Genomic DNA, 144,179 nt, shown 5'->3' on the forward strand with positions numbered 1-144,179 from the left:
CTGATGTCTGTCTCTGTGTTAGTCCTCTGACAGACTGGTGACCTGTCCAGGTGTGCTCTACCTATGACTACTGGGACAGGCTCTAGCCTCTGTAAAAGAAATTTTCTGTTATTCTCATTTAAAGTATTTAAGTGCTTATGCATGTGCTTAGTTGTGACACTGTTACTGTTCAGTGAAAGTTTCTAAAACTAGATGAACTTACTTCAGCGTCAGCAGTTTGAGAAAACAACTCCCTTTACAAGTGCTGATAAGGCCAAGGGCACCAAACAGCATAACCATTGATCCGTTAGGTTTCATAGCGAGACACGTGAAGTGTGGTAGGATCAGTTCGTAACTTCCTCCCTCTTCCTTGGAATGCATAAATGAGTAGGAGCACCACTTCTGTGGCAGCGCTGACTGTGAACTGTGATGTTTGATGTGTGTTGGCGCAGTAATAAATAGCTTGATCACAGCTCTTTCTGTGTTGCAGACTTTATTTTAAAAATTCCACGACCCCCCCCCCACCCTCCTACTGTGAACATGAATTGAATATTCAGAAGACATTTGTTTAAATAGTTCTACAAATCTGAGCTGTTGGTGTGTCCTTGGATTGTGTGGTAATAATATTAGAGCCTGCAATCTTTCTTACTGAATCTCTATTATGAGTCATGTTACCTGAGATTAATTCTATGTTTACCTGTCAGCCTGGACGAATGTGCTGTGTGAAGGAAATTAAATTAAATCAGATCTGAACATTTAAGGAACTTGTTCATATTTAATTGAAATATGAACCAGTGATTTTTTTGATTGCTGATTCCAAGAGAGTCTTTGTGGAAATCCTGTTTGGTTTTTTGTTATTTTAATTCTCTTCTCTGTTTTCCAGAACAGTTCTCCACAGTCACTGTCCATATGGGTCAGTGGGACCAAGAAGCACTCTGCTAATGTGTGGACTCTGACCAGCAACATCCAGCAGGACCCAGACAGCGTTTTCTATCTCCCAGCTGGAGGTTTTTGTTTGTCTGTGACTGGAGAGTCAGATTTTTGTTGAGCTTCACACTTGCAGAGGTAAATCAGTTTGCAGAGATCCCTCCCACCCTGGCTTTTATGTGCTAGATTTCTTATCTGAAACAGTAATATTTCAGTGACTGCTGCTTATACCACAGGTTAATACACGCTACTGATCCCTCATAGGAGAATCATCAATTTTGGCAACAAAGAAGCCTGGTGGATGTTTGTTTACAGTCTGATGATGGGACATCATGCTCTGCATCTTCAAAGTTTGCCTCCTCATTATTATTCATACCCAGTAATGTGAAGTATGCTCATATCTACTATAACTGAACCAACCTGGTGCTCTTCATTGAGTCTGAATGTTGGATGTTGTGTATCTCGTGTTCTCTGGGCTTTGTTGTCCTCAGTCTTTTCGCAGGATCAGAAAACAAAACCAGGAGGCGCGTAAATGTTTCTTCTCCATGATGTTTCTTCAAATGTTTCTTCTGGATGATGATAAGACTGACACGGGATGCCACCTTTGGTCTTGTGATGAAGCAAAGCTCAGGAAGAAGTGGGATTAAATGGTACCCACATGTTGAGAAGGATGTACAGGGGCACCTGCAGCCAAATCCAAGCTTCAGTTGCAGAACGCTATAGACTGAGACATCTAAGGCATCAAATGTTTGATTAAACAGATGAAAAAGAGAAGTTTCTTCCCTATAATTATCACTTCTTAAAATCTGTAGCAACTTCAAGTCTGTCAGCGTGCTGAGCATGCTCAGAATGTGACAATATATTTTTGTTCAATATTTAATTTCTTTCAGTTGCAATTGTTAAAGGAAAAAAAAAATTCTTATAATTTAGCAAACTAATTTATCAAAAAAAAAATACATATATCTGTATTAGTTTTAATGAATTAATTTGACACCTGTATTGAAAATACCATATTGTATTCATACAGAATCAGTTTGGTATCATTGTTTGTCTGCTCACTGATTGTTGAAGCTAAGAGCTAGTTTGATCTGTTTAGATCTAAAGTATCCAAAGTTGAGCTCTAATGTTTCTTCACCCCTGTGTGTGTGATATGTGATTCCTACATGCTGGCAGAGCGGCTGTTTGTGCTCACAGATGGTGACGGTGTGGAGAGACGGTGGTGTTTCCTCAGAAGAACCAGCAGAGTCACAAAGGACACCAGTCCATCTCACCACCTTGGCTTGCTGACTGATGTTCGTCTGCACTGCACAGAGGAAATCAACTGACCGAGGTTTGTCCAGTGGCGTGTTATGAAATGTATATTTGTTTTATGCTTACAGTTATGTTTTTCTTGACAGAGGCTCTGCAGAGGTCAGACAAAGCAGAGAAAACATGTGCTTTACATTTTACTGTGATTTATTGAGATATTTGTTGCCTGATGTTCAGCAGGAATGGAGAAATAGAATCAAAGGGAGATGTTTTTCCTGTTTTTGTAATGATGTAAGTAAATCTTCAATATTATTTATTTGCTTGGTTATATTAGGAGTGTTTCTGAGTGAGGGGGAGAGGAGTCATCATCCAGGTAAAGTGACGTAGATCAGTGGATACACTTGTCTCCCCTTTAAAGGAGACGATCCAAGTCATCCTTAAACGTTAGTGCTTTCAAATACACAAACATTTTTAAAGGACAAAAATGAACATCCAACTTTGACTGTAACACAAAATAAATCTTTGCATGTGTGTTTTCAAACTCTCAGATGGGCAGTATATCAGTCTTGGACTGTCTAACCTGCCGGAGCAGCACTGAATGACCACCGCACATGTGAGCATGTTCCTGCAACATTCAGCATCTGATCCTTCATCTGTGTGCTGCTGCTTTTGGTAAGTAGAGTTACCCAACTCCAGTATTTCTAAACACATGCCATCCATTTCTAATGGCCTGGTTACTTCCTGTCAGTTACTTTAGAAACCATGTGGTCACCTGACCTAACACTGTTTCTTCTTCTTCCCCTTAATGTTCAAGTGTCACATGTCAAACAGCTGGAGAGGAAACTACACCAGTGTACTGGGATGTTTCACCAACACGTGCCAGATGCTGTTCCTTCATGGTGACATTACCAGAGACAGCCCCGCCCACCTCAGGACCTCGCCATTGATCATGATGATTATAATGATGACAGCAAGCGGAACTAAGACTGTAAAAATCCACGACCAGAATTTTTCTTTCTAATAATTAATGAATACTGAGAGCCTCTTTCTGTGTTTTGTCTGTTTTGGGTTTTTACCTCATTTGTTACTAACAAAGTTCACAAACTCACACAGTTTACATTCTGTATGTTTCCATCTTTACCAGCCACACTCTAACTGCATTTAAGAAAATAATCGTTAGAAATCGTCGTTTTTCTCTTTTGTAATTGATGATAATTCAGTGAATATATTGCGCTGCTTCCTTTTATTGCGTCTCACATTGCTTTATGTTTTTCAGTGTCCAGTTATTTTTTTACTGCTGTTTGAATTCTCTGTATGTTTGACCCTGTGGACTGTTTGATGGACTGCTTGTCTTCCTGTTTGTAACCGCCGCCTGTTTTTGGCTAAAGATTTGGATTTCTGACTTTAACACAGCCTCTGCATGTCCTCCCTTTGTGTCGTCTTCCTCTGTGAATGTGTTGCATGTGTCACAGATTCCTTTTATTAACAGCTTTCCCACAGTGAGTTGCATCAGCATTCATTCACAGCACATTTCAGAAGGATTCAGATTAATACAGTGATCTTACAGTCAGAATGATCCTGACAGAGTGCCACTGTAAATGATCTTTCATCAGGTAAATTTTAAAGTTCAGTATTTCAAAGCAGGAGTTATGAAGAATCATGCTGGCATTAGGACTAATAATATGTACTTACAAAGTCAAAGTTTTTTAATTATGCTAGAATATTGGAAGACAATCAACTTTTAGTGTTTTCCGCATATTAATTATTCTGAAATAGAGACGTGACCCTAACTGTACAGAAGCACTAAACAACTGACAATCTAACAGACATCATTGGCCTGAGCTGTCATGCACAGTGAGTCTGATCCTTTGCTGTGAGAGTCTGACAAGCATGTTTCTGGTCAGTTTGGAAGAAATAATATCACAATGTTGATCTTTTTTTCAATATTCCTTCTCTTTTACAACATAAACTGTGATCAAGGATGTTCACAGCATGTAATAATACTGACAGTCCAGGGCATTGTGGTCTGTTGAGCTAGGGTTAGGGTTAGCAATTCAGACATATGTAATCAATATTAAACGTCTCTGACGTGGGCCACTGTCCGCAGTGTTGGGAATCCATACCAGGCTGGAACGAGTCAAGGTAGGTGAGCATCCACGAGAAGACACAGCAGATGCATCCTACTGACAGGACCAGGAGACTCCAGAAACCGAGCATCTTCTCTTCAGTGCCATCCTCTCCTGTCACCCTCTCTGCCCGCAGCTCTTTGAGTATGGGGTAGATAAGGGCGCAGAGAAACCCTTATTACTAATTCGTATTATAATTCAATTTTCATGAAATATTCATATTCAGTATTGGTCCTTTTATATTAATAACCACGTATCCACCCAGGCTCATGGTGGGGCAGGGCTCTGTCCTGGGATGCTTGAGTACAAGGTAATGTAGACCTGACCAGGTATCCAGTCTGTCAGAATTATAATAATAATAATAATAAATTTTATTTATGAGCGCCTTTCAAGTCACCCAAGGACACTTTACAATAGGATAAAACAATTAGTGTTGAATAATTAGAATTGTTTTCAATATTTGGTTCAAAAACATGAGTGACAACAAAAATCCAACTAGGATTCTTGCATATGATGAATGAAGTCTGTCTTTGACTGTATTGTCCAGCTGATCCATCAAACCCCCAGCAGGTGAACCTTATTCATGACATAACACGGCAACAATGTAAAAAAATGAAACAGCAACAGTCTAAATATAAAGTGCATTCTAAACTACTCTTCAATAAATCATATGCAAAGAGTCATTCAGGACTGTAAAACGCGAACTACAGAACCCAGAGTCTTCATCATTAAATCTCTGGTTGCTTCATTTTTCTATCCTATGTCAGATACTTTAAGGTTAGGTTAGGTAAACTTGCATTCTCATGGTGAGGCAACGTGCTTTATGTGTGTGCGTGTCATGAACGGCTATAAAAGGCCTATAATTAAAGAAAGCGGGGTTTGAGTTCGAGTTACGACAGACTGTCACTACTTGTAAATGGAACGCAGCCTTCCTACGGCGGACAGCTAATAACAGGAATCGGACGCGGTCCAGCCAAGTCCACAGCAACCACCATAGCAACCGCCTAGCATGACCTTCATTCATTCATTTAATTCAGGAGGAAGAAATGTCAGGTGGGTGCAGGCTGGTTACATGCATTTGGTCCCATGCTGTCTTGAATTAAATGACTTGGTTCATTTTATGGCTGGGCTGTATGTGGGGTTATATCATGTTACTTGGGCAGGAGTACCTGTCCCCTGTTAGACTTAGAAAGTTTCTCCATAAGTAGAGCTTCTAACTCTGAATGAATGTGTTACAGTTAAACTGACACTGGTCAGTGTAAATGGCTCATTGGGACACAGAAACCTTTAAATTAAACCCTATCACCTGATATCGAGTGTCAAACAATATCAAAGCTGTAAAAGATGTTTACAGTCAGAATTTATAAAACTATGATTGTAAATAATTTCAAACAAGTGAGCTTTTCTCTTTGTGCTGAATATCAACACTGTGATTTCTTAGACTGTAAGCTTTACTTTAGCACAACCAGTTGTAGAAGCTGTCACTCCAAATGTCTTTTGATAACAAGAAAAAAATACCTTTTCAGTCCACGGCCTGAAGTTCTTCTCTGACATCTTCTGCCATCAGCTTTGTCTGCTGCTTTAAAGACAATAAACCACAAAAAGATGATTTAGTCACTTTGTCTGCGTCATGCAGCTCGAATGTGTCGTGTAACGATGTTGAATAGCCGTCGTTATCCCTCTGCTGTGTCAGTAGGATTGTACTGTACAGCATCTCATTGATATGTGAGGAATGCTAATGTAAACAGACTTACATATGGGCAGAAATCTGTGCCATCAGAAACTGAATTTGAATAAGTTAAATTTGAATTTGAATTGCTCAGATTGAATCTGAATTGTAACTTGAATAAATACTTTTGAAAACTGAATTTGAATTAGTCTAATTTGAAATTGAATTTATGGTTTGAAAATGATCATCACTAAATTGAAATTGAATTTTATATTTTGAAAATGAATTCGTTTGCTTTGAAACTGCATTTTATCCTTTAAAAATTCAGCTCTCGAATAATTTCAGTTTCACTTCTCACCATTCAGTTTCAGTTCTACAATTCAATTTCAGTTCCAAAATTCAGTTTTTTGGAACTTACATCCGGTTCCGGTTCTTGCGTAATCGCGCGCAGAGTAATCGAACTTCGTTTTACTAGCGGACCGCAAGTGGCAATCTACGACATCTTGAGCTGGAGCTGGAGTAATTCTCCTGAAGACATTCGTGATGTCAAATGACCAGTTGAGAAACGCTCAGGTTGGTAATAAATGTATTACATGTATAAGAACAAGCGTCATGTTAACAAATAATACCCGTACAGTAACGTTTATGCGTGTTGTAGCTGTTAGCTAAAAACGCTAATTTAGCGTAGATTGCCCTGGGTTCAGCGTTGACAAACAAATATGAAAGACAGCTTTCAATAGAATCCCAAAGTTGTCATCTTGTAGCCCTCCGGAGTCCTCCACACTTGCAGAGGCCCCTACAGTAGGATGAAGGAAAATTTACAGGCTAGTTTCAGGTGTGAGGAAGTTGCAGGTTTCCTGAAAAGCACTATTAATTAATTAAAGTGCTTGAAATCCATGAAACTGTGCTTATTATTGTTAAATTCTTGTGGATTTAAAATGTGAAGGCAACGTTGATGGTTTGTAATGGCCTTAAGTGACACTTATTATTAACAGTTATCTTAATACTAAATGACGTTGTATTGCATTTCCTTTTTCAGAATATATTCGTGCAGGAGTGCTTGTCCAGATTTAGGCAAAGGCTGGAGTATGTCCTCAACAACGACCCTCTTGACCTTGATTTTCTGGAGTACATTGTGACCCAAGAGAGGACTTTCATGAATGCACTGGAGAATGCTGACCTTCCTGCTGATGTCTGCGAAGCTATAGAAGAACTGAGCAGCTTGTTACACCAGCGAAACAACCCTCCCCCCTTCAACTCTGTGGTACAGATTATTGGTCCTTATGGGCGTTTTAGGCTTCAGGTCACAGAGAATCACCTCCAAAGTCTTCTTCAGCTTGGTCTACCTGCCACATGTGTAGCAGACCTTCTTGGTGTCTCAAGACGTACCATGTACAGGAGAATGCAGGAGTACAACATGTCAGTTAGGAGTCTTTACTCTACCCTATCTAATGACGCTCTTGATGCCAAAGTGAGAGACATTAAATCCAGACTACCTCATGCTGGAAATCAGATTGTCAAGGGTTACCTTCAAGCTGCGGGCCACCGTGTACAGTGGAACAGACTAAAGGCATCAATGCACAGAGTTGATACAGAGGGCATCTTAACAAGAATGTCAACTTTGGGCTGTGTGGTTCGGCGAAAGTACTCTGTTCAAGGCCCACATTTCCTACAGCACATTGACACCAATCATAAATTAATTAGGTTTGTTTTGGCATAGAAAATTAAATGACTAACATAATTCTGAATAATTTTATCCATCAGATGCTTTATGCTTTGCTTGTCTTTTTTTCACCAGATACAACATAGTGATATTTGGCGGCATAGATGGCTACTCTAGGAAGGTAAGTTGCGTACCCAAATACAGCACATATTATTAAATCCACAAAGACTTTCTCACATCTTGTTATCTTTTCTCTCTCCGCTTATGTAATTATACAGCTCACATATTTTGATCATATTGTGTATTATGACAGTTTGCACACTCTTGTCACATGTCCTCCTATAAACATTTTGTATATATGTATGAATTTTTAATGTGGTGGTGTTAATCAATTTTCCCCCGGTTTAGATTATGTACCTTAATGCTGCATGTAACAACACAGCCAGCACTGCACTTGATTTTTTTCTGGACGGAGTTAGAAGATTTGGATGGCCTTACAAGTGAGTAATTCTTCGTTAAATTTATTCTGGAGTTTGTCTCATGATTTGTGTTTGCCATGTTTAACCATGAAATGATCAGGATTTCAGTGCTGTATATAAATTTGCAAGTGTGTCAATCATGTATTTGAATAATTTTTTAGTGTATTTTGTTGTTTCAATACTTATTTTTAAAATCTTATATGGTACAGAGTGAGAGCTGACCAAGGAGTTGAAAATGTCAAGATTGCTGAAATGATGTTCACTGTGAGAGGCACAGGATGTGGAAGCTTCATAAGTGGAAAAAGCGTGCACAACCAGAGGTAATGCTTGTAAGATCTTAAATGGCATAACATTGTTATTTCATCATGATTGACTCCAGCTGAATTGCTGTTTGGCTGTCCTTTGTTAGTTTTTGATTGACCTTTCAGACCTTTTCTGTATTTTTTTTCAAATGTAGAATTGAACGCCTATGGAGGGACGTTTGGACAGGGGTGACACACATTTATTATGATGTACTACACAGCTTGGAGGAAGATGGATTTCTTAACATCTCAGATAGTCTTCATCTCTTCTGTGCCCATTACACCTTCCTCCCAAGACTCAAGGAGGATTTGGCCAAGTTTTCTGCTGGCTGGAATGATCATTCCATCAGGACAGAGCATAGCCTTTCACCAAACCAGCTGTGGGAACTTGGGATGCTGCAGCACCCCATCAGAGAGCCACAGAGATATGAAGAAAATTTGGCAGTTGAGTATTAATGGCAATGTTTTGGTTTTATTGAGTGCTATATGTAGATTTTTAAAATCATTTACATATGCGCTGCTTTATTTCAGGAAATCCAAATTGAGAGCATTGATTGGGAGAGTGCAGGGCTATCCCATCATAACAACCCAGGTGTTTTGGTGCCAGAAATGGAATGTCCACTGAATGCTGAAGATATTGAATCTCTACGCCTTTCCATAGATCCTCTTGTGCCTTCATGTAGTTTTGGAAGAGACATTTACCTGACCACACTCTCACATGCTCTTCACCTACATCACCATCCATGAAAGTTGCAGCTTGGCCCATCAGAGTAAAATTATAAGAACATGTTATTTTACAAACTGCTAGTGATAGTTTTTCTTTTAAATAATCCCTTTTTCTAAGAAGAATAAGAACCTCTCCTTGTTTTAATGGTAATTTTCATTTTCTTACTTTCTGTTACACTCATGAACCCAAATAGATACTCACAAGCTGACACAGTCAAATGGAGGAGGGAATGAGATCAGCAAGGACTATATTGACAAAAACTTTTTTTTATAATAATTTCAATGGCAATAAACAGAATGCTTAAACTGTAAAACAATAATAAAAAAAAAACATCAAGCAACACATGTCGATTTCTTTGTTTTACTAACATTTCATGGAACAATCAAGATGTCTGGCTGGCTGATTATGCTCCTAAATATGAAGAAATGCCTGACCATAGTGGAACGCGTTTGTCATCACATGCTTGAACTCTTCATAAGTTTGCATATGCTGAACAGGTAGCTTGACTGTATTACTACATGCTGTAACGGTTGGGTAGCAAACTTCATGAGCGCCATACTGAATATGGCATGAGTGGTTGAACTGCACAGAGACTTTGAAGTTCATCTTCTCATCTGGCAGGACAGGAATGTGGCCTTGTCCTGTGAGCCACTGCAAGAATGAACTTGGGGAAAGGATGACTGGACGGTCACTGGTCTCAGGCTCTTCACCTTTTTTAAAAAAAGACAAAGCAGTAATTTAGATAAAATATTAGATACTGTTTACCTGTAACTTCACAAACACAACTTAAAAACTTAATTACTGACAAAGAGTGAACAAGCACTCATAGTGTAATCTACAGCTGTGGCCAAAGGTTTACAGAATAAGAATTGTTTTCACACATTTTGCTGCTTTTGTTTTTTAATATCTTTTTGTAAAACGTTTTCTGAAGTGTACTCCAGAAACGTCGGACAAAAAGATCCAAAAACACTAAAGCAGTAAACTCCATGAAAACCAAGACTGGCCGTTCTCTAAAAGTTTAGCCATTCCTTACATAAAATCATGATTCCAAGTTTAACACAGAAAGACAAAATACATTGACAGTAAACTACATGTGCACTTACGTGATTCCAGCGCTTGCAAGAAGTCCTGTAGATGGTTCATAATCCTCATTTCCACCTGTTCTTTGTTGGAGCCCTTCTCGCTGAACTCAGGATGGCATGTTGCAAAAACAAAGTCAGCATCAGCCTGGTAAGAAAGACAAAGAAAATTGTGACTTTATCTGAATCAAGACTTAATTGTAATTGAGATCAAGGACCGATTATTTTGTCTTTATTCTAAGTAATTGTATTCTTTTGTCACACATAAAGACAGGGACTTAAACGTCTGTCTCATGCTGCTTGCTAGTTCTTCTCATTTAATCTTATAACTTTGTATAGATCAAGTCTCTTTATAACTCTGTAGGTTACATGTAAATACTCCTTGTTAAAAGGGATTTTTTCATTGCTCCTGATGCCTTGTGTTTGCTCTAAACGGTTCAGGAATATTAAGCAACTTAAGACAATTTTGAATATTCTTTTTCCAGTGCCACCATTAATTACATTTTCTACTATAGGACTTGAAGTATATACTGTAAAGTAAAGATAAAGAGCACTTTGAACTGCTATTCACAATTACAAGTGTTATCCCTACTAAAGTCAACATTTACTCACCTTAACTTCCACCCCTGGGACAAACAGCGATTGGCACATGTTTTGGTACTGCTTCAGTAGATCAGTAAGGCCATAAAGGTTGAGCCCATCACGTAGCTGGGAGAGGAGAGGCACCAACTGAAGTGTGGCGTGAAGAACAACAGCACTGAAATGCAGAAAGGAAGAAAAAGTCGCATGCTGCTAAATGAAAAAATAAAAAAAAACTTTTTTTGGGGGGGAAACAGTAAAACAGTTTTACCGAACAATTTCTTCTTTCTTTTCGACATTAACAGGTCCATGATAGCCACAACTGAAAATTTCATCAGTGAGTTCTGTCATTTTATCTTCTGTTGCCGAATCAACCTTAAAGGACACAAACATACACATTAACATGACCAATTCCAGAGTCCTATAATTTGCAAATAACATAAGGGATGGTAAAATCTGTGATAAACATGTAATTCAAAACACTGTAGAGCAGTGAAACCTTTAAGACTTCATACCTGGAAGATAACAGAAGTGTAATGATCATCACAGACATCCTCTTTCCTAATGTTCTCAATCTGCAGCTCTCCACTACACAAGTACTGGTAACACCAGTCTTTGAGGCAGCAGGGTGGTGGCCCACCTTGCGCCAGACTAACTGCCCAAATTTCACCAGCACTACTGTGAGAGGAGAAGAGATAAATAACATCAATCAGGTTATTTCCAATGCGTGTGTGTGTACACACAACTGCGGACCCCAATGCATGTGAGAAAGGCCTACCGGAAGTTTCCTAGATTGAGATCCAGCAATGAATATTTGGGAGCCTTCCCAGTCTGGTCACCTTCAAATAGCCGTTGCTCCAAGCCTGCAACCATTTCTTTTAACACAAATAGTTAGTCCGGTTAAGTAGCCATTTTCACTCCTATCAATTTAGATCACATTTTAAATACAAGTACCTGTGAGGAATTCTTTCCGTAATGCCCCTGTATCAATTCCTGCCTCTCCGATGAATGTGACCCTCAGCTGATTTGTAGGCAATGCCTTTTTTTGCCTCTTCCACTGTGCAAGTCCCCGCTCCACCATATTGGATCTTGAGACAGTGATACGGAATTCTTCCTCTGTATTCACAGCAGTACTTATGGCCTGCAGGATTTCATCCAGGCTAATGGAGAAAAACTCGCAATTACAAACATGATACTGGAAACCATGTTGTGTGTATTCATGTGTATTCGTTAATGTCTTTTAGGTTTTCAAACTGAATTGTGTCACCACTAGCAGTATGTGACTTTGACCTAACAGAAGAAGAAAATGCAGTGGACAGGCTAAGCCTTTAGGTAGCTGGATTCCTTTACACAAAGGGTACTTGGCAGAAATTGTTTGAAAACCACTGTACAGAGCATTGAAGAAAGACTACTGATGTGTACAAACCTAGAAATGCCCATCCTTTGTTGTGAAGGTAGGTTTGCATTGCTGTAATGAAAAAATGCCAGAGTAAAAACAACATCACTTGACCTCAAACATGTACTGTACAAAAGCAACAAATAAAATCAGAATCAGAATCAGAATCAGAATGGGTTTATTGCCAGATGTTGAGGTTTACAACATTAGGAAATTGCTGCGGTGCTTCAGTGCAGACAATAAGAATTAAAGTGCTATGTAGAAAGAAAGATATGTGCATGAGATATACATGGGATATATACATGAGAATAAGAATTATGAGTGCTACGTAGAAAGATATATACATGAGTGCAGGTGGTGATCAGTGCCAAACATGAAATGATGCAGTGACACAGCGTAGGGTCATGTGTTAGTGGCGGGGACAGTCATGTGGTTATTGTTCATGTGTCCAACAGCAGAGGGGAAGAAACTGTTCTTATGGCGAGAGGTTCTGGTGCGAATGGACCGGAGCCTCCTGCCTGAGGGGAGCAGGTCAAACAGACTGTGTCCAGGGTGAGAAGGGTCAGCTGAGATCCGGGCTGCACGCCGCAGTGTCCTGGAGGTGTACAGGTCCTGCAGAGATGGGAGTCTGCAGCCAATCACCTTCTCAGCAGAGCGCACAACACGCTGCAGTCTCTGTTTGTCCCTGATAGTGGCTCCAGCGTACCACACGGTGATGGAGGAGGTGAGGATGGACTCGATGATTGCAGTGTAGAATTGCATCATCGTCCGTGTTGGCAGGTTGAATTTCTTCAGCTGCCTCAGGAAGTACATCCTCTGCTGGGCTTTCTTGATGACGGAGGTGATGGTGGGCTCCCACTTCAGGTCCTGGGTGATGGTGGTACCCAGGAAGCGGAATGAGTCCACAGAGGTGATGGGGGTGTCAGTCAGGATGATGGGGGGGAGTGGGGCTGTGTTCTTCCTGAAGTCCACAATAATCTCCACTGTCTTCTGGGCATTCAGCACCAGGTTGTTGTGGCTGCACCAAGACACCAGACGTTCAACCTCCCTCCTGTAGGCAGACTCATCCCCGTCCGAGATGAGCCCAATGACGGTAGTGTCATCTGCGAACTTGATTAGCTTGACAGACTGGTGGGTGGAGGTGCAGCAGTTGGTGTACAGGGAGAAGAGCAGAGGAGAAAGAACACAGCCCTGAGGGGAGCCGGTGCTGATGGTCCGGGAGTCCGAGACATTCTTTCCCAGCCTCACGTGCTGCTTCCTGTCCGTCAGGAAGTCAGTGATCCACCGGCAGATGGGATCAGGCACATTCATCTGGGAAAGCTTGCCTCGGAGATGGTCTGGAAGGATGGTGTTGAAGGCAGAGCTGAAGTCCACAAACAGGATCCTGGCGTAGGTTCCTGGGGAGTCCAGATGCTGCAGGATGAAGTGTAGGGCCATGTTGATGGCGTCGTCTACAGACCTGTTGGCTCTATATGCAAACTGCAGGGGGTCCAGGAGGGGGGCCGTGAGGGTCTTGAGATGGGAGAGAACTAGGCGCTCAAATGACTTCATGACCACAGATGTCAGAGCCACGGGTCTGTAGTCATTTAGTCCAGTGATCCTAGGTTTCTTGGGGACAGGGATTATGGTAGAGGACTTGAAGCAGGCAGGCACATGACATGCCTGCAGTGAGGAGTTGAAGATGCCAGAAAACACTGGGGCCAGCTCGTTTGCACAGTGTCTGAGGGTGGCAGGAGACACACCGTCTGGGCCGGGAGCTTTCCGAGCATTCAGACTCCTAAACTGCTTCCTCACATCTGCTTCATGAATATGAAGAGTTGTGGTCGGAGGAGGTGGTGTGAAATCCTCTTTTGTGTGGGGTGAGGGGGCGGGTGTTGCAGGTGAAAACAATACCTTTACAACTTAAAAACTTAAAAGAGAACTTCTTCAACCGTGTTGTAATAACTTCTGTAAGACTTAAACAATTAAAAATGTTATGGCAAGAATGACAAAACCTAATGCAAAAAAAAAATAAATTATAAGGATCAAAACCAAAGTATAACATACATGGCACAATCACTAACAAAGCATAAAATGCTGTCTATCAAAATATAAATTAATAGGTGGAAAGCAAAAGGCTTGTAGGGAAATTCTCAAACATACGTTGGAAGCCATATTAAAAGACTGCATTACCTCTCACAACACTCGCTTGCATGTGCCTCCACCTCATTCTGAGGAAATGTCTCACCGCAGACAGGGCACACAATCTGTAACAGGAAACAATATCAACGATAGAATCAATAATGCCTCAAAGACAGACATTAAACACGTTGCACTCAACATTACCTTTGCAGTTGAGGACAAAATAATGACATCTTCCTCCACATCCTGTCAAGACAAGCAAAGAAAGGGGAAAAAACCAGCAACTTTAAAAGAATGGAATTGTGATGTGATTCCATACATCTGATTGTTGCTTATCTGTCAACTTTCATTACAAATACAGCTTACATGGGCTACCCACTTTAAATATAAGGAATAAATCCAACCTCTAATAATGAACCTCTTCAACTTGGCTATTGTAGGACACTTTAATCAAACTCAACTTTCTCCCCATTCAATGTAAGGCATCATATTTATGTTCCTGTCTTTGTCATGCACAGTCAAATAGATAAAGGTTAAAGGGGTACAAAACTTCACCTTTAGATGTGAGTTAAGTTGATCGTCTTCTGTATGTGGTATGGGATGTGGTGCGTCCTCTATGTCTTCATTACAAGTCTGATAAAGGAGAATAGCAAGTACAAACTTAATAAATTACCTACAGAAACACAAGCAAGTGTAGTGACATCCACAACATTGAACATGAAGCTCCTGACTGATAAAAACATTTTCAAAACACGTTTCAGTCATTACGTAGTTTTATAGGACAAAGCTACGTGTAATGTGATCTCCCAGACTCATCCATGCAACGGGACTGTACACACCTCCTGTGCATTAGTATCTGAAGGCTGACATGTTTCAACATGCAGTGGTAAGAGTTGAAGTGGGTAGCTGGTTTGACATGAGTGGCACATCGCTTTTGGCATATTGGAGAAGGAGCTAGAGTTAGGAGGCAGCAGCTGAGTGTCTAGCTCTTCCTGGATTGGAGCAATGTAAAGGACGGTCTTTCCCCCAGTACTTGCATTTTTTAGCAGTGACCCAGTATATCCACTGTCCTCAGGAGGCACCATATTTACACTCAACAAAAATATAAACGCAACACTTTTGTTTTTGCTCCCATTCCCCATGGGATGGACGTAGAGACCTAAAATTCATTCCAGATACACAATATAACCATCCCTCCCAAACAGTGGTCACAAATCAGTCCAAATGTGTGGTAGTGGGCACATCTGCTATATTGAGATAATCCATCCCACCTCACAGGTGTGCCACATCAGGATGCTGATCTGACATCATGAGTAGTGCACAGGTGTACCTCAGACTGCCCACAACAAAAGGCCACCCTGGAATGTGCAGTTTTGTCTCACAGCAAAATGCCACAGATGCCACAAGCAATGAGGGAGCGTGCAATTGGCATGCTGACAGCAGGAATGTCAACCAGATCTGTCGCCCGTGCATTGAATGTTCATTTCTCAACCATAAGCCGTCTCCACAGGCGTTTCAGAGAATATGGCAGCACATCCAACCGGCCTCACAACCGCAGACCTCGTGTAACCACACCAGCCCAGGACCTCCACATCCAGCAGGTTCACCTCCAAGATCGTCTGAGACCAGCCACCCAGACAGCTGCTGGAACAATTGGTTTGCACAACCAAACAATTTCTGCACAAACTGTCAGAAACCGTCTCAGGGACGCTCAACTGCATGCCCGTCGTCGTCATCGGGGTCTTGACCTGACTCCAGCTCGTCGCCGTAACAGACTTGTGTGGGCAAATGCTCACATTCGATGGCGTCTGGCACGTTGGAGAGGTGTGCGCTTCACGGATGAATCATGGTTCACATTGTTCAGGGCAGATGGCAGCTGAGAATGTCCCAGTTCTTGCATGGCCAGCATACTCACCGGACATGTCACCCATTGAGCATGTTCGGGATGTGCTTGACCGGCGTATACGACAGCGTGTACCAGTTCCCACGAATATCCAACAACCTCGCACAGCCATTGAAGTGGAGTGGACCAACATTCCACAGGCCACAATTGACAATCTGATAGACTCCATGCGACGATGTGTTGCACTGCATGAGGCAAATGGTGGTCACACCAGATACTGACCGGTTCTGGGACCCCAGACCCCCAATAGCGCAAAAAACTGCACATTCCAGGGTGGCCTTTTGTTGTGGGCAGTCTGAGGTACACCTGTGCACTACTCATAATGTCAGATCAGCATCCTGATGTGGCACACCTGTGAGGTGGGATGGATTATCTCAATATAGCAGATGTGCCCACTACCACACATTTGGACTGATTTGTGACCACTGTTTGGGAGGGATGGTTATATTGTGTATCTGGAATGAATTTTAGGTCTCTACGTCCATCCCATGGGGAATGGGAGCAGTAACAAAGGTGTTGCGTTTATATTTTTGTTCAGTGTAGTTTCCGAGAACCCCATCCACCTGTCGAGAAAAGTGAGTGACTCAGTACTATTCAAAATGTGGCAGTACACATTGCAGTGCATTCATGGTCATGATATCATCAAAATTCTTCTATAACTATCAATTCAAAAGTTGGAATGGCCATTAAGAGTTTTTTTCTACCTGCTCCTTTGTAAATCAGCCAGCCCCCAGAAACACTTTCCAGTTTTGGATACAGATCTTTGAGTCTTGAACATACCTTTGAAATAAACCATCGGCCACCAAATTAATTGACTCTGAATAAAGAAAAACACTTGTTGATCGTTAACTTACAACAAATATATTTTCCTGTCAATGTGGAGCAGTACCTTACCTCATCATGACTGTAGCTGTCAGGTATCAGTGTAGACCTACGTCCCAAACCAGCTTGCAGATGGACAAATTCTTCACTGCCTTTTGGAGTAGACTGAACAAGCTTGGGTAAGAGATAAAAATTAAGTTGTATCTCTTTAACTGGTGTGAATTGGTTGGCAGGCCCTCGAAAGCACCGGCGCTTTGCTTTGTTTCCATAAAGAGCAGGAAAAGACCTGTGAAGACATGTTATAAGTTGATATAAAATAATACAATTGTACATCTGAACAAGTTATGGGTATTGAGAACTTAAATGAGTAAGTATAAGGAACAACAAGTCTGACAAAGGAACAAATACAACAAGGAACCTAGTCATTTCTGTGTGGACACTTGGTCGGCCATCTCTCCCTCTCTCCTGACTCGTTTCCTGTCTGCTAGAATGACACAATATTCAGAAGATGCATCACATAATTTTATGCTAACTAATTAATATAGTACAACAATAAAACACATGTCAAATGATTCAAAAGTCATTTGGTAATCTGTGCATGTGTTGTTTGTGTCTAGCTTCACAAAACCTGGGAGGCTTTTGGTGAGTCTGAACACTGGGCCGAACAGTGGTAGAAGTTAGTAAATTTAGCAGGTGTCTTGCTGACCTGACAATTTCTGAACTGTCTGCCTGTCAAACACAAGAATTGAGGAGTATGTTAAGAGTACTGTGTATTTAATCATACACTATGTAACAGAAAAGTTATATATCATATCACACCGAAGTGATCAGTAATGATCCAGACACTGATGAGTGTTGGACTAAATATACACTGTAGCTAAGGGTTTTAAGTAAGCTAAAGACTTGGGATGCTGTGTGAGACATAAGTAAACCCAAATGGCAATGGTTTTGACATTCTTTTGCACGTTTTCCTACTGTAGGGGCCTCTGCAAGTGTGGAGGACTCCGGAGGGCTACAAGATGACAACTTTGGGATTCTATTGAAAGCTGTCTTTCATATTTGTTTGTCAACGCTGAACCCAGGGCAATCTACGCTAAATTAGCGTTTTTAGCTAACAGCTACAACACGCATAAACGTTACTGTACGGGTATTATTTGTTAACATGACGCTTGTTCTTACGGTGTGTTCACACCGAACGCGATGGACGCGAATAGAGCGTCAGGTTTACATGTAAAGTCAATGGAAAGGCGCGATGACGCGCGATTGCGGGTCCCGCGAAAATTCGGAAGCAGATTTGCGTCGCGAAAACGCCAAAACGCGTGAAACGCGCGTCAGTGTAGCGCGTCTGGCGCGTTTGACTCGCGAATAAAACCACGCGCGTGAGTTTTTGTGTTGCATTTTGTGCATACGCGCGTTTCGCGTCTACCGCTCGAGTTGGAAAAATCTGAACTCCAGCGTCAAATCGCGCCGCGACAACCAATCAGGAGCCTGGTGACGTGGCTGTTATCTAGGTCAAAGGGGCAGATCCAGCCAAAGCCTTTCATACTTCAATGGAGGGGAAGGCTAATCAATGCGGTAGCAAACAACTCGGAGCTGTACAACACCAGCTGCTTTCAGTACCGAGACAGGAATAAAAAGGACCGAGCTTGGAGGAAGATATGTGAAGAGATCGGGCAACCTGGTAAGTTCATTCATTTCTCTTTTGAAAGTTTTCACTGACCCGGGGAAGCCGCACAAAAGCTAGCAAGCCACCGCTATTTTCCCACTGACGTACAAATACCGTTCTGCTTTTAGGCATGTTGTCATTTAAGAATATATTTTATTGTTTATTAATAAACAGCACACAGTGGTCCCGCTGTTCATCCGTCACTGCTTTGCTTTTTCACTGATTTTTTATTGCACAGTACAGCATTGCATTCTGCAGCCTGATTGACAAATCTCCTGCGCTTGCCAAATTTATCACGTTTGGTTTTGATAACCATCGCGTCCAATAGAAAAAACAGCACAAAAACACCCATAACTATGAGCCTCATTCGGAAATAGACACCTGCACCGTGAGGGAAAAAGGCGCACGAAAGTGGCGGGCAGATGAAGACAAACCGCGGCATAATAATACTTTTACGTTTTGCAATCTACAAAGGTTTGCACTTTGAGAATCAATTGTGAGAACTGTGACCAGGGGCTAGTTATTCTGAGAACCCCTGCAATAAATGAGGGACCACTGTCTACTCTACGATTATTATATCCAACCTGTTAACATTTAATACTGTATTGATAGAACCAACTGATTCTGCAGCAGAGCATCCCCAGTCCCTGAGCTCCTGCTGCTGCACCCACAGATATGTACAGCAAGCACTGATACCTTTTTAGTCGGTGGGATTCCCTTGTGATCACCTTTACTAAATATCTACAACCAATCTGATTATATCCTGTTATTGTTTTTTTTTTTTTTTCAATGTTGAAATTAAAATCTAGTAGCAGCCTTCTCATTTCTTTGTGTTTTGTGCTGTTTTACAGGCCCACAGAGGAGGACGGCTCCGAGGCAGATGAGGGACGGGTCCCAGGACGGTCCATCGGCGGTGGAGCTGGCCATCCTGGAGTCCCTGAAGAGGGAGCATTTCCTCCTCAGCCTTGTTCCTGCTCTGGAGAGCAGCTGGTCCTTTTTATTCCTGTCTCTCTGTAAATTCTTATATTTTATATATTTATGTTTAATGTTTTTCTGTTTGAGACTTTTAATATTATTTCAAATAAATGTTTATAATGACTAATGTCTCAGTTCTACTACACAGCAAATGTTGGCACACAACGGTGTGTTCGGTGTGAACACACCGTTGTGATAGCAGAAAATTGTGAGCGTTACACTTGTATGCGGCTTGACGTAGGCACACATTGGCAGGGATGTGGTTGGAACGGCTGACTAGATAAGGCCTGGTGTCCAGCTAATGAAAAAGAGCCGAAAATTGGGGTGCGGCTGCGCAGGTGTGCACTTTAAATATAGCACTTTTGCCCTGTCATTCCGGGCCGCCCAAGTGGCTCATGGGAACGTGACAGGCCCCATGGTAGGGATCGAGGACAGAGGGCAGTGGTTTGAATCCCATGCGGACCATATGTTGGGGACACAAAAAAAAAAAAAAAAAAAAAAAAATCCCTGGCTCTGAAATTCACTTGCTACGCTTGCTAGAAGCCTACAGGTGAGCCTACAGAATGGGCTCTCTCTGCCTTTTTTTTTTTTTTTTTTACCCCTGTCTCAAAATCTCTTCCATCAATCAATATTGGTTGTTATGGTTGCTATGGACGCCAAACACACCATGCATTGTCGCTTTCTCAATCTCTTCTTCATGTCCGAACAAACGCTCAATTTTGCCTTCATTAACACAAATTATACATCAAAATGTAGGTATTTTTCTTGCCTTTAACAAAATGGCACTGTCATTATTGTAGGAGTTGCCGTTTTCTCGCAAATGGCCTCGAAGCAACACAGTTAAAAAATGTCCACATTCAAAGTCTATGGAGACTTGAGTGAAAATGACAGCTGAAATTCTGTAACAGAGGCGTTTTCAACTCCTCATATCTCCTAGATGTATTTTTCTTTAGAGACCTGAAAACCGCCTTGATTTTTTTTTTTCCTTTTTTATTAAAGCCTGCTGATTGTTACAGTGAAAGAATGATGTCGACAGTCCGTGTACTTTTGGAGTTAACAGGACCATTGTGACACAAAACCTCTCACACACTAACACAAACTCTTTATACAGATACAGAGCTTTACATGTATAAATAAGGCAGACAAAAATGCATAAAACACAAGCTATCCACAGACTGTCGGTGGACGCCATGTCACTTTATTTTGTTTTTATCTTGTTTCTTTTTGGTGTAGCCTCATTAAACAAAATGTTCATAAAAATGACCACTTTTATTATGAATTATTAGGAAATTAATAATTCATTATTAATTATTTATTATGAACACACCTGCCACCCTCAAGTAGAGGTGGCAGAGAGGAGGCACTTGGAGTTTCGGTCGAGAAAGTGTCCGTGTGACTGAGTCCTGTCCCAGCTCTGCTTCAAGGTCTGTCGGTCCAGCTTGTTGAGGGTCTGAGAGCAAAGACGGATATCCTGGACCAGCTCTGACAAACTGTCCAGGTCTTGACTCTCCCAGGGGCCAGAGACCTGACAACCTGCAGGTTAAGCAACAAAGAAACATTTTATTTCATATCCATAATTTCCATTTTCCCCCCTATAAATATTTGACATCCAAATGTAGCCTGTTAGCTAGCATTCAGCAATGTTTTCTGCTCCATAAAATGGAAAATTAATTCACAGCTAATCTTTTTTTTTTTATCTTTAAACCACACTTCTATATTGTAATGTCTGTGTGTGTAATCATCATGTAACACCTCTGTGCATACATACTAAATGTTCAAACTTAGAAATGCGTCAAAAGGAAACGCACTGATAGCAAGAAACAAACTGTTGCCAAGTACAACTTTGCACAGGTGATAAAAACATCAAAGAAATCCAAATTGTGAATTAGTGTGAAACGGTGAATCTAAGAATAGCTTTAGAAAAAAAAAGGAACTCCATGGAGTATCTCCAAGTTCAGACATACCTTCGAGGTTTAGAAGTGTCAGTGGTCGACGGGCCTCTCTGACAAACGCCAGGATGTTGTGAAGTCCCACTGATGTAACAGACGGATTTCCTGACAGATTCAGACTCACCAGTGTGGGACACGACGAGAGGCACCTGTGAAATAATAAGAAAAAGTCCAACAGGCCAGTAAAGAGTGACAATTTAAACAAAGGCAAAGCCCCACTAACATGAGTAATAACTGAGCCGTAGAAATGACGCCCTCACACACACACACACACACACACACCTCGCCAAGGTAGCTACACTGCTGTCTGTCAGCCCATTTGCAGCCAGGCTGAGGTGGGTCAGAGAGCACTCGTCCTGCAAAAACACAAAAGTCTTAACCTGATTGCACAATTATATCTTTCGACAATAAATGACATTGCATGATTTTTGCGTGCACACCTGTGACAGGACTTTGGCGAGGTGTTCCAGTGCCGGGTAATCAGCAGGCCCTCTGCAGACAGCTGACAGGTCCACGTGTGGGAGGCAGTGGAGGGGCAGAGTCTTTAACACCAGCTCAAAGTCGGTGGAGCCCAGGGGATTGAGGGACAGGCACACTGCTTTCAAATGGCCTGTGCCTGAACGTTCAGAAGATGTAAAGTTAGTTGCAGTTTTGCTTATGGGTGGGAGTTCAGTGAAGCTTAAGGCTTCAGTCAGCTGCTTGTTAGAGAGTCACCTGTGAGCGCGCTGGCTAGCAGCAGTCGATGCTGCTGAAGGAAATGAGCAGTGAGACCTGCAGAGACCGCTTGGCTAGCACAGGGCAGCAGGACAGCAGACAGGACAGAGACTCAGACACGCTGTCCCCCAGTGGGTTCATACTGAGGTCCAGCTCCTCCAGGCACTTTGAGTGGAAACGAGCAGAAAAAGCAAATGATCACGAGAGCCAATTCTCTCTGACAGATATCATTGATATGAATCAGGTTAGCTTGTTATTAAGATCTAAGGTAGTTATTAAGACCAGAGGTACTTAAATACAGGTTAGATGGTAAACCTGGAGCTGCCACTATTGGCTAGCTGAGGCCCTTACCGGGAATGCAGGTGCACTCTGTCCCTTTAAAGCATTTACAGCCTTCTCCAGGCTGTCCCCTGTAATGCAGTTGGCAGAAATGTCCAGCAGCTGCAGACGAGGCATGGTGAGCGTTGTGGCAATCAGCTCAGGGAGAAGGTCGTCAGACATACGGTTTCCAGAAATTCGCAGCTCCGTGAGGCTGGCCTGAAGTTTTAGGGCACGGAGGAGCGGGCTGAGGGAAGAGGTGGCCAAACCGAGACATTTGGAGTCCTGACACGGAGGAACCCCGGTCCCGAACCTCACATAGCCGGGAGACACGCTTGTTCTCATCTACAGGTAGAAAGAGATGGTACTTCATAACAGAATACAAGAATGCACATGTGTCCGTTTTATAATGCATTTCCTCTGTGTTGCTCACCCACTGCTAGACTTTGACAGGCCTTCTTGTATTGCTCAGGGAGAGGAGGGAGATCCCCACGAGCAAACGTCAGCCAGAACCCACAACACAAACCCATCAGTTATCCTGCACTGGTGCGGGAAAGTGAAGCCAAGGATTCAATCCCAAAAACTGTGATTCCTTCAGTGTCTTCTGGAAGCTGGCTCCAAAAGCAAGTCAGCATCCAGTGTGGTAATAGAAATGGTTCTAATCTTTACAGTTTCTCAGATTGTAGTTTCTCAGGCAGCTTGTTAACATAATCAGCCCTTCACCTTCTTACCAGAATCATACAGTCTAAAACCTGCACGCCTCATCTGGGTAAGAAAGATGAAGTCATTGTGGAAGGACCTAGAACCTCCATTCCTTCTATCAGTGATTTAATGAAAAGACCTCTGTGTCTATGAGAAAGTCTATTTTATGAATTTGGGCCATACTTTGCCTAAGAAAAGGAGTATGCTCACTGGCTGACATGCAAGCTGTTTCACAGTCATAGCTGTCCTCTTGTCACTGTGGGGTTTTTTTTTTTTTTAATCCAACCTCACCTCTTCATTTGTGTGCAGGACGGCCAGTAGCTGGTCCTGCGGGGAGAGCAGAGCGCCTTCTTTCTGCAGAGAGAGACGAGGCAGGAGGCCACATTTCTGGTAGTAACGCTGAGCTGCCTGCTCACACAGCCACGACACAGAGCAGGAGTTGGCCTCACTGGGATGCAGAGCAATGACCGGCGATTAAACAGAAATTAAAAACAAAACAAAACAACAACAAAAAAAACACTATACCAATCAGATTGGGATTTATTTTTATGTACTGCTCAAACTTAAAACTTTTCACCGACCTTTGTGGAACTGGGATCAGGAAGACGTCTTCCTGAACCCGGACCCTCATTCTGATTGGTGGAGGAAGTGACGTGGGCATAGGAGCAACCAAAGTTTGAGTTGGAGGCTAGAGTAAACAAAATAAAACATTCAAGCACTGTTAAAACATCTGTATTTAATGTCGTCAACTCTTTGTAGAAAGACAAAGCAGAGTCTGTGGAGGGATCAGAAAGTCTAAACATCAGGAAAGTAAAAGTTTGTCAGGTGATGCTACAAAACACCAAGGTATAACTATATATAAGATCCGAAATGGGCGATGTCATCTTTTACTCGTGGACAAAGCCCACGGCATCCAGGCTGCAGAAATATGTAAAAACAGCCCGTTTTGATCAGCTCGCGCTCATTTACTTCCACATTCATCACTGTTCAAAATGAATCAGAAATGAAGACACATCATCTTCAAGTTATATCCCCTAGTGACACTGAATTATAGTTATTCTCTCACTGAGTGTGCATTTCCTGAATAATTCATGTGTAGTCTCACTCTGACTATCACCTTTTCACACTTGGAGTGACTTATTCACAATCACTGTGTTGTGTGTATTTCCTTAGTTAGTGTTACTCCATCCGTAACTAACAAACAGCAAAAGAGCATTCCACTTCTGACCTAAGCATGGATAAGGAGAGGTGGGGGCGGTGTGTCTGATCTCCAATCGTCATCATCTGCATCCCCAAGCTGTTCTTTCTCTGAGAGAGGCCTCTACTGGACAGGGAGGAAACTGCAGATCCTGAAAGAAAAAGGGCACAACAAGCTAGAAAAGTGGGAAAAGCACGAAAAAGAAAAACCAAACAAACCCAGTCTAATCTGCAGGCCGTGTCCGAGTTCAAATACTTGTTTTGAATTCCAGCTGCAGAAGATAAGGCAGTTTCCTCTACTCTTGGCCCAGATGAGTGTGGTAAAAAGCAAACTTACAAATCAGATGTCCTTGCAGAGCCTTAACTCCATCCTGTACATCCGATATGGACTGAAGCTGTCTGGTGAGGCTTGCTATGAACACCAGCTGCCTGATAATGTTGATGACCCACTCTTTCTGTGAGCCAGCACAGCCTGTGTGTGTGGAGGGATGTCGGAAAAAAACAAAACAAAAAAACAAAAAAACAATTAGCCTGAATTAGGACTAGTTGTCATCATTTTTTTTCACATAGCCACGGTTTTTTCTATGGTCTGTTTTTGGGCCATTAATGTAGTTTGGTAACAGCATTATGCTTAAAAATGTTCATCTTTTACTGTTACCTGTTGTGGATCACAAAGTTTAAAACTACTTAAAAACACACACAAACACAACAAAGTAACTCCACCATGTGTCTATCCGGTCTTTAAGTGATGACGTGATCAATCCTACTTCTGGGCCCAAACTACTCTGCGTTTAATAAGGCTGTTGTGTTTTTAACATGTTTTAATGCTTTGTAACTTGTTCTATTTAATCTCAACAAGCCCCTTACAAAAAGTAAGCGATCACTGTCGGCCTCTCTCAGTTTTTATTACAACTATTCATTTTAAAGCTCAGTTTTTAAAACCTTACCATGTAACTACAGCCCAGGCAATGCAGCAGCACATTAATGACTAACCTGTATGTGGATGGATTATCTCAGTTGTTCTCTTGACTGAAGTTTGGTCCGTTTACAGCATCCTGCCATGCCACTGCATTTGTCCCTAACCATCGGGAACCCTCACCTTAACTCTTATCCAGTGGAAAAAAGTTCCCCTTCATCACTGTGTTAATGTTATGCTAACATAGCTGTTTCGCTAGTCACATAGCACATCACTATATACCAGCTAGCCAAACTTCAGTAACCCTACAAACATCACTGCTGCTTACTTTCCTGTCTTCATGTATGTCAGAAGTGATAGCAGAGCTGTGCCTTTTAATTTGTTTTAGAAATCCCTCAGTCAGAACCTGGTATATTATATTTAGACGGAAACTAGTGAGCTAACTCTCTGCTAACTTCTAACTTCAGACAGATTTTTAACTCTCAAGTGATCATTTGACTTTGGGACCTGCAGTGTAGTTTGGGTCCAGACACGCTAATGACCAGACTTAAAGACCAAATTTCGGGTCACTTTTGCTGGTCCCAAGCCCCAATAAAGAAGCTAGCTTGAAGCTTGACATAAAAAACAATAATTGCTAAGAAAAGTGTAATTTGTAGTTCTAAATATATTCTAAATGCATTTAGATCGTTTTTACTCACTTTATGTCTCTTCCACGATGTTACGTCTCTCTCCTATGTTGGTTACAATTACATAAGCACTTAGCAGGACAGTGGAAAAACCCAGGGCCACAGTGATACTGAGAATTCCACGGTGTTCACTGTCTTCAGCAACCTTACGAGGGCCGGTTGAACGGCTACAGTCTTATCATACACGTGCAGTGTTCCTACAAGCCATAAGGTTACCTTGAGTGAGGAAGATGATGATTGAATGTCCGTCTGAGTCCATAGGTTGAGGTGCAAGCACATTTCTCCCATTCTCCACAGAGGGCAGTGGCGCATAGGTGTGACGTCACTAACACTTTAAAAGATAGAGTTTGCACAGATGTACAATCAAATCTTCTTCTATTTAAACACAAGAGACAGCAGGTCTATTTGCAGTGAGATGTAATACTCCGATGAATTTTAAACACGCTATAACATTTCACACATCGTTATGAGAGGAGCGTTTCTGAGGCAACGACAAAAGGCTGGTTTTCAAGGGGATATTTCTGAATTTTCTTTTTCGCTTTCCATCTTCTCTGCATCACAGCACAACAATTGGATTAATAAACCTGCAGCTGAATAGCAGCAAAGGGATTTCAAATATTGCTTCATCGCTAATAATTTCTGGTGTTTGTATCTAGTCATTTCTAGACAGTGCAGCCACTCCACCACTAAATATTCAATTTATGTCTGCAGCAAAATTCCAGCTTTTTTTATTCATTTTTTCCCCCCCAAGCATGACTGAGTGCAGACAAATCTACATTGTGGTCATAACTGTGTTTACTGTTGTTTACTGATTTAATCCCCTTGAATACAGATGAGCCAGGATCACAGTTTTAATGAGTGCCAGGTGGGTGCAAAAATATGTTAATTCAAGGTCATGTCAAGGGGTTAAGACTCACTGTGTTTCAGGTCAGCGGAGCCACAGCTCTGACTACTGCCACCTGTGACCCACTATGTTATTACTTTAGAAGGAAGAGGTGAGGTGATAGCAATGATTAAACATCCACTTTGTTAAAAAGAGCTGAAAGTCAAATACTGGAAAGCCACGTGTACTATTGGATTTTACTTTGCTCCAAGCAGATCTAATCTATATTTCAGAGGGAAAGATCTTTGTCCCAGGCCAGCACTGCAAAATCATCTGAAGCAGTCATTTAACAGAGAACAAGCAGCAGTTAGCCACACTTTGGACAACCTCTCCACTAAGAAGCTGACCTACATTCTTAAAGCAGCCAACTTTGAATGCTAAATCCTGCTGGGTTAGAGTTGAGAGACACACAAAGAGAATTCTTCTTTATACATATTCTACTATGACTGCAGCGACAACTAATACTGTTGTCTAATGCTATCTGGACACTTGACTCTCAGGGCAGATGTTCATAATGATGATGACAAAAATGTGGCCAATGTTTTAACACAACCTGCACTAATGATTGTGAGGAATATTGAAGCTCTAACACCACATGTGTCTCATTCTTACATAATGCATCACAAGTATTACTAGGATCAATGAAAAATAAAGCATAGCTGTGCTTTTTAACCATCTGTATTGAACATCTGGATCTCTGCACTGTGACATAAAATAGAAATCTTATGTAGTACATAAAATTTTCCCTTTCTCCATCACAGATTATAGACATTCGAAAAAAGTCAAACACTTAAAAACTGAAGACAATCTGTTTCGTCTCGTATTTTAAAAATGGCGTCAGGTGGTTGCTGTCAGTGCCTCTGTCAGTGCGCCCCAGGGTGGCTGTGGCTACAATGTAGCTTGCCATCACCAGTGTGTGAATGTGTGGATGACTGGATATGTAAAGCGCTTTGGGGTCCTTAAGGACTAGTAAAGCGCTATATAAATACAGGCCATTTACCATGCTGTGCACGTGATGAAATTGTATGTTTAATGATTTTTTTCCCTGCCATTATTCAGATTGAAGACTCGTGGAACACAAGTAATAACATGATTAAGTACTCACTCTAATGCGATTACTGAGTTCAGCAAAAGTAATGAGTTACCGTTAAAATACTGCATTAAAGACAAAGTAGTAATGCTTTAATGGCTAAAAATTATGATGCATGAACGCTTCCCGGCCAATGCAGCCTTGCAGTCTGCTGTATCATTTCTGTCAGACAACCTTCAAGTAACCCGTCTTAAATCTGACAGCCACCTTCTGCTTTTCCGACTTCATGCCGTTTCCTGCAGCACCACATGGCTTTTTGCTTTGACTCCTCAATCACTTTCAAATGAAAACAAACTGTCCCACAGAGGGAAGGACAAACTTTTAAAAAGTCCAAAATAATCCTTTCAGGAAAAACAAAACAGGAACTACTACTCATTCTAAATCTGAGTGGGACTTGCAGCGTATAAAACCAACTGTGGAGTCGACGCTGTTATTTTAACATAAAGCACCGAGGCAATACTGTTCCTAAAATTCAGTGGGACAATTTTTCAAAAAAAAAAGGAAAATACTGTGTGGACTGAATTCCAAGCAGAAAGCTACACGACAAGAGTAAGTAATGCTTTTACCAGAAAGTACAGCACAGGAGGACTTACAACAGCCATTAAAATGCACCCACATTTGGGTTGAGCGACCTCTGCATCAAACAGAGAGCATTACTGTGGAGAGCACAGATACAGGACTTTCCACTGCAGCATTCAATTACAGCAGTGTGGTTCAGAATGCAAAAACAGCTGGTGATAGTACAAAAGAGCCGTGTAATGCAAAAAGATTGATGAGAACATACCTGTCTCTCCCCACAGTGTGTCATGACTATCAATTTGCACAGCGTGCTCATTATTCAACGCCAGCAAGCCTCTCACAACCTGCCAAAAAAGAAACTTAGATTAATGACATGCTGTTTCAGCAGAAAAAAAAAAAAATCAAATAAACCTTTGAGAGGTTACAGTATACAAAATGCTAATCTTAAAAAACATTAACAAAAACACGCATTCAAATAGTTGAACTTTAAAAGGGTCTTTTCTGCATGCAGGTTGACTTCACTTGGCCCAGTTATGTTATTCTAATCCAGGCCTTGGGAGCCAATTCCAGCTAACGAGGGAGCCAAACTAAACCTTGAGTCTACGTCTCACCGGGGCAGCTGAAGGCGCTGCACTGTTATCGATTGTGAATCTACATGCAATTCTGAACAGTACTTCTGGCTTTGAGTCATATTCACAGAGAACGCTGTGTGCTCATTTTTATTTTATATATCTATAGTTCCTTCTGATCTTTAAAAAAAAATAAATCAGAAATTCTTTGTGAAGGCTGTTGTGAAACCATGCAAGAAAGAAAAGGTCTTGTCTCACTATTAAAACTGGAAAAACCAGGATCCTGTGTGGCTTAAAGTATGTTTTTTGTACATCCATGTTTTCTTTCTTTTGTAGCGAGAAACAGTACAAAAAAAGGGCATTTATGTCTATGGATCTGGTAAAATACATGCATGTGTGTCAGTCAGACCTCTGTGTGCCCCATGCTCGAGGCTGCAATCAAAGCCTGCTGCAGAGCTTTGCTCTTCAGAGAGCAGTCCTGCTGCTGCCCCTCAGCACTCCATTCTAGCTCCAGCAGGTACTGGATAATCTCAAGGTGTCCTCGTAGGGCAGCATGGACCAGAGCACACTGGCCACTCTTATCTACATGATCAACCTGGCAAAAAGAAGATTCTTGGTTTTAATAAACAGAAACAGCAAAAACCTGTGAGGTAAATATACCGTATGCATGGTTCAGACGCATTTTTCAAATTTAAGTAATTTTTACGCACTTTCAAAGTCCATTATCAAGCTTTTCCAGTACATTACCAAAAAAAGAATGAATGTTTCAATTTGCATTACCTCAATAAGACCATGTAAAAATTGAAACAAATCATCTTAGGTCGACTTAAAAGTCCTTTGTTCTCCTTTTGTTAAAACAGAGAAAAATGCACCACACGAAAACACTGAAAAAGGAAATGGTTGATTTATATGCATATAGTGTACAAACTCAAAACACATATTTCTCTTAAAACAGAAAGATGTGCAAATGTGAACAAATCAACTTAAAGATATTCAATCTCCACTTGACAAAAAACAACAACCACACAAAACAAGAAAACTGCACAAATTAATAAGTCTTTAATCATTAATAATAATTAATAATTTTTGTGACACATAAATAGGAGACAGATGTTTGTTATTTTAACTAGTTAAGCACACATGCCCAGAGAAATGGGGGGAAAAGGGAGGAGACCACGTTTAATCGATTATAACACGAGGTCAGAAATATAAGTGCTGACATGAGTAGTGTCCACAGAAACCTCTGAATCTCAGCTAAAAACTCATGTAAACCATGTCTACAAACACCAAACAAAGCAAAGACACCAGACAGTTAAAAGAGCAGTTACTGCACCATGAATCTGTGGACAGGTAATATCCATATTTTGATTTATGATTTTCTGGAGTTAAATGTGAACCAAAGCATATTTTCAAACGTGTTATATGCTATAAAATACTTTTAAAAATTAGGTGAGGGAAATAAAAAATCATTTTTTCTATGTTTGAGTCACAGTAACTTTGACATAGTAACATCTGCAGTAATATTTACAGCTCTGATGACATCTCACCAGTGTTAGCTTTATTTTGACACCAAGACTGTTTACACAGAGTTTGTAATTGCAGAGAAATACATTTATTTTGGTCATTTCCTTTTCAAGCAGGAAGCTCACCCTTCTTGGTATACCCTTTAGATGAATACAGAGTTTTTAATTAAATACATATTCTTTAAATAATGTTCCCTTTTAGAAAAAGTAGGATAATTAAAAAAAACAAAACATTTATTATAGCTCTGTCACGTAGAAAAAAACCTGTCTTTTTTCTGTGGTCTGTTATATAACATTAGGGGTGTTCGTGGCAATTAACTTTTTAATCGACTAAGCGGGTCAAGTAAGAAACACTTAAATATTAAGTTACATTTGAAAACTGTTTAAAAAAAAACATATCCCCATTCCACATTCCAAAATGTCATGTGACAATCTGATTGGCTTAGGAGCGATGATGTCACAAGGATGTCACAAGGATGTCACAAGGATCCTTTGAAGTTTTTCTATAAATAGGGGTGAGAAACAGCAATTTTCAGTTCGTTTCTTCGCAGCCTTTGTGTTTGCAGCCTTCAAACGTTGACTACAGAAAAATTTGGAAACCTCTCAGAGTCATCGGATACAAACGCCAACATGTATCCAAGATTACGGCAACCGAGACAAAAAGATTTCGCCGCCTCTCCTTCCACGCGTGGCCGGCCAATTTCTCCAAATGGCCTCTTATCCATCCAAAGGGCATTACAGGAGAGTAGGAATGAAAACAACCATCTCCAGAACAAAATTCGACAAATTGAAGAAGAAAAACGTCACCTGGAGAAGAAGTGCTTACAGATGGAAGCACAAAACAAACACCTGGAAGAAACACTACAGCGCCAGCCCGACATCAACATTATTAATGAGGGCTGGGGGATCAAGTTTGCTCAAGCCAGAGAGCAGATTGTATCCCTCATCAAAGAAAACAAGAAAAAGAGCGCTGAAGTTAAAGAAATGTCCGAGCAGCTTCAAGGCAGGAAAGCGACGATTGATCAAATGGAGTGGGATCTGCAATACATGGACCAAATGAATCACCTGCTCCAAAGAAAGCTTGATGAAGCTGAAGAAAAAAATAAAGAAGTCCTCCAACAGAAGGAACAACAGGACACAAAGCAAAAAGACCTGCAGCGCGAGCTCCAAGGCATGCAGGAAAAGTACAGAATGGTGAAGGCAGAGTTGGAACAAACATTGGTCCAAAATAAAGACCTCCTTCAAGAGAAAGAGCAACAGAAAGAAAGACTGCCAGAAGAAAAGTGCATTATCAAGGACTTTGAGAGTAAAAATCAAAAGTTGCAAGGATTCTGTGATGAACTGAAGGTCAAAACAAGTGAGCTGGAGGGAGAAAAGGAAACACTAGAAAAACGATGCTCACACATGCAGAAAAAGATTGATCACATGGCCAAAAACAACTCAGAGCTCATTAAGGGGATATTGTTGGAATTCAACAACTTGAAGCGGGAAAACACAGAAATGCAGGCCCAAAAGCAAAAACAAGACAAAACGCATGAGGACCTGCAGTGTACGCTCCGCGATATCCAGAAAAGAAATGAGCAGCTAGAAGGCCTGCACAAAGAAGATCAAGTGAGAAATGCAGACCTGCAGAAGGCAAAGCTGACACAGGAGGCAACATCCAAAGACCTCAAAGAAAAGCTTGAAGAAACACAAGCAACATTAGAACAGGTGGAACAAACATGCAAGAAACTAGAGAGGCAAAACACAGAAACCATCGATGAGTTGAGAACCCTCATCCTGGACAAAAAGGCGCTCGTGGAAAAGTCCATGAAAAAGAAGAAAAGATTCTTCAGCTTTTTCCGGTAGAGGGACAATACTGCTTCTTCAACTGATGTAGCCTCGTCTTGCTCCACCTCTGTTCACCCCCCCAACCAGTCCCGGCAGTTGACTGCCCCCTCCTGAGCCTGGTTCTGCCGGAGGTTTCTGCCCGTTTAAAGGCAGTTTTTCCTCCCCACTGTCGCCTAGTGCTTGCTCAGAGGGGATTGTTGGGGTTTTCTCTCCTCTACCTTGTTTCGTTATTTACTTGTTAACTTTTTGCTCTTACCTCATTTAACCTTGTTTCGTTATTTACTTGTTAACTTTTTGCTCTTACCTCATTTAACCTTGTTTCGTTATTTACTTGTTAACTTTTTGCTCTTACTTCATTTAACCTTGTTTCTTTATTTACTTGTTAACTTTTTGCTCTTACCTCATTTAACCTTGTTTCGTTATTTACTTGTTAACTTTTTGCTCTTACCTCATTTAACCTTGTTTCGTTATTTACTTGTTAACTTTTTGCTCTTACTTCATTTAACCTTGTTTCTTTATTTACTTGTTAACTTTTTGCTCTTACTTCATTTAACCTTGTTTCTTTATTTACTTGTTAACTTTTTGCTCTTACTTCATTTAACCTTGTTTCTTTATTTACTTGTTAACTTTTTGCTCTTACTTCATTTAACCTTGTTTCGTTATTTACTTGCTTGTTTAACTTTTTTTTCAACTTATCTAACAAAATAAAACAGTTGAATTTATCCTTTGAGTATTGTTCATCTAATCTTTACAGAGTTTTTCCAAAACACTTTCAAACATTCAGATCTGTCTTTCATTTTCTTCTTGAAACCTCATGAACGGTGAACTAAAAACTCTGGAACATGGTTCTAAACACTGAAATTGTTTCAGCTGAAACTGGCAAAGTCATACGTGCGTGTGTGAGTGTCACAGGTGATATGGTGTCATTAGTCCGGTCATCATGTTTAGGCTCATTCACTCCAGAATTATTTAGGCCAAATCTTTAAAACAGTGTCACTGCACACACATTTCAATCACACAAATGCAGGATTAATTCTTTGCAGTATTTTATCTGATTTATTATGAGAATGTCACGCCTGATCATTTGCACCCACAACATCAAAAATGGGGGCAAAAGAGAGGAGACCACGTTTAATCGATTATAACACGAGGTCAGAAATATAAGTGCTGACATGAGTAGTGTCCACAGAAACCTCTGAATCTCAGCTAAAAACTCATGTAAACCATGTCTACAAACACCAAACAAAGCAAAGACACCAGACAGTTAAAAGAGCAGTTACTGCACCATGAATCTGTGGACAGGTAATATCCCTATTTTGATTTATGATTTTCTGGAGTTAAATGTGAACCAAAGCATATTTTCAAACGTGTTATATGCTATAAAATACTTTTAAAAATTAGGTGAGGGAAATAAAAAATCATTTTTTCTATGTTTGAGTCACAGTAACTTTGACATAGTAACATCTGCAGTAATATTTACAGCTCTGATGACATCTCACCAGTGTTAGCTTTATTTTGACACCAAGACTGTTTACACAGAGTTTGTAATTGCAGAGAAATACATTTATTTTGGTCATTTCCTTTTCAAGCAGGAAGCTCACCCTTCTTGGTATACCCTTTAGATGAATACAGAGTTTTTAATTAAATACATATTCTTTAAATAATGTTCCCTTTTAGAAAAAGTAGGATAATTAAAAAAACAAAACATTTATTATAGCTCTGTCACGTAGAAAAAAACCTGTCTTTTTTCTGTGGTCTGTTATATAACATTAGGGGTGTTCGTGGCAATTAACTTTTTAATCGACTAAGCGGGTCAAGTAAGAAACACTTAAATATTAAGTTACATTTGAAAACTGTTTAAAAAAAAACATATCCCCATTCCACATTCCAAAATGTCATGTGACAATCTGATTGGCTTAGGAGTGATGATGTCACAAGGATGTCACAAGGATGTCACAAGGATCCTTTGAAGTTTTTCTATAAATAGGGGTGAGAAACAGCAATTTTCAGTTCGTTTCTTCGCAGCCTTTGTGTTTGCAGCCTTCAAACGTTGACTACAGAAAAATTTGGAAACCTCTCAGAGTCATCGGATACAAACGCCAACATGTATCCAAGATTACGGCAACCGAGACAAAAAGATTTCGCCGCCTCTCCTTCCACGCGTGGCCGGCCAATTTCTCCAAATGGCCTCTTATCCATCCAAAGGGCATTACAGGAGAGTAGGAATGAAAACAACCATCTCCAGAACAAAATTCGACAAATTGAAGAAGAAAAACGTCACCTGGAGAAGAAGTGCTTACAGATGGAAGCACAAAACAAACACCTGGAAGAAACACTACAGCGCCAGCCCGACATCAACATTATTAATGAGGGCTGGGGGATCAAGTTTGCTCAAGCCAGAGAGCAGATTGTATCCCTCATCAAAGAAAACAAGAAAAAGAGCGCTGAAGTTAAAGAAATGTCCGAGCAGCTTCAAGGCAGGAAAGCGACGATTGATCAAATGGAGTGGGATCTGCAATACATGGACCAAATGAATCACCTGCTCCAAAGAAAGCTTGATGAAGCTGAAGAAAAAAATAAAGAAGTCCTCCAACAGAAGGAACAACAGGACACAAAGCAAAAAGACCTGCAGCGCGAGCTCCAAGGCATGCAGGAAAAGTACAGAATGGTGAAGGCAGAGTTGGAACAAACATTGGTCCAAAATAAAGACCTCCTTCAAGAGAAAGAGCAACAGAAAGAAAGACTGCCAGAAGAAAAGTGCATTATCAAGGACTTTGAGAGTAAAAATCAAAAGTTGCAAGGATTCTGTGATGAACTGAAGGTCAAAACAAGTGAGCTGGAGGGAGAAAAGGAAACACTAGAAAAACGATGCTCACACATGCAGAAAAAGATTGATCACATGGCCAAAAACAACTCAGAGCTCATTAAGGGGATATTGTTGGAATTCAACAACTTGAAGCGGGAAAACACAGAAATGCAGGCCCAAAAGCAAAAACAAGACAAAACGCATGAGGACCTGCAGTGTACGCTCCGCGATATCCAGAAAAGAAATGAGCAGCTAGAAGGCCTGCACAAAGAAGATCAAGTGAGAAATGCAGACCTGCAGAAGGCAAAGCTGACACAGGAGGCAACATCCAAAGACCTCAAAGAAAAGCTTGAAGAAACACAAGCAACATTAGAACAGGTGGAACAAACATGCAAGAAACTAGAGAGGCAAAACACAGAAACCATCGATGAGTTGAGAACCCTCATCCTGGACAAAAAGGCGCTCGTGGAAAAGTCCATGAAAAAGAAGAAAAGATTCTTCAGCTTTTTCCGGTAGAGGGACAATACTGCTTCTTCAACTGATGTAGCCTCGTCTTGCTCCACCTCTGTTCACCCCCCCAACCAGTCCCGGCAGTTGACTGCCCCCTCCTGAGCCTGGTTCTGCCGGAGGTTTCTGCCCGTTTAAAGGCAGTTTTTCCTCCCCACTGTCGCCTAGTGCTTGCTCAGAGGGGATTGTTGGGGTTTTCTCTCCTCTACCTTGTTTCGTTATTTACTTGTTAACTTTTTGCTCTTACCTCATTTAACCTTGTTTCGTTATTTACTTGTTAACTTTTTGCTCTTACCTCATTTAACCTTGTTTCGTTATTTACTTGTTAACTTTTTGCTCTTACTTCATTTAACCTTGTTTCTTTATTTACTTGTTAACTTTTTGCTCTTACCTCATTTAACCTTGTTTCGTTATTTACTTGTTAACTTTTTGCTCTTACTTCATTTAACCTTGTTTCTTTATTTACTTGTTAACTTTTTGCTCTTACCTCATTTAACCTTGTTTCGTTATTTACTTGTTAACTTTTTGCTCTTACCTCATTTAACCTTGTTTCGTTATTTACTTGTTAACTTTTTGCTCTTACTTCATTTAACCTTGTTTCTTTATTTACTTGTTAACTTTTTGCTCTTACTTCATTTAACCTTGTTTCTTTATTTACTTGTTAACTTTTTGCTCTTACCTCATTTAACCTTGTTTCGTTATTTACTTGTTAACTTTTTGCTCTTACCTCATTTAACCTTGTTTCGTTATTTACTTGTTAACTTTTTGCTCTTACTTCATTTAACCTTGTTTCGTTATTTACTTGCTTGTTTAACTTTTTTTTCAACTTATCTAACAAAATAAAACAGTTGAATTTATCCTTTGAGTATTGTTCATCTAATCTTTACAGAGTTTTTCCAAAACACTTTCAAACATTCAGATCTGTCTTTCATTTTCTTCTTGAAACCTCATGAACGGTGAACTAAAAACTCTGGAACATGGTTTGAAACACTGAAATTGTTTCAGCTGAAACTGGCAAAGTCATACGTGCGTGTGTGAGTGTCACAGGTGATATGGTGTCATTAGTCCGGTCATCATGTTTAGGCTCATTCACTCCAGAATTATTTAGGCCAAATCTTTAAAACAGTGTCACTGCACACACATTTCAATCACACAAATGCAGGATTAATTCTTTGCAGTATTTTATCTGATTTATTATGAGAATGTCACGCCTGATCATTTGCACCCACAACATCAAAAATGGGGGCAAAAGAGAGGAGACCACGTTTAATCGATTATAACACGAGGTCAGAAATATAAGTGCTGACATGAGTAGTGTCCACAGAAACCTCTGAATCTCAGCTAAAAACTCATGTAAACCATGTCTACAAACACCAAACAAAGCAAAGACACCAGACAGTTAAAAGAGCAGTTACTGCACCATGAATCTGTGGACAGGTAATATCCCTATTTTGATTTATGATTTTCTGGAGTTAAATGTGAACCAAAGCATATTTTCAAACGTGTTATATGCTATAAAATACTTTTAAAAATTAGGTGAGGGAAATAAAAAATCATTTTTTCTATGTTTGAGTCACAGTAACTTTGACATAGTAACATCTGCAGTAATATTTACAGCTCTGATGACATCTCACCAGTGTTAGCTTTATTTTGACACCAAGACTGTTTACACAGAGTTTGTAATTGCAGAGAAATACATTTATTTTGGTCATTTCCTTTTCAAGCAGGAAGCTCACCCTTCTTGGTATACCCTTTAGATGAATACAGAGTTTTTAATTAAATACATATTCTTTAAATAATGTTCCCTTTTAGAAAAAGTAGGATAATTAAAAAAACAAAACATTTATTATAGCTCTGTCACGTAGAAAAAAACCTGTCTTTTTTCTGTGGTCTGTTATATAACATTAGGGGTGTTCGTGGCAATTAACTTTTTAATCGACTAAGCGGGTCAAGTAAGAAACACTTAAATATTAAGTTACATTTGAAAACTGTTTAAAAAAAAACATATCCCCATTCCACATTCCAAAATGTCATGTGACAATCTGATTGGCTTAGGAGTGATGATGTCACAAGGATGTCACAAGGATGTCACAAGGATCCTTTGAAGTTTCTCTATAAATAGGGGTGAGAAACAGCAATTTTCAGTTAGTTTCTTCGCAGCCTTTGTGTTTGCAGCCTTCAAACGTTGACTACAGAAAAATTTGGAAACCTCTCAGAGTCATCGGATACAAACGCCAACATGTATCCAAGATTACGGCAACCGAGACAAAAAGATTTCGCCGCCTCTCCTTCCACGCGTGGCCGGCCAATTTCTCCAAATGGCCTCTTATCCATCCAAAGGGCATTACAGGAGAGTAGGAATGAAAACAACCATCTCCAGAACAAAATTCGACAAATTGAAGAAGAAAAACGTCACCTGGAGAAGAAGTGCTTACAGATGGAAGCACAAAACAAACACCTGGAAGAAACACTACAGCGCCAGCCCGACATAAACATTATTAATGAGGGCTGGGGGATCAAGTTTGCTCAAGCCAGAGAGCAGATTGTATCCCTCATCAAAGAAAACAAGAAAAAGAGCGCTGAAGTTAAAGAAATGTCCGAGCAGCTTCAAGGCAGGAAAGCGACGATTGATCAAATGGAGTGGGATCTGCAATACATGGACCAAATGAATCACCTGCTCCAAAGAAAGCTTGATGAAGCTGAAGAAAAAAATAAAGAAGTCCTCCAACAGAAGGAACAACAGGACACAAAGCAAAAAGACCTGCAGCGCGAGCTCCAAGGCATGCAGGAAAAGTACAGAATGGTGAAGGCAGAGTTGGAACAAACATTGGTCCAAAATAAAGACCTCCTTCAAGAGAAAGAGCAACAGAAAGAAAGACTGCCAGAAGAAAAGTGCATTATCAAGGACTTTGAGAGTAAAAATCAAAAGTTGCAAGGATTCTGTGATGAACTGAAGGTCAAAACAAGTGAGCTGGAGGGAGAAAAGGAAACACTAGAAAAACGATGCTCACACATGCAGAAAAAGATTGATCACATGGCCAAAAACAACTCAGAGCTCATTAAGGGGATATTGTTGGAATTCAACAACTTGAAGCGGGAAAACACAGAAATGCAGGCCCAAAAGCAAAAACAAGACAAAACGCATGAGGACCTGCAGTGTACGCTCCGCGATATCCAGAAAAGAAATGAGCAGCTAGAAGGCCTGCACAAAGAAGATCAAGTGAGAAATGCAGACCTGCAGAAGGCAAAGCTGACACAGGAGGCAACATCCAAAGACCTCAAAGAAAAGCTTGAAGAAACACAAGCAACATTAGAACAGGTGGAACAAACATGCAAGAAACTAGAGAGGCAAAACACAGAAACCATCGATGAGTTGAGAACCCTCATCCTGGACAAAAAGGCGCTCGTGGAAAAGTCCATGAAAAAGAAGAAAAGATTCTTCAGCTTTTTCCGGTAGAGGGACAATACTGCTTCTTCAACTGATGTAGCCTCGTCTTGCTCCACCTCTGTTCACCCCCCCAACCAGTCCCGGCAGTTGACTGCCCCCTCCTGAGCCTGGTTCTGCCGGAGGTTTCTGCCCGTTTAAAGGCAGTTTTTCCTCCCCACTGTCGCCTAGTGCTTGCTCAGAGGGGATTGTTGGGGTTTTCTCTCCTCTACCTTGTTTCGTTATTTACTTGTTAACTTTTTGCTCTTACCTCATTTAACCTTGTTTCGTTATTTACTTAACTTTTTGCTCTTACCTCATTTAACCTTGTTTCGTTATTTACTTGTTAACTTTTTGCTCTTACTTCATTTAACCTTGTTTCTTTATTTACTTGTTAACTTTTTGCTCTTACCTCATTTAACCTTGTTTCTTTATTTACTTGTTAACTTTTTGCTCTTACCTCATTTAACCTTGTTTCGTTATTTACTTGTTAACTTTTTGCTCTTACCTCATTTAACCTTGTTTCGTTATTTACTTGTTAACTTTTTGCTCTTACTTCATTTAACCTTGTTTCTTTATTTACTTGTTAACTTTTTGCTCTTACCTCATTTAACCTTGTTTCGTTATTTACTTGTTAACTTTTTGCTCTTACTTCATTTAACCTTGTTTCTTTATTTACTTGTTAACTTTTTGCTCTTACCTCATTTAACCTTGTTTCGTTATTTACTTGTTAACTTTTTGCTCTTACCTCATTTAACCTTGTTTCTTTATTTACTTGTTAACTTTTTGCTCTTACCTCATTTAACCTTGTTTCGTTATTTACTTGTTAACTTTTTGCTCTTACCTCATTTAACCTTGTTTCTTTATTTACTTGTTAACTTTTTGCTCTTACCTCATTTAACCTTGTTTCTTTATTTACTTGTTAACTTTTTGCTCTTACCTCATTTAACCTTGTTTCTTTATTTACTTGTTAACTTTTTGCTCTTACCTCATTTAACCTTGTTTCGTTATTTACTTGTTAACTTTTTGCTCTTACTTCATTTAACCTTGTTTCGTTATTTACTTGCTTGTTTAACTTTTTTTTCAACTTATCTAACAAAATAAAACAGTTGAATTTATCCTTTGAGTATTGTTCATCTAATCTTTACAGAGTTTTTCCAAAACACTTTCAAACATTCAGATCTGTCTTTCATTTTCTTCTTGAAACCTCATGAACGGTGAACTAAAAACTCTGGAACATGGTTTGAAACACTGAAATTGTTTCAGCTGAAACTGGCAAAGTCATACGTGCGTGTGTGAGTGTCACAGGTGATATGGTGTCATTAGTCCGGTCATCATGTTTAGGCTCATTCACTCCAGAATTATTTAGGCCAAATCTTTAAAACAGTGTCACTGCACACACATTTCAATCACACAAATGCAGGATTAATTCTTTGCAGTATTTTATCTGATTTATTATGAGAATGTCACGCCTGATCATTTGCACCCACAACATCAAAAATGGGGGCAAAAGAGAGGAGACCACGTTTAATCGATTATAACACGAGGTCAGAAATATAAGTGCTGACATGAGTAGTGTCCACAGAAACCTCTGAATCTCAGCTAAAAACTCATGTAAACCATGTCTACAAACACCAAACAAAGCAAAGACACCAGACAGTTAAAAGAGCAGTTACTGCACCATGAATCTGTGGACAGGTAATATCCCTATTTTGATTTATGATTTTCTGGAGTTAAATGTGAACCAAAGCATATTTTCAAACGTGTTATATGCTATAAAATACTTTTAAAAATTAGGTGAGGGAAATAAAAAATCATTTTTTCTATGTTTGAGTCACAGTAACTTTGACATAGTAACATCTGCAGTAATATTTACAGCTCTGATGACATCTCACCAGTGTTAGCTTTATTTTGACACCAAGACTGTTTACACAGAGTTTGTAATTGCAGAGAAATACATTTATTTTGGTCATTTCCTTTTCAAGCAGGAAGCTCACCCTTCTTGGTATACCCTTTAGATGAATACAGAGTTTTTAATTAAATACATATTCTTTAAATAATGTTCCCTTTTAGAAAAAGTAGGATAATTAAAAAAACAAAACATTTATTATAGCTCTGTCACGTAGAAAAAAACCTGTCTTTTTTCTGTGGTCTGTTATATAACATTAGGGGTGTTCGTGGCAATTAACTTTTTAATCGACTAAGCGGGTCAAGTAAGAAACACTTAAATATTAAGTTACATTTGAAAACTGTTTAAAAAAAAACATATCCCCATTCCACATTCCAAAATGTCATGTGACAATCTGATTGGCTTAGGAGTGATGATGTCACAAGGATGTCACAAGGATGTCACAAGGATCCTTTGAAGTTTTTCTATAAATAGGGGTGAGAAACAGCAATTTTCAGTTCGTTTCTTCGCAGCCTTTGTGTTTGCAGCCTTCAAACGTTGACTACAGAAAAATTTGGAAACCTCTCAGAGTCATCGGATACAAACGCCAACATGTATCCAAGATTACGGCAACCGAGACAAAAAGATTTCGCCGCCTCTCCTTCCACGCGTGGCCGGCCAATTTCTCCAAATGGCCTCTTATCCATCCAAAGGGCATTACAGGAGAGTAGGAATGAAAACAACCATCTCCAGAACAAAATTCGACAAATTGAAGAAGAAAAACGTCACCTGGAGAAGAAGTGCTTACAGATGGAAGCACAAAACAAACACCTGGAAGAAACACTACAGCGCCAGCCCGACATCAACATTATTAATGAGGGCTGGGGGATCAAGTTTGCTCAAGCCAGAGAGCAGATTGTATCCCTCATCAAAGAAAACAAGAAAAAGAGCGCTGAAGTTAAAGAAATGTCCGAGCAGCTTCAAGGCAGGAAAGCGACGATTGATCAAATGGAGTGGGATCTGCAATACATGGACCAAATGAATCACCTGCTCCAAAGAAAGCTTGATGAAGCTGAAGAAAAAAATAAAGAAGTCCTCCAACAGAAGGAACAACAGGACACAAAGCAAAAAGACCTGCAGCGCGAGCTCCAAGGCATGCAGGAAAAGTACAGAATGGTGAAGGCAGAGTTGGAACAAACATTGGTCCAAAATAAAGACCTCCTTCAAGAGAAAGAGCAACAGAAAGAAAGACTGCCAGAAGAAAAGTGCATTATCAAGGACTTTGAGAGTAAAAATCAAAAGTTGCAAGGATTCTGTGATGAACTGAAGGTCAAAACAAGTGAGCTGGAGGGAGAAAAGGAAACACTAGAAAAACGATGCTCACACATGCAGAAAAAGATTGATCACATGGCCAAAAACAACTCAGAGCTCATTAAGGGGATATTGTTGGAATTCAACAACTTGAAGCGGGAAAACACAGAAATGCAGGCCCAAAAGCAAAAACAAGACAAAACGCATGAGGACCTGCAGTGTACGCTCCGCGATATCCAGAAAAGAAATGAGCAGCTAGAAGGCCTGCACAAAGAAGATCAAGTGAGAAATGCAGACCTGCAGAAGGCAAAGCTGACACAGGAGGCAACATCCAAAGACCTCAAAGAAAAGCTTGAAGAAACACAAGCAACATTAGAACAGGTGGAACAAACATGCAAGAAACTAGAGAGGCAAAACACAGAAACCATCGATGAGTTGAGAACCCTCATCCTGGACAAAAAGGCGCTCGTGGAAAAGTCCATGAAAAAGAAGAAAAGATTCTTCAGCTTTTTCCGGTAGAGGGACAATACTGCTTCTTCAACTGATGTAGCCTCGTCTTGCTCCACCTCTGTTCACCCCCCCAACCAGTCCCGGCAGTTGACTGCCCCCTCCTGAGCCTGGTTCTGCCGGAGGTTTCTGCCCGTTTAAAGGCAGTTTTTCCTCCCCACTGTCGCCTAGTGCTTGCTCAGAGGGGATTGTTGGGGTTTTCTCTCCTCTACCTTGTTTCGTTATTTACTTGTTAACTTTTTGCTCTTACCTCATTTAACCTTGTTTTGTTATTTACTTGTTAACTTTTTGCTCTTACCTCATTTAACCTTGTTTCTTTATTTACTTGTTAACTTTTTGCTCTTACCTCATTTAACCTTGTTTCGTTATTTACTTGTTAACTTTTTGCTCTTACTTCATTTAACCTTGTTTCGTTATTTACTTGCTTGTTTAACTTTTTTTTCAACTTATCTAACAAAATAAAACAGTTGAATTTATCCTTTGAGTATTGTTCATCTAATCTTTACAGAGTTTTTCCAAAACACTTTCAAACATTCAGATCTGTCTTTCATTTTCTTCTTGAAACCTCATGAACGGTGAACTAAAAACTCTGGAACATGGTTTGAAACACTGAAATTGTTTCAGCTGAAACTGGCAAAGTCATACGTGCGTGTGTGAGTGTCACAGGTGATATGGTGTCATTAGTCCGGTCATCATGTTTAGGCTCATTCACTCCAGAATTATTTAGGCCAAATCTTTAAAACAGTGTCACTGCACACACATTTCAATCACACAAATGCAGGATTAATTCTTTGCAGTATTTTATCTGATTTATTATGAGAATGTCACACCTGATCATTTGCACCCACAACATCAAAAATGGGGGCAAAAGAGAGGAGACCACGTTTAATCGATTATAACACGAGGTCAGAAATATAAGTGCTGACATGAGTAGTGTCCACAGAAACCTCTGAATCTCAGCTAAAAACTCATGTAAACCATGTCTACAAACACCAAACAAAGCAAAGACACCAGACAGTTAAAAGAGCAGTTACTGCACCATGAATCTGTGGACAGGTAATATCCCTATTTTGATTTATGATTTTCTGGAGTTAAATGTGAACCAAAGCATATTTTCAAACGTGTTATATGCTATAAAATACTTTTAAAAATTAGGTGAGGGAAATAAAAAATCATTTTTTCTATGTTTGAGTCACAGTAACTTTGACATAGTAACATCTGCAGTAATATTTACAGCTCTGATGACATCTCACCAGTGTTAGCTTTATTTTGACACCAAGACTGTTTACACAGAGTTTGTAATTGCAGAGAAATACATTTATTTTGGTCATTTCCTTTTCAAGCAGGAAGCTCACCCTTCTTGGTATACCCTTTAGATGAATACAGAGTTTTTAATTAAATACATATTCTTTAAATAATGTTCCCTTTTAGAAAAAGTAGGATAATTAAAAAAACAAAACATTTATTATAGCTCTGTCACGTAGAAAAAAACCTGTCTTTTTTCTGTGGTCTGTTATATAACATTAGGGGTGTTCGTGGCAATTAACTTTTTAATCGACTAAGCGGGTCAAGTAAGAAACACTTAAATATTAAGTTACATTTGAAAACTGTTTAAAAAAAAACATATCCCCATTCCACATTCCAAAATGTCATGTGACAATCTGATTGGCTTAGGAGTGATGATGTCACAAGGATGTCACAAGGATGTCACAAGGATCCTTTGAAGTTTTTCTATAAATAGGGGTGAGAAACAGCAATTTTCAGTTCGTTTCTTCGCAGCCTTTGTGTTTGCAGCCTTCAAACGTTGACTACAGAAAAATTTGGAAACCTCTCAGAGTCATCGGATACAAACGCCAACATGTATCCAAGATTACGGCAACCGAGACAAAAAGATTTCGCCGCCTCTCCTTCCACGCGTGGCCGGCCAATTTCTCCAAATGGCCTCTTATCCATCCAAAGGGCATTACAGGAGAGTAGGAATGAAAACAACCATCTCCAGAACAAAATTCGACAAATTGAAGAAGAAAAACGTCACCTGGAGAAGAAGTGCTTACAGATGGAAGCACAAAACAAACACCTGGAAGAAACACTACAGCGCCAGCCCGACATCAACATTATTAATGAGGGCTGGGGGATCAAGTTTGCTCAAGCCAGAGAGCAGATTGTATCCCTCATCAAAGAAAACAAGAAAAAGAGCGCTGAAGTTAAAGAAATGTCCGAGCAGCTTCAAGGCAGGAAAGCGACGATTGATCAAATGGAGTGGGATCTGCAATACATGGACCAAATGAATCACCTGCTCCAAAGAAAGCTTGATGAAGCTGAAGAAAAAAATAAAGAAGTCCTCCAACAGAAGGAACAACAGGACACAAAGCAAAAAGACCTGCAGCGCGAGCTCCAAGGCATGCAGGAAAAGTACAGAATGGTGAAGGCAGAGTTGGAACAAACATTGGTCCAAAATAAAGACCTCCTTCAAGAGAGAGAGCAACAGAAAGAAAGACTGCCAGAAGAAAAGTGCATTATCAAGGACTTTGAGAGTAAAAATCAAAAGTTGCAAGGATTCTGTGATGAACTGAAGGTCAAAACAAGTGAGCTGGAGGGAGAAAAGGAAACACTAGAAAAACGATGCTCACACATGCAGAAAAAGATTGATCACATGGCCAAAAACAACTCAGAGCTCATTAAGGGGATATTGTTGGAATTCAACAACTTGAAGCGGGAAAACACAGAAATGCAGGCCCAAAAGCAAAAACAAGACAAAACGCATGAGGACCTGCAGTGTACGCTCCGCGATATCCAGAAAAGAAATGAGCAGCTAGAAGGCCTGCACAAAGAAGATCAAGTGAGAAATGCAGACCTGCAGAAGGCAAAGCTGACACAGGAGGCAACATCCAAAGACCTCAAAGAAAAGCTTGAAGAAACACAAGCAACATTAGAACAGGTGGAACAAACATGCAAGAAACTAGAGAGGCAAAACACAGAAACCATCGATGAGTTGAGAACCCTCATCCTGGACAAAAAGGCGCTCGTGGAAAAGTCCATGAAAAAGAAGAAAAGATTCTTCAGCTTTTTCCGGTAGAGGGACAATACTGCTTCTTCAACTGATGTAGCCTCGTCTTGCTCCACCTCTGTTCACCCCCCCAACCAGTCCCGGCAGTTGACTGCCCCCTCCTGAGCCTGGTTCTGCCGGAGGTTTCTGCCCGTTTAAAGGCAGTTTTTCCTCCCCACTGTCGCCTAGTGCTTGCTCAGAGGGGATTGTTGGGGTTTTCTCTCCTCTACCTTGTTTCGTTATTTACTTGTTAACTTTTTGCTCTTACCTCATTTAACCTTGTTTCGTTATTTACTTGTTAACTTTTTGCTCTTACCTCATTTAACCTTGTTTCGTTATTTACTTGTTAACTTTTTGCTCTTACTTCATTTAACCTTGTTTCTTTATTTACTTGTTAACTTTTTGCTCTTACCTCATTTAACCTTGTTTCGTTATTTACTTGTTAACTTTTTGCTCTTACTTCATTTAACCTTGTTTCGTTATTTACTTGCTTGTTTAACTTTTTTTTCAACTTATCTAACAAAATAAAACAGTTGAATTTATCCTTTGAGTATTGTTCATCTAATCTTTACAGAGTTTTTCCAAAACACTTTCAAACATTCAGATCTGTCTTTCATTTTCTTCTTGAAACCTCATGAACGGTGAACTAAAAACTCTGGAACATGGTTCTAAACACTGAAATTGTTTCAGCTGAAACTGGCAAAGTCATACGTGCGTGTGTGAGTGTCACAGGTGATATGGTGTCATTAGTCCGGTCATCATGTTTAGGCTCATTCACTCCAGAATTATTTAGGCCAAATCTTTAAAACAGTGTCACTGCACACACATTTCAATCACACAAATGCAGGATTAATTCTTTGCAGTATTTTATCTGATTTATTATGAGAATGTCACGCCTGATCATTTGCACCCACAACATCAAAAATGGGGGCAAAAGAGAGGAGACCACGTTTAATCGATTATAACACGAGGTCAGAAATATAAGTGCTGACATGAGTAGTGTCCACAGAAACCTCTGAATCTCAGCTAAAAACTCATGTAAACCATGTCTACAAACACCAAACAAAGCAAAGACACCAGACAGTTAAAAGAGCAGTTACTGCACCATGAATCTGTGGACAGGTAATATCCCTATTTTGATTTATGATTTTCTGGAGTTAAATGTGAACCAAAGCATATTTTCAAACGTGTTATATGCTATAAAATACTTTTAAAAATTAGGTGAGGGAAATAAAAAATCATTTTTTCTATGTTTGAGTCACAGTAACTTTGACATAGTAACATCTGCAGTAATATTTACAGCTCTGATGACATCTCACCAGTGTTAGCTTTATTTTGACACCAAGACTGTTTACACAGAGTTTGTAATTGCAGAGAAATACATTTATTTTGGTCATTTCCTTTTCAAGCAGGAAGCTCACCCTTCTTGGTATACCCTTTAGATGAATACAGAGTTTTTAATTAAATACATATTCTTTAAATAATGTTCCCTTTTAGAAAAAGTAGGATAATTAAAAAAACAAAACATTTATTATAGCTCTGTCACGTAGAAAAAAACCTGTCTTTTTTCTGTGGTCTGTTATATAACATTAGGGGTGTTCGTGGCAATTAACTTTTTAATCGACTAAGCGGGTCAAGTAAGAAACACTTAAATATTAAGTTACATTTGAAAACTGTTTAAAAAAAAACATATCCCCATTCCACATTCCAAAATGTCATGTGACAATCTGATTGGCTTAGGAGTGATGATGTCACAAGGATGTCACAAGGATGTCACAAGGATCCTTTGAAGTTTTTCTATAAATAGGGGTGAGAAACAGCAATTTTCAGTTCGTTTCTTCGCAGCCTTTGTGTTTGCAGCCTTCAAACGTTGACTACAGAAAAATTTGGAAACCTCTCAGAGTCATCGGATACAAACGCCAACATGTATCCAAGATTACGGCAACCGAGACAAAAAGATTTCGCCGCCTCTCCTTCCACGCGTGGCCGGCCAATTTCTCCAAATGGCCTCTTATCCATCCAAAGGGCATTACAGGAGAGTAGGAATGAAAACAACCATCTCCAGAACAAAATTCGACAAATTGAAGAAGAAAAACGTCACCTGGAGAAGAAGTGCTTACAGATGGAAGCACAAAACAAACACCTGGAAGAAACACTACAGCGCCAGCCCGACATAAACATTATTAATGAGGGCTGGGGGATCAAGTTTGCTCAAGCCAGAGAGCAGATTGTATCCCTCATCAAAGAAAACAAGAAAAAGAGCGCTGAAGTTAAAGAAATGTCCGAGCAGCTTCAAGGCAGGAAAGCGACGATTGATCAAATGGAGTGGGATCTGCAATACATGGACCAAATGAATCACCTGCTCCAAAGAAAGCTTGATGAAGCTGAAGAAAAAAATAAAGAAGTCCTCCAACAGAAGGAACAACAGGACACAAAGCAAAAAGACCTGCAGCGCGAGCTCCAAGGCATGCAGGAAAAGTACAGAATGGTGAAGGCAGAGTTGGAACAAACATTGGTCCAAAATAAAGACCTCCTTCAAGAGAGAGAGCAACAGAAAGAAAGACTGCCAGAAGAAAAGTGCATTATCAAGGACTTTGAGAGTAAAAATCAAAAGTTGCAAGGATTCTGTGATGAACTGAAGGTCAAAACAAGTGAGCTGGAGGGAGAAAAGGAAACACTAGAAAAACGATGCTCACACATGCAGAAAAAGATTGATCACATGGCCAAAAACAACTCAGAGCTCATTAAGGGGATATTGTTGGAATTCAACAACTTGAAGCGGGAAAACACAGAAATGCAGGCCCAAAAGCAAAAACAAGACAAAACGCATGAGGACCTGCAGTGTACGCTCCGCGATATCCAGAAAAGAAATGAGCAGCTAGAAGGCCTGCACAAAGAAGATCAAGTGAGAAATGCAGACCTGCAGAAGGCAAAGCTGACACAGGAGGCAACATCCAAAGACCTCAAAGAAAAGCTTGAAGAAACACAAGCAACATTAGAACAGGTGGAACAAACATGCAAGAAACTAGAGAGGCAAAACACAGAAACCATCGATGAGTTGAGAACCCTCATCCTGGACAAAAAGGCGCTCGTGGAAAAGTCCATGAAAAAGAAGAAAAGATTCTTCAGCTTTTTCCGGTAGAGGGACAATACTGCTTCTTCAACTGATGTAGCCTCGTCTTGCTCCACCTCTGTTCACCCCCCCAACCAGTCCCGGCAGTTGACTGCCCCCTCCTGAGCCTGGTTCTGCCGGAGGTTTCTGCCCGTTTAAAGGCAGTTTTTCCTCCCCACTGTCGCCTAGTGCTTGCTCAGAGGGGATTGTTGGGGTTTTCTCTCCTCTACCTTGTTTCGTTATTTACTTGTTAACTTTTTGCTCTTACCTCATTTAACCTTGTTTCGTTATTTACTTGTTAACTTTTTGCTCTTACCTCATTTAACCTTGTTTCGTTATTTACTTGTTAACTTTTTGCTCTTACTTCATTTAACCTTGTTTCTTTATTTACTTGTTAACTTTTTGCTCTTACCTCATTTAACCTTGTTTCGTTATTTACTTGTTAACTTTTTGCTCTTACTTCATTTAACCTTGTTTCGTTATTTACTTGCTTGTTTAACTTTTTTTTCAACTTATCTAACAAAATAAAACAGTTGAATTTATCCTTTGAGTATTGTTCATCTAATCTTTACAGAGTTTTTCCAAAACACTTTCAAACATTCAGATCTGTCTTTCATTTTCTTCTTGAAACCTCATGAACGGTGAACTAAAAACTCTGGAACATGGTTTGAAACACTGAAATTGTTTCAGCTGAAACTGGCAAAGTCATACGTGCGTGTGTGAGTGTCACAGGTGATATGGTGTCATTAGTCCGGTCATCATGTTTAGGCTCATTCACTCCAGAATTATTTAGGCCAAATCTTTAAAACAGTGTCACTGCACACACATTTCAATCACACAAATGCAGGATTAATTCTTTGCAGTATTTTATCTGATTTATTATGAGAATGTCACGCCTGATCATTTGCACCCACAACATCAAAAATGGGGGCAAAAGAGAGGAGACCACGTTTAATCGATTATAACACGAGGTCAGAAATATAAGTGCTGACATGAGTAGTGTCCACAGAAACCTCTGAATCTCAGCTAAAAACTCATGTAAACCATGTCTACAAACACCAAACAAAGCAAAGACACCAGACAGTTAAAAGAGCAGTTACTGCACCATGAATCTGTGGACAGGTAATATCCCTATTTTGATTTATGATTTTCTGGAGTTAAATGTGAACCAAAGCATATTTTCAAACGTGTTATATGCTATAAAATACTTTTAAAAATTAGGTGAGGGAAATAAAAAATCATTTTTTCTATGTTTGAGTCACAGTAACTTTGACATAGTAACATCTGCAGTAATATTTACAGCTCTGATGACATCTCACCAGTGTTAGCTTTATTTTGACACCAAGACTGTTTACACAGAGTTTGTAATTGCAGAGAAATACATTTATTTTGGTCATTTCCTTTTCAAGCAGGAAGCTCACCCTTCTTGGTATACCCTTTAGATGAATACAGAGTTTTTAATTAAATACATATTCTTTAAATAATGTTCCCTTTTAGAAAAAGTAGGATAATTAAAAAAACAAAACATTTATTATAGCTCTGTCACGTAGAAAAAAACCTGTCTTTTTTCTGTGGTCTGTTATATAACATTAGGGGTGTTCGTGGCAATTAACTTTTTAATCGACTAAGCGGGTCAAGTAAGAAACACTTAAATATTAAGTTACATTTGAAAACTGTTTAAAAAAAAACATATCCCCATTCCACATTCCAAAATGTCATGTGACAATCTGATTGGCTTAGGAGTGATGATGTCACAAGGATGTCACAAGGATGTCACAAGGATCCTTTGAAGTTTTTCTATAAATAGGGGTGAGAAACAGCAATTTTCAGTTCGTTTCTTCGCAGCCTTTGTGTTTGCAGCCTTCAAACGTTGACTACAGAAAAATTTGGAAACCTCTCAGAGTCATCGGATACAAACGCCAACATGTATCCAAGATTACGGCAACCGAGACAAAAAGATTTCGCCGCCTCTCCTTCCACGCGTGGCCGGCCAATTTCTCCAAATGGCCTCTTATCCATCCAAAGGGCATTACAGGAGAGTAGGAATGAAAACAACCATCTCCAGAACAAAATTCGACAAATTGAAGAAGAAAAACGTCACCTGGAGAAGAAGTGCTTACAGATGGAAGCACAAAACAAACACCTGGAAGAAACACTACAGCGCCAGCCCGACATCAACATTATTAATGAGGGCTGGGGGATCAAGTTTGCTCAAGCCAGAGAGCAGATTGTATCCCTCATCAAAGAAAACAAGAAAAAGAGCGCTGAAGTTAAAGAAATGTCCGAGCAGCTTCAAGGCAGGAAAGCGACGATTGATCAAATGGAGTGGGATCTGCAATACATGGACCAAATGAATCACCTGCTCCAAAGAAAGCTTGATGAAGCTGAAGAAAAAAATAAAGAAGTCCTCCAACAGAAGGAACAACAGGACACAAAGCAAAAAGACCTGCAGCGCGAGCTCCAAGGCATGCAGGAAAAGTACAGAATGGTGAAGGCAGAGTTGGAACAAACATTGGTCCAAAATAAAGACCTCCTTCAAGAGAGAGAGCAACAGAAAGAAAGACTGCCAGAAGAAAAGTGCATTATCAAGGACTTTGAGAGTAAAAATCAAAAGTTGCAAGGATTCTGTGATGAACTGAAGGTCAAAACAAGTGAGCTGGAGGGAGAAAAGGAAACACTAGAAAAACGATGCTCACACATGCAGAAAAAGATTGATCACATGGCCAAAAACAACTCAGAGCTCATTAAGGGGATATTGTTGGAATTCAACAACTTGAAGCGGGAAAACACAGAAATGCAGGCCCAAAAGCAAAAACAAGACAAAACGCATGAGGACCTGCAGTGTACGCTCCGCGATATCCAGAAAAGAAATGAGCAGCTAGAAGGCCTGCACAAAGAAGATCAAGTGAGAAATGCAGACCTGCAGAAGGCAAAGCTGACACAGGAGGCAACATCCAAAGACCTCAAAGAAAAGCTTGAAGAAACACAAGCAACATTAGAACAGGTGGAACAAACATGCAAGAAACTAGAGAGGCAAAACACAGAAACCATCGATGAGTTGAGAACCCTCATCCTGGACAAAAAGGCGCTCGTGGAAAAGTCCATGAAAAAGAAGAAAAGATTCTTCAGCTTTTTCCGGTAGAGGGACAATACTGCTTCTTCAACTGATGTAGCCTCGTCTTGCTCCACCTCTGTTCACCCCCCCAACCAGTCCCGGCAGTTGACTGCCCCCTCCTGAGCCTGGTTCTGCCGGAGGTTTCTGCCCGTTTAAAGGCAGTTTTTCCTCCCCACTGTCGCCTAGTGCTTGCTCAGAGGGGATTGTTGGGGTTTTCTCTCCTCTACCTTGTTTCTTTATTTACTTGTTAACTTTTTGCTCTTACCTCATTTAACCTTGTTTCGTTATTTACTTGTTAACTTTTTGCTCTTACTTCATTTAACCTTGTTTCTTTATTTACTTGTTAACTTTTTGCTCTTACCTCATTTAACCTTGTTTCTTTATTTACTTGTTAACTTTTTGCTCTTACTTCATTTAACCTTGTTTCGTTATTTACTTGTTAACTTTTTGCTCTTACTTCATTTAACCTTGTTTCGTTATTTACTTGCTTGTTTAACTTTTTTTTCAACTTATCTAACAAAATAAAACAGTTGAATTTATCCTTTGAGTATTGTTCATCTAATCTTTACAGAGTTTTTCCAAAACACTTTCAAACATTCAGATCTGTCTTTCATTTTCTTCTTGAAACCTCATGAACGGTGAACTAAAAACTCTGGAACATGGTTTGAAACACTGAAATTGTTTCAGCTGAAACTGGCAAAGTCATACGTGCGTGTGTGAGTGTCACAGGTGATATGGTGTCATTAGTCCGGTCATCATGTTTAGGCTCATTCACTCCAGAATTATTTAGGCCAAATCTTTAAAACAGTGTCACTGCACACACATTTCAATCACACAAATGCAGGATTAATTCTTTGCAGTATTTTATCTGATTTATTATGAGAATGTCATGCCTGATCATTTGCACCCACAACATCAAAAATGGGGGCAAAAGAGAGGAGACCACGTTTAATCGATTATAACACGAGGTCAGAAATATAAGTGCTGACATGAGTAGTGTCCACAGAAACCTCTGAATCTCAGCTAAAAACTCATGTAAACCATGTCTACAAACACCAAACAAAGCAAAGACACCAGACAGTTAAAAGAGCAGTTACTGCACCATGAATCTGTGGACAGGTAATATCCCTATTTTGATTTATGATTTTCTGGAGTTAAATGTGAACCAAAGCATATTTTCAAACGTGTTATATGCTATAAAATACTTTTAAAAATTAGGTGAGGGAAATAAAAAATCATTTTTTCTATGTTTGAGTCACAGTAACTTTGACATAGTAACATCTGCAGTAATATTTACAGCTCTGATGACATCTCACCAGTGTTAGCTTTATTTTGACACCAAGACTGTTTACACAGAGTTTGTAATTGCAGAGAAATACATTTATTTTGGTCATTTCCTTTTCAAGCAGGAAGCTCACCCTTCTTGGTATACCCTTTAGATGAATACAGAGTTTTTAATTAAATACATATTCTTTAAATAATGTTCCCTTTTAGAAAAAGTAGGATAATTAAAAAAACAAAACATTTATTATAGCTCTGTCACGTAGAAAAAAACCTGTCTTTTTTCTGTGGTCTGTTATATAACATTAGGGGTGTTCGTGGCAATTAACTTTTTAATCGACTAAGCGGGTCAAGTAAGAAACACTTAAATATTAAGTTACATTTGAAAACTGTTTAAAAAAAAACATATCCCCATTCCACATTCCAAAATGTCATGTGACAATCTGATTGGCTTAGGAGTGATGATGTCACAAGGATGTCACAAGGATGTCACAAGGATCCTTTGAAGTTTTTCTATAAATAGGGGTGAGAAACAGCAATTTTCAGTTCGTTTCTTCGCAGCCTTTGTGTTTGCAGCCTTCAAACGTTGACTACAGAAAAATTTGGAAACCTCTCAGAGTCATCGGATACAAACGCCAACATGTATCCAAGATTACGGCAACCGAGACAAAAAGATTTCGCCGCCTCTCCTTCCACGCGTGGCCGGCCAATTTCTCCAAATGGCCTCTTATCCATCCAAAGGGCATTACAGGAGAGTAGGAATGAAAACAACCATCTCCAGAACAAAATTCGACAAATTGAAGAAGAAAAACGTCACCTGGAGAAGAAGTGCTTACAGATGGAAGCACAAAACAAACACCTGGAAGAAACACTACAGCGCCAGCCCGACATAAACATTATTAATGAGGGCTGGGGGATCAAGTTTGCTCAAGCCAGAGAGCAGATTGTATCCCTCATCAAAGAAAACAAGAAAAAGAGCGCTGAAGTTAAAGAAATGTCCGAGCAGCTTCAAGGCAGGAAAGCGACGATTGATAAAATGGAGTGGGATCTGCAATACATGGACCAAATGAATCACCTGCTCCAAAGAAAGCTTGATGAAGCTGAAGAAAAAAATAAAGAAGTCCTCCAACAGAAGGAACAACAGGACACAAAGCAAAAAGACCTGCAGCGCGAGCTCCAAGGCATGCAGGAAAAGTACAGAATGGTGAAGGCAGAGTTGGAACAAACATTGGTCCAAAATAAAGACCTCCTTCAAGAGAGAGAGCAACAGAAAGAAAGACTGCCAGAAGAAAAGTGCATTATCAAGGACTTTGAGAGTAAAGATCAAAAGTTGCAAGGATTCTGTGATGAACTGAAGGTCAAAACAAGTGAGCTGGAGGGAGAAAAGGAAACACTAGAAAAACGATGCTCACACATGCAGAAAAAGATTGATCACATGGCCAAAAACAACTCAGAGCTCATTAAGGGGATATTGTTGGAATTCAACAACTTGAAGCGGGAAAACACAGAAATGCAGGCCCAAAAGCAAAAACAAGACAAAACGCATGAGGACCTGCAGTGTACGCTCCGCGATATCCAGAAAAGAAATGAGCAGCTAGAAGGCCTGCACAAAGAAGATCAAGTGAGAAATGCAGACCTGCAGAAGGCAAAGCTGACACAGGAGGCAACATCCAAAGACCTCAAAGAAAAGCTTGAAGAAACACAAGCAACATTAGAACAGGTGGAACAAACATGCAAGAAACTAGAGAGGCAAAACACAGAAACCATCGATGAGTTGAGAACCCTCATCCTGGACAAAAAGGCGCTCGTGGAAAAGTCCATGAAAAAGAAGAAAAGATTCTTCAGCTTTTTCCGGTAGAGGGACAATACTGCTTCTTCAACTGATGTAGCCTCGTCTTGCTCCACCTCTGTTCACCCCCCCAACTAGTCCCGGCAGTTGACTGCCCCCTCCTGAGCCTGGTTCTGCTGGAGGTTTCTGCCCGTTTAAAGGCAGTTTTTCCTCCCCACTGTCGCCTAGTGCTTGCTCAGAGGGGATTGTTGGGGTTTTCTCTCCTCTACCTTGTTTCTTTATTTACTTGTTAACTTTTTGCTCTTACCTCATTTAACCTTGTTTCGTTATTTACTTGTTAACTTTTTGCTCTTACTTCATTTAACCTTGTTTCGTTATTTACTTGTTAACTTTTTGCTCTTACCTCATTTAACCTTGTTTCGTTATTTACTTGTTAACTTTTTGCTCTTACCTCATTTAACCTTGTTTCGTTATTTACTTGTTAACTTTTTGCGCTTACTTCATTTAACCTTGTTTCGTTATTTACTTGCTTGTTTAACTTTTTTTTCAACTTATCTAACAAAATAAAACAGTTGAATTTATCCTTTGAGTATTGTTCATCTAATCTTTACAGAGTTTTTCCAAAACACTTTCAAACATTCAGATCTGTCTTTCATTTTCTTCTTGAAACCTCATGAACGGTGAACTAAAAACTCTGGAACATGGTTTGAAACACTGAAATTGTTTCAGCTGAAACTGGCAAAGTCATACGTGCGTGTGTGAGTGTCACAGGTGATATGGTGTCATTAGTCCGGTCATCATGTTTAGGCTCATTCACTCCAGAATTATTTAGGCCAAATCTTTAAAACAGTGTCACTGCACACACATTTCAATCACACAAATGCAGGATTAATTCTTTGCAGTATTTTATCTGATTTATTATGAGAATGTCACGCCTGATCATTTGCACCCACAACATCAAAAATGGGGGCAAAAGAGAGGAGACCACGTTTAATCGATTATAACACGAGGTCAGAAATATAAGTGCTGACATGAGTAGTGTCCACAGAAACCTCTGAATCTCAGCTAAAAACTCATGTAAACCATGTCTACAAACACCAAACAAAGCAAAGACACCAGACAGTTAAAAGAGCAGTTACTGCACCATGAATCTGTGGACAGGTAATATCCCTATTTTGATTTATGATTTTCTGGAGTTAAATGTGAACCAAAGCATATTTTCAAACGTGTTATATGCTATAAAATACTTTTAAAAATTAGGTGAGGGAAATAAAAAATCATTTTTTCTATGTTTGAGTCACAGTAACTTTGACATAGTAACATCTGCAGTAATATTTACAGCTCTGATGACATCTCACCAGTGTTAGCTTTATTTTGACACCAAGACTGTTTACACAGAGTTTGTAATTGCAGAGAAATACATTTATTTTGGTCATTTCCTTTTCAAGCAGGAAGCTCACCCTTCTTGGTATACCCTTTAGATGAATACAGAGTTTTTAATTAAATACATATTCTTTAAATAATGTTCCCTTTTAGAAAAAGTAGGATAATTAAAAAAACAAAACATTTATTATAGCTCTGTCACGTAGAAAAAAACCTGTCTTTTTTCTGTGGTCTGTTATATAACATTAGGGGTGTTCGTGGCAATTAACTTTTTAATCGACTAAGCGGGTCAAGTAAGAAACACTTAAATATTAAGTTACATTTGAAAACTGTTTAAAAAAAAACATATCCCCATTCCACATTCCAAAATGTCATGTGACAATCTGATTGGCTTAGGAGTGATGATGTCACAAGGATGTCACAAGGATGTCACAAGGATCCTTTGAAGTTTCTCTATAAATAGGGGTGAGAAACAGCAATTTTCAGTTAGTTTCTTCGCAGCCTTTGTGTTTGCAGCCTTCAAACGTTGACTACAGAAAAATTTGGAAACCTCTCAGAGTCATCGGATACAAACGCCAACATGTATCCAAGATTACGGCAACCGAGACAAAAAGATTTCGCCGCCTCTCCTTCCACGCGTGGCCGGCCAATTTCTCCAAATGGCCTCTTATCCATCCAAAGGGCATTACAGGAGAGTAGGAATGAAAACAACCATCTCCAGAACAAAATTCGACAAATTGAAGAAGAAAAACGTCACCTGGAGAAGAAGTGCTTACAGATGGAAGCACAAAACAAACACCTGGAAGAAACACTACAGCGCCAGCCCGACATCAACATTATTAATGAGGGCTGGGGGATCAAGTTTGCTCAAGCCAGAGAGCAGATTGTATCCCTCATCAAAGAAAACAAGAAAAAGAGCGCTGAAGTTAAAGAAATGTCCGAGCAGCTTCAAGGCAGGAAAGCGACGATTGATCAAATGGAGTGGGATCTGCAATACATGGACCAAATGAATCACCTGCTCCAAAGAAAGCTTGATGAAGCTGAAGAAAAAAATAAAGAAGTCCTCCAACAGAAGGAACAACAGGACACAAAGCAAAAAGACCTGCAGCGCGAGCTCCAAGGCATGCAGGAAAAGTACAGAATGGTGAAGGCAGAGTTGGAACAAACATTGGTCCAAAATAAAGACCTCCTTCAAGAGAAAGAGCAACAGAAAGAAAGACTGCCAGAAGAAAAGTGCATTATCAAGGACTTTGAGAGTAAAAATCAAAAGTTGCAAGGATTCTGTGATGAACTGAAGGTCAAAACAAGTGAGCTGGAGGGAGAAAAGGAAACACTAGAAAAACGATGCTCACACATGCAGAAAAAGATTGATCACATGGCCAAAAACAACTCAGAGCTCATTAAGGGGATATTGTTGGAATTCAACAACTTGAAGCGGGAAAACACAGAAATGCAGGCCCAAAAGCAAAAACAAGACAAAACGCATGAGGACCTGCAGTGTACGCTCCGCGATATCCAGAAAAGAAATGAGCAGCTAGAAGGCCTGCACAAAGAAGATCAAGTGAGAAATGCAGACCTGCAGAAGGCAAAGCTGACACAGGAGGCAACATCCAAAGACCTCAAAGAAAAGCTTGAAGAAACACAAGCAACATTAGAACAGGTGGAACAAACATGCAAGAAACTAGAGAGGCAAAACACAGAAACCATCGATGAGTTGAGAACCCTCATCCTGGACAAAAAGGCGCTCGTGGAAAAGTCCATGAAAAAGAAGAAAAGATTCTTCAGCTTTTTCCGGTAGAGGGACAATACTGCTTCTTCAACTGATGTAGCCTCGTCTTGCTCCACCTCTGTTCACCCCCCCAACCAGTCCCGGCAGTTGACTGCCCCCTCCTGAGCCTGGTTCTGCCGGAGGTTTCTGCCCGTTTAAAGGCAGTTTTTCCTCCCCACTGTCGCCTAGTGCTTGCTCAGAGGGGATTGTTGGGGTTTTCTCTCCTCTACCTTGTTTCGTTATTTACTTGTTAACTTTTTGCTCTTACCTCATTTAACCTTGTTTCGTTATTTACTTGTTAACTTTTTGCTCTTACCTCATTTAACCTTGTTTCGTTATTTACTTGTTAACTTTTTGCTCTTACTTCATTTAACCTTGTTTCTTTATTTACTTGTTAACTTTTTGCTCTTACCTCATTTAACCTTGTTTCGTTATTTACTTGTTAACTTTTTGCTCTTACCTCATTTAACCTTGTTTCGTTATTTACTTGTTAACTTTTTGCTCTTACCTCATTTAACCTTGTTTCGTTATTTACTTGTTAACTTTTTGCTCTTACTTCATTTAACCTTGTTTCGTTATTTACTTGCTTGTTTAACTTTTTTTTCAACTTATCTAACAAAATAAAACAGTTGAATTTATCCTTTGAGTATTGTTCATCTAATCTTTACAGAGTTTTTCCAAAACACTTTCAAACATTCAGATCTGTCTTTCATTTTCTTCTTGAAACCTCATGAACGGTGAACTAAAAACTCTGGAACATGGTTTGAAACACTGAAATTGTTTCAGCTGAAACTGGCAAAGTCATACGTGCGTGTGTGAGTGTCACAGGTGATATGGTGTCATTAGTCCGGTCATCATGTTTAGGCTCATTCACTCCAGAATTATTTAGGCCAAATCTTTAAAACAGTGTCACTGCACACACATTTCAATCACACAAATGCAGGATTAATTCTTTGCAGTATTTTATCTGATTTATTATGAGAATGTCACGCCTGATCATTTGCACCCACAACATCAAAAATGGGGGCAAAAGAGAGGAGACCACGTTTAATCGATTATAACACGAGGTCAGAAATATAAGTGCTGACATGAGTAGTGTCCACAGAAACCTCTGAATCTCAGCTAAAAACTCATGTAAACCATGTCTACAAACACCAAACAAAGCAAAGACACCAGACAGTTAAAAGAGCAGTTACTGCACCATGAATCTGTGGACAGGTAATATCCCTATTTTGATTTATGATTTTCTGGAGTTAAATGTGAACCAAAGCATATTTTCAAACGTGTTATATGCTATAAAATACTTTTAAAAATTAGGTGAGGGAAATAAAAAATCATTTTTTCTATGTTTGAGTCACAGTAACTTTGACATAGTAACATCTGCAGTAATATTTACAGCTCTGATGACATCTCACCAGTGTTAGCTTTATTTTGACACCAAGACTGTTTACACAGAGTTTGTAATTGCAGAGAAATACATTTATTTTGGTCATTTCCTTTTCAAGCAGGAAGCTCACCCTTCTTGGTATACCCTTTAGATGAATACAGAGTTTTTAATTAAATACATATTCTTTAAATAATGTTCCCTTTTAGAAAAAGTAGGATAATTAAAAAAACAAAACATTTATTATAGCTCTGTCACGTAGAAAAAAACCTGTCTTTTTTCTGTGGTCTGTTATATAACATTAGGGGTGTTCGTGGCAATTAACTTTTTAATCGACTAAGCGGGTCAAGTAAGAAACACTTAAATATTAAGTTACATTTGAAAACTGTTTAAAAAAAAACATATCCCCATTCCACATTCCAAAATGTCATGTGACAATCTGATTGGCTTAGGAGTGATGATGTCACAAGGATGTCACAAGGATCCTTTGAAGTTTTTCTATAAATAGGGGTGAGAAACAGCAATTTTCAGTTCGTTTCTTCGCAGCCTTTGTGTTTGCAGCCTTCAAACGTTGACTACAGAAAAATTTGGAAACCTCTCAGAGTCATCGGATACAAACGCCAACATGTATCCAAGATTACGGCAACCGAGACAAAAAGATTTCGCCGCCTCTCCTTCCACGCGTGGCCGGCCAATTTCTCCAAATGGCCTCTTATCCATCCAAAGGGCATTACAGGAGAGTAGGAATGAAAACAACCATCTCCAGAACAAAATTCGACAAATTGAAGAAGAAAAACGTCACCTGGAGAAGAAGTGCTTACAGATGGAAGCACAAAACAAACACCTGGAAGAAACACTACAGCGCCAGCCCGACATCAACATTATTAATGAGGGCTGGGGGATCAAGTTTGCTCAAGCCAGAGAGCAGATTGTATCCCTCATCAAAGAAAACAAGAAAAAGAGCGCTGAAGTTAAAGAAATGTCCGAGCAGCTTCAAGGCAGGAAAGCGACGATTGATCAAATGGAGTGGGATCTGCAATACATGGACCAAATGAATCACCTGCTCCAAAGAAAGCTTGATGAAGCTGAAGAAAAAAATAAAGAAGTCCTCCAACAGAAGGAACAACAGGACACAAAGCAAAAAGACCTGCAGCGCGAGCTCCAAGGCATGCAGGAAAAGTACAGAATGGTGAAGGCAGAGTTGGAACAAACATTGGTCCAAAATAAAGACCTCCTTCAAGAGAGAGAGCAACAGAAAGAAAGACTGCCAGAAGAAAAGTGCATTATCAAGGACTTTGAGAGTAAAAATCAAAAGTTGCAAGGATTCTGTGATGAACTGAAGGTCAAAACAAGTGAGCTGGAGGGAGAAAAGGAAACACTAGAAAAACGATGCTCACACATGCAGAAAAAGATTGATCACATGGCCAAAAACAACTCAGAGCTCATTAAGGGGATATTGTTGGAATTCAACAACTTGAAGCGGGAAAACACAGAAATGCAGGCCCAAAAGCAAAAACAAGACAAAACGCATGAGGACCTGCAGTGTACGCTCCGCGATATCCAGAAAAGAAATGAGCAGCTAGAAGGCCTGCACAAAGAAGATCAAGTGAGAAATGCAGACCTGCAGAAGGCAAAGCTGACACAGGAGGCAACATCCAAAGACCTCAAAGAAAAGCTTGAAGAAACACAAGCAACATTAGAACAGGTGGAACAAACATGCAAGAAACTAGAGAGGCAAAACACAGAAACCATCGATGAGTTGAGAACCCTCATCCTGGACAAAAAGGCGCTCGTGGAAAAGTCCATGAAAAAGAAGAAAAGATTCTTCAGCTTTTTCCGGTAGAGGGACAATACTGCTTCTTCAACTGATGTAGCCTCGTCTTGCTCCACCTCTGTTCACCCCCCCAACCAGTCCCGGCAGTTGACTGCCCCCTCCTGAGCCTGGTTCTGCCGGAGGTTTCTGCCCGTTTAAAGGCAGTTTTTCCTCCCCACTGTCGCCTAGTGCTTGCTCAGAGGGGATTGTTGGGGTTTTCTCTCCTCTACCTTGTTTCGTTATTTACTTGTTAACTTTTTGCTCTTACTTCATTTAACCTTGTTTCGTTATTTACTTGTTAACTTTTTGCTCTTACTTCATTTAACCTTGTTTCGTTATTTACTTGTTAACTTTTTGCTCTTACCTCATTTAACCTTGTTTCGTTATTTACTTGTTAACTTTTTGCTCTTACCTCATTTAACCTTGTTTCGTTATTTACTTGTTAACTTTTTGCTCTTACCTCATTTAACCTTGTTTCGTTATTTACTTGTTAACTTTTTGCTCTTACCTCATTTAACCTTGTTTCGTTATTTACTTGTTAACTTTTTGCTCTTACTTCATTTAACCTTGTTTCGTTATTTACTTGCTTGTTTAACTTTTTTTTCAACTTATCTAACAAAATAAAACAGTTGAATTTATCCTTTGAGTATTGTTCATCTAATGTTTACAGAGTTTTTCCAAAACACTTTCAAACATTCAGATCTGTCTTTCATTTTCTTCTTGAAACCTCATGAACGGTGAACTAAAAACTCTGGAACATGGTTTGAAACACTGAAATTGTTTCAGCTGAAACTGGCAAAGTCATACGTGCGTGTGTGAGTGTCACAGGTGATATGGTGTCATTAGTCCGGTCATCATGTTTAGGCTCATTCACTCCAGAATTATTTAGGCCAAATCTTTAAAACAGTGTCACTGCACACACATTTCAATCACACAAATGCAGGATTAATTCTTTGCAGTATTTTATCTGATTTATTATGAGAATGTCACGCCTGATCATTTGCACCCACAACATCAAAAATGGGGGCAAAAGAGAGGAGACCACGTTTAATCGATTATAACACGAGGTCAGAAATATAAGTGCTGACATGAGTAGTGTCCACAGAAACCTCTGAATCTCAGCTAAAAACTCATGTAAACCATGTCTACAAACACCAAACAAAGCAAAGACACCAGACAGTTAAAAGAGCAGTTACTGCACCATGAATCTGTGGACAGGTAATATCCCTATTTTGATTTATGATTTTCTGGAGTTAAATGTGAACCAAAGCATATTTTCAAACGTGTTATATGCTATAAAATACTTTTAAAAATTAGGTGAGGGAAATAAAAAATCTTTTTTTCTATGTTTGAGTCACAGTAACTTTGACATAGTAACATCTGCAGTAATATTTACAGCTCTGATGACATCTCACCAGTGTTAGCTTTATTTTGACACCAAGACTGTTTACACAGAGTTTGTAATTGCAGAGAAATACATTTATTTTGGTCATTTCCTTTTCAAGCAGGAAGCTCACCCTTCTTGGTATACCCTTTAGATGAATACAGAGTTTTTAATTAAATACATATTCTTTAAATAATGTTCCCTTTTAGAAAAAGTAGGATAATTAAAAAAACAAAACATTTATTATAGCTCTGTCACGTAGAAAAAAACCTGTCTTTTTTCTGTGGTCTGTTATATAACATTAGGGGTGTTCGTGGCAATTAACTTTTTAATCGACTAAGCGGGTCAAGTAAGAAACACTTAAATATTAAGTTACATTTGAAAACTGTTTAAAAAAAAACATATCCCCATTCCACATTCCAAAATGTCATGTGACAATCTGATTGGCTTAGGAGTGATGATGTCACAAGGATGTCACAAGGATGTCACAAGGATCCTTTGAAGTTTTTCTATAAATAGGGGTGAGAAACAGCAATTTTCAGTTCGTTTCTTCGCAGCCTTTGTGTTTGCAGCCTTCAAACGTTGACTACAGAAAAATTTGGAAACCTCTCAGAGTCATCGGATACAAACGCCAACATGTATCCAAGATTACGGCAACCGAGACAAAAAGATTTCGCCGCCTCTCCTTCCACGCGTGGCCGGCCAATTTCTCCAAATGGCCTCTTATCCATCCAAAGGGCATTACAGGAGAGTAGGAATGAAAACAACCATCTCCAGAACAAAATTCGACAAATTGAAGAAGAAAAACGTCACCTGGAGAAGAAGTGCTTACAGATGGAAGCACAAAACAAACACCTGGAAGAAACACTACAGCGCCAGCCCGACATCAACATTATTAATGAGGGCTGGGGGATCAAGTTTGCTCAAGCCAGAGAGCAGATTGTATCCCTCATCAAAGAAAACAAGAAAAAGAGCGCTGAAGTTAAAGAAATGTCCGAGCAGCTTCAAGGCAGGAAAGCGACGATTGATCAAATGGAGTGGGATCTGCAATACATGGACCAAATGAATCACCTGCTCCAAAGAAAGCTTGATGAAGCTGAAGAAAAAAATAAAGAAGTCCTCCAACAGAAGGAACAACAGGACACAAAGCAAAAAGACCTGCAGCGCGAGCTCCAAGGCATGCAGGAAAAGTACAGAATGGTGAAGGCAGAGTTGGAACAAACATTGGTCCAAAATAAAGACCTCCTTCAAGAGAGAGAGCAACAGAAAGAAAGACTGCCAGAAGAAAAGTGCATTATCAAGGACTTTGAGAGTAAAAATCAAAAGTTGCAAGGATTCTGTGATGAACTGAAGGTCAAAACAAGTGAGCTGGAGGGAGAAAAGGAAACACTAGAAAAACGATGCTCACACATGCAGAAAAAGATTGATCACATGGCCAAAAACAACTCAGAGCTCATTAAGGGGATATTGTTGGAATTCAACAACTTGAAGCGGGAAAACACAGAAATGCAGGCCCAAAAGCAAAAACAAGACAAAACGCATGAGGACCTGCAGTGTACGCTCCGCGATATCCAGAAAAGAAATGAGCAGCTAGAAGGCCTGCACAAAGAAGATCAAGTGAGAAATGCAGACCTGCAGAAGGCAAAGCTGACACAGGAGGCAACATCCAAAGACCTCAAAGAAAAGCTTGAAGAAACACAAGCAACATTAGAACAGGTGGAACAAACATGCAAGAAACTAGAGAGGCAAAACACAGAAACCATCGATGAGTTGAGAACCCTCATCCTGGACAAAAAGGCGCTCGTGGAAAAGTCCATGAAAAAGAAGAAAAGATTCTTCAGCTTTTTCCGGTAGAGGGACAATACTGCTTCTTCAACTGATGTAGCCTCGTCTTGCTCCACCTCTGTTCACCCCCCCAACCAGTCCCGGCAGTTGACTGCCCCCTCCTGAGCCTGGTTCTGCCGGAGGTTTCTGCCCGTTTAAAGGCAGTTTTTCCTCCCCACTGTCGCCTAGTGCTTGCTCAGAGGGGATTGTTGGGGTTTTCTCTCCTCTACCTTGTTTCGTTATTTACTTGTTAACTTTTTGCTCTTACCTCATTTAACCTTGTTTCGTTATTTACTTGTTAACTTTTTGCTCTTACCTCATTTAACCTTGTTTCGTTATTTACTTGTTAACTTTTTGCTCTTACTTCATTTAACCTTGTTTCTTTATTTACTTGTTAACTTTTTGCTCTTACTTCATTTAACCTTGTTTCTTTATTTACTTGTTAACTTTTTGCTCTTACTTCATTTAACCTTGTTTCGTTATTTACTTGTTAACTTTTTGCTCTTACTTCATTTAACCTTGTTTCTTTATTTACTTGTTAACTTTTTGCTCTTACCTCATTTAACCTTGTTTCGTTATTTACTTGTTAACTTTTTGCTCTTACCTCGTTTAACCTTGTTTCTTTATTTACTTGTTAACTTTTTGCTCTTACTTCATTTAACCTTGTTTCTTTATTTACTTGTTAACTTTTTGCTCTTACTTCATTTAACCTTGTTTCTTTATTTACTTGTTAACTTTTTGCTCTTACTTCATTTAACCTTGTTTCTTTATTTACTTGTTAACTTTTTGCTCTTACTTCATTTAACCTTGTTTCGTTATTTACTTGCTTGTTTAACTTTTTTTTCAACTTATCTAACAAAATAAAACAGTTGAATTTATCCTTTGAGTATTGTTCATCTAATCTTTACAGAGTTTTTCCAAAACACTTTCAAACATTCAGATCTGTCTTTCATTTTCTTCTTGAAACCTCATGAACGGTGAACTAAAAACTCTGGAACATGGTTTGAAACACTGAAATTGTTTCAGCTGAAACTGGCAAAGTCATACGTGCGTGTGTGAGTGTCACAGGTGATATGGTGTCATTAGTCCAGTCATCATGTTTAGGCTCATTCACTCCAGAATTATTTAGGCCAAATCTTTAAAACAGTGTCACTGCACACACATTTCAATCACACAAATGCAGGATTAATTCTTTGCAGTATTTTATCTGATTTATTATGAGAATGTCATGCCTGATCATTTGCACCCACAACATCAAAAATGGGGGCAAAAGAGAGGAGACCACGTTTAATCGATTATAACACGAGGTCAGAAATATAAGTGCTGACATGAGTAGTGTCCACAGAAACCTCTGAATCTCAGCTAAAAACTCATGTAAACCATGTCTACAAACACCAAACAAAGCAAAGACACCAGACAGTTAAAAGAGCAGTTACTGCACCATGAATCTGTGGACAGGTAATATCCCTATTTTGATTTATGATTTTCTGGAGTTAAATGTGAACCAAAGCATATTTTCAAACGTGTTATATGCTATAAAATACTTTTAAAAATTAGGTGAGGGAAATAAAAAATCTTTTTTTCTATGTTTGAGTCACAGTAACTTTGACATAGTAACATCTGCAGTAATATTTACAGCTCTGATGACATCTCACCAGTGTTAGCTTTATTTTGACACCAAGACTGTTTACACAGAGTTTGTAATTGCAGAGAAATACATTTATTTTGGTCATTTCCTTTTCAAGCAGGAAGCTCACCCTTCTTGGTATACCCTTTAGATGAATACAGAGTTTTTAATTAAATACATATTCTTTAAATAATGTTCCCTTTTAGAAAAAGTAGGATAATTAAAAAAACAAAACATTTATTATAGCTCTGTCACGTAGAAAAAAACCTGTCTTTTTTCTGTGGTCTGTTATATAACATTAGGGGTGTTCGTGGCAATTAACTTTTTAATCGACTAAGCGGGTCAAGTAAGAAACACTTAAATATTAAGTTACATTTGAAAACTGTTTAAAAAAAAACATATCCCCATTCCACATTCCAAAATGTCATGTGACAATCTGATTGGCTTAGGAGTGATGATGTCACAAGGATGTCACAAGGATGTCACAAGGATCCTTTGAAGTTTTTCTATAAATAGGGGTGAGAAACAGCAATTTTCAGTTCGTTTCTTCGCAGCCTTTGTGTTTGCAGCCTTCAAACGTTGACTACAGAAAAATTTGGAAACCTCTCAGAGTCATCGGATACAAACGCCAACATGTATCCAAGATTACGGCAACCGAGACAAAAAGATTTCGCCGCCTCTCCTTCCACGCGTGGCCGGCCAATTTCTCCAAATGGCCTCTTATCCATCCAAAGGGCATTACAGGAGAGTAGGAATGAAAACAACCATCTCCAGAACAAAATTCGACAAATTGAAGAAGAAAAACGTCACCTGGAGAAGAAGTGCTTACAGATGGAAGCACAAAACAAACACCTGGAAGAAACACTACAGCGCCAGCCCGACATCAACATTATTAATGAGGGCTGGGGGATCAAGTTTGCTCAAGCCAGAGAGCAGATTGTATCCCTCATCAAAGAAAACAAGAAAAAGAGCGCTGAAGTTAAAGAAATGTCCGAGCAGCTTCAAGGCAGGAAAGCGACGATTGATCAAATGGAGTGGGATCTGCAATACATGGACCAAATGAATCACCTGCTCCAAAGAAAGCTTGATGAAGCTGAAGAAAAAAATAAAGAAGTCCTCCAACAGAAGGAACAACAGGACACAAAGCAAAAAGACCTGCAGCGCGAGCTCCAAGGCATGCAGGAAAAGTACAGAATGGTGAAGGCAGAGTTGGAACAAACATTGGTCCAAAATAAAGACCTCCTTCAAGAGAGAGAGCAACAGAAAGAAAGACTGCCAGAAGAAAAGTGCATTATCAAGGACTTTGAGAGTAAAAATCAAAAGTTGCAAGGATTCTGTGATGAACTGAAGGTCAAAACAAGTGAGCTGGAGGGAGAAAAGGAAACACTAGAAAAACGATGCTCACACATGCAGAAAAAGATTGATCACATGGCCAAAAACAACTCAGAGCTCATTAAGGGGATATTGTTGGAATTCAACAACTTGAAGCGGGAAAACACAGAAATGCAGGCCCAAAAGCAAAAACAAGACAAAACGCATGAGGACCTGCAGTGTACGCTCCGCGATATCCAGAAAAGAAATGAGCAGCTAGAAGGCCTGCACAAAGAAGATCAAGTGAGAAATGCAGACCTGCAGAAGGCAAAGCTGACACAGGAGGCAACATCCAAAGACCTCAAAGAAAAGCTTGAAGAAACACAAGCAACATTAGAACAGGTGGAACAAACATGCAAGAAACTAGAGAGGCAAAACACAGAAACCATCGATGAGTTGAGAACCCTCATCCTGGACAAAAAGGCGCTCGTGGAAAAGTCCATGAAAAAGAAGAAAAGATTCTTCAGCTTTTTCCGGTAGAGGGACAATACTGCTTCTTCAACTGATGTAGCCTCGTCTTGCTCCACCTCTGTTCACCCCCCCAACCAGTCCCGGCAGTTGACTGCCCCCTCCTGAGCCTGGTTCTGCCGGAGGTTTCTGCCCGTTTAAAGGCAGTTTTTCCTCCCCACTGTCGCCTAGTGCTTGCTCAGAGGGGATTGTTGGGGTTTTCTCTCCTCTACCTTGTTTCGTTATTTACTTGTTAACTTTTTGCTCTTACCTCATTTAACCTTGTTTCTTTATTTACTTGTTAACTTTTTGCTCTTACCTCATTTAACCTTGTTTCTTTATTTACTTGTTAACTTTTTGCTCTTACCTCATTTAACCTTGTTTCGTTATTTACTTGTTAACTTTTTGCTCTTACCTCATTTAACCTTGTTTCGTTATTTACTTGTTAACTTTTTGCTCTTACTTCATTTAACCTTGTTTCGTTATTTACTTGCTTGTTTAACTTTTTTTTCAACTTATCTAACAAAATAAAACAGTTGAATTTATCCTTTGAGTATTGTTCATCTAATCTTTACAGAGTTTTTCCAAAACACTTTCAAACATTCAGATCTGTCTTTCATTTTCTTCTTGAAACCTCATGAACGGTGAACTAAAAACTCTGGAACATGGTTTGAAACACTGAAATTGTTTCAGCTGAAACTGGCAAAGTCATACGTGCGTGTGTGAGTGTCACAGGTGATATGGTGTCATTAGTCCGGTCATCATGTTTAGGCTCATTCACTCCAGAATTATTTAGGCCAAATCTTTAAAACAGTGTCACTGCACACACATTTCAATCACACAAATGCAGGATTAATTCTTTGCAGTATTTTATCTGATTTATTATGAGAATGTCACGCCTGATCATTTGCACCCACAACATCAAAAATGGGGGCAAAAGAGAGGAGACCACGTTTAATCGATTATAACACGAGGTCAGAAATATAAGTGCTGACATGAGTAGTGTCCACAGAAACCTCTGAATCTCAGCTAAAAACTCATGTAAACCATGTCTACAAACACCAAACAAAGCAAAGACACCAGACAGTTAAAAGAGCAGTTACTGCACCATGAATCTGTGGACAGGTAATATCCCTATTTTGATTTATGATTTTCTGGAGTTAAATGTGAACCAAAGCATATTTTCAAACGTGTTATATGCTATAAAATACTTTTAAAAATTAGGTGAGGGAAATAAAAAATCATTTTTTCTATGTTTGAGTCACAGTAACTTTGACATAGTAACATCTGCAGTAATATTTACAGCTCTGATGACATCTCACCAGTGTTAGCTTTATTTTGACACCAAGACTGTTTACACAGAGTTTGTAATTGCAGAGAAATACATTTATTTTGGTCATTTCCTTTTCAAGCAGGAAGCTCACCCTTCTTGGTATACCCTTTAGATGAATACAGAGTTTTTAATTAAATACATATTCTTTAAATAATGTTCCCTTTTAGAAAAAGTAGGATAATTAAAAAAACAAAACATTTATTATAGCTCTGTCACGTAGAAAAAAACCTGTCTTTTTTCTGTGGTCTGTTATATAACATTAGGGGTGTTCGTGGCAATTAACTTTTTAATCGACTAAGCGGGTCAAGTAAGAAACACTTAAATATTAAGTTACATTTGAAAACTGTTTAAAAAAAAACATATCCCCATTCCACATTCCAAAATGTCATGTGACAATCTGATTGGCTTAGGAGTGATGATGTCACAAGGATGTCACAAGGATGTCACAAGGATCCTTTGAAGTTTTTCTATAAATAGGGGTGAGAAACAGCAATTTTCAGTTCGTTTCTTCGCAGCCTTTGTGTTTGCAGCCTTCAAACGTTGACTACAGAAAAATTTGGAAACCTCTCAGAGTCATCGGATACAAACGCCAACATGTATCCAAGATTACGGCAACCGAGACAAAAAGATTTCGCCGCCTCTCCTTCCACGCGTGGCCGGCCAATTTCTCCAAATGGCCTCTTATCCATCCAAAGGGCATTACAGGAGAGTAGGAATGAAAACAACCATCTCCAGAACAAAATTCGACAAATTGAAGAAGAAAAACGTCACCTGGAGAAGAAGTGCTTACAGATGGAAGCACAAAACAAACACCTGGAAGAAACACTACAGCGCCAGCCCGACATCAACATTATTAATGAGGGCTGGGGGATCAAGTTTGCTCAAGCCAGAGAGCAGATTGTATCCCTCATCAAAGAAAACAAGAAAAAGAGCGCTGAAGTTAAAGAAATGTCCGAGCAGCTTCAAGGCAGGAAAGCGACGATTGATCAAATGGAGTGGGATCTGCAATACATGGACCAAATGAATCACCTGCTCCAAAGAAAGCTTGATGAAGCTGAAGAAAAAAATAAAGAAGTCCTCCAACAGAAGGAACAACAGGACACAAAGCAAAAAGACCTGCAGCGCGAGCTCCAAGGCATGCAGGAAAAGTACAGAATGGTGAAGGCAGAGTTGGAACAAACATTGGTCCAAAATAAAGACCTCCTTCAAGAGAGAGAGCAACAGAAAGAAAGACTGCCAGAAGAAAAGTGCATTATCAAGGACTTTGAGAGTAAAAATCAAAAGTTGCAAGGATTCTGTGATGAACTGAAGGTCAAAACAAGTGAGCTGGAGGGAGAAAAGGAAACACTAGAAAAACGATGCTCACACATGCAGAAAAAGATTGATCACATGGCCAAAAACAACTCAGAGCTCATTAAGGGGATATTGTTGGAATTCAACAACTTGAAGCGGGAAAACACAGAAATGCAGGCCCAAAAGCAAAAACAAGACAAAACGCATGAGGACCTGCAGTGTACGCTCCGCGATATCCAGAAAAGAAATGAGCAGCTAGAAGGCCTGCACAAAGAAGATCAAGTGAGAAATGCAGACCTGCAGAAGGCAAAGCTGACACAGGAGGCAACATCCAAAGACCTCAAAGAAAAGCTTGAAGAAACACAAGCAACATTAGAACAGGTGGAACAAACATGCAAGAAACTAGAGAGGCAAAACACAGAAACCATCGATGAGTTGAGAACCCTCATCCTGGACAAAAAGGCGCTCGTGGAAAAGTCCATGAAAAAGAAGAAAAGATTCTTCAGCTTTTTCCGGTAGAGGGACAATACTGCTTCTTCAACTGATGTAGCCTCGTCTTGCTCCACCTCTGTTCACCCCCCCAACCAGTCCCGGCAGTTGACTGCCCCCTCCTGAGCCTGGTTCTGCCGGAGGTTTCTGCCCGTTTAAAGGCAGTTTTTCCTCCCCACTGTCGCCTAGTGCTTGCTCAGAGGGGATTGTTGGGGTTTTCTCTCCTCTACCTTGTTTCGTTATTTACTTGTTAACTTTTTGCTCTTACCTCATTTAACCTTGTTTCGTTATTTACTTGTTAACTTTTTGCTCTTACCTCATTTAACCTTGTTTCGTTATTTACTTGTTAACTTTTTGCTCTTACTTCATTTAACCTTGTTTCTTTATTTACTTGTTAACTTTTTGCTCTTACCTCATTTAACCTTGTTTCGTTATTTACTTGTTAACTTTTTGCTCTTACTTCATTTAACCTTGTTTCGTTATTTACTTGCTTGTTTAACTTTTTTTTCAACTTATCTAACAAAATAAAACAGTTGAATTTATCCTTTGAGTATTGTTCATCTAATCTTTACAGAGTTTTTCCAAAACACTTTCAAACATTCAGATCTGTCTTTCATTTTCTTCTTGAAACCTCATGAACGGTGAACTAAAAACTCTGGAACATGGTTTGAAACACTGAAATTGTTTCAGCTGAAACTGGCAAAGTCATACGTGCGTGTGTGAGTGTCACAGGTGATATGGTGTCATTAGTCCGGTCATCATGTTTAGGCTCATTCACTCCAGAATTATTTAGGCCAAATCTTTAAAACAGTGTCACTGCACACACATTTCAATCACACAAATGCAGGATTAATTCTTTGCAGTATTTTATCTGATTTATTATGAGAATGTCACGCCTGATCATTTGCACCCACAACATCAAAAATGGGGGCAAAAGAGAGGAGACCACGTTTAATCGATTATAACACGAGGTCAGAAATATAAGTGCTGACATGAGTAGTGTCCACAGAAACCTCTGAATCTCAGCTAAAAACTCATGTAAACCATGTCTACAAACACCAAACAAAGCAAAGACACCAGACAGTTAAAAGAGCAGTTACTGCACCATGAATCTGTGGACAGGTAAATATCCCTATTTTGATTTATGATTTTCTGGAGTTAAATGTGAACCAAAGCATATTTTCAAACGTGTTATATGCTATAAAATACTTTTAAAAATTAGGTGAGGGAAATAAAAAATCATTTTTTCTATGTTTGAGTCACAGTAACTTTGACATAGTAACATCTGCAGTAATATTTACAGCTCTGATGACATCTCACCAGTGTTAGCTTTATTTTGACACCAAGACTGTTTACACAGAGTTTGTAATTGCAGAGAAATACATTTATTTTGGTCATTTCCTTTTCAAGCAGGAAGCTCACCCTTCTTGGTATACCCTTTAGATGAATACAGAGTTTTTAATTAAATACATATTCTTTAAATAATGTTCCCTTTTAGAAAAAGTAGGATAATTAAAAAAACAAAACATTTATTATAGCTCTGTCACGTAGAAAAAAACCTGTCTTTTTTCTGTGGTCTGTTATATAACATTAGGGGTGTTCGTGGCAATTAACTTTTTAATCGACTAAGCGGGTCAAGTAAGAAACACTTAAATATTAAGTTACATTTGAAAACTGTTTAAAAAAAAACATATCCCCATTCCACATTCCAAAATGTCATGTGACAATCTGATTGGCTTAGGAGTGATGATGTCACAAGGATGTCACAAGGATGTCACAAGGATCCTTTGAAGTTTTTCTATAAATAGGGGTGAGAAACAGCAATTTTCAGTTCGTTTCTTCGCAGCCTTTGTGTTTGCAGCCTTCAAACGTTGACTACAGAAAAATTTGGAAACCTCTCAGAGTCATCGGATACAAACGCCAACATGTATCCAAGATTACGGCAACCGAGACAAAAAGATTTCGCCGCCTCTCCTTCCACGCGTGGCCGGCCAATTTCTCCAAATGGCCTCTTATCCATCCAAAGGGCATTACAGGAGAGTAGGAATGAAAACAACCATCTCCAGAACAAAATTCGACAAATTGAAGAAGAAAAACGTCACCTGGAGAAGAAGTGCTTACAGATGGAAGCACAAAACAAACACCTGGAAGAAACACTACAGCGCCAGCCCGACATCAACATTATTAATGAGGGCTGGGGGATCAAGTTTGCTCAAGCCAGAGAGCAGATTGTATCCCTCATCAAAGAAAACAAGAAAAAGAGCGCTGAAGTTAAAGAAATGTCCGAGCAGCTTCAAGGCAGGAAAGCGACGATTGATCAAATGGAGTGGGATCTGCAATACATGGACCAAATGAATCACCTGCTCCAAAGAAAGCTTGATGAAGCTGAAGAAAAAAATAAAGAAGTCCTCCAACAGAAGGAACAACAGGACACAAAGCAAAAAGACCTGCAGCGCGAGCTCCAAGGCATGCAGGAAAAGTACAGAATGGTGAAGGCAGAGTTGGAACAAACATTGGTCCAAAATAAAGACCTCCTTCAAGAGAAAGAGCAACAGAAAGAAAGACTGCCAGAAGAAAAGTGCATTATCAAGGACTTTGAGAGTAAAAATCAAAAGTTGCAAGGATTCTGTGATGAACTGAAGGTCAAAACAAGTGAGCTGGAGGGAGAAAAGGAAACACTAGAAAAACGATGCTCACACATGCAGAAAAAGATTGATCACATGGCCAAAAACAACTCAGAGCTCATTAAGGGGATATTGTTGGAATTCAACAACTTGAAGCGGGAAAACACAGAAATGCAGGCCCAAAAGCAAAAACAAGACAAAACGCATGAGGACCTGCAGTGTACGCTCCGCGATATCCAGAAAAGAAATGAGCAGCTAGAAGGCCTGCACAAAGAAGATCAAGTGAGAAATGCAGACCTGCAGAAGGCAAAGCTGACACAGGAGGCAACATCCAAAGACCTCAAAGAAAAGCTTGAAGAAACACAAGCAACATTAGAACAGGTGGAACAAACATGCAAGAAACTAGAGAGGCAAAACACAGAAACCATCGATGAGTTGAGAACCCTCATCCTGGACAAAAAGGCGCTCGTGGAAAAGTCCATGAAAAAGAAGAAAAGATTCTTCAGCTTTTTCCGGTAGAGGGACAATACTGCTTCTTCAACTGATGTAGCCTCGTCTTGCTCCACCTCTGTTCACCCCCCCAACCAGTCCCGGCAGTTGACTGCCCCCTCCTGAGCCTGGTTCTGCCGGAGGTTTCTGCCCGTTTAAAGGCAGTTTTTCCTCCCCACTGTCGCCTAGTGCTTGCTCAGAGGGGATTGTTGGGGTTTTCTCTCCTCTACCTTGTTTCGTTATTTACTTGTTAACTTTTTGCTCTTACCTCATTTAACCTTGTTTCGTTATTTACTTGTTAACTTTTTGCTCTTACTTCATTTAACCTTGTTTCTTTATTTACTTGTTAACTTTTTGCTCTTACCTCATTTAACCTTGTTTCGTTATTTACTTGTTAACTTTTTGCTCTTACCTCATTTAACCTTGTTTCGTTATTTACTTGTTAACTTTTTGCTCTTACTTCATTTAACCTTGTTTCTTTATTTACTTGTTAACTTTTTGCTCTTACTTCATTTAACCTTGTTTCTTTATTTACTTGTTAACTTTTTGCTCTTACCTCATTTAACCTTGTTTCGTTATTTACTTGTTAACTTTTTGCTCTTACTTCATTTAACCTTGTTTCGTTATTTACTTGCTTGTTTAACTTTTTTTCAACTTATCTAACAAAATAAAACAGTTGAATTTATCCTTTGAGTATTGTTCATCTAATCTTTACAGAGTTTTTCCAAAACACTTTCAAACATTCAGATCTGTCTTTCATTTTCTTCTTGAAACCTCATGAACGGTGAACTAAAAACTCTGGAACATGGTTTGAAACACTGAAATTGTTTCAGCTGAAACTGGCAAAGTCATACGTGCGTGTGTGAGTGTCACAGGTGATATGGTGTCATTAGTCCGGTCATCATGTTTAGGCTCATTCACTCCAGAATTATTTAGGCCAAATCTTTAAAACAGTGTCACTGCACACACATTTCAATCACACAAATGCAGGATTAATTCTTTGCAGTATTTTATCTGATTTATTATGAGAATGTCACGCCTGATCATTTGCACCCACAACATCAAAAATGGGGGCAAAAGAGAGGAGACCACGTTTAATCGATTATAACACGAGGTCAGAAATATAAGTGCTGACATGAGTAGTGTCCACAGAAACCTCTGAATCTCAGCTAAAAACTCATGTAAACCATGTCTACAAACACCAAACAAAGCAAAGACACCAGACAGTTAAAAGAGCAGTTACTGCACCATGAATCTGTGGACAGGTAATATCCCTATTTTGATTTATGATTTTCTGGAGTTAAATGGGAACCAAAGCATATTTTCAAAGGTGTTATATGCTATAAAATACTTTTAAATATTAGGTGAGGGAAATAAAAAATCTATTTTTCTATGTTTGAGTCACAGTAACTTTTAAAGTGTTTGTGCTAATAACATCATGTACAGTAAGACAGGCATGGAGAACAGCACTGACTGGGAGAGCCTTTGAACAGATGACATTCAGTTCAATTCAACATATAAGACTTTAAGAATGAACAAGCATCTAAGTAAAATCTATTTATTTAGTCTATCATCTGTGATATTATTATGTATAATTATAATGTATTGTTCACCTCTCTTAAATAAACAGGCAGCCTTAATGTATGAAATATTCATTCATTAAAACACTAAAATTTGTCTGTTGTCTCAGTGGCTGATAGTGCCCACAGGCATCAATAGCTTGAAATAGCTTGAAGCTATTTATAATTTTTATGTTTAATGGGTGGGTGCTCACGATAAACAGATTTTGAATGAAAGCCCGGGAACTTCAGTACCACAAAAAGTGGCTATTCTCTGTGCCCATATGGATCAGTCCCTCTTATTACCATTATTCCCTTAAGCCTCAAGTTGGCTAGTTAAGTATCAGACTAACGTTTAAAGCTTTTACTTGAGTGAAGTAACTCACATTACTGCTACTGCTAAGTAATGTTAGCTATGTTTACAGCATATACCATAAATCACCATGCCATAACCAACTACTGTACTATCACACTCAGTGCATTTCTCCAGCACGTTTGATAGCTAGCAAAATAATAATAATAGTTTTAAAATTAGCATGTGTTATGTACACATACTCGAAAATTATTTACTAGGACTCACCTGTCATGTGACTCAGAGTGCAAATTCCACCAGTGTCGTTTTCCATCAAACACTCATTAAAACAGCAACGTCAAGTTAGTGCACTCATCCCCAGGGGGAGGGCGGGGTCACACATTGAAACAGACTGGCACGCAGAGGTGCAAGGCAGACCAGATGGAGAAATTTTGCTTTCACACTTTGTGACTCATTCAGTTATTTGTGGTGAATGAAATATGGTTTCAACCACGTTTAAGCACCACATCTAAAATTCAAGCACTATTCAAACCTTGAAAAGACAATATTTAAATTCAAGCCTTTTTTAATGATTTCAAGCACCCATACAAACCCTGCATATGAAAAAGCCAGAGATCCAGAAAGATGGCCAAATGAAACCAAATGTCTATGATCACAAGAAAACTACATCAGTAGAGTTGTCAAGTAGTCACAATATGAAAAGTCCTCACCTTAGCCTCCTTTTTACAGAGCAGCATGACTTGTCCCAAGTGTCCTGCAGCAGCTGAGAAGCAGAGGGGGCTCATGCCGTTTTCTGAAACAACATCCACGCTGGCGCCGAACTCGAGCAGCAGTGAGACAATTTCCTGGTGACCGAGGTGACACTGGACGCAAATGGATGGGATGGTAGCTAGCGGGCAAGCAGAGGTCTGAACTAGGGCTCACATTTCAATCTGTGTCCCAGGGGTTGGAGAAATCAATGCACCTTAATCCTCCAATCCTCTGCCTGTCTGAGGCTAGAGAAACATTGCCTCCGCAAGATAACATTTTTCCTCTCCCTCATCATGAGAAGGCAGCGCAAACAGACAAACACACACAAGCACATGTATGCACACGCTCAATAAAACATACCGAACACAATCCACAAGATTGGGGGGAGGGGGTGCAAACAACACCTCAGAGATTGTCCAGATATTAGTCTAGCAGGCAAGGGCCAATATATCGAACCCTTCCTCCGAGGTGAGATGCTATTTGTCTGTTCAAAGCACAAAACAATAGCGTGACAATTTCATCTCTATGCACAACTCTGATGCACAACTAAACACGATCACAGACTTTAGAGGGAAAACCAGCACACCGCAGACCACGGCCTCTCTGTGTGAGGATCTAAACATATTCTACGCTAGATTCGACACAGCGAACACCATGAGACCGGACAGTGTGCGCACCGCGGATGACGTCAGTGCGCACACTGTGTCTGAGGAGGATGTGCGGAAGTGCTTCAGGAAGGTGAACGCACGCAAAGCTACTGGTCCGGACGGGATTCCCGGCCGCGTCCTCAGGTCATGCGCGGCTCAGCTGGCTGGAGTGTTCACGCACATCTTCAACCTTTCCCTCTCTCTGTCTGTAGTCCCAGCCTGCTTCAAAATGGCCACCATCGTCCCTGTACCCAAATCCTCCACCATCTCCTCATTGAACGACTGGCGACCTGTAGCCCTGACCCCCATCGTAAGCAAATGCTTCGAGAAGCTGGTCAAGGACTTCATCTGCTCTGCACTACCCGACTCACTGGACCCTCTACAGTTCGCATACCGCCACAACAGGTCCACTGATGATGCCATAGCCCTGACACTACACACTGCCCTGTCACACCTGGAGAAGAGAGACACGTATGTGAGGATGCTGTTTGTAGATTACAGCTCAGCATTCAATACCATCGTTCCCTCGAAGCTGGACAGGAAACTGCAGGATCTAGGACTGAGCAGCTCCCTCTGCAGCTGGATCCTTAGCTTCCTGTCTGACAGACGCCAGGTGGTCAGACTGGGCAGCATCACCTCATCCCCCATCACACTGAACACTGGTGCTCCACAGGGGTGTGTACTGAGCCCTCTCCTGTACTCACTCTACACCTACGACTGCACAGCCACTAACAGCTCCAACATCATTGTGAAGTTTGCGGACGACACTACAGTGGTGGGTCTTATCACCAACGGTGATGAGACGGCTTACAGGGAGGAGGTCAGCGCCCTGACCCACTGGTGTCAAGACAACCATCTCACCCTCAACGTCGCAAAGACAAAGGAGTTGATAGTGGACTTCCGGAGGTGCAGAGAAGTACACACCCCCATCACCATCAACAGCACTGCTGTGGAGAGAGTGAGCAGCTTCCGGTTCCTTGGCGTACACCTGGCTGAGGATCTTACGTGGTCAGTACACACAAACAAAACAGTGAAGAAGGCGCAGCAGCGCCTCTTCTTTCTCAGGAGACTGAAAAGATTCGGCATGAGCCCCCGCATCCTCAGGACCTTCTATCGCTGTGCCATTGAGAGCATCCTCACTGGATGCATCACCACCTGGTATGGCAACAGCACCGCCTACAACTGCAAAGCTCTCCAGCGAGTAGTGCGGTGCTCTGAACGGATAATTGGAGGTGAGCTTCCCTCCCTCCAAGACATCTACAGGAAGCGGTGCCTGAGGAAAGCGGGGAGGATCATCAAGGACTCCAGTCACCCCAGCCATAAACTGTTCAGACTGCTTCCATCAGGAAGGAGGTTCTGCAGCATCTGGTCCCGTACCAGCAGACTGAGAGACAGCTTTTTCCATCAGGCCATCAGACTGCTGAACACGTCATAGACACCTCAGCTTCACTACTGGAACTTCAACATTATGCACTCCACACTGTATATAAATGCCACTTGTTTTGCACATATTCAACTCTGTATATTTTATATATTTTATTATTATTATTATTATTATTATTTTATTTTATTTTTTTACTATTTAATTTGTAAAAATGTGTATACACACACACACACACACACACACACACACACACACACACACGTAGGAAAATATTTAGTATACACATCCAGAAATGCATACACTATTATATATTGTACATATATTTATTAGTTTCAGGTTGGCCATTCTTGTATTTTGCTCGTTTGTGTTGTTGTGTTTGCACATCTCTGTTGCTTGTGGGGCTCGCACACAAGAATTTCACTCGCATGTGCTGTTCCAGTGTGCCTGCACATGTGATGTGACAATAAAAAGTGATTTGATTTGATTTGATTTGATTTGATTCTGTCTGCAAATAAGAAACATTTCATGCCTTCATATTTTCTTGTCTTAACAATGCTATCTTGATTATTCTTCCATGATTCATTTTTGCTATGCCCCGAGTTAGTCGGGCAGTAAAGCAGATAAGCTTTATTTATTCACTGAGGGGTTTTTTGCAAGAGACACCTGAGTACAAGCGACAAGTACAAATGTACACGCATAATATTACAAGTATGAAGTGATAATGCTTTAAAGTCGATCATTTAGTGCTTCCAATTTCAAGCTAAATTGCAGCTTATACAAACACTAAGCTGCAGAGTTTCTGAACTTGTAGCCGAAAGCTTAGATAGCAAAGCCATACACACACAGACGCAGGTTTACCGATGGCTTTTGCATATTAATGATGGCCAAATGGTTCAGATAACTTACAAAGCCGAATGTAACCACTGTCTGCACTGAATGGCAATGCTGCTGACTGCTGTGTCCAGAGCTTTAATGTTAGGGGAAACGGTATGAGAATACAGCATGGAGCGTACAGTTTGTGCTTTTGATCTTTTGTAGGAACTTGCTCTAAAAACTTTTGAAGGAAGTAGGAACCATCATCATTAGCTCATATTTCAGTTTCAAGAACCTTTGAGTAATGCAAGTGTATGGTCATTATAGTCTATTGCATGGAGCAGGACTGACAACCATCATGTCCAAACAACATTTTATATACATTTTCTTTATTTACTGTATTTATTTCTCTATTTATTTTATTTTGAATGCTGTGCATGGTCCAGTTATCGTAGAATATCTTCAGTTTATCATTAATTCTGTTATTAAGCATTGTGCTGTCGTTATGTGTCATGGCATGTGGTTGTACGCAGCCCTGTTTGTTCATTGTTTTCATTTTGAATTCTGCTTTTGTAATATTTCTCATCACGTCCCACCGGACATAGAGAATTCAATTTTGGAATTTCTTTGTGATTTTGCAACCATTTCCTGCATCTTACCCAAATATGTGGACTCGTAGCCCCCCCCCCCCCCCCCCCAAAAAAAATAAACAATAAAAAGAGAGGACATACAGGGTTTTTCTGCAAAAGACTGCCAACTCTCTTAAAAACTATTTAACTGACTTCTGTTACATTTTTGGAAAATTAGACATTTTCAGTCAGTGACTAACAGCCTTTCCATTGCACTTAAAGGGAACTTACTGAACATCATAGGAGCCTGATTTACAAAAACATTGTCAAACCGACTCCGAGGTTTTCACATGCGAAGTCGTCATATAGCTCCCATTAAAACAACAGTGCCATTCGATTCATTACTGCAGACAACTGCTAAGTGGTTACAGCGGGAATGTGAACAAAACAGAAATATAACAAGAAAAATATGATTACAAGAAAGTAAAAGACACATATGGCATGGTTAACAATGTGCTATCCTTTGCCACAGACCAGCATGTGCACAGGATTCACTAACAGAGGTTATAAAAAAAACAGCTACTGTTACATATGCCTTAAACCACACGTTTCCTTTCCAGCACAGTTGTTACTATGAAATCTACCACACGGACAACAAAAACACATCTCCGATAACCGACTGCAACCTTGTTGTTGTTGCTGTTCTTGCTTTGCCAGCCTCCAGGTGGCTAAAAACGTCACCCTAGCAAATTCACACAAACAGTAACTCCCTCTCATTAAACACTGTTTCACTTTGTCAGAAGACATTACAACACATATGTTGCAGTCTTCTGCTTATGGATGGATGGATGGATGGATGTTGCAGTGTAGTCGAAATGTATTACTTTAAGTGCAGTCACCTGGAACATCTTTCCACGTCAAAAAACCAATTCTAATGCATTAATAGAAGAGCATAAGAGGTGAATACAAAATATCAGCGCTACAATATATTGATTCACCACACTGACAGGGCCTTGCCTGAATTCTTAATAGCTAGGCTGAATTCACTATATAGTACAGCCCACACTGATGGACAACACTCGACCCTGGCTTCTGACTGAGCAATAATAACTCAAATTCCAGATGTCAATCAAAAACCACATTATTATCCAAGGCTCAGTGCTTTCTTTTTTCCCCCAGCAAGGAAAATAAGTTTTCATGTAGTTCATCAGTAGTGTCAAAGCCTCAGTTGTCAGCAGCGTGAATTTAATCCAAGTCCATAGCATTTCTGGAACTGGTCAACCTAGTGTCAGCTCAAAGTGACTGACTCATCTCTCTCCTGCCCTGCAGGTCATGTGTCTCAATTCTTTCCTGAATGTTGCTGGATATGCCTGACTCTGTAAAGAGTAGAATAACAAGCGGGAGCAGCTCAGGAAACACTTGTCAAAATGTAAAAATGTGCAGGGTCTGGTGACAGTGAGTGAGTGCCTAGAGAGGTGACGGCATGTCCAGCTAGACATTTGTTAAAATGAGAGAATTTTGATTCATTTCTTTTCTAGGGTTGCCACAGTGTTAGATTTTCCGATTTAGGATATGAAATGTTCTGGTCAACAAATCAATAAATGTGTTTTACAGTGTTTTATGGATTGGGAAACAGGGCCAGTGTGAACTGTAAGTGCAGGAGGACTGTTGGCTACAACCGGCATACTTTTTTTTTCTGCACTATAAGCCGCACTTAAAATCCTTTAATTTTCTCAAAAATCGACAGCGTTGATGCTTTATCAGGTGTAACTATTAAGTTCAACATCCAAGCATCCATGAAAACAAAATTTATTAAATTTAACGGAGTTAGAAGTTAGCTCACTAGTTCCACCTAAACATGATATACATGACTAAGAGATTTCTGAAAAAATTTAAATGTACAGCTCTGCCGTCCCTTTCGACATAAATGAAGACAGAAAACTAAACAGCAGTGACATTTATAGGGTTACTGAAGCTTGGCTAGCTGGTATAAAATGATATGCTAGCGACACAGCTATGTTAGCATAACATAAACACAGTGAAGCTAGAGGATGAAGGCTAACTTTTTTTCACTCATAAAAGTTAATGTGAGGGTTCCCGAGGGTTAGGGACAAATGCAATCGCATGGCGGGATGCTGTAAACGGACCAAACTTCAATCAGGAGAACAACTGAGGTAATCCATCCACAATACAAAGGTTAGTCATTAATATGCTGCAACAACATGGGAATAGAGCAGCTGCAAGAGAATTCAGCATTTATGAATCAATGTGGATTGGAGGAAGCAAGAAAAATGAGTTGACTTATCTGACTGTTTTGTTTCGCTTAATGCGCCTTATAATCCGGTGCGCCTTATGGTCCGAAAAATACAGTATATTAAGTAAGTGAAAACGAGCACTAATAACATTAAAATATATTAAAAGGTAAGACTGTAAAAGCACTTAGTTAAAGATGCTTAGTTAAACCAGCCTGTGCAAATTTCATTCAATTTGTATAAAAAAATATAACAACAGAAGTCTTGAGTGTTCAAACTTTTTGATAAGCTTCAGCTCAGAGCGCTTGGAAAGCAGATAGTAGAGGATAAGAGCAGACACGAAACTGGTAATTAAGTTAAGAATCAAGCCCTTAACAGCTTGCCTGTATCCAGTACTTCACTCAACAGTGTAACAGCCAAACTGCACCTGTGTGAGTTCATTGTGGGAAGCGAGTCTGAGTGTGTGAGAGAAGCAGCTGCAGCAACAGAAGAGTGAATGCCATTAGCAGTAGTTACTTTAATCAGCCGTAAAGTTTGCGGATAAGCAGAGTAGTTACCGAGAGGGAAGAAAGAGTGATAAACTTTTTAAAACTAAAACTCATCACCAGTATAATGTGACATCTGTAATTCTGACTCGAGGTGATTATAACAGTGAATATTTTGTCATCTGAGTGAACTCAGAGCCATGCTTTATAAGTTCTTTCTTACCACCAAGTTGATTCGAACAGTGACAACCAGTTTTAGCCAGGAGGGGAACTTGGCAATGATTTTTGTGATGAAGGATGCAATGGTGTCTCCATAGTCTGGTTTGTGGAACTCCGCTTCATTCAGCCCGTCTATTAAGATTATGTAATCTTCCTCTGGAATCCTTCGCTCTGCAAAGACATTTACAAATAAACTAAATATTAAAATACTATGAAATGAGATTAGTGGTCTCATACACGATGAAAATGAAATAGTGCAATATACAACTACAGTGTTTTACCTTTCCGAAGGTTGGCCAACGGTTCCAGGACTCCTCTCCGGAAAGCAGCCATGGGGTATTGGACACAGGAGCGCAGACTGAGCATGCTCTGGAGGTGGGGCTCTTTCAGCAACAGCTCCCGGTACGCACTCAGTTGATGAGCTCTGCACAGAAGGGCTGCGATGCTGTGCACAAATTCTGGGACCAAGCAAGTGTACGTGTTATCTGCCTGGCAATAATGATAAGCCACCACCTGGAAGACAAAAGGAACGAGAACAAACGCGAGTGAAGCCATTGCTTTTTGAGAATCAGGAAGAATTAAAAATATGATTCACTGACTGATGGGTACATTTGATAACTTTAAAGCGTTTACAAACACCAACATCTCTGGTGACTGAAAAACTACCATGACAAAGTAAGTAAGTGAGGCTTTTGATACCAACAAGCCTCCATAAAACTACATATTATCTCTACAATGTCAAAGACATGATTTTATCCTTTCATTATTTCACACAGAAGGGATGATGAAGAGATTGGGCAACGGATGAAAAGCTATAAAAAGAAGTGAGTAGATCCCAGGTGGATATCTAAAGGTAGAATCTTCTGTACCTGAGCAGGTTTCCGCAGCATTCAAAGGAGGTCTGATTTAAAAGGAAAATGTAGGGACAGAGGTGGAGAAGAAGGAAGATGACTGTACTAATTACAGTCCAACCTGGAGGAGCTGACACACTTCCAGGCCCACAGGAGGAGGAGCAGGTGATCGGTTCCTCTGACGGCTCAACCTCAGCTGTTGCTGTTTAGTTCTCCACAGAAAACCGATGACCAGCTTCTAGAAAAATGACTAAAGCCTCAAGATATGAGACTTTTTTTTTTAACATTTAGCATCAATAAATGTTTTGGACCCAAACTTCTCCCCACAGCACAGATCTAAATGCATATTTATGGTTCTTTCTTTTTCAAATAATAACATATAACTCACATGCCAATAAAGGCACAATTAAAGCTAGCGCAAATTAGAAAAGAGGGAGGTAAGATTTTAAAAATTATAGCTGAACTCCCTGGATGTATATAACCCATCTTTAGTAAGGAAAACATGTGACATCCAGTCAGAAGATGGACCAACTGAAACAATAACACAACCACTGATTCACATCTTCTCCAGAAACTGTCAAAAATCACGACCACCAGAATTTTTCTCTGATGTTATGCTTTACCCTAAAAGCAGCAAACGTCTGAGAGAAGTCCGAACACTCCTTTCTGTCATTTTTGCGTCACGCGTTTTTTGAGCTTCATCACAAATGTGACATAACAAAGAGGGAAACTGATATATTGAATGCCTATTATTGTACAAAGTCAAGTAACCTGCTGTGTGCATGAACACAACTCTTAATAAGCCCCCTACTGCAGTGATGATTTAATTTAGCATACAAGTCACGCAGACTACCGCCTCATCAATGAGCAATATGAATCTCGACACACGATGATGCAAGGCTCTGCAGTCAAACCTCGGTAGCTCATCTGCTGGCAAAACAATAAATGCATTTTCAGAAATGTTACCTAAAGGCACGTCTCGATAATAAGAATAAAGCAGAAAGGGTAGTAGCCTCAGTGCTCCTGTTATGAGACCACTTTTAAATCAATGATTAAAAAAGCACTGGCAGAATCTGACAGAAGCTGCTCAGCGTTGCATCACACATCACAGGAACAGAGCCCCTGTGAAGGCGCCTATTGGAAACACTTTTCACCATAATTGGCTCAAGAGATACTGCTTGAGTTTCACAGACATTTACATGAAGCTCACTGCATTACCCTAGCTGTCTGGTGCATGAACTGTCCCCTTTGACAGGGTCACTAATTAGGAGGCCTCCCTGACAGGATAAGAGTATTAAATTCTAAAGGTGTTAGAAGGACAACAGGTTGTAATCAGTACCATTAAACGCAGCAGAATCAGTAGGAGACGTCACATCCACTGAGAAAGTCCTTCACAAAGCTGCCACCTATTAAATTACCTTACAACCTACCATCACAGCACTATTCAAACTCAACTGACTACAACAGTGGATCACAAATCTTCTCTGAATCCCGGTGGCCCCCAATCATCTTTATTAGACCTGCTACAAGGCAATAGCAGTGCCAAAGTCATCAAATGGTGCTTTTAGCAAGCAGTATTTCCAAAATGTAGTGAACGTGCACCTGCTATGTGACTGAACCCTCAGCAACACAAGAAGAGGTGGTGCGAGTAAAGATGCGGGAGTGAAAAATCGACAGAGAAATTTCAGTGGAAACAGAGCGAACAATTCCAAAACTAAAATAAAAAAGTCATAGGCAAAAACCGCACACTGCTTAGTCGGCGTGCATCGAGAGAGGAACATTTTAAAGTGAAACATCGAGGACTTGTCTGTCCACTTCACAAGTCTGAAAGAGAAAGATGTGCAGAAATATGCTCAGTGTCTGGTATGCATGTTTGGGGGGGGGGGGGTTTCGGTCACAGACAAGTGGTTGTTACTGACGGTGTGGGGGAGTAACAGAACACATGTAAAGCTGTTACCGTGCAGTACTTTATATCTTGTGAAAAATGTTGACAAGCTTATACAAGAAAACACTTAATCTTCTGCTCAACAGCGCTGACACGTAAACTTCCCAGAGAGGCAGTATTTAGACTTTATTTTGCGATCCTTGTAACGCCAGAAAAATCAACAGATGGAATATTCATCTGTCAAAAAAGTAAGCACTGTCCTCAGTAGTCAGTGTTGCTCCGCTTCATGGAATTTTGAGGATCCTTATCATGTTCAAACATCCCAGTTCAACACTTGAACAGGCGGCCTTACAATATATTTAAGCACCTATTTGAAGTTGACACAGGAACGGATACCAACCAGTAATTAAGCAGTAGTAGTGCCATACATGTCGGTATAACTGATAGCCGCCTAGATAAATGGTGTTGCTATTTGAAACGTGTGTTGATGTTTGTAAATTCCTAAATGACGTCTAATATTGATGAAGCTGGCTCTGTTTGACGTTGGTGTGTGTTTACATTCTGTGCTCTCAGGTCATGGCTGACAGGGCTCGCTGTGGGTTGTTGCTCCCTGAGGAGGTTCTAATCACTGACTAGTAAACTGCAACCTACCCTTATTGTTATGTATCATTTTATGCATCATTCAACAGAATATATCACAATTATCTGTGGTCACTATTAAAGAGGAGTTTTCAGAAGTCAGACTGAAGCTGTTGTAGAAGTACTTGGTAAAACCTGAGATGCTTTTTGGTCGATTTTCCTTCTTTTTCCTTTTTTTTTTTTTTAAAAAAGAAAGGAAGAAACAACAAATCCATCCATCAAAAACAAAAAATAATCTACTCACTGTTGAAAATTGTTAAAATTACTTTTTTTGATCCAGTGCACACACCAAACATTTTTTCCCTGAGTAAACACCACCATAACTAGTGCAATCTTTTTTCAGCTTCTTTGATTCCTGCTTCTTTGTTACTGTGAGCTCTCTTAGATGTTGAAAGGCGCACCTTTGCAGCCAGGCGTTTGACAGCCTCCTCCCTGTGCCGCTGCATCTCGGGAGTTCCTGGGCAACTGCTGGTCCTCAGTGTGTTGGCAGCACTGGATGGTGGAGTGGGCTGTGGAGGCTGGCTGAGAGGAAGTTCTGTGCTTTGTCCTGGGCCAGCTGGAAGACATGCACATGGTCACCAATATATAAAGTTATTACATTAATATAAACTAACATCTCTCTATATATGTATATGCTAGCATTAATAACATTAGTTGTGTGTGAGGGCATTCTTTTGTAAGGTAAATGTAATATAGTCAACTTGATTTTATATTGCCAACGAATATATAATTACTTCCCTCCCACACTTTGCAAGCTAATGTTGAAATGAAATTATAATAACATTAGCTAAACACGAGCAGTTAATGTAGTGCTCACATCCAAAGGCAAATACTAAAACTAATTACTTTTCGGGGAGGCGCTGGGACTGTTGGAGGCGATCTGACGCATGCGTCCTCCATGGCAGCTCAGCGCCACAAGTCGGGAGATGATGGCCGTCTTCCCATACCCCACGCTGCCCACCACCACAGCACCGTGGTTCTCTGTGGACTCGCCGGCCTTCAGGACATCTTCCAGATGCTGAAAGAGCCAATCTCGGCCCACAAACACAGAATCTGTGGTGATGCTGGGAACCTCGAACAGCAAAGGTTTGAGCATGATGTCCACGGGTTTGTAGGGAGCAAAACGCGCTGAAGGAAACGGGAAAAGAAATGAAACAGATTAAAATTGTTTACACTACTTCTATTTTTTTTCCCCATGTCTCCGGGAAGTTAACAAATGATTACTTCTTTTAAATGCTGGAAACTTTACTGTAATAAATCGTTTTCCGTTGCAGTTAACCTACAAACATGCTTTGAGCATCTCCCGCATTCTTCTTCCCAGAAGGAGCCACATACATGAAAAACCCTGAACACTGTAGAGGATACATTTTCAATTAAGTGGAATCAGAGTGAAGACCTGAAAGAGGACTCTTATCTGGTCTACTTCAGCACTAATTAGATCTCATAACACTTGTTAACTAACATCACTAAATGACTGCTACCTTTAGTGCTAATGCACCTTTCAACATTACAACTATCACTGCTGTTAGCTGCTAGTGTTTTCACCTTGCGAGTTTGCCTGTGTTCACAAAAGCCTATTGTAATTGGAGGGGCAGTTGAGAGTGTTTATATTGGCAGGTGTAGGTCTGTTTATGTTTCTAGTGCCCTACAATGAAACCAAAAAGCGAACGAGCTGGTTCTGAGACACTTGAAATGATCACCACCTTCTACTATACCAGCAAAATAAGTACAGTGTTTGAAAAACTCTAACTTGAGCAAAAGGAGTATCGACGGGAACTAGAAAAAGAGTTATCTTTTATTAACCTCTCTTTATTGGATCCCCTTAGATTTCAAATCCATCTTCTTGAATATAAAGCCCCTAATGACCATGACTTGCTTTTTCAGTATCCTAAGCCGGAATGACAAGCAGAGGCTAAAGCTGCTTCGCTCCTGTGGAACCAGCTGGCTGTTTAGGGTTGGGAGCCAAACCCAATCTCTAATTTTAAGATTAGCCTCAAAACCTTTCATAGATTTATAGTTAAAGCTCGCTCAGCTAACGTCTGAATCACCCCTTACTTATTATGCTGCGACAGGCCTTTGCTTTCAGGAGGCCTCACATGGTGCACCGACATCCTCACCTCTTCTCCATTTCATTGTTCATGCATGTCAGTTTGTGTATTCTCTCTCCCACAGTTGAAGCTTTTCTCCTTCTCATCTTTTTCCCCCCTTTCTTTTCACTCTCCTCTCATGGCAATCAAACGAGTGCTGCTCATCCCGAGTCTAGTTCTGTCGGAGGGTTCGCCCAGTCAAAAAGGAAGTCACTAAATGTTGCTCAAATCAGAACTGTAAGGTCCTCAGCGTACTAGGTTGAGTTTCCTAAGATGGCACATGTTGGGATTTTTGCAATATATGAATACAACTGCAATGAACTGCACTGAAATGTTGACCTACTGTTGCAAAATTTAGGTAAAGGTGGTGTCATCACACCCAAATCTGAAAAACAAATACCATAAATCATATAGATAGGGCTGGATCAGCTGACCCTGAATCCTCCCTTAGGTATGCTGCAATAGGTGTAGACTGCTGGGGGATTCCCATGATGCATTGAATATTTCTTCTTCAGTCACCTTTCTCCCTCAAGATGTGTTAATAGACCTCTCTGCACTGAATCATACTTGTTATTAATCTCTGGCTCTCTTCAACAGCATGTATGTTATCCTGTCTTCCTTCTCTCTCTCCAACCGGTTGCTACAGATGGCCGCCCCTCCCTGAGCCTGGTTCTGCCAGAGGTTTGTTCCTGATAAAAGGGAGTTTTTCCTTCCCACTATTTCCAAAGTGCTTGCTCATAGAGGGTCATATGATTGTTGGGTTTTCATCTGTATGCGTTATTGTAGGGTCTACCTTACAGTATAAAGTGCCTTGATGCGACTGTTGTTGTGATTTGGCGCTGCATAAATAATACTGAATTGAGTTGAACTGAATCTCCCATAAAATTTATAGAAAAGAATCCAATTGTTTAAGATTGTTGCGTATGTACGAATTCATGTAGAAAAAACCTGCTCAGAACCACTGACCATATGCTTATGTATCAGCTTCATGTTTGAGACTGAGTGAAAATGAAAGAGGACATTTTCAAAAGGAAGACTAAATAGTCTGAGTATATATCCAGTGATGACTTATTCAGTAATTCATGTTCCCATGAAATATTTAATCTGCAGGATCTCTCAGAGGATTCAAAACACATAACCAAGATAAAAGTTAGCTGGGGAAAAAAGGCATGATTTAAAAGCCAAAAAAAGGCTTTTGAGGATAATGTTAATACCCATAAGTGCTGCATTGTTTACATTGCAGTGTTCAAGTATTTGCACAGTTTTGTTGTTGGCTCTGCACTCAGACGTGGTACTTTCTGGCAAAGGGAACTGAGGAAGCTGCCATCAACGCAACTTTGACTGGAACAGGAGAAGGGCCTGATGTTACTTTTACTGCAGTGCATTGTGCATACACAAACATCTACACTGGATAAAGCTTAAGGAATTGCAAACAAAGAGAAAAGAAAACAATAAAAGCAAACGCGCATGACCTGGAAGACCTTTTGCTGTAAAGCAAATGCCACTTTTCATCAGCTACAACTACTTACATCTAAGACCAAAGCAAGGAAGGATGGTGGGAATTCTCAAAGCCCTCTCTATCTCCCCAGTGACGAGATACTTGGGCAGGCATACAGTCAAGTAGGCAGGGTGTAAACTCACAGCTAAATCTCTGGAGAGTGTTCCCAGTGGACGAGGGCACAAAAGCGATTCCTCCACCCCGGTGCTCCCATGCCGGCACTCTGGGAGCCGAGCCGAGTGCTTGGCTGCTTCCTCTCTAGTGTTCAGTCAGTCACAGCACCCACAGCATTAGGCACTTGCTAAATGAACGCGCTGCCTTCCAACAGAGCATCACCCTCTCTACAATTTTAACACGTATGCGTACATCATCTCTGTCCACATGCTGCACGTACACACACACACATAAATAACTCGGTATGCAAGCAGCAGAGGGGGAAATTGAGAATATTAGAGGAAATATAAACGGAAAACCAAGAGATTCACTTCGCAGTGGTTGATTAAAGTTTGTTATCCAATGGCTGCAGTATTAATCAACAATCCAGACTGCACAGAGATGGGGTTAAAAGAGGGGAATGTGGAAAAAAATGAAGGCGAAAAAGCAGCAGACTCATAAATGAGTGCAACAAAGAGTATCACGTGGATTTTGTGGGAGGTATGGACAAGACTCAAAAGAGAATAAAGAGAAAAATCAGCTTTATGCAACAAATCGCCACTAAATCCTCATGCTGACATAGGAGGGCCGCAAGATGTCAGTCTATTTTCCCCCCTTCCTTCTTTGTTTTGCATGGAATAAAAGAAATAGCACAGTAGAGCTTTATTCAACAGACACGTAATACCGAATTTGACTTGCTAAAGGAGCTGCATAGCTGCATAGACTCCTTGATTCACGTCCGTGGCAGACAGCGCACCCAGCACCATAACTACATTTCTCTTTTGTTGAGTCGTTATCAACATTTTTTCCCAAGGCCAAGATTTCCCACACGATTCCTCCTCATCCCTCAAATCCTCCCCTTCATTTCTTCTCCTCTTTTTACTCCCGAGTTCCCTCCTATTCTTCCTCACCTCTACTCATTGATAAAACATACATATGATACCTTGAAGTCTGCACTTGCAGTCACTTTGAAGCTGCACAAATGTGTCAAGACTGTATTCTGATGAAAATGGGATTCTTTTTTCCTCGGGCAGATCTGCCCTTTGAAAACCCCCTGTTCTGTGTTTCCCATGACAGAACAGAGAAGAGGACTGAGCTCCTTTGCTCTAACCACCCCCACCCTCCCTCCCCAACTTGACTCCCTCTCGCCTCCTTACAAGGTGAATCTACTAAAGAGGAGAAGGGAGTCAAATACTCCCTTCACATATCTTCCTGTTTTTATAGTAGCCAGTTACACTTTACCCATTTTGTGATTTTGTATGAATAAATCAGTTCTTGGCTGTTCTCGGCTTATAGCCAATGCAAATACCCATTTTCCTTTTATTTGGTTTGATTTTGCTGGTATAAACACGCCTTAATAGCTTTTCATGACGAACGTTTGAACATTCAGACACAAATGAGAAAATCTGATCCCTCATATCGATAAACGTTGTTTTATTTGCAAAGAGGCTGATATCAGCACGCACTGATGTTTGGTCCATTTGTCTGCCTATTACTCCTAAGACCCGAACTCTTCCACGGCATGCATTTTTAATTTCTCTTTGATATTTGGTCACATTGGGGCCCGATGAATGTAAAAACAAAGAATTACCAGATTTTCTTTTTAACCTTATTTTTGTTTTTTTTGAAAAATAAGAGCCACATATGAGGATATTAGTTTAAAATTTTGAGAGAACAGTAGCAGTATAATGTCCTCATAAGTGGATATCAGGCCCTTGTAGAGCAGAATTGAGTATTTTGGTCTAAATAACCCAAAATGTGATGTGGTAAATATTAAGGGATAATTATTATTGTAATAATTGCATAGCCTTATGCTAAGATCAACAACATTTACTTTAAAAAAAACAAACCACCACTGTAACTGCTCCATAAGCTATTTCATATATATAAATGCCTCTGTGGTTAGCTAACGCTCTGTTCCTTTTAAGATTGGGCATTTGATAAGCCCTAATCTGTCAATGGAGTGCCGAGCACAATTTTAAAAGGGGCTTTCAAACGGATTGATCTGTAACAGATTTTATTTTTCTCCTGCTGTGACAGCTGGACCAAACAATTCTCTGAAAAAAGGGCACGTTAGAAGATGTCTCTGTGACCTTTTCATGCTCGAGAAAATGAATGGGCTTTCTTTCCTCTTTTTGTTTTCATTTTAAACTCTGCACTAAACAGATCAATATATACATGAAGCCAGAAGCAGAAGTGACTCCCGTGTCTACCTGGAGACATCGCACACACTGTTGGCATGTCTTTAAACATGATCACACAGCCTAAAACAATACAATAGACCACATGGTCTCAGAAACTACCGGGAAAGACAGCAAATGAGAGCAAATGAGATAAATCAGTGTGAGATTATTAAATTTAAGGGCTACGCCACTTTATGAGTTTGTAATTACTGTGTGACCTTTGCAAACATCTTTAAATCATAGGTTGTATTTATGTGGAAAAGGTTAAGATGATTTTAGTCGTTCTAATAAAACACAAAAGCATTCAGATGTTACCTCATCAGTGTTTTAGTAGACAAACAACATATCCTCGAATTTGCCTGTCAGCAGTCCACAGTCTTGGCTCCGTTATCATTCGTGAAGAGAGCCCGGCGCACGAGCTTTGCCAGAGGAATGTATGACTTTGGAGTACAAGCGAGCAATGAGTGCGCCATACCTGACTTTGTCTCAAACCACAAAGCTCTGCTGAATAGCTAAACACCACACAAGCATTGTAGCACCATTCCTCCGCCACGGTGACCCTCACTCAAATCTCCCTGTCTGAGAAACCCAACCACAAGCAGCTCAGGCTAAGATTTCAAAACCATGGAATTCCAGTGGCCAACACTAATATGGCCCTTTGACTCTGTAAGCCTTTATAGAGGAAAAAAGAAAAAAGCTCAACTCCAATTACTCAGAATTAGGATTCTTATAAACTGAGTATATCACCTCAGAGAGGAGGTGAAATTCCATCAACAACTCTAGTTTATACAGAAGATCTTACAATAGAGGCGACAGATAGATGTAAATAGTGGATTGCAAATAATAAAACAAAGAAAACACCAGAGCATAGAGTTAATTTACAAGTGCTTATTACTAATCCTGATGCTGAAATTTGACATCAAGTTTAATTTACCACAGCACTGCTTTTTGGTTTGATGGAACTATTTGGGGGAAACAGGGCAGACTGGCTTCACTTTCACAGAAACTGATATAGAGAAGTTCACAAAGCACCTGGAAGCCCGGGAAAAAGCTGTTCCCATTTATTTCAGGCTCTTAGTGCATCTTACACCCAATGCACCTGCCACGTTTGTTAGATTTAATGAACAGCTGTTGTAAACATGATTACACGTAGATTATTTCACGTATTAGATCTTTAAATGCAATATTTCGATGCCAGATGAAAATCAGTAACAATTTTAACAACCTTTTAAATCTGCCTCAGCAGCAGTTTCCTTTAGGAGGTGGACAGTAATATACAATCCCTAATATAAAGCTCTGCTAAAGACAAATCTAAATGAATTCATGTTGTTCTTGTAACATTTGTGCAATTTGTCACAGGACATGTTGGCACCAAAAAGTGGCGCTCCCACCAAAACCTAGGGACACCCACGCTACATGCAACATCAAGGCAGTGCAAACGACAGTTCTCAGCAATATGCAGACATTCCTTCTACATAATTACGGAGACTTCAAGAGGCCCAGCAATGCATCTGTTGATCGGCATCAGACAGATGGCCAAAATACACTCTGACACTAAGAAAGTGTGACCTTTGTCCAACAACGAGCCATTTTACAAACAACTGTCTGGTGAGTCTTGATTTCTGCTGTGACACTTGAATGCTTAAGGTGAGAATTTAGCTTAAACAACATGAAAGCATTGATCCATTCTTGGTGGTGGTTCTCTGCACTTTTTAGCCTGTTAGTACCAACTGAACATGGTTTTAAATGCCACAGGCCACCTGGGTATTGTTGCTAACCATGTCGATCCCTTGTGTCCAAAGTGTACTCATCTTCTGTCTATAAAAACGAGTTTACAGTACTCACTCTACCTCCACAGTCACCAGATCTCAATCCAATAGAGCACCTTTGGGATGTAGTGAAACAGGAGATTCACATCATGGATGAGCAGCAACTATATCATGCCATAATTTCAATCACTCTGAGGAATGTTTCCAGCACCTTGTCTTTTTGGTGGAGATAAGATAAGAGAGATAAGATAAGATAGAACTTTATTAATCCCTCGGGTGGGTTCCTCTGGGAAATTCCACTTCCAAAAAAAGCACAGCAACGACCGAAGTTACAGTTACAGAACTGTTATATATATATATATATACACACACACACACACACACATATAAATACAGAGACAAATATAAATAAAATATACAAAGGGGATAAATAGAATAAATAGGAATAAAAAATAAAAATACAAGTGAATTGCACATTTCAAGTATTGAGTCTATTGCACTGTTGACTATTTACAAAAAGTATTGCACAAGGTATTGTACAGTGAGGTGCAGAGGCACTACAGCTTAGTTGTTGATAATCATAAGATAAAATTAAAAACTAATAGCAATACTGTAGCATGAAGCAATTATGCCCTAAATGAACTCATGATTATTTGTTTGCTTCTGCCTTTAATCTCTGTGCTCCTATTTAATATCTATCAATAAAATAAAGAGAAATTTATAGATTAACCAGACAGCTCATTATCTCAGATGCTGTTTCACAAACACAGGACAAACAATAGTCACCAAGGTTCTGGCACAGAATGAATGCACTAATGATGAATACATATTATGTTTCGCCGTGGTAGCTTCTTTTCTCTCATTGCTTCTTTAGACTCGTTACTTTTTGGGGGTTTTTACCGAATACAATTTCCTTGAACAGAAGTGCCGTCTCTGCTATGCTGTGACCCCAAGAAAGATTTTACACTGTGTGACGAAACCCTGGGAGAGAGCATCAAGGACGCGATGAGACAACTTCATTTATGGCCTGAACCAATCTAAGGTGCGTGTTCTGCCGGTCTCAGAGGGCAACACTGCATAACTATGACATCAGCCCATAAACTCTGGGAGGACAGACAGACACAAGCACACCGGTGCTCACACGCAAACCAACACACATAAACAGCCAAACATTTTCTGGTCTGTTAAGCTTTATGAGCCACTGTGCGCCTGGACCGTCCAGGTTTATGTCACACACAATAATGATGAGATGTAAAAATGGTACGGACTCTTGGAACAATAGAATCATCAGGGAACAACACATCCAACTGTGGGCTGCAGAAAATATCAAAGCAGTGGCCACTGTGTAAAATACATGCGCAAGCTATGAGCTATGGTATGCAAGGAAATATCAGTACCGTGAGCCTACCATGTACTACTCCTTACTTCTTCTATAGCTTGTCCTCATCCCATCTTACTCCATTACTGCCTTCACAAGTTAAATTGCTTACCTGCTTCTAATTGTAAGGGCCTAGAGTGGACATTACACAGTTGCATTTCTCTGGTATGTTGAATAGGAACTGGGACTAGATTTTACCAAAGAGAGAAAACAGTCTAGAAGTAGACACACGGGAACTGTTACTATATTTCATCAAGAATAAACCCAAGGGAGGCAGGAGTCAAGTATCTGAACTTCAAAACATTGGCAGCTGCTACATACAGACTAAAGAGGTAAAGCAAAACAACATATTCAAGGAAGATTCTAGAGGAAAAAGTCTCATGAGGTCTTTTAAACTTTGAGTCGTCTCTGTCTAGGCCAGGTGTTTGACCTGAGTCACTCATGTTTTTATGCTTCTTTTCACAGCTCAGCCCAGGTTGCCCCTGCTGTGATTTTCCCTCACTGGCAGAATTGTCTGCTTTCAAAATTCAATGTAACAAACATTTCATCTGTGCTCTAAACTGTTTGTCTTTTCTTCTCTTTCTGTTTGCTCCTTTGAGTTGGACTCTAATGTAGTCTCACTCTTTTGTTTCTACAGCCTTACAGTTAACATACCACTCTGGTCCGTCAACGTTTATTCAAGTGTACATTCATTCTATCAACAAGCATGGGCAGCCCTGCTAATTATGGAGTAAAATCATTAGCATAAGCTTGCATTAACATTTGAGCCATAAAATATACTCCTGATTAGTTCAAGATTCACTTACGTGTCAAAATACAGATGCACCGAGTCTATGTCCATGCGGAACATGTACATGGCGGTGCAGGCAAATAGTCGCAATCAAACTTATAGCTACATGCTAATATGTTGCTAGTGTGAAGTATGTCAGGGAAAGCTGGGTATAATTCTTTGTGCCTCTTTGCAATAGCAGAGCACTTTATTTTCAACTAAGTGTGAGAAGATCTTGCAACTTACTGCAGCTTGAGGGAAAGTTTGATCATGTCTTTTGTAATAAAAAATAATATTTTGCATTTGAAAGGTAATTTTTTGGGGGGGGGTCCTGCGCATCTCTAGTCAAACCTGTCCAGGGCGTACCCCACTAGGATAAACTGCAGGCAACGCCTCCAACCCTGAATGGGATAAGGAGTAAAGAAGGGAGGTGGGTGAGTGAGTGGATGATAAAAGCTGTACATGACTCATACTGTCAGCTTAGCTACAAACTGCATTTAGGCAAAATTATATATAGGAAAATGCTAAACGTACTGCTGTTTGATTCACCAAAAATAGGCCGAGGTCAAAAGCAATAAGGTATGAGGAGACCTGGGAATAGTATGGGTGAAAAGACATAAGGGAAAAGGGGGTGAAGGGGGAAATATCAACAACTGTGACAGCTGTGTGGATATGGTAAGCTGAACCACAACAGGGAGGCTCCAGGGCAGGAATGCAGAACAGATCAGCCAGACCGGAGCGTGTGCTTAGGTTTGACATGGCGAGGCAGTGGCGAGCCACACCACACAGCAGCTGTCTAATCCCAAACTTCTGCCTTGATACTCCTGTTCTGAAAAGCACAGTCCGTTCTTTGAACTATTGACTTCTTATTTCTTCTAAACCTACTACAGATGCTCTCACTCTTCGGTGTCTATCACTCGCTTGGATTAAACTGACATGCCACATGTCAGCCTCTGGCACGCCACATGTCAGCCTCTGGCACAGGTCGTATCTCACGGTTACGATCTTGACAGGCAACACAATGCAGTCACAGATGAAAAGTATACAGAGCATTTCCTGTATACTTCTTGAGCTCCAGATGTCAAGACCTCAAAAACCAAGGAGTCTTACCTGCTACAGAGTTTGGCCTCGGCATCATGAGGGAAGCTGATGTCTGTGGCGGGTACGCAATGGGTCCCTCAGGTGAGTGACTTGGAGGGTGTGGTGGCCCTGGAGCACCCGCAGATATGTTAGGGTGCTGCTGGTCTGTCCTGGATGGGGTGTCTGCAGGTGTTGCTGTGGCACTGCTGGAGTCTTCTTCGGCCACAGGAGAGCAGGTGTCCGCCCGCACGCTCTGTGCCAGGCCATGGCGACCGCTGCCTCTTAGGCTGCCATCTTTACTCCACTCCAGGCTGGAGCCGCTGCGGTCATCATTCTCTGAAGAACTAGTGATGGTGGCTGAGAGCAGATTTAAATTAAAAAAAAAAAAAAAAAAGAGAGAGAGAGAGAGAGAGAGAGAGAGAGAGAGAAGGGATTTTCAGCAAGTGAGGGAGGTGAAATGAGGGGAAGAGGCACAAGATATATCTGAGTAATGGTCTTTATGTGCGATGAACATTTATCCGTCTTAATCTCTAGTGAGACACCGAGCTGTAATGGAACTTTCAGCTTTGAGTGGCTTGGTGGTTTTGCTGATTGCCCTATCAACAGTTCTCAGAAGCTCATTTTATATTTACAGCGATCGTCTTCCTATACTCGTGAAACTCGGAAAGTAATATTGCACAGATTTATAGAACGTAATGTATTGTTATTGTTAAGAATCAGCGTTTGAATGATTTGGAATCATCCAGTGCAAACAGCAACTGCAACTGCAACAACTAGTCGGAGGGGAAAATGCAAAAGAGCAGGAATAACAATATAAAACCAAACATGGACATTTTTTTTTTACCCCTTCAGTTTAGACAGGTGTCTCTTCTAGAAGAAGAACTCCTTTAATCTCCCCTCGAGCCAACACAGCGACCTACCACAATCTTAAAAGCAAAGGAAAGGACTAACTCTCCATGATGACAGGCAGCTGGATACAGGAACATCAGCACTGTTAGTGGACTGGAGCCGGCCAGCCAGCTGGCCATGTTTGCATCACACACTACTAATCTGGATTTCATAATGGCGCAGCACGTTGCATCACCACTAATATTAATACAACAAACACATCTTGGACCCTGTGATTCCTGCGCTGGTTTCCTGGGCAAACATGAAGTCCTCTCATGGCAGCAGTCACGATAAACCCTGCTCGGACCACGGCATTAAAAGTCATCGTGATCTGACTGGCTAAACTACAGGACCTTGCTAAGAAGAATATGTAATTATTTATTCAAGCTTAGTGAAAATTTGAATTTTTATTTTATAAACAACTACATGCAGTCAAGTCCAGGCCCCTCGTGAAGGACCTTCTGAGGGAGCTGTTTTGTAAATGTTAAGACATTGCAAAGTCTCACTAATTCCATCAAGGAGCTTTTAATGCAAAACAAAGCCAAATTAATGTGCTTCTGAAATCAGAGTCAAAGTGAAACTTCAAAGAACAGAGAACATTAATCACAGGCATCAGTCTGACTTGTGGACGCACTGTGACTTTGTTCTTTCTTTTCCTTCCTGCACAATTTTATTAAGGAGTGTGGGTGGGATGTTGTAGACCAGTGGTACTTTACACCCCCTTCCCAAAAACACTCCACCCGCCCACTCAAGTACATAGCAGACTAGCATGCCATAGTCACCGATGTAACAATTTAATTTAACATCACTCTGCTGCAGATTTAAAAGCCCTCTGCTGCAGATACAGCTCAAGAATCTGCTGTTAGCAGTGAAGCAGCCAGTCAGTCACAGCTTCAAAGGATAGCTAAACACAGCTAATTAGACTCGAAAATTACATGCACATGGCATTTCATAGTTTGTAATGGGTGTACAATAAAGGGGTCGTAGAATTAGGGATCAAGAAAGGAAAACAAGCTGACCATAGTTATAGCACATGCTGCATTTCTGCAAAACTGTGTTCTGTCCGTTTCAAAGTTCAGGTGTTTGATAGTTGCTCATAACGTCTTCATTACTGACAGATTTTGATGCACAACTAGTGTTACTTTCTGCATGTCTGTGTGGGTCTGTGGGTTTGAGCAGCTAATGCACCCTCCCAGCAATCTGTCTGTGACCACAGCAAAGAGCTGAGAGAGACGGAGGCACCGATTTCCATTAAGAACTGGGTTTTATGCAGCATGACTTTACTTCATACCAGCTCGTTTCGCTAACTTTCCTGAAACCTGCTTACTGAAGTTAACAACCACACTTGCAGAGATGGCATTCTCTCACAAAACTCATTTTGAGTTAACTAAAGTAACGTAATTGCGTGCAACTGACAGCAACACATTTGGCACCAGTGCACATCTTATCCTGGGTGGTGTCAAAGCTGCAAGCTGGAAGATACTATATCGCAGCTTACATAAATTATTCAGCACGTTAGCAATGATATTGCTTTGGGGGGCAGAATGACTGAATCATGGTAATCATTTATGTCAACTCTGGAGTATTGGAAATCCAAATTGTTGTGTTGGATCTTGCTTTGGCATGCATTACTTTCTCCTGCATAACTATAATTTTCATCAGCAAGTCCGATATTCTTATTAGTTCAAGAATATCAGACAAATATAAGGGCAAGGGAAAAGTTTAAAATCTGGCACCCTGTCCTCTAGTCTAGGAGTGCAGTCAGGGAAAAAAAAAAAAAAAAAAAAGGGGGGGGGGGGGGGGGGGGTTCAACAGTGGATAAATACAGCATCATAGAGTTACAATTTGCTATTCATTCCTCACTCAGAATGGAATCCCAGCATTTTTATAGGCACTGGAGGCTTTGTGAGTAGAAACGGCAGTTGAATTAATGCATCAATAGACTATGCCATCTTCCTGTCAGCTTGAGTAAATCCCCTGACGTCTTTTAGGGCTATTACTACAGATACAGCACAACGTCACACTGTGGCAACTGTCACCTTAACGCCGTCTCATGCCGATACAGCTCTGTCTAAACCCAATGACGTACATGGGGAAGGATGAATATAATGTGACACAGATGGTATTCGATCCCAAAAGGTTTCACACAACGAGTAGTGACTGACACTGCACAGGTGTGTTTTCTTTGTTCTAACTCATAGTGCAGATGAAGCAAGTCAGATTGCAAATTAAAATTAGAAGAGCTTCACAGGAAGTGATTAGTGATTATAAGCAATGCTGCAAAGGGGACTGGGTGTCCATGCTAAAGTGCAAACTAATAGACTACTAAGGAATCAGCAGAGCTGTTGGTATTATTAATGTTCTCATCAAACCCAGAAACCAGTGCAGGCACTGGTAAGCTACAAGTGATAAATTGGAGGCTGGTGTTACATTTTTGTCATTGCTATGAGCTGTGCTACTAGTGCATCTCGCACCAAGCTGCTCAGTCATGCAGGACACATGGTTGAAAGGGTGAGGTGGGGACTAATTTGCACAGGTCCATGCAAACTAAATGAGGAGGCAATGGTGAGGCCATATTTCTGAGCTATGCACAAAAGAAATTATTTTCACTGAAAATTTCTTTTTTAGATTTATGTAATTTGGATTAAAAGAGATGATGTGAAAAGTAACAGTTTAATCAAAGACCATTCATTTAAATGAAATTTAAGTGCCACCTACTTCCACCTCTGACCTGTGTATAGCTGCTAGATTATGAACAAAGTAAGACATTTTTAAATGCATACAGCGCAACCCTGAACTTCTGTACACATTACCCCGTAAAGAGTATTCAAATATCCTTCAAAGTCGACATTAAATGTTGTTTAATCTGTCAGATCCTTAGTACAAAGTACAAATGGACCGATCAACTGGCCAGGGATCGGAATCAGACGATATTCAACTTCTCGACATGGAGTAGTGACTGGCTGATCAGCTTCCAGTATGTCTGATTACAAGCCAGCTAGTTTCATATATGTGCACAGTGCCACAGACATATAGGCACACACACTCACAGACACACACTAACCTGTTGTTAGAGGCAAACCGCCTCACTGTGTTTCCAACATCAAACTCCACAGACCCTTAAATCACCCTCACCCAGCTGAACATTGAATATTTTAAAGAAGGTAAGGAAGAAGAAGATGTTGTTAAAGTTAAAGCTATCCAGAGCTCATAGCCAGCCCCAAGCCAGCAGCCTTGGTATGAGTAAAGATCAACACAAAAGAAAAATTCCAGAGATGAGTAAAAAAAAAAAAAGCGAGAGAGAGAAAGGATCAATGCCCTGTGATCTGGTGAAGTTCCTGACATTTGTTTTGGTATATGAATCTGTTGTACCTGCTTTATTTGTAAAGGTAAAATATGTCAGGCAGTGTGGATGCACAGCAACTCATTATTAGACAATTCTTTGAACTTGTTTCCAATAGACACATCATGCTCATCTGATCTGATCTTCTTTTGCTTCCTTAAAAAACCAGTCATCTTTAACGGTGTGTTCACACCGAACGCGATGGACGCGAATAGAGCGTCAGGTTTACATGTAAAGTCAATGGAAAGGCGCGATGACGCGCGATTGCGGGTCCCGCGAAAATTCGGAAGCAGATTTGCGTCGCGAAAACGCCAAAACGCGTGAAACGTGCGTCAGTGTAGCGCGTCTGGCGCGTTTGACTCGCGAATAAAACCACGCGCGTGAGTTTTTGTGTTGCATTTTGTGCATACGCGCGTTTCGCGTCTACCGCTCGAGTTGGAAAAATCTGAACTCCAGCGTCAAATCGCGCCGCGACAACCAATCAGGAGCCTGGTGACGTGGCTGTTACCTAGGTCAAAGGGGCAGATCCAGCCAAAGCCTTTCATACTTCAATGGAGGGGAAGGCTAATCAATGCGGTAGCAAACAACTCGGAGCTGTACAACACCAGCTGCTTTCAGTACCGAGACAGGAATAAAAAGGACCGAGCTTGGAGGAAGATATGTGAAGAGATCGGGCAACCTGGTAAGTTCATTCATTTCTCTTTTGAAAGTTTTCACTGACCCGGGGAAGCCGCACAAAAGCTAGCAAGCCACCGCTATTTTCCCACTGACGTACAAATACCGTTCTGCTTTTAGGCATGTTGTCATTTAAGAATATATTTTATTGTTTATTAATAAACAGCACACAGTGGTCCCGCTGTTCATCCGTCACTGCTTTGCTTTTTCGCTGATTTTTTATTGCACAGTACAGCATTGCATTCTGCAGCCTGATTGACAAATCTCCTGCGCTTGCCAAATTTATCACGTTTGGTTTTGATAACCATCGCGTCCAATAGAAAAAACAGCACAAAAACACCCATAACTATGAGCCTCATTCGGAAATAGACACCTGCACCGTGAGGGAAAAAGGCGCACGAAAGTGGCGGGCAGATGAAGACAAACCGCGGCATAATAATACTTTTACGTTTTGCAATCTACAAAGGTTTGCACTTTGAGAATCAATTGTGAGAACTGTGACCAGGGGCTAGTTATTCTGAGAACCCCTGCAATAAATGAGGGACCACTGTCTACTCTACGATTATTATATCCAACCTGTTAACATTTAATACTGTATTGATAGAACCAACTGATTCTGCAGCAGAGCATCCCCAGTCCCTGAGCTCCTGCTGCTGCACCCACAGATATGTACAGCAAGCACTGATACCTTTTTAGTCGGTGGGATTCCCTTGTGATCACCTTTACTAAATATCTACAACCAATCTGATTATATCCTGTTATTGTTTTTTTTTTTTTTTCAATGTTGAAATTAAAATCTAGTAGCAGCCTTCTCATTTCTTTGTGTTTTGTGCTGTTTTACAGGCCCACAGAGGAGGACGGCTCCGAGGCAGATGAGGGACGGGTCCCAGGACGGTCCATCGGCGGTGGAGCTGGCCATCCTGGAGTCCCTGAAGAGGCCACACCAGTCTCCAATGGAGCATTTCCTCCTCAGCCTTGTTCCTGCTCTGGAGAGCAGCTGGTCCTTTTTATTCCTGTCTCTCTGTAAATTCTTATATTTTATATATTTATGTTTAATGTTTTTCTGTTTGAGACTTTTAATATTATTTCAAATAAATGTTTATAATGACTAATGTCTCAGTTCTACTACACAGCAAATGTTGGCACACAACTTGACACATGTAGAATTTATTTCATATTATACTAATGACAAAATATACTGATACAGTGGGATGCAGAAGTTTGGGCAACCTTGTTAATAGACATTATTTTCCTGTATAAATCGTTGGTTGTTACAATAAAAAATGTCAGTTAAATATCATACAGGAGACACACACAGTGATATTTGAGAAGTGAAAAGAAGTTTACTGGATTTACAGAAAGTGTGCAATAATTGTTTAAACAAAATCAAGCAGGTGCATCAATTTGGGCACCACAAAAAAGAAATGAAATGAATATTTAGTGTATATCAATGTGTGTGTCTCCTATATGATATATGGGGTGCCTTTGTCTGGATGTGCTTCCCATCCAGAGCTGCACAGCACAGAGGAAAGTTCCAGCGCTCCTGGAATCCCTCTGTGATGGAGCGCCAGTCTCCAGGTGAAGGCACAGCCATGAAGTCGTCCACTAGACAGTCCCAGATGGACGTCGCTGCCTGGGGGGTGATCTGGCTCACCGTGGACACACCGACTCTGAAACTGAACGCGATGGTCCTGAAGGAGTCCGCGGTGACAAGGAACCTGGACAAAATTGTTCAAAATCAGTATTATGTGTACTGCAGTTACAAAATACATTATTCAAATTCCAAAATACTTTTGTGATGTCAGATATAAATCACAAAACATGAATCTTACATAAAACATTTTGTAATTATAAGGATAATTACAAAATGTATATTAGATAATATCTAAAACAGTTGTGTTTGGTTTTAACTTTAACATATCATAATTTGATTGGTAGCAACTTTCACAACTACAGTGAGCCAATCACTCATAATTCCTAAACATGTCAATCAGGTAGGAATGAAGTGAGACATTAATAGAAATAAAGAGTTGTATGTTGACATGTAGCCCTTTCCTTGCTTAAATCATTAATATTTTTGAAAAATTAATCTGTGATAAGACAGCTTATCAAGATAGAACCATGTAACTAGAGATGAACCAAACTGTTCACAGTTTTATCTAACTCTGTTTTAATAAAGGCTGTGACCCCTGCTATAGAGTCTGACAGCTGCAGGGATTATATACAAATATTCAACTATCCCAGAATTAAACCAGGTCTAAATAAAAAGGAGTGAGTATCACTACAAAGGTTAACTCAGTGGTCCTAATGCTACAGTTTGATATCAGCAAACACCGAGCGCATACATTGATGTGACACCACAGCCATGCTATCATCGCAAACACTGATAACAGCATAAATCGAATTAAATCGGGGCTTGATGAGACCTTCTGAGTATCACTAGAAATATTATAAACAATCGTCTCTGTACCACAGTTTGCTTTCAGCAAACACCGACAGCATTCACTGTTAGCATAGCACATCCATGTTAGCCGTGTATAACTGGATGGTTTAGCATATATTAGCACAGGTATCAATAAAGGACTACCGTATTAAACACTTTTACTAACCTCAGGCAGACGGACAGGCGCTCTGCAGGTGGGATTGAGCACCTGTAATTGGTGTCTACACTCTAAAAAGTGAATTTCAGCAGTAGTTGAAGTTATGTAAAGTTCAGAGTCAGTTTCATTAAGATTTCTGCTTTAGTGGAGCCAGTCTAAATTTGTGGAGTATATCAACTTGTTATTACGTGTTGTTCCCTCAGTACACATTAGTGATGGGTCGTTCGCGAACGAAATGGCTCTTAGAGCCGGCTCTTTGACGTGAACGACGCGAGCCGGCTCCTTATCGCGAGCCGTCACGTGGTTTGTTGTTTTTTTTTCTTTCTCTCAGCCTCTCTCTCGCACTTTTTTTCCGCTTCACTCTGCACGCGAGCCTTGTGCTTTACGCTGGGCAGAGGGGGGAGGGGCGGTAGTTACACTCAGTAGCACAGGAACAGAGCCAGAGAGAGAGAAAGAGAGGCATGGACAACAACATTAGAAAGGTATAGTAATCATCCACAACTATTTTCGGTTGCAGATGATAAAGGATTGAGAAAGTTTATTCATGCAGGTCCATATGACAGAGAATATGCATGTTCTTTTAGTTTTCATATTATAATTTATATTTAATTGTGTTGTGGTTTGCAGTGTTTTGTGTTCTTTTCACTTTAAATTTGTGAAAGGAAAAAGCTGAAAATGTAAATAGTTAAAACTTGAAATGTGAATAGTTGATTTTTGTATTAGATGATTTATTTATTACATTTTATGTGGAGTGAATAAATAAAAGTATATTTACGGTGGCCCCTAGAGACAAAGCACATACAAACTTCAAATCACGTACGAACTCTGAAGCATGTACAAACTCCAAAACACGTAAAAACACGTACAAACTCCAAAACACGTAAAAACTCCAAAACACGTAAAAACACGTACAAACTCCGAAGCACGTAAAAACTCAGAAGCATATAAAAACTCAGAAGCACATAAAAACTCAAAACACGTACAGAAGAACAACAGAAGTGCTCCAGGATGCTGGGCGCAGTGTTGAGCCTTTGTTATCTTGTGGCTACACAAGCCAGCAAGTACCAATGACCGGATTTGGTGTGTGGTAATAACAGGTAAATGAACTTTTTTTTAAATTATTTGAATATATATATGAGTGCCTGTGTATAAATACACAAACAATACACACATGCTTTCAATTGTGTCATTTAAGTGATCTAGTAGCTCTGCTTTGGAAGTTCAGTTCATGCTAGAAATGTGTTTTGGAGTTTGTACGTGTTTTGTCTCTAGGGGCCACCGCATATATTTATATATAAACATATATAAATAAAACCACTTGTTTTTACGTTAGTAATTCCTTTTGTGCATAATTTTATATTATTGTTAATAATAAATTAATTAAAGCAACAAAACAACCTGAAGAGCCGGTTCGGAGCCGAAAGAGCCGGCTCTTTTTAGTGAGCCGAACCGAAAGAGCCGGTTCTCTAAAAAGAGCCGGAAATCCCATCACTAGTACACATGTAACCTGCTATTCTCATTAGAGTCAACCTGCATCAATTAGGTTTCTCGTGACGCAGTGCGTCTGATGTCATGACGTCTCCGCCTTCTCCAGAATTTTCTACTTGCGGTTGAGAACAACAATTTGAGAGGCACTTGGCTGCAGGCAGGACCTCGTGAACAATTTGGTCAATAAGGTAACGAAGATATTACTTTTTCCATAGTCCTTGAAGGTAAGTCAAATGTAGAACACATATTTTAATATATTAGATATAAAAATATTCCAACTGCATTGTTAAGTGTTTAGTAAACTGACCTGACCAAACCGCTATCATTCAGCCCTGCTAACATTAGCGAAATGTCAGACCTGTTGGTAGTTTGTGCTTGGACATGTAGGTTAAGTTAGTAGTTTTCCGGCGGTACTCTCTTGTTTTAATATCGTAATGCTAGCTTAAAGTTGTGTATTCATGCAGTGTGTCGGTGTTGGCTTACTGTTAGTTATTCATTAGCATTAGCACATTATAGCGGCAAGCTGGGCCGCGGTTCTCTTCAGACTACGTTACTTCGGGCGCGCGCATTTATACACGAGTGGTTGTTCGCAGTATGCCTGTCGGCGCGAATAGTTCATGCGGTCACGGCCACGGGTGATGTAGGAGGTAAAGTTTAGCTGTGGTGGCTCCAGGAAGCATGCATTTACTGCCGCTTGCATTGCTTTCAATGTACATGACGTTAAGAAGGCGAGGAGAAAGGGTGCGTGCAGCGCTCGTACACGCACGGATCAGCCGTGTGAGAAGGAGATGGTGTGCGGCAGAAAATCAAAATTAGAAATCATAGAAGAAAGTATTACACTATTGAACACAGAAAATACAGCCATCAGATTTCTTGTAGACCTAGCACACTTCTGGTCTGTGTCTGAATACATATATAAGTACATAGATGCAGATGAACACTGTAAACATGATGAAAGATCGACAGACTAACTCGAACATATCTTTAATCTTTAGGATCTTTAGGTAGCGCTTCCTTTCCTTCCTGTCAACCTCTCTAGAGGGGTGTCTGCTGATGGCAGAAAGATTACATCACCTCTGGTTGGAACCCTGGACAGTGCCACAACCTTTGGCTTGGTGTCCAATGTGATGCCCCATCGCCACCTTCTGACCTAACTTCTTCTCAGCTCTGTGACTACTTCAAGAGGGGCATTCCTGTGTGGAGGCGTGCCAGGCAGCTCGTTTTACCTGTGAACTTGCGTACTTTCACTTCATCAACAACAAAGGTATGCAAGTTCAAAATAGTAATGTCTCATTTAAACTTAATTCAGTTTTACACTGAACAGGAATCGGCTTTATATATAAAACAATTGCAAAAAAAAAAAAATGTACCTATGGGCATTTGGGTTTTGTTTTTAAACTTTTGTTTTGAACTTATCCCTTTAAAATCTAATTAGAGAGGGCTGGCTACATTTGATGAATACATTTTGTGTTTAAATGATTTGCTTTGTGTTGGGCAATGTGGCAAAAAGCTGAGATGAGATCTAGTCTCATATCACCATATTGATATATTGTAATATTGCCCAACTCTCCCTCTGTGTTTTCTCAAATTATTTATATACACCCAGTAAAGCGTGTCTCTTTGTTTCTCCAGTGCTATGCTTCATGTGGAGATGCGAGGACTGTGGGACAACATTAACAAAAAGATCTGAATTGCTCAAACACTACAAACTGATTCATAGGCATTACGGACGAGGCCACTCATATCCATGCACTTATTTAAATTGTGCATGTAGGTTCAAGACTTGGAACGCCCTACTGAGCCATCTATCAAGAAATCACCCTGCCCAACAAGCAGTCTCCAAAGCTGCGTCCACATTCACTTGCCATATTTGTGGCCATAATCAACTCTCCACAGAAAGAGAATATTTTCAACATATCTATCAGCATCTTAAAAATAAGGAGACTGTAACATGTGTGTTCCAAAACTGTGAATATAAAACCAATGTCTATGAGAACTTCAAAAGTCATAAATACAGAAAACACTCTGGTACAGTGAACACATTTAAGCCTGGAATAAGTTCTGTTGATGAATCTTGTGCCAGTGTTGCCAGTGATATTTCAGATGTGGAAATTATAGAGAGTGATGTAAATTTAAATTCTGCTTTTGACAATGGGTATTCTGATAACTTAGAGAAGGATATTGAGCTTAAAATTGCTTCAGTGCTCCTTAAGTTGGAACACATCTTTCTTGTGTCTAATGCAGCTGTAGATGAGCTTTTGCAGGAGTTAAACTATTTGATTGGTTCTGTTTCTGTGGCGATTACCCAAAAGACTATTAGCCAAGTATTACAAGACAACGGATGCCAATTTGACCAGTCAGTTGTTGAAAAGCTAGCCAGTGTACTCTGTGAGACAAACCCTGTAAAAAAAGCAATTGGAGATAAAGGTCCACTTTCCAGTCCTTGGAGACGAAAAGCATACTATAAGAGCCACTTTAAAGTAGTGGAACCAGTGGAATATATACTTGACCGAAAAAATAACAAGTCATTCCAATATATTTCAATTTTAAAGTCTTTGCAGCATATTCTTGACTGCCAGACAATCTTGGATCAGGCTGTTAATTTGAATACTGTAGATAATCAGCCTCAAAAAACTTCTGTGCACTACAAAACTATCTTCGATGGTGACTTCTTCCATGAAAATGGACTGTTGTCCAAGCAGGAAAGCATTTCATTGATATTATACATTGATGAATTCGAAATATGTAATCCCCTTGGTACATCACGGAGGAAGCATAAAATTTGTGGATTGTACTGGGTTTTGGGTAATTTGCCACCAGGCTGTAATTCTGCTTTAACCTCAATCTATTTGGCTGCTTTAATCAAAAGTAATGATCTGAAGTGCTATGGGTATGAGAAAGTGTTAAAACCTGTAATTAATGATCTTGTAATTTTGGAACAGAGTGGGATATTTCTGTCAAAGTTGGGCAGAACAGTAAAAGGCACTGTTCAGTGTGTTGTTGCCGACAACCTTGGTGCACACAGTATTGCTGGATTCTTTGAAAATTTCTCAGGGACATACGTATGTAGATTTTGCACTGCAGAAACATCAGAGTTCCAGACTATTGAAGTCAGAAGTGAAGTCTTTACTTTAAGAACAAAAGACATTCATGCAGATCATTTACGAATTATCGAGGAAAACAAATGGCCCAGTTATTATGGTGTGAAATCAAAGTGTATTTTGTCAAAGCACCTCTCACATTTTGATGTTACCACTGGGTTTCCACCTGATGTTGTACATGATCTTTTTGAGGGAATTGTTCCTTTTGAACTTGCGCTTTGCCTCAATTTGTTAATCAAAAAAAAGTATTTCACATTATGTACATTGAATGAAGCAATATCATCTTTCAACTTTAAGTGGGCTGACAAAACAAATCGACCTCATCCTGTGGCTCTCAGTTTTGCATCCAAAAAAAGTGTAGGAGGGAATGCACACGAGAACTGGAGTCTTACCAGATTTTTGCCTTTGTTCGTTGGGCAGAGTGTACCCTGTGAGGAGCCTGCTTGGCACATCTTAACAGACTTGAAGGACATTGTTGATCTTGTTGTCAGTCCTGTTCATACTGAGGACTCCATTGCATATCTTGGTTTTAAGATCTCCGAGCACAGAATCAAGTTTCAAGAGGTTTTCCCAGATGTTAATCTTAAACCAAAGCACCACTACTTGGAACATTATCCATACTTGATCCGTAAGTTTGGGCCACTGGTTGCACTATGGACTATGCGATTCGAAGCAAAGCATAGTTTTTTTAAAAGAGTTGTAAGGAACATCAGATGCTTCAAAAATGTACTTCTTTCCCTTTCACAGAGACATCAGTATCAGATTGCATATCATTTGCATGCAATTAGCTTTGCCAAACCCCCACTGGAAGTAACAGATGTTTCCACTGTTCACATTGATGTTCTTAACAAGGACATCTCAAATGCACTGAGACAGAAGTCTCCAGATATGGACAATGTGTGCTTGGCTAAAAGTGTAGCATATAATGGACTAATCTACAAGTGTGGGATGATCTTGATCCACGGCTCACTGGGAGGACTGCCAGAGTTTGGTGAAATCATCCAAAAGGTGATACTGCAGGACAAACTAATCTTCATTCTGAAAAAGCTTAGCGGATGGTATATGGAACACTACAGAGCTTATGATCTCAAAACATCACCAAGCAAAGAAGTGGAACTTGTTGAGCCACAAGAACTGCATGATACCTACCCACTGGCAGACTACAAAATTAGAGGGATGCGTCTTGTCACCTTGAATAGATATGTCCATGTTTAAAGGGTGAGGCCTCAAAATATGATAAAGTATTTTCTTAAGTGGGAAAACAAAACCCAGACCCATACAATACTAATGTGTTCTCAGAACATATTTATTTTATACTGCAAGCCAAAGTGGTGTGATGATGTCATTGGCAATTCATCAGTTATGTCATTTTTTTAATGCAGGTTGCTGGATTCCAGTCAGTGAATGCTAATCCTATGCTCTTCCCCCCTTCTGCTTCTCTTCTCTTTTTCTTCTTTCCTCTCCTTGTTGTCTCCTATATTCTCCTCACCTCCTCTCCTTCTCTCTTCTCTTCAATGTCTCCCATATTCTCGCCATCTCTCTTCTCCTCCCTTCTCCTCTTCATTTTCTCCTCCCCTTTCCTCCTCTCTTTGCCTTCTCTCTTTTCCTCTAGTTTGACATTAAATTCTCCTAATTGGAAATGTCAGTGGTTTACATGTTGATCCTCACTAACTGTGCTTGTGCTTTGTTCTCAGACCACCATGGCTGATTCAACACCTGCAAGACTGAAGGTGATTTTAGGAGAGAACAACATTGAAAAGCTGACTCTTCCAAATGGCATCCCAGAGTCACTTGAAGACCTTCTCAGCACGATAAAGACTACCTTTGGGTTAAAAGGTAACTTCAGACTGCAATACGTGGACCAAGACTTTGGCAACGACTTCTTCAATCTGAATTCTACCACCGAACTTCGGAATTTGGGGACAATCAAAGTGATCCACCAGCAAACAAATCCACCTTTGATCAGTGCCGATCAGTCCACTTCATCTCTGTCTCTTTCATTTGAGTCTGATGACGGTATTTCGGTGGCATCAAATGACACAATTATCCTCTCATCCCCTGAATCTATGTCATCTCGAACACAACAGTGGCCAGAAGACTTTACAATTCCCCAATTTTCATATGACACAGAGCTACAGCTAGAGAGGGGGAATACTGAGTACCGTGTGAGCCAAAAAATGTTGACTTTAAGCGCCCGAATGCTGTCTGATATCCTGAAAAGAGTTGCAGAAGAAATTTACCGTTACAAGGCCTATCCAGAGGATGCACATTTCTGCGCAGCTGCAGAGGCCCTTATCAAAAAGCACCCATGTTTGAAAGAACCTGGATCATTCAATGGTTGCTACGGTTGGAAACAACGACTGAAGTACAAAATGGCAAACTACAGGACCCAGCTCAAATTACAGGGGTGTCCAGAGCTGTGTGTAAACTCACTGAAATCTAAAGCTACTACAGATGCTTTCCCTAAGTGAAGAAGCCAAAACGTTCTGAAGCTAACTTTTATCCATCCTTTCCTACTGGTGAGACTCTGGACAGCATGGAAAAAGTGAGATTAGAACTTCTGACAGAGATCGGGATAAGGGATAATGAAAGGGTCATCGCAGACAAAATGGCTAACACGTTTGCCTACAGACGACATGAGGTGGTAAACCAAGAACCAAGCATTCAGGAACTGAAGGACAGATGGCCTGCACTCTTCACACAGAAAGAGGTAAGAATGGAACTGAAGTGATCGAAGTCTGTATGCTTCAGGATTTATTGCAGTTAACTTTCATGAATCGGTCATAACTTGATGTGGTTGAGATTTTATAACACTGAACTTAATGAAAGAATTTACATTTTGAATTCCCATATATGTTATACTTTTTGGGATATAGACATTTTGGCATACAATCAGTTTCAGCATTTTGTTCCATAATACAATATCTACTGTCATTTGTGTTTTGTTTTTAGATAAATACAGAGTTCCAGAGGCTCATGGCTGTTCCTCTTGAGTGGAAGTTCATGGCCCAGTTAGACATGCACTCAAGTCAGCTGATCAAAGTCATACGTGCCAAAGGAGGAGCAACACGCCAAAAGATTGCGAACATCATGGATACATTGGACCAGGTAAATCTGTACCATCAAACAAGATACTTCGTAACTAAGAGGGCTGTCAAAATATATCTGAATCCTTCATAAAGACAATATGGGCAGGCCAGTGCTAATCATGGCTTTCATATGCATGAATGTTTTTAGCGACTCAAAAAATACACCACTGAACTCATCCCCTTTTCTTTCTGTAATGAATCTCTGGGCTTGTGAATTACTGTTTTTAAATAAAGTACATGTAAGTTAAGCAATAAGAGTAAGAATGTCTGTCTTATGAAATTTAGAGTTTAAAATTAATCAACATTTGTTGTTCTAGACTGTGGACATTAATCATCGGAGGGAATGTGTGCTGAAAGCCCTCACCATCTTCCTGGGAGAAGATGCAGATGGCCTGATCAAGGAATACCTTGTAAGTTTCAACAGTTTGTCAGCACATCTTGTCAAAGGGACACAAAAAAAGTTAACTGTTAGAACAAACATAACACGTGAACCCTAGTTGGATTGCTGACATGTATTTATTATCATGACCATATTGGACATTATGTAATTCCCAGCAACAACACATTACATATTGGATTGACTTTGTTTTAAGTAAGACGGGCTTACTTGATTATTTAAGTTCAAAGGAATAGTTTGACATGTTGGGAAATCTTATATTTCTTGCTTACAATTTGTTTAGAGTCAGATTGATACACCTCTCTCTGCTGTTTCTGGTGTGTGATGACACCCAGCCAAGAAATAGCCCAGCACATAACACATATTGGTACATCACCCAAACACTTAATCACAGTAAGAAGTGAGGCTAATGATGATTTGTGTTTGTGTCTTGTACCCATCTGTAGGACTGTGGAGCAGATGATGTTCAGAGGGACCTGGAGGAGGTCACCATGGCAGTGTATGTGATTCGGAAGGAGGGGGAGGGACTGCAGGAGCCACCTGAAGACATTGGCATTGTCATTGAGGGTGTGGAAGTGTTGCATGAACTAACTTCGGTTGCCTCAGCTTGTGCCCTGCTTCTAGGTTTGATCTATGCACTCAACCTAGCTTATCCAAAACCCTTTCGCTTCACTTTTGAAGTGCTCCAAAAAATCTTCATGCAGCTTGATCAGCACAAGATGTCCCCCAAAGTCCAAAATCTGTATATCAAACTTCAAAGCTCCCAGTAATGGCACAGAACAATGACCAACAAATGGCCCTGTGCCATCCCAGCCAACATGTATATATGGGCCCCACCTGGTTTTTGCTCGGGCTAGATGGGTACCATATGGGCATGGGCTCAAACTGGTCTTTTTGTATGGGGCCTACTTGGGTTCTTCACATTAAACCCATGTGGGCAATGCCAAGTGGGCACTTTTAGTAGGTCCTAGCTGGGTCAAACATGGGAAACACTTAACTTGGTACAAAATGGGAAACACATGTAGGACCCACTTGGGTTTTTCACATGGGTTAGATATGTGCTAACATAGTCTTTTAAAGAAAAGCTGTTTTTGTGTGCCCCAGGTGGGGCAAACTGCATCATTCCATGTTTGGCATTGATCACCACCTGCACTCATGTATCTATCTACTTAGCACTTTTAATTCTTATTCTTATTTTTATATCTATTTAAGCGTTTATGACAGTATGTTTGCACCAAGCACCGCAGCAATTTCCTAATGTTGTAAACCTGCTCAACATTTGGCAATAAAACCCTTTCTGATTCTGATTCTTTTAAGTGAGGTGTTGCTATTGTTATCATTACGATATATTCTGTCAATTATGCTTTTATTATTATGTTGTTTTATTTTTATGTTATTTGACAATTATTACATATGATTTTTTAAAACATAATAACCATTCCTATACTTAAAAAACTAAGCAAAACTAAAATTTATCTGTTTAACTTGTGCATGGTTTGCCTTTTAAAATGTTTGTATCAGGCATAAAATGACTTTTTAAATAAAGTTGTTTTTTAAAGTGAGCGGTTCCTATAGGGCTTTGGAGAAACATCGTGACTGGGTTCCAGCGCTACACAAGGGACCTGCTTCAAACATACCACCATGCCAATCAGATTACTTCTTCTGAGGGTGAAGAGGTGACCCTCCTGGATAAGATGGTGAAGGTTTGCTGCGTTTGGTGAACAGTGTGATAATAAAACCAGGGAAGAATGAAGCCTGCTCCTGTTAAATATTCTTAAGTCTTGTGCTGTTAAAATTGCTGTATTTTTTCAAAAGATACAGTAAATAAAGTAATGTTAGTAGTGGGTGATATCATGTAAACACTCATGATTTGTGTAAACATTTTGTCATTTGTAAACTATAAATGACATGGATTCTACACTGTAACTGATGTGATGTTCTATAAAGTGGTTTTAATAAAAAAAGAGGCAAAATTAGTTTGTTTCTTTATTCAACTTTTGAACAGTGGGACTCAGTCAGTAGATATTCAGTAAATGCAAATTATTTACACGGCAGTGCACTACAGGCATAAATCTAGACCCCTAGATAAAACATTATGGGTCATTCCCACAACCCACAGCTTTACTGTGTTCCAGCAAAGTATCCAATAGCAGTGACAACTCCTCCACAGTAGCAGGTGGGATTTTTCTTTTTTGAGGACGGCTCCTTTTACCTTTCAATACGGATGGTCTGTTTATGTTTTGATCAAGAGTCTTTTTTTAGGCAGCTGAAGAGGAGAAGTCTATCTTATGGCCAACCTCTGGCTGTATCTTGGTATTATTACCCAGCAAAACCCAGTATGCAGGTTCATCTGTAACAGTCCTTGTGCCACGGATCAACACTGTTGCTTCTACATTAAACAGAAGAGCAGCGACATGGCTGCAGGTCTCTGCGACTCCGGCCTTACAGCTGCAGTGGGCGGCTTCAACCTTCCCTGTGATGCTCACAGTGACTCATGGCTGCAATGCTGGTTCATTCAGTCTTTGAGAGTGCAGGACCTGAAACACACACAAAGTTCATTTAAAGACAAGAACTAATGAGCCAAGGCCGACACAAATGTGTTTTATCTACTTTATCATAAATGTAACAAAGTGTATAGAAAGTTAGCACATACATGTAATTTTTCATTTCTTTATGTGTCCATCTATAGAACGCTGCATGTTATAGTGTAAATCTGTCTGTTCTCTGTCAGAAACCTGGCTGCAGAAAATGAACCTAAAGTATGTAATGCAAGGATGTCATCACTTTAGCGATGTAGAAAGCATAAAGTGACAATTATGAATCACTTAATATGATAAGGAGATTCTGCAGGTCATTAATCAATGTATAAAATTAAAATAAAATGTATTTTTAGTGACACAGGATACAAACATGGAAGCAAGATGTATAATTAGGATTATTTATGAATAAATTAGTGCAATTTCTTTAACCATAAAGAATAACTAAATCCTTCAGGACAATGTCTCATCAATGCACTGAACTCACTATGTTATCCCTCTAACAGCCTCCACATGTTCTCACTGTAATTTCCCCTCATGAATGAATTTATGCTGCACTAATGTGAATGTTTGCAGGGAAATCAAACGCATTTCACACGCAGTACTCGAGCTGACTTACCTTTGTTTGAATGACGACTTGTACGCGCTGACTCCACATTTCCTATGCACGCTATTTTCTGCAAGTACCGCTGCTTTGCCTCTTGACGCAATCGGTCTCTATACAGTCCATTCTCTTTTGAGCTGCTTTTAAGCATCTTTCTTGTAGTTGTCGTTCCAACACAGTTGTCGTGTCCAAATTCATGGGCTGCATCCTCCTGAGGCCGCATTTGTAGACAGATTACGTCACAGCGACGCGCCGAAGGCTGTCCAAATTCGTAGACCCCTCCGAATGCAGCCGACAAATGCGTGCTCCTTTTTCCGAATTTGAAGGATGGGTCGGGTGTGTCCTTCGTGGCCCACCATATCCCAGAATTCATAGCGCGGCCCAGCCAAGCTCCAGTTTCCGGCTAATGGCGGCCGCTACTAAGTTTTAAAATTACTCTTATTAATCTTTCTGGGTCACAAAATAAACTTTTAACATATTTTCAGGCGAGAATGTGGGTGTGTAAACTTCAAATATCTGCTTTGTTTGTCAAGATATTGCATATTTGCAAAAGTGCATGGAACGTTTTCGGTGACGTCTGTCACCCCACCGGCTCGATAGCTTGCCAGCCCAGAACAACTTCATTCACGTAACGATGGCGGCACAAGATAAACCGGGAGACGAATACACTTTTAAATGTAAGTATGTGAAAATATGGTGGTACAAAAATTAAATTTTTATAGCGGTTATGTTGTTAGGGTTGTGAATTTGCATAGACTTGTAATATTTATTTAAACAATCTTCATAAAAAGTGTCCGTAAACTAGCTTGTATGGTGGGTCCCACGGTTTTTCATTGGCGCTTACATTTTTCCCAATCAACGTTTTTGTGATATGTTTATAGGGAGCAAAGAGCAAACGGCAGACTTTATTAAAACTAGAGGAGAAAATGATCACCTCTTCACCGGGGTAAAAAATTCAGTGACTGTGGGATGGAGGTACACGAATAAATCAATTTACACATCATATTCATCTGAGTACGGTTTCAATAACCCTCATTCTGTACAGAACCTGTGATGTCCAGACGTATTCCTCTTGTGTTCTGCTGTGAAAACTTTTGGATTTAGGGATTATCATAGTTGTTATGGTTTTCTCTCTTCTCTTATTTTTTTGTGTGCGATCAGGACTATTCTTGAGAAGATGGGCCTGCAAGGGAAAGTCACCCCCTTACAGGCCAAAAAGAAGTGGGACAACTTAAAGAAAAGATACAAAGTATGTGTGCTGTCAAGAAGATAATTTTTAAGAATGAAATTTAATAAATGTACATTTACTAAAAGTTGTATTGTTTACATTTGTCTGTCATTTCTGATTTCCTCTGCCTTTAGGATTGCAAGTGTCCAGGGTCAGGTGAGGGAGTCAGTGGGAAGCCCACTGCTGCTACTTGGCCCTGGTTTGGCCTCATGGATGAGGTGATGGGACAGAGGCCTTCCATTAGGCCCCCTGTCCTTATTTCCTCTCTCCCTGAGGACACTCCAGGGCCAAGTACAGCAGTGGATGACCAAAGCGAGATGGTAGGGGAGACGGATGAGGAAGGAGGTCAGCCAGCAGCAACGGGAAGGAAGAGGAGAAGGGAAAGACAGGATGAGCTCCTTGAGCTCATCAAAGAGGACATGCAGTACCAAAGGGAGGCTGAGGAGAGGAGAGAACGGGAGAGCAGGGACAGGATGGACAGACTTTTTTCCATACTAGAAAGATTAGTTCCGAAATAAGTTAAAAATATATTTTGATATGTTCTTACTTGTCAATTTGTCAATTTAAAACTCTTCAAAGGTAAATAATAATAAAACAAGAATATTTCTAAAACATGAATTTTAGTCAGAGAAGGATAAATATATACAAATATTTACAAATTTTCACACAGGATTAACCAAAGTGACCTGTTCCTGGACCGTTTTTTTTTTTTTTTCAAATATACTTTAAAGATCACACAAACAGAAAATCTCTGGCAGTGTTGCTGGATTTGCCGAAAGAAGATCAGACATGGATGGGGTGCTGCGACTGTGACCCGTGGTTTGTCTTTTCTGGTCAGAAAGTGGAGAATGGCACAGGGTGGTGTGCAAATAGTTTTAGGATGCTTCCTCCCTCTGTCCACTGCATCGTCCATCCATGGGTTTGCAGGGCTGACTCAATCGACGGCTGCCACACCACTAAGAGGTTTTTCAGAAATATGCAAACCAGAGAAAGTGGATTCACTACTAGTATAATACTTGTGACTCTGTAGCAGACAACAGTTTGAAAAAGTGGTATTAAAAAAGATGCTTAGATAAATGTTTACTTGCCTGTTAACAGTAGTCATGGTCTGGTGGTACCTCCTCCAGGGCAGACACCTCGGCAGACAGCTGGTCCCGCCACAGAGCACCACTGACTGCCTCCAATCCAGCCTCCCCCTCATCATCCTCTGCTCCATCTTCCTCAGGTTCATCCTCAGGAGCCACAATGTCACCAGCACTGAGGCAAATGTTGTGGAGGATGGCACATGCTGTTACTACCTGTAATGATATACATATACACATTATTCTTTCATACACACACACATACATACATATATACACACACACAATTAATTTGACATTGGGTGGTCACTTACATGAGGTACAAAGGTGTGGTGCACCTCCAGCGCTTGCAGGAAGATGGCCCTGAACCTGTTCTTCATCATCCCAAAAGCACGCTCTATTATGGAGCGTGCCCTGGAATGATGGCTGTTAAAGCGCTGGGCTCCCACACCTTGGACTGGCCTCTTGTAGGGTGTGATGAGGGGGAGTGGACGCCCGAGGCATGGGTACCCTCCATCTGCGAGGATGAAATGCCCTGGAGGAGGGTAGACGGACTGTCTGTACAGTGGGCTGTGGCGGAGCACCCTGGAATCATGCACCGACCCAGGCCAGCCCACGTATGTGTCGATGAAGCGGCCCCGATGGTCACAAACCGCCTACAAGATGATTGATGGAAACAGTTTTCTGTTCCTATAGCACTGACCATCAGGGCCACTTGGACACTTGATGGGTATGTGGCAGCCGTCGATTGCACCCACCGCTTTCATAAAGGCTCTGTGGCGTGCCAGCCCTGCAAACCCACGGGACACTACCTCCAGGTCCTCTGGAGTTGTTGGGAGGTGGATGACCTGGTAGCGAATGGCCAACACCTCTTTCGTGACTCGGTGGACGATGTAGTGGACAGTAGAACGCGGCATCCCAAACACTCTTGAGACCACCCTGTAGGATGCTCCACTTGCCAACCAGAAAAGAAACACCAGGATCTCAATTGTGGCACCCCATCCATGCCGCCGATCCTGGTTCAGGAGATTTAACAACACTGCCAGAGACTCCCTGCTTAGCCGAAAATCAGGCCTTGGATCCTCCTGGCTAAAAAAATGGTCCAGGACTGGTACACTTTGGTTAATCCTGCAGTACAACGGCCTTTTCTGGTTAAGGAAAAGGTGGAGAACAGCATAAACAGTTTTAATAGAAAGGTATGACTTCATTTATTTTATGACATCAAAGCATTATTCTGATTACTAAGCTTGAGTAAAATATACTAACACTGAGAAATAACATTTTATACATTTCATCTGTGTAGCTAAGCTTTTTTGTGAACTCAAAAATAACGCTGTTTTTGGCTTTCTGACAATTTTACTGCAATTTTATGTACAAAAATAAGTAACAGATCATATGAATAACTGAAAATAAATGTAAACTTATAGAAGAACATTTTCTAAGAGATTTTGTTCATATATTTTGAATGACCGCCGTCATTCAGTCACTGAAATTATCCATAAAACTAGCTAAGTAATTCCTAAATGCGTCTAGTTTTACCTGGATATGATTTTCTCTGATGAGCCTGGAGTACAAAACATGCCGGCGATGACGACCGCGACACATTTTTTTTAGATCGTTGATAATTAAAAATGAACACAAAAAACGGAGAAAGATTTCGGGGTCCATTTTCGTGCCCTGGCGCTGACGACCGGAAATACTTTGAATTAAGGGCGGGAGTAGATCGAGAAGGCTAGACCGTCCAATTTCACGGCCGTTTACTTCCGGCCTACCCGATCTTCTGAGGACCCGGCCCACATAGACCGCGAAGGCCGGGTCCTCAGGAGAATGCAGCCCATGAATTTGGACACGACCAGCGTGTTTGTTTTGATTCGTAGACCCCGAAAATGGCGCTGCGCTCCCACAATGCATTGCGGCGTGACGTCAACTCCAAAGCCCTTCGCGGTATTTTTTGTTTAAATGAGGGAGGAGCGGATTGCGCCGCCTATGAAAAAAACAACTTTTTAAATAAAGTTGTTTTTTAAAGTGAGCGGCAACCAGTCTTCGCAGTCTTTTTTGTTGAAATGAGGGAGGAGCAGATTGCGCCGCCTATGGACTAGTGTGGTCTGTCCTCAGTTGCGAGCAGATTTTTGACTTGCTGGTTCCTGGAGGACATCGATTATTTAAAGGAATTTAAAACTAACACCAAGGTAAATACTGAAGGTTTGATAAGTTATCATCAATGGTTATTTTAGTTGCTTTCTATACTTGTCCTAAACGGTATAAGGGAGAGAGGCATATAACATCCTTAGCTAGCAGGTGAAACTGGGTTAATTTACTGTCATTGTCTTTGGCGAATATAATTAAAAGTTACTCACAAAACTCCTACTGCCTATATTCTACTCAGTAAAGTACATTTTATCTTATCTTATTCTGTTTCCATCGCACCAATATCTCTATGCAGTTTGTGAATTTACGTAATATAATGTACACCGCGTTTTTTCTCCTTCTGTGCATCTGCAACCAGCTATTTTTAATTAATTCAAAAAGTAATGATTTTTTTATTTTTTAGTACTGTGCTTTAGTGGATTCCCGCTCAGGTAATGCGGCCATTATGCACTACTCAGTAAACAAAATGGCAGTTAGTCGTACAGTACCACGCGACATACATGTGCAATGTGGCAAGCTCACTTTATAGGGGTGTAAAATATGAGATGATTGGTTAAATTACTGCAGTAGATGCCTGCAGCTTAAATGGTAATGTTATCAGATGCATTTATGGTATGCAAAAAGAAGGGGGGCGGGGGGAACAAACACAGCTTTTTCAGCCTAAACACTGCCTGGATCACTCTCTTAGGCTACGTCCACACGTACATGGGTAATTTTGAAAACGGACATTTTCTGTTTTCCTTAAAAAAAAAAAAAAAAATCCCATCCACTCGTAAAAGCCAAAACGCTGCTGCTAAAGCAGCAGGTGGCGATATATTCCTAATGTGTAGAAATGTTGGCCAATCAGAAGTCATGAAGCCTGGGTGGGAAAGAGTAAACAAAGATGGTGCATAGAAGCAGAACTGAGTCCTATGTGTGGAGGGACAGTAACTGTGTGTATGTAAGCATATTAACACTGCATAGAGTAAAATTAACAGTAATGGTATTTTTTCTAAGTCATTGTAGAAATTCATTTCACCGAAGCAATAACCTGGCACATGGTGTGATGTCAAAAAAGGCACAGACCTTTGATGCTGCGTTTCCTCTGTTTCCCTCATCCACACCTAAACGCAAAAACGGTTTTTGAAAATCTCCACCCTGGCATGAGTTTCAAAAAAGTCTCCGCTTTCAAATACTGGTGTACGTGTGGACGTAGCCTTAAATACTGTGCTGTTCAATCTAGTTATTGGTTACTGGAAAATGTCCAAGGCAGTTATTAATTTAATAAATAAGTGCAGCTGTTCAGATCAGATGGTGATGTAGGAAAATGCAGAACATCTTACTATAGCTGAATGCTGTGTAAAACACTAGTATTAAATCTAACTCCCATTGATGGCTTAATTAACTATTTAATAAAATTAAGTCTTTCACTAAATATCCCCCTATGCATAGTTAAGTAGTCTATGTAGCAGTCTACTGCAGGGATGTCCAAAGTGCAGCCTGCAGGTCATATGTGCCCCCCTAAGTGATTTTGTGTCATTCAACTGTAAATGAAACATGTTAAAATTTTATAGTGCTTGTACAGCACACAGTTGCTGAAGATAGACAATTAATAATATTTTTATGTTCAGATTTGTTCTGGGATATGTCACCATTTATATATATATCTTCCCGTGACTTTAAAGTCTGTCAGCTAGTTAGGTACATTTTTGCACTGCCAGTGTTTGCTGTTGGAGTTGATCAGTTTACCATATAAACACTTGCAGTGCATTTCAAACTTATAATTACACTGTTCATTTTGTGGATTAGTAAGTAAATCTCCTATATTGAATTATCCTGGAAAAAATGGAAACGTTTGCAACTTTTTCTTTCTCATGTACTTTCTTTTATTTCCTTACGACATTTAGATTCTTTGGGATCTCAAACACCATCTTTGACATGTAAGTCATTTTCATATTATTTGTATTACTTATTAGCCATATTCATTAGCTTGCACGGATTATTTTGAAAAGTGATGGTTAATGGGACATCTGTGAAAGGAGTGCATTACTATTTTTTTTCTTCTGGTAATCGGTATAAATGTTTATTTAGCTGCAGGAGTCAATGACCAATTTCACAATTAGACATCTATTGAAATTTCAATGTTTTGTGCTAACATAATGCCAACAGTGCTCTCTTCACATGTCCCACAACTCTGACAGTTTTGCTCCTCCCCTCACAATTGGAGTTCTCTCTGAGCTGCTGCTGTCAGGTGCATCAAAACATTTTACATTCCCTTGTTATTCTAATCTCTATCTGAGTTTAGGACTCCAAACATTCACACCTGCTGTCAGTAACCAGATCTCACAGGACTGTAAAGTAGTGCAGCTCATTAAGGTGAATTGAATTGAAATCTATACTTTATAGGAAGGTTTTTACTGATAAAAGTGGTAATAAACATGGTAACCAATAAAAATGCAGTGCCGCTTTAAAAAAAAAAAGAAATTACTCCTGTAATTTCTAACAGTTTTTTTTAACACCAGGTGTGAGCATCCATAGTCGTTAAGCTTTGGTAAAGATTTAAAAATAACATAACATTAAACATTAAATAAGTTTGATGGTGTTGACAGCAGCAGCTCAGTGTTAATCAGCGGATGGTGAGGGGAGCAGGAAAGCACTTTTCGTCATAGTTGTTGGAGTTGTTTAAGATGCTGGTATTCATGGGAACAAAAATTAACTGAGTTGTTTTCCATTCTATAGAAATTGTGTATCTACTTTTTAATAAGTCTTTATGCTGATGTTCTTAATTATCATGTATTGCAGATTTTATTTTTAAGCAACAACATTTTAGAATGCAATCAGATCAGATGCAATCAAAATCAATCATCCCATGCAATCAGCCTTACAGTACAGTTTTGTAAGCTGTGCACACAAACAGACTGTTAATTTACAAAATTGATCATTCAACAAATGTAAATCACTGCAGATTTTTTGTTTTAGGTGCACTGTATGGGCTCAAAATGTGGTCATAAATATTTTGTATTTGTAAATCAGGATTTGTATGTGTAAAAAGAATTTGTGTGTGTGTAAAAAAAGATTTGTCTGGGATAAAAGCACACACACTCACAGCTGATTTTATGACACTTTTACAGCTAAAACAACAAAATATTCACAGGTGTCCTGCTTAACATTATGGATAAATGATAAAGGGGTAAGGAATAGGGGTGGGTTTTGATTATATATTTATCAAATAAAACCTATTTTAGTTTGGAGAAAGTAAATGAGAGCAGACACGCATTCTGCACAAAGATGTAAACACAAAGCGCGGACCCGCCGACAGATCAGAATCAGTGAGATGTGGCCTTTCTCAGCCGACGGCACTTTGTGTTTTTTGTGCTAGATTCTGAAGCTGCAGGTTTTATCTTTCTCAAAACAATATTGACTGAACCAGCAGCAAAAGAAGATCCAAACTACACTGAAAATTTCGCTTCACGTAAACATCGTCATGAATTCCCTCTTACTTTTGCTGTTTTGGTTGTCCACCATGGTGGTTTTCCATGACGGTACTGGAATATTTCTAACATTTTGAGTTATTTTCCAGTATTAGAAAATCAGCACTGCTCAGTGTTAACCATTGTTAATCTTCAAAACTGACTAGGTTACTTTTAAACATATAACACTGTCAAAAGTGTTAATTTAACACTCAACAGTGTTGTATTTAACACTCAGAGATGTGGACCCATATAGACACTCTCCAGTGTTAATTTAACACTGGAGATTTTGCTGTGTAGTATTTCTTATCTCCACACAATTAACATTAAGTAATATGTAAAGCGTCCATTTATCCTCCATTCCTGGTCCATTATCTTAAGCTTAGGCTGCTCCCCCTGTGACCCAATCCGGTACTAAGTAGAGAGGCCCAGACTTCGCTCTCTCCAGTCTCTTGGCCCTGCTCCTCCAGCGGAATCCCAAGGCATTTCCAGGCCAGCAGAGAAACATAGTCCCTTTAGCATGTCCTGGGTGTTCCTCTGGGTCTCTTCCTGGTTGGATGTGCCCAAAACGCCTCCCCAGGGAGGCATCCTACCCAGATGCCAGTATCTAATCCAGGGGTGTTAAACTCAAATACACAGTGGGCCAAAATTCAAAACTGGAACAAAGTCGCGGGCTAACGTTAATTTTTATTGAAATATATTTATTCCTCCAGATATAGGAATGAATCTTTTCTTATGGACTCAAACACATTTTGCTGAAAAACTGAATATGGAACAAGCAAAGCTTAATACTAAACAACATATATATATATATACATATATATATATATATATATATATATATATATATTAGCTGTATAATACCAGTAGGCCAGCTCTAATAGTAATTTGGTATGGCTTCGCGGGCCAAAAGTAAGTAGGCTGCGGGCCAAATTTGGCCCGCGGGCCAGAGTTTGACACTTATGATCTAATCTGTCCTTTTTGTATGTTCCCCTCAGGTTGCCATGGTAGCAGATATAGGGGGAACAAGCGTAGATGATGCTACAAGGAGAATGATGAAATTCCTCATATCACCCGAGCTTGCCGTGGAGTACAACTTGCTTGGCCGACATGGGAAGAAAAAGTTCCGAGATTTGCGCCTCTTTAATGTTGTGTATGGTAAGTTAATTTCACTTGAGACACTTTTTTTAATAAAGTGTTTGAAAGTGTAAGTGAGATTGGTTATTGTGCCATCTTATATATTTGAGGCAAGAAAGTGAAATAAACATTGTTCTTTGTAAATCTTTCCGAAAGGAAGTAAGCTACGGTTACCTTTACTTTGGCTTACCCATTTTTCTTCTTCATTTGCAGAGGCACTGAAGAAGAATTCTTTGACTGCAAAAGTCAACCTGCAAGAAGCAGAGAAAGCTCTCTCCAAATGGTTCACTGAAGCTAGAGACAGAGGAGGACTGAGGGCTGCTAGGGGACAAAATAGACTAACGGCTCTGTAAAAAACATAACAGACACCTCTGCTGATTCAAGTCAAGGTTCTGAGTTTCCCTTCTTATTTTTTCCCATGTTGCTACAGTTCCAACTCTAAGCAATTTGAATGTAGTTTGATATTTCGAGTTTTTTAAGTTCACACTCCTTGGAATAGTTACTTAAACCCACAGTTGTGTGACAAAATTAATGTGAACAAAATGTGTTTTGTGTCCCCTCTTGATTTCTATTTGCAGTCAGCTTTAATATATTTAGTGTCTTTGTGTCACAGAAGCCGTATTGGCCGTCTGTTAAATTGATTTTGTGGCTGTTTTTCTACATGGGACCCACCCAGTGCCAGAAATTAGCTAATTCAAACAGGTAGTAAGATGCAACTACAGAACCCACTGATAATGCCATTCCAACTTTTTAGCTCATGTTTTCCTCATGTTGTACACACTAAGAACTTGAAAAATGGGGCCCGGGTGGGTTTATGAGTACTTTGCCCAGTTGGGGTCCATTTAGTTCCCAGATTTTACCAATATAACACCAAGATGGGCTTATAAAATGGGGCCATTATGGAACCCGTGGACAATCCCACTTAAAACCCACTTTTTAGCCTATGTGATGCCCACATGGTACCCACAAAAACTGGAAAGATGGGGCCTGGGTGGGTTTTTGTGTATGTTGCCCAGTTGGGGCCCATTTAGTTCCTAGATTTTACCAATATAACACCTATATGGGCATTTAACATGGGGCCATTACGGAACCCGTGGACAATCCTATATGGGGCCCATTTTTCAGCCCATTTCCAAACCATATGGGCCCCACATATAAATGTTGGCTGGGATAATGCGAAGGAACAACTGTGTTTGGACATATAGCATGTAAAATATGTAGTCTCTTTTGGATGTTGGGCCTTTTTTATGCTCCAAGAGACCTCAAACCCCAATTTAATGTGCTTTTATACATACTTTGTATGGTATTTTTATTTATTTTTTAATTTTTTTTCAGACATATTTGCCTTCGTTTCAAGGGAAAGGTTGCATTTCAGGTTTGATGTGCTCAGTTATACAACAAACTGTTGTGACATTCTAAAACTCTAAAGGAGTGTTTATATTTTTTCATCCCCATTGGTCAGCTACACTGTTCAGATATTTATTCATTGGCTATAGCTGAAGAGAAGTTTCTGTATACTCTTGGGGCACTTTTTCATAGTTGACACTATATGTGTTGAGATTGATATTTGTGTAATACTGTGTTGCACTTTACACTTTGATGACAACTTTGTGGTCCTACTAAGCGTTACTTGCATTTTGTGCATATGTGTTTTAAAAAGGACAAATGTGTAATGTGTTTGATCAAAAGCTGTGTTGGTTGCCATAAAGGTAATACTTTATTACATTTATACAATAAAGCATTTTAAAAAAAAAACATTGGATTTTGAATTTTTGAAAAATATTTTCAGCCAACTTAAAATTTTGATTTAAGCTTTATTAAACAAACTAAAATTTCATTTTAGAGTCACTACAAAAAGTAATTTACACTAAACCACATTTTGATGCCTTCTGGGAGAGGAGGCATCTTTTTGGGGCAGACGGGCTCCACCTCAACGCCTGGGGATGCCGTTTGCTGTCCGCCAATTTGGCATTTGGCGTACAGCACTCCCGCACATCGCCCTGTCACTACCCCAAATTGACATTACCTGCAGATCTGTCTGCCACTGACTGATGTTCCCCTGGCTCCAGCTCCTATATTTGTTCCACTTTTAACAGTAATACACAAAACTCTGGACTCGGACCTCTCTTTCCCACAGTCAACACAATACCCGTCATAATCACAAACAGAGAGCAACAGAATTATCAGAAATCCAGTAACTCCAAAAACATTAATAACCTCCGGCCTCTTCAAAAATATCAACATCCATTCAACTCTATTGTCAAAAATCCACCAGTCTCAATCAGTATGGCACTTTTAAATGTCCGCTCTCTGTTGAACAAGTCTTTTATTATTAATGATTTAATTTTAGATAATAAACTTGACTGTTTATTTTTAACTGAAACATGGCTGGGTTCGGATGCACCAGTTGTTCTCACTGAAGCCTCCCCACCAAATTTTAATTTCTCTTTTTCTATTAGAAGTGGTGAGAGAGGTGGTGGGACTGCATCTTTAGCCAACAACACACTCACCTCCAAACAAATTTTATTTGATCATTTTACCACTTTTGAATTCCACGCTATTGTTTTCAGCAGCCCTTCAGTTTTATCTGTCACAGTTTATAGACCACCTAAAGACAGCGCTGCTTTTATCAAGGAATTCTCAGAATTTTTAACAAACATACATTCAAACTATAATATGATAATTTTAACCGGTGATTTTAACCTGCACATAGATAATCCTTCTGACTCTGCATCAAAAGAATTCTTAAACATTCTTCACTGTTTGGATTTTACCCAGCACGTCACACAGCCGACTCACAACAGTGGACACACTCTGGACCTGGTCATCACCCATGGGCTGTCCACCAGCGTGTCCTCTGTTGTTGACTTGGCTGTCTCTGACCACTACTGTGTGTTTTTTAACATCACCGGTTTTATTCAGCGGGAGACCTCGGTGCGAACTGTGAGGAGGCGCTGTCTAACCTCTGAAGTGGCTGCAAATTTTACCAGGGTTTTAGACGAATGCCCCCCTGTGATTTTACCTGCACCCTGCGATTTGATTTTTAATCATTTCAACAGCAAACTGAAGAAAAGCCTTGACTCCGTTGCTCCACTCACCACCAAAAATATTAACGTAAAACATGTATCACCCTGGAGGAACGAAGAAGTCAAAAAACTCAAAAGAAATTGCAGGGCAGCAGAAAGGAGGTGGAGGAAAAATAAAAATGCTATCAACCATCAAATAATTTGCGAGCAACTTAAAGTGTACAATAATACATTAAGGAACTCAAGAAATTCATACTTCGCCAAAATAATCAGTAATAACAAAAATAATCCCAAGGTCCTCTTTTCCACCATAGATCATTTATTTAACCCTGATTTTAACAGCTCCCAAAGAACCCCCACAGACTCACTCTGTGAGCAGTTTGCAGACCACTTCAGGGGAAAGGTCAGCGCCATCAGATCTGATATTTTATCTAATCGTGATATGTTTGTAAACACATCTGAGGGCTCGATTGTACCTGAGGAGACACTGGACAGCTTTGTCCTGGTTAATGCTGAGAACCTTCAGAAAGTTTTCTCCACAGTGAGACCCACCACATGTCTTTTAGATCCAATCCCTTCTTCCATCCATACATCCATTCGCTTCTGCTTATCCTTTTCAGGGTCGCGGGGGGCGCTGGAGCCTATCCCAGCTGTCATAGGGCGAGAGGCGGGGTACACCCTGGACAGGTCGCCAGTCTGTCGCAGGGCCAACACACAGGGACAGACAACCATTCGCACTCACATTCACTCGCACATTCATACCATTCACACAATGGCAATTTGGATTTTCCAATTAACCTATCCCCTCAAGCTGCATGTCTTTGGACGGTGGGAGGAAGCCGGAGTACCCGGAGGGAACCCACGCAAACACGGGGAGAACATGCAAACTCCACACAGAAAGACCCCGGCCTGATGTTGGAATTGAACTCAGGACCTTCTTGCTGTGCGGCAATATGCGATATGTTTGTAAACACATCTGAGGGCTCGATTGTACCTGAGGAGACACTGGACAGCTTTGTCCTGGTTAATGCTGAGAACCTTCAGAAAGTTTTCTCCACAGTGAGACCCACCACATGTCTTTTAGATCCAATCCCTTCTTCACTCTTTAAAACACTTTATGGATTTTTTGAGGCTGAGCTTTTATACATGATGAATTGCTCTCTTCAGTTGGGTGTCTTCCCTGCTGCCTTTAAAACGGCGGTGGTGAGGCCCCTTCTGAAGAAGAGCAATTTGGATTGTAATGATTTTAATAACTACAGACCTGTATCCAACTTACCATTTTTAAGTAAAATCTTAGAAAAACTTGTTTTTACTCAGATTAATGACTTTCTAAATGATAGACAGATCCTGGAGATATTCCAGTCTGGATTTAGGGTGAACCACAGCACAGAGACTGCTCTCCTAAAGGTTTTAAATGATCTTAGATATAACTGGGACGCCCAAAAGCTCTCAGTCCTGGTGCTACTGGATCTAAGCGCAGCCTTTGATACAGTAGACCACGCTATTCTTTTAAACAGACTGAAACACATGGTGGGCCTCTCTGGTGCTGTACACAACTGGTTCACTTCCTATCTCTCAGACAGAACTTTTATGGTGAGCATGGATACATGCTCCTCTAAGATCCATAAAATGACATGTGGTGTGCCTCAAGGGTCGGTTCTAGGCCCTGTACTTTTTAATTTGTATATGCTCCCTCTCGGCGGTGTCATCAGGAGGCATGGAGTGAACTTCCACAGTTACGCTGATGACACGCAGCTGTACATCTCTGTGTCTCCTGATGACACCGGACCAATGGATGCCCTTTTTAACTGTATTTTAGATATAAAATCTTGGATGGCAGAAAACTTTTTACAGCTTAACCAGGACAAAACTGAAGTTTTAATCGTCGGTCCTGAGGCTCAGAGAGAGAAACTCTTGTCTAAATTAGAGGCATTTTCACTATGTCCTTCACTACAAGTGAAAAACCTGGGTGTTATTTTTGACTCTGAGCTTGGTTTTATCCCACATATTAAACATGTAACCAAAATTGGATTTTATCATCTAAAAAATATAGCCAGAGTCCGCCCTATTCTCTCTCGGGCCAACACGGAGATGCTGATGCATGCTTTTATTACCAGTCGCATTGATTACTGTAATGCCCTGCTCTCTGGTCTTCCTAAGAAGAATATTTCAACTTTACAACTTTTGCAAAACTCGGCAGCTCGTGTGCTGACGAAGACCAGAGGGCGGGCCCACATTACACCGGTTTTAGAATCGCTGCATTGGCTCCCCGTGTGTTTCAGGATCGATTTTAAAGTTCTTTTATTGGTTTTTAAATGTCTTAATGGTCTTGGGCCTTCTTATCTCTCAGATCTGCTTTTACCATATGAACCCTCGCGGACCCTGAGGTCCTCTGGTACTGGCCTTTTGATTGTCCCTAAAGTCAGGACACATACTCACGGAGAGGCAGCTTTTCAGTGGTATGGTCCTCGTCTGTGGAACAGCCTGCCGGAGGAGCTCAGGGGCCTGTTCTTCGTACCTCGCTAAGTAAGTTAGCTGGATTAGATTGTTGACGATTTTGCGTGATCCTGGATCGTTCGGTTCCCCGAAGCTCATCCGGGACTTGCTGTCATAGCAACAGAGCCGTAAGCGTAAACCTGCTGGGGAGCAGGTTTACTTTATGTAAACCTGCTGGGGAGCAGGTTTACTTTATGTAAACAGGATTAGATCGCGGCCACGCAGGTATGTCCGCTTCATTTATACGAAAGCAACAGCGATATTCCACCACTGTTTCACCATAAATAAATAACATCAATGTAACTAAAGATAATGCAGCACTTGATCCTTTTATTGATGTCACACAGATACATACAGGTCATTTCCTAAAAAAGGGAAATGTACTATTAACATTCTATTACATGTATGTGATTATTACAGATGTAATTCATATTTCAGAGTAGCAATTGTAAATTACTTCGTGTAATCAAGATGAGAGACCACGGCTATAAAAGCGAAGGTGGATTTGGGAAGTCTGTCGCAGCCATGTCCTGTCCGTATACGCGAGCCACCCATTGCGGAAGGTGCAAGATTGATAAGGAGAGTCCTCAGAATTCAGCGTATATTGCGGGACAGACAGGATCCTTTAGCTCAGCGCGACAGTGTGCTCATAGAGAGATATCGATTTTCCCGTGAGGGTATTATTTACTTAACCAACTTGTTGACGAGGGGGTGCAGGACCACCACCTGTCTTTTGTTGCTCTGCCCTTTTCTTGGTTGCTGTTATAAACAAACAGATTATTCCAGGGTCTCTTTCCAAGAGACTAAAAGCAATATAAGTGATAAATATTACCATTCTGTAGAATATTCTTATATTTCACTTTTACCTGTTCCCATGTTCTAGTGGGTCCTGTCGTGGCTCTAATGTGAAAGAGGATAAAATATAACATATTATAATATAATGTAATATAATATTGGATAATATAGTGTAATATAATAAATCTACCCTACCGCCTACTGGTGTTGGCCAGAGGGGCCGATGGCGCGATATGGCAGCCTGGCTTCTGTCAGTCTGCCCCAGGGCAGCTGTGGCTACAACTGTAGCTGCCTCCACCAGTGTGTGAATGTGAGAGTGACTGAATAGTGGCATTGTAAAGCGCTTTGGGTGCCTTGAAAAGCGCTATATCAATCCACTCCATTATTATTGTTATTATTAAATTACTTACGAGTTTAATTTGTCAGCAACTTCCTGCCAGCCCTCGCTCCTTGCTTTTGCAGCCTTTGCAGTGTTCCCTTGCGTTCTGATTAAACTCTGAAACCCCTGAAATCCCTCACTCAAGAGTTCTTGCTCTGCTGCCGAAAAATGCTGAGCCGAGCGCGCTCCGTCGACATTTTCGCTGACCAATCAGAGGGTTGCCGATCAATGTTTCTACTATCGATGCGTAGCCCCTTTTACGACACCCAGTGATGTCACATTACTGCGTCCAGCTGTACTAATCGTCAACAGCAGGTGTGTTCGGGGAACCGGATTAGCGCGCTCACGGTTAGCGCGATGGTTTGGTCTTGGATGTTTCATTTGATCTTGGATGTAGTAAGCGACGTACGAAGCACAGGGCCCTGGGCCGCAGAGAACGTACATGTTTTTAAGAACAGGCTCAAGACCCACCTTTTTAATTTAGCTTTTACTTAACGTTTATTTATTTTATGCTTATTTATTCTATCCTGTTATTTTATTATTAATTTAGGCTTTACCTAATATTTATTGATTTTATTCTTATCCATTTTTTTAATCTTCTTACTCTATTTATATTTATATTTATATTGTATCCCGTTCTTATTTATTTTATCATTTTACCCTGTATATAGCCTATTGTGTCATATCTCCAGTGTTTCCTCGGAGGGGGCTCTCTGCACCGGGGCTGTGATCGACCGTGGCTGCTGGGTCTCTGGGGGTCCTCTCAGCCTGGCTGGGGGGCTCCTTTGCCTCCCTCCTGCTGTGTGCCCAGCCTGGAGGCTGCGGTCTGTGACCGGCTCCCGGTGCAGACGGCTCCCTGTTATAGTGTTTCCTCACTTGGCTCATGTGAACCCAGCCCAATTTTTACTCTTTAAGTGTGCGCGTGTGTGTGTGTGTGTGTGTGTGTGTGGGTGGGGGGTGGGGGAAGATGTGTGTATTCACATCATTTATGTTAATGAGAGTGTGGGGAGTGAGTTGGAGGGTGGGGTGGGCTGCTTTTAACTATGTAAAGCACTTTGTGCTACATTTTCTGTATGAAAAGTGCTTTATAAATAAAGATTGATTGATTGATTAGGTTAGCAAAGAGCAATATTTTACTTTTGGGTTATGCAAATTATTGGGTTGGAAAAACTGAAAACTTTAAGTTGAAATGTCTTAATTTTAAGTTGGATTAATGCAAAATGTTTATTTGACAACAATTAATTGATTAAGTACATGTAACTTAACTCATTCACTGCCATTGACGTCTATAGCCGTCAATGGCAGTGAATGAGTCAATGGGTTTAACTCATTCACTGCCAATGGCTGGCAGTGAATGAGTTAAATCAGTTGTGTTAATCTAATGTATTAACTTCATTTCAAAGAACTTAATTAAATTTGGTGTTACCAATTGAAATAATTAAATTAAGTTGGTTCAACTATTTTCTTTTTTCAGTGTAGCATTAAGCCTTCTATTTTGCTCTATGAGAAGCTCTAAACGCTGAGCTATTCTCTCCATTGACTCACTTTGGAACTGCTGCAGGGGCCATGTCTGTTATGAACTGGCTGTGTGGAGGCAGAAGAGGACCCAAACGCAAAACTCATGGAGACAGGAACTGAACTCAAAAGACTGCTTTATTGCAGGACTTGTAATGAAACAGAACCAAAGTGGAAATATTAACAGAAGACCGAGGGAACAGAAAGCCACACAGGTTTGGGGAGGAGACATTGACGACGCAACACTGGACTGGGGGAGACATGCACATAAATACACAGAGGGTTAACGAGGGAAATGGGAACACACGGGGACACAGCTGACACAGATAACCATAACGAGACAGGGCGGGGTGAACATAACATGACGTATACAGGCGCGAGAGTCACAAAGTAAAACAGGAAGTACACGGGGGTTCAGACAGGAGGAGAGAGAGAGAGCACAGGGAGAACATAGACATAACGGGCAGGGGAAACATGGAATAAACGCAAAGAGAGACGAGGGCTCATAAATACACAGAGGGGCACACAGGGGGTAAGAGTCACGAAGGGAAAACACTTAGGGAACAACACAACAGGGCAACTCAGGAAACATGGCCTAAATAAGGAACAAAATACAAGAAACTAAGAATACTGGGCCAACATGGCCCAGGATCATAGCAGGGGCAAGTTGTCACATGTGACGACTTGCCCCAAAGTTAATGAGACAACTTGCCCCAAACTGCACCGAGAATAGTGCCCGTTATGGCAAGACCTAGACCTAGACCTACGAAACGCACGAAGTTGGCAACAGCACTCTGTGGTACTTTCTCATGCCTCACATTCTCAGTCTCTTCATTTAGTTCATTCAACTCCCTTTGAATGTTGTCCATCCTAGCATTAAGCCTTCTATTTTGCTCTATGAGAAGCTCTAAACGCTGAGCTATTCTCTCCATTGACTCACTTTGGAACTGCTGCAGGGCCATGTCTGAAAAGCACCAAGGAAAACTGTGTTAAAGCACCTCTATTTATGGACTCATGTGGCAGAGATGGTGACGTCGACCGTCACGTCACAGTCTCCCCTTTGAGAAGATCAAAGGATCAAAGAATAGCTCCGTGTCATTCCGCGCATGCTCAGATCATGCGTATTGAAATGAACGGGATATCTATTTATTCATTTTAAATACCTTGCTATATAACAAAGGCGACTGCGCACTCAAAGGACGAGGAGAGTTCAAAATAGGGCTGTTCGATATAACGACACATATGGATGACGATATGAAAAAGTCTATCGCTTCATATTACGGCAACATTTTTTCATGGTTTTTATGGCTCTATCACAGAGCGGACCCGAAGAATCGCTAAGCTCCGACAGCGTGTCCGTGTTCAGGCCGTCGGGTGAGAAAGCCGAGAAAGACAAAGCTGATTCTGATGTGTCGGGTCCGCTCTGTGTTTAGGTCTTTGTGTGGAATCCGTTAATGAATTAATATCGCTTTATTCAAGCTACTCACCTCTCTCTTCCACCTGCACTTTCAACTGGACCACGGCCAATCAGAGAGGTCCCGCCCCTGACTATCTCTGATTGGTTTAGTCCACGATAGGGGCATAATGTGTGTCTGTTGTTGACCACACGGAGAGTTGCAGAGATTTTTTTTGTTTGTTACCGGAACAGTTTATTTTAGTCGCACCACTGATAAATTTGGTCGCACTCTAGGGCCCTGAACAATTAGTTAATGTTGTTCATGAGACTAAAGTCAGTGTAAATATATGTGGCCAATATTCTAGTTATTATATTAATCATTATAAGTTATTACAGCAGTGAGTTTGAACTCTCAAATCAAATCACTTATTGTCACATCACATGTGCAGGTACACTGGTACAACACATGTGAGTGAAATCAACCCGTTCTCACTCCCGACGCGTAAAATAATGACGACAGAAACACACACTTCTTTTTTTTTTTTTAAATTTATGTTTTATTAGTTTTCTTATTTATACAACATATACAACAAATTCAATTTAATCACCGTGAGGGGGAAAGCAAAACCAAACCGAACAACAACAGAAGAGACAAACGGACCAAAACAAGACCAAACAAAACACAAGAATAAACAAACCAAGAAATACAATGATGGTCTGGGGAATCCGGTTAAAAGGAGTAGGTTGTTATCTAAATTGAAACGACACAAGGCGCAGATTATATTCATTCAAGAAACTCATGTCAAAAGAAGAACATGAAAAATTTAAAAAGTTTGGCTATGTAAATTCCTTTTACAGCTCATGTAAGATTAGCAGACGAAGAGGAGTTATAACTTTAATTTCTAATACGGTAAATTTTGAAATTCTAGAGAAAATCTGTGACAAGGATGGTACATATGTTGCTGTTAAAGGGAGGATTAATAATAATGTGGTATCTCTGATAAATGTGTAGGCCCCTCCAGAGGGCAACCCAAAATTCTATCAAAAACTATCTGAAAAAATTATTAGTTTTAGTGAAGGGACTCTGATATGTGGGGGTGACTGGAACTGTGTATTAAATCATACTAAAGATACTACAAGCTTAAAAAGACGCAAAAATAATAAATCCAAGGCTCTTAATTTACTTATAAAGGAAGTGGATCTTTGCGATGTATGGAGAGAATTACACCCTCTGGAGAAGGACTATACACATTTTTCAGTAGCCCATAAGGTACACTCAAGGGTAGATTTCTTTTTGATAAATAGAAGCGATAAACATAGAGTCATAGAGTGTAATATCGGTATAGCTGATCTGTCGGATCACAGCGCCATACACTTGACTATTCACTTATATAATCAGAATAAGAAATCATTGTGGAAATTAAATACTGGTATTCTTAACAATGAATCTGTGGTACAAGAGATTAAAAAAGAATTACAAGTCTGTATTGCTGACAACAGGCCTTCGATAGAGTCTCTTGGATATTTCTTTTTGCTGTTTTGAAGAGAATGGGCTTTAACAGTATCTTCATCGAGTATATACAATCCTTGTACCACAGGCCATTGGCTAGAGTTAAAATAAATGGGGACCTGACAGACAGTTTTGAGCTCTTCAGAGGAACCAGGCAGGGTTGCTGCCTGAGTCCAGCCCTTTTTGCTCTGTATATCGAGCCTTTGGCTCAGTATATACGGCAAAGTGCAGACTTAAAAGGGGTTTTAGTTTCTAAAATTGAACAACGAATAGGTCTCTTTGCAGATGATATAATTATATACCTACAGGATCCTGACACGACCTTTCCTCGGTTGATTAAAGCATTAAAATATTTTGGCAAAAACTCAGGATATAAATTAAATATCGTAAAGACTCAAGTACTCTGTCTGAATTATTTCTTCAAAGAATCAATTCAAAACGAATACTAGAAAAATTTGCATTTCCTGCGAAAATGCAGTGTGGATGCTTTAAAGCTGAAAAGTTGCAGAAATTGTAAAAACTTTGCAGAAGCAAAGGAACTTTGCTAAAATGGAATAACTTAGCAGAACTGCAATATCTTAGAGGAAACATAATACTTGGCAGAAATGCGATAGCATAGCAGAACTTAGCAGAAATATTGTAACTTACCAGAAACATGATAACTTCTCAAAAATACAAGAATTTAGGAGAAATAGTATAAGACAACAGAAACTATATATTTAGCCAAAAATACTTAAACATTACGGAAACACTATGATTTAGAAAAATAGAACAACATAGCAGAAATACTGTGATTTACCAGAGACACTGTGATGAACTATGAATATTGTAATTTTAAATTAATACTATGTTTTAGCACAAATACTATCATTTGACAGAAATACTATAATTTGGCAGAAATACTATGTTTCAGCACAAATACTCTGGTTTAGCACAAATATTATAACATAGCAGAAATACAATTATATAGCAGAAATGCTGTATTTAGAAAGAAAAATATAATATAGTAGAAATACTATGATTTAGCAGAAATACTGTAATCAGCACATATACTGTAACATGACAGAAATTCCTCCACTTAGTAGTAATACTATAACATAAGACAAATGTTATGATTTGGCACAAAAACCATGATTTGGCAAAAATATTATGATTAAGCATAAATACTACATTTAGCAGAAATACTATATTAAGCACAAATCCTATAAAAAGCAGAAATATTATATTAAGCACAAATCCTATAAAAAGCAGAAATACTATATTAAGCACAAATCCTATGAAAAGCAGAAATCCTATAAAAAGCAGAAATATTATATTAAGCACAAATCCTATAAAAAGCAGAAATATTATATTAAGCACAAATCCTATATTAAGCACAAATCCTATGAAAAGCAGAAATACTATATTAAGCACAAATCTTATGAAAAGCAGAAATACTATATTAAGCACAAATCCTATAAAAAGCAGAAATATTATATTAAGCACAAATCCTATAAAAAGCAGAAATACTATATTAAGCACAAATCCTATAAAAAGCAGAAATACTATATTAAGCACAAATCCTATGAAAAGCAGAAATACTATATTAAGCACAAATCTTATAAAAAGCAGAAATATTATATTAAGCACAAATCCTATGAAAAGCAGAAATACTATATTAAGCACAAATCTTATGAAAAGCAGAAATACTATATTAAGCACAAATCCTATAAAAAGCAGAAATATTATGATTAAGCACAAATCCTATAAAAAGCAGAAATACTATATTAAGCACAAATCCTATAAAAAGCAGAAATACTATATTAAGCACAAATCCTATGAAAAGCAGAAATCCTATAAAAAGCAGAAATATTATATTAAGCACAAATCCTATATTAAGCACAAATCCTATGAAAAGCAGAAATATTATATTAAGCACAAATCCTATATTAAGCACAAATCCTATAAAAAGCAGAAATATTATATTAAGCACAAATCCTATATTAAGCACAAATCCTATAAAAAGCAGAAATATTATATTAAGCACAAATCCTATATTAAGCACAAATCCTATAAAAAGCAGAAATCCTATATTAAGCACAAATCCTATAAAAAGCAGAAATATTATAAAAAGCACAAATCCTATGAAAAGCACAAATCCTATAAAAAGCAGAAATCCTATATTAAGCACAAATCCTATAAAAAGCAGAAATATTATATTAAGCACAAATCCTATGAAAAGCACAAATCCTATAAAAAGCAGAAATCCTATATTAAGCACAAATCCTATAAAAAGCAGAAATACTATATTAAGCACAAATCCTATAAAAAGCAGAAATACTATATTAAGCACAAATCCTATAAAAAGCAGAAATATTATATTAAGCACAAATCCTATATTAAGCACAAATCCTATGAAAAGCAGAAATCCTATATTAAGCACAAATCCTATAAAAAGCAGAAATATTATATTAAGCACAAATCCTATAAAAAGCAGAAATACTATATTAAGCACAAATCCTATAAAAAGCAGAAATACTATATTAACCACAAATCCTATAAAAAGCAGAAATATTATATTAAGCACAAATCCTATAAAAAGCAGAAATACTATATTAAGCACAAATCCTATAAAAAGCAGAAATATTATATTAAGCACAAATCCTATAAAAAGCAGAAATATTATATTAAGCACAAATCCTATAAAAAGCATAAATACTATATTAAGCACAAATCATCCCATAAAAAGGCTCTCTCTCTCTCTTTCTCTGTCACACACACACACACACAGACAGGGAGAGAGAAGTAAGTTTCTAGGTCAGCCTGGGAGCTGCTGAATTTGAATCCACCAATCAGAGAGCCTGTGTACTTTTTCCCGCCAAAACAGGTGCATGTACAGAGAGACACAGGATTTTTGCAGTCTATTTCTCATAGTGAGGACTCCCTTCAAACAAATGACTATAATTTCCTAACCGCAGGGGCTAGAGCGGTCATTCTTACACCATTTTGTTCAGAAGAGATGGGGGAATCTTCCACTGTTGACAATTTATCATTAAAATATGAATTATTAAAGATATTTGACTTCTAATGCACCATAACTGAGTAGAGTGAAGCAAAAACTGCCTTGACTTGCCCTCAAACAACGCTTTGTAACTCTAAATCTATTTGGAGTATCGATATCATTCTTTCACCGTAAGAGACAGCAGGCTTTGGTGAACAGTCATGGAAATTTTCAGGTCTCTGTGGAAATCCAACAAAAAGTTATGACGAGAGAAAAAAGTGGTTCATTTCCAGAGTTTGAAATCTGAAGAAATCTGAGCGAAGGACGAATTTCGTACCCTCAAACAAGTCCAACTCATTTCAGAACGGTAATAGGTGAGAAAGAAATTCTTGAATTGTGAGCGTCAGGAGTGTCTGAAGATATACTGGGACAAGCCTCATGTCTTAACTTTGCTTCGTTAAGGAGATATGACGATTCGAATATGCCTCTCTTAAAGCATCCACACAATAAACTAAAATGGGACTCAAATAAGATCAAATATTTAGGTGTCTATCTAACTAGTGAAATAAGTACACTATACGAGGCAAATTATGTAAAGATTAGTAATACAATCCAAAAAGATTTGATTAAATGGGCTCCGCTTGTCATGGACCTTAGCTCAAGAATAGAGGTAATAAAAATGAATGTCCTTCCCCGACTACTGTATCTGTTCACTTCATTGCCAGTCCATATACCAGATGCACAATTTGGTAGATGGGATAAATTAGTTAGTAGATTTATTTGGAAAGGGACAAAGCCAAGAATAAGATTTAAAATACTCCAATTAAGAAAAGAAAAAGGAGGAGTTGCCCTCCCGAATTTCAAGGAATATTTCTATGCAGCCCAGCTGAGATATATTGTTTACTGGTGTTCACCGGATTACACCTCAAAATGGAAGCATATGGAGATAAATTATTGCTTATCATGTCATCCACAAGCAAGATTGGGAGAAGAAACTATCCAGTCTACGAACACAAATCTTATTACTGAATTCACTATTAAACTCTGGTGGATTATAGTGAAGAAATATAGAATTATAGAAGACTGTAAATTGCTGATTTGGCCTGCATATTCTCGAAAATTCCAAAGTGGACAATGGGACAGTACATTTTTAAGATGGGTCAATAAAGGAATTACAGCAATGTGTACATTAATAGACGGGACAACATTCAAATCCTTCGAGAATCTACAGAGACAATTTGGACTGGATAAATCAGATTTATTTAGGTATTTTCAATTAAGACATTTTTACAATACAGAAATTAGGAAGAAGTTCTTGAGAGAAGGAAGCCATATAATAGAAATAATAAAAGGTGCATATAAAAATCCTCCATCAAGAATTTTATCGAAATTATATAATGGCCTGCAAAATTTGAATAGGAACCCATTTAATCAAATCTTTTTGGATTGTATTACTAATCTTTACATAATTTGCCTCGTATAGTGTACTTATTTCATCTACATTATATATCAAACAAAAGTGAGAATCGGAATTACATCTTGAGTTGTCAGAGGATGACTGGCTCACACAGCATAATTCCACTAGCTCTAGACGATGGAGAGAATATGGCTGGAAAAATGTGATTAGGTTCTTTATTACTCCTTATATCAAAAGCAAGCAGCTGAAAACACCCCAACAATGCTGGAGATTATGTGGAGACTGGGACGCCAATCATTCTCATGTGTTTTGGAAGTGTAAAAATATCAAACCTTACTGGGAAAGCATTGCGGTAACAATGACGAAAGTGCTGGGGTATGACGTGCTGTGTGAGGCACAAGTAATGTATTTTGGAATATGGGAAAATGTAAGAAAGGCGGACCATTACTTGTTTAAAATTATGTTGTTGTCAAGCAAAAAGGTAATAACAAAAAACTGGCTGAAAAGTGACCCTTTAAAATTGGAAGAATGGACTGATGTAATCGATGACATATATATAATGGAGAAAATGAGCTACACTTTGAGACTGAAATCTGACAAACACCGAAAACGGTGGACAAAATGGATAGTTTATAAGACTCACTCAGCCCCATAGGGCAGGGACCTCTCCTCGTTGTTGTTGTTGTTGTTGTTGGGTTTTTTTTCCCTTTTCCCCTCTTCCACAGATTGGGTGTCCTTTATTTATTTTTTTGGTTTGTTTCTTTTGTGTTCTTTTTTTCGTGTTTTGGTTTGCATGTACTATAAAATTGGAAAAAGTACAAAATAAAAAGTTTAAAAAAAAGAAGAAATGATGCATGCAGTTTATCCTTTTTCCACCTCCGTTCTGCTCAACGACATTCCCTCTTAACAGCACGACTGCTCTCATTAAACCAAGGCTCAGGTTTAGCCTTAGGCTGCCTGGTTTTTAAAGGAGCCACAGAGTCCATGATTTTTTGACAGCAAGAATAAAACCAGGAATTTAGCTCTTCTGTATCAGAGGAGACAAAGTCAGAAGGGCCGCCGAGCAGAAAACTGCGCAGCAGTGGCGGGGTTAATAACCCGACAGCACCGAGTAGCAGCGCCAGATTTAACTGCGGTATATGTCAAACCAACGTTGAATAAGACAGGCATATGATCTGAGAGTGCACAGTCACAAATCTCCAAGTCAGTGACAGGCACACCATATGACAGAACAAGGTCCAATGTGTGTCCGTGCTCATGTGTAGGGCCACGTACGGACTGTACCAGGCTAAAAGAGTCAATAAGGCTTAAAAAGTCCTTTACCAGTGGCTTATCAGGACAACATACAGTACGTGTATATTAAAATCTCCAACAATACGAACTCTATCATAGTTGGGCATAATCCTAGCTAAAAAAAAATCAGAAAAGTCGTTTATGAAGTTCTTATTGTATTTCGGGGGGTGATAGATGACAGCTCAGAAAATCGGGTTTGTACGACTCACCTCAAACGAGGTAAGTTCAAAGCTGGAGAACGAACACTGCTTACATTTAAAATCCTTCTTGTAAACAGTCACTGTGCCTCCACCTCTGCCTGACGTCCGTGGCGAGTTAAAATAGCAACAATCCACAGGTAAAAGTTCAGATAGAACACTGGACTCACCAACACTCAGCCATGTCTCAGTCACACACAGAAAATCCAGATCACAGGAACTGAAGAAGTCCCGAAGAATAAAAGTTTTGTTTAAAAGTAATCTGGCGTTCACCAGGCCAATCCTAGCGGGAGCTGGAGTTGGCGCTCGGGGTTCAGGAGGTCCAGAAACCCGCCGCAGCGATCTCAGGTTCCAATAATGTTGACAGCGGAGTTTTAGCCTGGGAGGGCATGGGCAGCGAGGCTGTGACGACGTGACGACGACGTCACATGTGACGACTTGCCCCAAAGTTGATGAGACAACTTGCCCCAAACTGCACCGAGAATAGTGCCCGTTATGGCAAGACCTAGACCTAGACCTAGACCTACGAAACGCACGAAGTTTGCAACAGCACTCTGTGGTACTTTCTCATGCCTCACATTCTCAGTCTCTTCATTTGGTTCATTCAACTCCCTTTGAATGTTGTCCATCCTAGCATTAAGCCTTCTATTTTGCTCTATGAGAAGCTCTAAACGCTGAGCTATTCTCTCCATTGACTCACTTTGGAACTGCTGCAGGGCCATGTCTGAAAAGCACCAAGGAAAACTGTGTTAAAGCACCTCTATTTATGGACTCATGTGGCAGAGATGGTGACGTCGACCGTCACGTCACAGTCTCCCCTTTGAGAAGATCAAAGGATCAAAGAATAGCTCCGTGTCATTCCGCGCATGCTCAGATCATGCGTATTGAAATGAACGGGATATTTATTTATTCATTTTAAATACCTTGCTATATAACAAAGGCAACTGCGCACTCAAAGGACAAGGAGAGTTCAAAATAGGGCTGTTCGATATAACGACACATATGGATGACGAAATGAAAAAGTCTATCGCTTCATATTGCAGTGAGTGGATGAAGAGAGTGGATTGCAGAAGGACAGCAAAAAAAATTTTTTAAACATCTGTTTGACCTTCAGCCTGAAGACTAATACCTTGTTACTTATTCTGTTGAATAAGTGCTGGAGCCACAGTGAACCTTCTGTGTAGGTTACTGATTTTATTAAGCCAACAGTGGATTTGTGTGGTCTAATTTCAGTTTAGTGCTAACTGCATTAAAACATACAGTGCAATAAACAGCAGTGACAAAAAGCTCCAAATTCTTTAATTTCATTGTCACTTCACTGCAGGTGATTGCAGAAAAAGACTGACCCACACAAGTTCCTTTCATTTCTTTCCGATCTGAAGTCTGTTCAGCTTCATATGATTTTGGACATGACTTTGCTGTCTTTGGACACATGATGTCATGGTCGGACGGTCCTTCCTGGGGCGACCTGCCTGTGTGTGTATGTGTGTGCTTCTCTCTCTCTCTCTCCTCCTCCACCCAGTGGCTGACACACCTGCACCTAATTTGCCACCC

General features: G+C 40.0%; 3 protein-coding genes, 3 long non-coding RNA genes and 2 pseudogenes across 9 annotated transcripts; 5 read left to right on the plus strand and 3 right to left on the minus strand.

Annotated features, from left to right (window-relative positions):
• The first annotated feature begins 1,900 nt into the window (after positions 1-1,900).
• Positions 1,901-3,136, plus strand: LOC146656115 (uncharacterized). 2 transcript variants are annotated; one of them, XR_014914415.1, is made up of 4 exons: positions 1,901-2,236; positions 2,489-2,597; positions 2,703-2,826; positions 2,969-3,136. It is a non-coding gene; the product is annotated as an uncharacterized LOC146656115 (long non-coding RNA). The 2 variants fall into 2 exon arrangements; XR_014914416.1 differs by having other exon boundaries at positions 2,986-3,136.
• Positions 3,137-6,492: 3,356 nt separating this feature from the next.
• LOC146656116 (uncharacterized) lies at positions 6,493-9,342 on the plus strand. The gene is made up of 7 exons (XM_085427326.1): positions 6,493-6,522; positions 6,989-7,653; positions 7,748-7,793; positions 8,021-8,112; positions 8,301-8,411; positions 8,549-8,837; positions 8,925-9,342. The coding sequence occupies exons 1-7, from the start codon at positions 6,493-6,495 to the stop codon at positions 9,138-9,140; spliced, it is 1,449 nt and encodes a 482-aa protein (XP_085283452.1). The 3' UTR covers positions 9,141-9,342.
• A 189-nt stretch (positions 9,343-9,531) lies between these two features.
• Positions 9,532-15,380, minus strand: LOC146656117 (uncharacterized). Its single transcript, XM_085427327.1, has 10 exons — positions 15,135-15,380; positions 14,500-14,541; positions 14,347-14,420; positions 11,733-11,938; positions 11,557-11,653; positions 11,294-11,456; positions 11,050-11,153; positions 10,812-10,956; positions 10,196-10,347; positions 9,532-9,811 (listed from the first exon to the last, which is right to left on the minus strand). Exons 1-10 carry the CDS (start codon positions 15,378-15,380, stop codon positions 9,532-9,534), a joined length of 1,509 nt encoding a protein of 502 aa, XP_085283453.1.
• A 5,323-nt stretch (positions 15,381-20,703) lies between these two features.
• LOC146656118 (tonsoku-like protein) lies at positions 20,704-30,053 on the minus strand (annotated as a pseudogene). Its single transcript, XR_014914414.1, has 11 exons — positions 29,614-30,053; positions 28,901-28,979; positions 24,879-26,474; positions 24,573-24,693; positions 23,926-24,032; positions 23,636-23,792; positions 22,325-22,489; positions 22,051-22,226; positions 21,893-21,966; positions 21,626-21,759; positions 20,704-21,194 (listed from the first exon to the last, which is right to left on the minus strand). The product of XR_014914414.1 is annotated as a tonsoku-like protein (transcript).
• On the minus strand, positions 29,608-88,062 carry LOC146656119 (protein TANC1-like). Its single transcript, XM_085427328.1, has 6 exons — positions 87,785-88,062; positions 87,340-87,494; positions 83,845-84,076; positions 83,568-83,734; positions 77,155-77,307; positions 29,608-29,799 (listed from the first exon to the last, which is right to left on the minus strand). The coding sequence occupies exons 1-6, from the start codon at positions 88,032-88,034 to the stop codon at positions 29,608-29,610; spliced, it is 1,149 nt and encodes a 382-aa protein (XP_085283454.1). The 5' UTR covers positions 88,035-88,062.
• An 18,921-nt stretch (positions 88,063-106,983) lies between these two features.
• LOC146656120 (uncharacterized) lies at positions 106,984-112,035 on the plus strand. Its single transcript, XR_014914303.1, has 3 exons — positions 106,984-107,037; positions 107,845-108,113; positions 111,645-112,035. It is a non-coding gene; the product is annotated as an uncharacterized LOC146656120 (long non-coding RNA).
• A 35-nt stretch (positions 112,036-112,070) lies between these two features.
• LOC146656121 (uncharacterized) lies at positions 112,071-114,921 on the plus strand (annotated as a pseudogene). The gene is made up of 4 exons (XR_014914302.1): positions 112,071-112,660; positions 112,903-113,058; positions 113,357-113,449; positions 113,883-114,921. The product of XR_014914302.1 is annotated as an uncharacterized LOC146656121 (transcript).
• Positions 114,922-116,815: 1,894 nt separating this feature from the next.
• Positions 116,816-118,725, plus strand: LOC146656122 (uncharacterized). The gene is made up of 3 exons (XR_014914417.1): positions 116,816-117,254; positions 117,459-117,552; positions 117,739-118,725. It is a non-coding gene; the product is annotated as an uncharacterized LOC146656122 (long non-coding RNA).
• The last annotated feature ends 25,454 nt before the right edge of the window (positions 118,726-144,179 follow it).

This window comes from Rhamphochromis longiceps, linkage group LG13 (genome assembly GCF_057381845.1).
Source record: "Rhamphochromis longiceps isolate RC_006_pf linkage group LG13, R_longiceps_female_GT1.1, whole genome shotgun sequence".
In the NCBI taxonomy this organism is placed as follows: Eukaryota; Metazoa; Chordata; class Actinopteri; order Cichliformes; family Cichlidae; genus Rhamphochromis; species Rhamphochromis longiceps.

Coding starts and splice junctions, on each gene's coding strand:
- LOC146656117 (XM_085427327.1), bottom strand. CDS start 15,380: ATGGTGCCTCCTGAGGACAGTGGATATACTGGGTCACTGCTAAAAAAT. Junction 11,154..11,293: donor ACACTTCTGTTATCTTCCAG/GTATGAAGTCTT, acceptor GTGTCCTTTAAG/GTTGATTCGGCAACAGAAGA. Junction 10,957..11,049: donor AAGAAAGAAGAAATTGTTCG/GTAAAACTGTTT, acceptor TCTGCATTTCAG/TGCTGTTGTTCTTCACGCCA.
- LOC146656116 (XM_085427326.1), top strand. CDS start 6,493: ATGTCAAATGACCAGTTGAGAAACGCTCAG. Junction 7,794..8,020: donor TAGATGGCTACTCTAGGAAG/GTAAGTTGCGTA, acceptor CCCCCGGTTTAG/ATTATGTACCTTAATGCTGC. Junction 8,838..8,924: donor GATATGAAGAAAATTTGGCA/GTTGAGTATTAA, acceptor GCTTTATTTCAG/GAAATCCAAATTGAGAGCAT.
- LOC146656119 (XM_085427328.1), bottom strand. CDS start 88,034: ATGCTCAAACCTTTGCTGTTCGAGGTTCCCAGCATCACCACAGATTCT. Junction 87,495..87,784: donor TCCCAGCGCCTCCCCGAAAA/GTAATTAGTTTT, acceptor CATGTCTTCCAG/CTGGCCCAGGACAAAGCACA. Junction 29,800..77,154: donor TCTGTAAAAAGGAGGCTAAG/GTGAGGACTTTT, acceptor TCTTTTTGCCAG/GTTGATCATGTAGATAAGAG.